At 42.4% G+C, this 144,179-nt stretch overlaps 1 protein-coding gene, 2 long non-coding RNA genes, 28 other non-coding genes and 1 pseudogene across 31 annotated transcripts; 21 read left to right on the forward strand and 11 right to left on the reverse strand.

Moving 5' to 3' along the window:
• Positions 1-6,328: 6,328 nt before the first annotated feature.
• Positions 6,329-44,785, forward strand: LOC143719440 (FGGY carbohydrate kinase domain-containing protein-like; annotated as a pseudogene).
• A 3,570-nt stretch (positions 44,786-48,355) lies between these two features.
• Positions 48,356-48,428, forward strand: trnav-cac (transfer RNA valine (anticodon CAC)). Its single transcript has one exon. It is a non-coding gene; the product is annotated as a tRNA-Val (tRNA).
• A 526-nt stretch (positions 48,429-48,954) lies between these two features.
• On the forward strand, positions 48,955-49,027 carry trnav-aac (transfer RNA valine (anticodon AAC)). The gene has a single exon. It is a non-coding gene; the product is annotated as a tRNA-Val (tRNA).
• Positions 49,028-49,293: 266 nt separating this feature from the next.
• Positions 49,294-49,366, forward strand: trnav-uac (transfer RNA valine (anticodon UAC)). Its single transcript has one exon. It is a non-coding gene; the product is annotated as a tRNA-Val (tRNA).
• A 668-nt stretch (positions 49,367-50,034) lies between these two features.
• On the forward strand, positions 50,035-50,107 carry trnav-cac (transfer RNA valine (anticodon CAC)). The gene has a single exon. It is a non-coding gene; the product is annotated as a tRNA-Val (tRNA).
• A 266-nt stretch (positions 50,108-50,373) lies between these two features.
• On the forward strand, positions 50,374-50,446 carry trnav-uac (transfer RNA valine (anticodon UAC)). Its single transcript has one exon. It is a non-coding gene; the product is annotated as a tRNA-Val (tRNA).
• Positions 50,447-52,283: 1,837 nt separating this feature from the next.
• On the forward strand, positions 52,284-52,356 carry trnav-uac (transfer RNA valine (anticodon UAC)). The gene has a single exon. It is a non-coding gene; the product is annotated as a tRNA-Val (tRNA).
• Positions 52,357-53,024: 668 nt separating this feature from the next.
• trnav-cac (transfer RNA valine (anticodon CAC)) lies at positions 53,025-53,097 on the forward strand. The gene has a single exon. It is a non-coding gene; the product is annotated as a tRNA-Val (tRNA).
• Positions 53,098-55,199: 2,102 nt separating this feature from the next.
• trnav-cac (transfer RNA valine (anticodon CAC)) lies at positions 55,200-55,272 on the forward strand. Its single transcript has one exon. It is a non-coding gene; the product is annotated as a tRNA-Val (tRNA).
• Positions 55,273-55,747: 475 nt separating this feature from the next.
• On the forward strand, positions 55,748-55,820 carry trnav-uac (transfer RNA valine (anticodon UAC)). The gene has a single exon. It is a non-coding gene; the product is annotated as a tRNA-Val (tRNA).
• A 337-nt stretch (positions 55,821-56,157) lies between these two features.
• On the forward strand, positions 56,158-56,230 carry trnav-uac (transfer RNA valine (anticodon UAC)). Its single transcript has one exon. It is a non-coding gene; the product is annotated as a tRNA-Val (tRNA).
• An 11,646-nt stretch (positions 56,231-67,876) lies between these two features.
• LOC143719441 (uncharacterized protein F54H12.2-like) lies at positions 67,877-69,184 on the reverse strand. The gene has a single exon (XM_077209788.1). The coding sequence runs from the start codon at positions 69,182-69,184 to the stop codon at positions 67,877-67,879; it is 1,308 nt and encodes a 435-aa protein (XP_077065903.1).
• Positions 69,185-78,226: 9,042 nt separating this feature from the next.
• Positions 78,227-78,299, forward strand: trnav-aac (transfer RNA valine (anticodon AAC)). The gene has a single exon. It is a non-coding gene; the product is annotated as a tRNA-Val (tRNA).
• A 2,283-nt stretch (positions 78,300-80,582) lies between these two features.
• On the forward strand, positions 80,583-80,655 carry trnav-aac (transfer RNA valine (anticodon AAC)). Its single transcript has one exon. It is a non-coding gene; the product is annotated as a tRNA-Val (tRNA).
• Positions 80,656-80,778: 123 nt separating this feature from the next.
• On the forward strand, positions 80,779-80,851 carry trnav-cac (transfer RNA valine (anticodon CAC)). The gene has a single exon. It is a non-coding gene; the product is annotated as a tRNA-Val (tRNA).
• A 1,007-nt stretch (positions 80,852-81,858) lies between these two features.
• trnav-cac (transfer RNA valine (anticodon CAC)) lies at positions 81,859-81,933 on the forward strand. Its single transcript has one exon. It is a non-coding gene; the product is annotated as a tRNA-Val (tRNA).
• Positions 81,934-82,609: 676 nt separating this feature from the next.
• On the forward strand, positions 82,610-82,682 carry trnav-uac (transfer RNA valine (anticodon UAC)). The gene has a single exon. It is a non-coding gene; the product is annotated as a tRNA-Val (tRNA).
• Positions 82,683-84,368: 1,686 nt separating this feature from the next.
• trnav-uac (transfer RNA valine (anticodon UAC)) lies at positions 84,369-84,441 on the forward strand. Its single transcript has one exon. It is a non-coding gene; the product is annotated as a tRNA-Val (tRNA).
• A 4,234-nt stretch (positions 84,442-88,675) lies between these two features.
• trnav-aac (transfer RNA valine (anticodon AAC)) lies at positions 88,676-88,748 on the forward strand. Its single transcript has one exon. It is a non-coding gene; the product is annotated as a tRNA-Val (tRNA).
• A 16,990-nt stretch (positions 88,749-105,738) lies between these two features.
• Positions 105,739-105,811, forward strand: trnav-cac (transfer RNA valine (anticodon CAC)). The gene has a single exon. It is a non-coding gene; the product is annotated as a tRNA-Val (tRNA).
• Positions 105,812-106,555: 744 nt separating this feature from the next.
• trnav-cac (transfer RNA valine (anticodon CAC)) lies at positions 106,556-106,628 on the forward strand. The gene has a single exon. It is a non-coding gene; the product is annotated as a tRNA-Val (tRNA).
• A 14,234-nt stretch (positions 106,629-120,862) lies between these two features.
• On the reverse strand, positions 120,863-120,936 carry trnat-agu (transfer RNA threonine (anticodon AGU)). The gene has a single exon. It is a non-coding gene; the product is annotated as a tRNA-Thr (tRNA).
• Positions 120,937-121,670: 734 nt separating this feature from the next.
• trnat-ugu (transfer RNA threonine (anticodon UGU)) lies at positions 121,671-121,744 on the reverse strand. The gene has a single exon. It is a non-coding gene; the product is annotated as a tRNA-Thr (tRNA).
• Positions 121,745-122,100: 356 nt separating this feature from the next.
• trnat-ugu (transfer RNA threonine (anticodon UGU)) lies at positions 122,101-122,174 on the reverse strand. Its single transcript has one exon. It is a non-coding gene; the product is annotated as a tRNA-Thr (tRNA).
• A 649-nt stretch (positions 122,175-122,823) lies between these two features.
• trnat-agu (transfer RNA threonine (anticodon AGU)) lies at positions 122,824-122,897 on the reverse strand. The gene has a single exon. It is a non-coding gene; the product is annotated as a tRNA-Thr (tRNA).
• A 1,076-nt stretch (positions 122,898-123,973) lies between these two features.
• Positions 123,974-124,062, reverse strand: trnar-ucu (transfer RNA arginine (anticodon UCU)). The gene is given in 2 exon segments: positions 123,974-124,009; positions 124,026-124,062. It is a non-coding gene; the product is annotated as a tRNA-Arg (tRNA).
• A 139-nt stretch (positions 124,063-124,201) lies between these two features.
• trnat-agu (transfer RNA threonine (anticodon AGU)) lies at positions 124,202-124,275 on the reverse strand. Its single transcript has one exon. It is a non-coding gene; the product is annotated as a tRNA-Thr (tRNA).
• Positions 124,276-125,105: 830 nt separating this feature from the next.
• Positions 125,106-125,179, reverse strand: trnat-cgu (transfer RNA threonine (anticodon CGU)). Its single transcript has one exon. It is a non-coding gene; the product is annotated as a tRNA-Thr (tRNA).
• Positions 125,180-126,514: 1,335 nt separating this feature from the next.
• On the reverse strand, positions 126,515-126,603 carry trnar-ucu (transfer RNA arginine (anticodon UCU)). The gene is given in 2 exon segments: positions 126,515-126,550; positions 126,567-126,603. It is a non-coding gene; the product is annotated as a tRNA-Arg (tRNA).
• A 139-nt stretch (positions 126,604-126,742) lies between these two features.
• trnat-ugu (transfer RNA threonine (anticodon UGU)) lies at positions 126,743-126,816 on the reverse strand. Its single transcript has one exon. It is a non-coding gene; the product is annotated as a tRNA-Thr (tRNA).
• A 942-nt stretch (positions 126,817-127,758) lies between these two features.
• On the forward strand, positions 127,759-128,578 carry LOC143719421 (uncharacterized). Its single transcript, XR_013196512.1, has 3 exons — positions 127,759-127,862; positions 128,070-128,185; positions 128,281-128,578. It is a non-coding gene; the product is annotated as an uncharacterized LOC143719421 (long non-coding RNA).
• Positions 128,579-133,872: 5,294 nt separating this feature from the next.
• Positions 133,873-134,832, reverse strand: LOC143719422 (uncharacterized). The gene is made up of 3 exons (XR_013196513.1): positions 134,728-134,832; positions 134,290-134,373; positions 133,873-134,041 (listed from the first exon to the last, which is right to left on the reverse strand). It is a non-coding gene; the product is annotated as an uncharacterized LOC143719422 (long non-coding RNA).
• Positions 134,833-144,179: the final 9,347 nt, after the last annotated feature.

The raw sequence follows: 144,179 nt of genomic DNA on the forward strand, positions 1-144,179 counted from the left end.
AGATAAAATTTAGTCTCGCCGCGGCCAGACTTGCACCGAAAAGGGAGCAGTCACCCAAACCGAACACAGCCCAGTGTTCATTTCTACACACAAACACAGCCGGTAAAACGAAACCAACCCACATACAGTCAGCTAAGACCCACGGTGTTTAAGTCTCGCCGCGGCCAGACTCCACCGAAACTTCTTGCTCGTTCAGTTCCAAACAATGTGACTGTTCCAGTGTATTTCGCGGTAAACAAGCCGGCACCACAGCCCGCTTGCCTGCACACAAATGCCATTTTTACGGCGACCCAGATAATTCCCAAAAGAGTGTATTTTCTGGTATTCCGGTCACGGCCGATGGTGTTATGAGTGTTGTAAGAATGCCCACGTCTCAGTGCCCATTCCCACACACAGACACAGCCCGCCACAGTTCAGGGCTAGCACAAATAAAATCGACTCATGTCGATTGTGCAAAAATGTAGTGAATGTGCCCACGACACAGTGCCAACAAACACTACACGATGCGTGTCCCTCGTTTTCTGTAAAAACGAAACACACACGACGCACATTCGGTCAGCACAAGCCGACGGTGTTCTCAGTGCAGTGAATGTGCCCGCCGTCCCGCGCCCACATTCCTTCACAGACACGCTCAACCCCACAGGGTTTGTCCCGCTCGCTCTCTCTCCACAACCTGTCACAGAGAATTCGAGCGCGACCAGGCTGCCCGCCGTGATCGGCGCGCCTCCCGCCTCACACACTATAAACACAGTGTTTATGTCTCAGCACACCGAAGCTCTGCAGCTGCCGCTATGCCGCGGCCAGAGCCCGGATTTCATTCTACCCCTAGCTATTCACGCAGATGCGTGGGCAAAGCTTCCCGGGGTATCAGAATGGGTGTTGAACACTATAAAAAGAGGCTATTCGCTACAGTTTGCTCGACGTCCCTGCCGTTACACGGCGCGAGTCGAAACCACGGTAAACAACGAAGTATCTCATCTACTTCGAGCCGAAATAGCAAAACTGCTGAGCAAAGGGGCCATAGAACCTTTATCTCAGGCTCAGAGCGAAGGGGGGCTTATACAGCAGATATTTTCTGGTACCGAAAAAAGACGGGGGTCTCAGACCCATTCTAGATCTGCGACAGCTGAACAGAGTGCTTATGAAGCGCCAGTTCAGAATGCTGACAACCAGGAAAATCCTCGCGCAAGTGCGCCAGGGAGACTGGTTTATGTCAATAGATCTGAAAAATGCCTATTTCCAAATACAAATAGCGTCACGTCACAGGCGATTCTTGAGATTCGCCTTCGAGGGCCAGGCATATCAATACACAGTCCTACCGTTCGGCATATCCCTAGCACCCCGTACATTTACGAAGTGCATGGATGCGGCCCTCGCACCCCTGAGACTTCAGGGCATGCGAGTTTTGAACTACTTGGATGATTGGCTGATTCTAGTTTGATCACATTCAGAGCTCATAGAACACAGAACCACATTACTCGAGCATCTCGAGAATCTGGGTCTCACAGTCAATTTGGTGAAGAGTTCGCTGTTTCCTAGCCAGAAAATCTATTTTCTGGGAACAGTGCGGGACTCGCTGTCTATGACAGCACATCTGTCGCCAGAGTGAGAACTGGACATTCAGCGCACTGCGAAATCCTTTCGCCGTGGCTCTATAGTCCTGCTCAAAAGGTTTCAGAAAATGCTGGGCCTCATGGCCTTGGCATCTTCAGTACTCCAGATGGGCCTGCTACGCATACGCCCACTGCTGTTATGGCTGAAAGTGCGAGTTCCACCCCGGGCATGGACCTCTGGTCTGTTTCACCTCAGGGTGGACATGAAATGGGTTTCGGCTCTGGAACCTTGGAAAATAGCCGACTGGTATCAGTCAGGCGTGTGTCTGGGGACTCCCTCGAGTGTGACGGTGGTGTCCACGGACGCCTCCACCTCGGGATGGGAAGCTCGAGGGCAGACCGTTCTTCGGCCAGTGGTCAGAACGGGAAAAGCTCCTACGCATAAACTGTCTAGAAATGCTGGCAGTCGACAACGCGCTATGGCGTTTTTGTCCCCAGATAAAAGGCCGCCATGTCTTAGTCCGGTCGGACAACATGTCAGTGGTGGCATACAAAAATCACCAGGGTGGCGTCAGGTCCCGAAACCTTTACAGGCTGACGGAACGCCTCCTGGTCTGGGCTCAGCACAACCTGCTTTCACTGAAAGCAGCGCATGTGCCTGGTCGCCTGAATCTGGGACCATCTGTCCAGAAACAATGTCCCAGCAGGGGAATGGTCGCTGCACCTGCAGACGATCCAACTGCTGAGGGAGACATTCGGAAGAGCGCAGGTGGACCTGTTCGCGTCTCAAGAAAGCGCTCACCGTCTGAACATTTTCTGCAAGAGCAGGGATGCGCTGGCCCATGTGTGGCCCCGCTGCCCCCTCTATGCTTTTCCCCCGTCTCGCTCCAGCCTCAAGTGCTGGAACGAATTAGGGAAAACGGATGCCCAGTGCTACTCGTGGCTCCGCTCTGGACAAACCAGAATTGGTTCCCAGTCCTAATGCGGCGGACCAGCACTGCCCGATACCGGTGAGGAGAGACCTCCTCTCTCAGGCAAAGGGCTCGATTTGGCATCCTCGTCCGTAATTATGGTCCCTACATGCATGGGCCATCAACGGGTACCCGCTAACCTCCCAGGGGGAGTGTTAAATACAATCACGCAGGCTAGAGCCCCGTCTACTAGACGGCTCTATTCCTCAAAGTGGTCAGAGTTCTCTGCCTGGTGTCAAGCTCAGGGCTTTTCACCCGCAGAATGTGGAGTTACGGAAGTGCTCTCCTTCCTTCAGGAGCTGCTGGATAAGGGCAGAACCCCATCCACGCTCAAAGTATACGTGGCGGCCATAGCGGCGTTTGCAAAACCGACGTCTGGCCAGTCACTGGGGAAAAACGACCTGGTCGTGCGATTCCTCAGGGGAGCTCGGAGGCTGAATCCTCCCAGACCCCCCTTAGTCCCTGTGAGGGACCTTTCTACGGTTTTGGAAGCCATGAAAGGTGCCCCATTCGAGCCAATCCATTTGTCAGACATGAAACATCCTTCTCTCAAAACGGTATTCCTTATGGCTCTCGCTTCAGTGAAGCGCGTAGGGGACTTGCAAGCGCTTTCGGTAAGCGCGTCATGCATGGAGTTTGAGCCTAATGGCTCAAAAGTCATACTCAAAACAATGCACGGGTACGTGCCCACATCCCTCAACACACCGTTCAGGGCCCAGGTTATTTCCCTGTGCGCCCTCCCGGTTCGTGATGAGGAGAAGGATGCGAGTCTCCTCTGCCCTGTCAGGGCACTGAGAGCTTATGTGTCCCGCTCGTCGGTCTTCAGACAGACTGAGCAGCTCTTCGTTTTGTTTGGCGGACGCTCCAAGGGACTGGCCGCATCAAAACAGAGCCTATCCAGATGGATAGTCGACGCCATAGCACTGGCTTACACTTTTAAGGGCCTGCAGTGTCCTTTGGGTGTCAGAGCGCACTCCATGATAGGCGTGGCCTCATCGTGGGCGTGGTATAGTGGGGTTACCGATATCTGTACGGCCACGGGCTGGGCCTCGCCGTCTACATTTATAAGGTTTTACAACCTAGAGGTTCCCGCCTTACAAGCCAAGCTTCTGTCGGTATAGAATTCAGTGCTATCTGCCCTGCTGTGCCGGCCCAGATGCTGAGTTTCGCTTGTGCATCGCTCACTGAGCGATAAAACAGCTCCATGGGTGTTGAATAACCCGTAATATTACCCAGTTCAGGCTGAACACGTTCACCCTGTATGCGTGAAACACTGTTAACATAACTAGCTCCTGTAGGATGCTATTTCATGGGGAATGATGCTTGCAGCCTCTCTTCTCAGACTCTCTGTGAGTCTATGGTGATTATGCACTATATGAGCCCCGGGCTACTGCCCTTGGGACTTTGGTGTCGGATCCCAGTACGCACTGCGTTTTGCATTGTGTTCCCCATAGCGTAAGATATTACGCAGTACGTGGGATACTCTCGTAAGAGAACGTACTTGGTTACTAACGTAACCTCGGTTCTCTCTAGAGAGGGAACGAGTACTGCGTATCTTGCCGTGCATACACAGCTCTGGTTCGCTTCGGCGATGAAAACCAGTTGTACCAGCCTAATCGAGCTATGTTTATAGGGCGTGACCACGCCCTTTCTGGCGGGACGTGATGAAATGGGCGTGAAATGCCCCCATTGGATATGTGTCACGCAGAGCCTCTCTCGATAGGCTGCTGCTGTTGCCGCAGGGCAGCCAATAGGCGCGAAAGCCGTCTTGCCTATATCTGCATGCTGCTGCACAGCGTTTTAAATTAATTCAAAATTAAGGATAATTTTTGGCTTCAATATCTCGTGGAAAAGAGGTTTTCCCCATAGCGTAAGATATTACGCAGTACTCGTTCCCTCTCTAGAGAAAACCGAGGTTACGTTAGTAACCGAGTACGTTATAAAAATAGTTTAGTTATGTAAAAATAAACCTTTGTAGATCCTATATTTAGGCACATTGCTGACACCTTTCTTTTTGACATTTTAATGGAGTCAAAGCTGTTATTTAAGGGGTTCCAGAGCCCCACGAACACCTGTATTTTGCACACTGATTCTAACCCAATTTGACAATGATCCTGCTTTATGTTTGTAGTTATAGCTATTACTTCAAAGTGAATTGACTAACTGATTGATTGAGTGATTGAATTACATTTCCCCCAGGGTTAGGGTTAAGAGAATAGTTATGAAGAGAAGCAGAGATATTCAGAGCTTCTTCAAAAAAGAAAAGAGTCAGAGGCAGCCACAGCTTCTACAGCAGCAGTGAAACGGCTCAGTATAGGTACAGCAGTATTGATGAAGAGCAGTCAGCTCCTCCTACACAGGTTGGTAGGCTAAGTCATGCTTGGATAGTTTGAATTTACCATGTAGGCTCACATTCAAGTTGTTTGTCACTCCAGTTATACAATTACAACTGTCTGAAACATCACTACACAAGAACAATAGTTAAAACAGTTGTAAAAGACAGAAGAACAATAATAAAATGTGCATAATACATAAATACACACACACACACACACAAACACACGTTTGAAGAGACAAGGACTTTAATCCACAACAAGGAAATAGCTCTTAGAATATGTGTACCCTATCCTGAACATAATTACTGATTAAAAATAGACGTTAAAATAACCAGAGATACTTGAGGACTATGATAGGTGGAAATGGAATAAAAAAATGACTTTTTAATTTGGTTGGTTGTTTTCTTTACCCTATAATTATCGCTCTTCCGATGTTGTGAGCTGCAGGCTCCTGTCGGATGCAGCGCGACCCCTCCCGGTCGAGCGAAGTAATAACCAAACACCTAAAGCCTTGTTTATACCCGACGCGTCCGCTAGAGCGCGAAGGTGCGCGCGGCAAAAATGACGTCATTGCGGTGTGGGCGGTCGTGTGCGTTTGGGTGCGCAAGACCCCATTTCGCCTGGCGGTGTGCACGGCACTTTTTGTAAAATCTCGCTCGGCGCCGCATCCGAAGATGAACGACTTTGAGCCGAATCTGGCCGAACTGGTACGTCTGTACCAGCATGTTTATGATCCTGCTATACACAGAGACATTTGCATTTTGTGAATAGGAACACATTTGCATGTAAAGTGTAAATCGGTAAAGTGGCACAGACCTCTCTCGAATCATCTCCTGTAGCAGTCTCCGGCCAAGCATCACTTAACTCCGCCTCCGTTTCCCTCGTAAGCTGATATTAGTATTTAAACATTCTGAATTACAAACATTACATTACAAACAAGACATGTTTGTAAAAATTATTTAAATAACACGGTTTTGGCGGTTATAGAGCTCTAATGACGGTGTTTAACTATAACCGTCGGTCTCACGGTTATATAATAACTGTCACACCCCTATATGCAAGTGTGAACTCGTGAAATGATGTTTTATTAACAAAGTTCGGGAGAAGCACTTTCAGATAATTAACCTAGTAATTGTCATGGGAGTCATCCAGGCAACTCAATTAACATAAGGAGGTATACATACAGTAGCTTTTACCGCTGTTATATGACAGTTTTCCAGCGTCCATCCACCACCCCATCTCCTCACTTAGTTGTCCTATCCCAAACCTGGGATTACTCTGGGTTCGGGCCAAAATCTGTTATCCAAATACAATGTATTATTACAGTATCAACTGAGGGTGCTCTTGCTTGTGTCGAGCGTCGGCCAATAGTGAGCCAATAGTGTGCGTTTGGGTGCGCAAGACCCCATTTCGCCTGGCGGTGTGCACGGCACTTTTTGTAAAATCTCGCTCGGCGCCGCATCCGAAGATGAACGACTTTGAGCCGAATCTGGCCGAACTGGTACGTCTGTACCAGCATGTTTATGATCCTGCTATACACAGAGACATTTGCATTTTGTGAATAGGAACACATTTGCATTAAGCACCCAGTTTGCACTTGTCTAAAGTAACTGCTTACATTTACAAAATAAGCCTACAATAGCAGAAGTAAGTCCTGCTGATGAAATTAAGGTTTAAACACTCTTCAATAAGGCTTCAGTTGTTTAACTAGTTTACATGCAGTGAAAGTACAATAAACCTACTGCATTTATTACTCTTTTTATATGAATTTCAGCAATTAATAACCGGCAAGCTACTTCTTCACTGCTGATTCCTGGTGGTTTAGAGGAGAATTACTCCAAGTCGCCCCCTGTCGTTTCACAGAATAGCACAACGGCGAGCGCGTCAAGTATAAACGCCTCGTCTGTTTGGAGAGGTGCGCACGCAGTCAGCCGAGACTCGCGCTCGTGCGGACGCGTCGAGTATAAACAAGGCTTTACCGATCTTGCATACCTGACGCGTCATTTTTGCCGCGCGCATCTTCGCGCTCGTGCGGACGCGTCGAGTATAAACAAGGCTTTACTCCGTGTCAGCGCGCGCTCTGATCGGTAAAGTGGCACAGACCTCTCTCGAATCATCTCCTGTAGCAGTCTCCGGCCAAGCATCACTTAACTCCGCCTCCGTTTCCCTCGTAAGCTGATATTAGTATTTAAACATTCTGAATTACAAACATTACATTACAAACAAGACATGTTTGTAAAAATTATTTAAATAACACGGTTTTGGCGGTTATAGAGCTCTAATGACGGTGTTTAACTATAACCGTCGGTCTCACGGTTATATAATAACTGTCACACCCCTATATGCAAGTGTGAACTCGTGAAATGATGTTTTATTAACAAAGTTCGGGAGAAGCACTTTCAGATAATTAACCTAGTAATTGTCATGGGAGTCATCCAGGCAACTCAATTAACATAAGGAGGTATACATACAGTAGCTTTTACCGCTGTTATATGACAGTTTTCCAGCGTCCATCCACCACCCCATCTCCTCACTTAGTTGTCCTATCCCAAACCTGGGATTACTCTGGGTTCGGGCCAAAATCTGTTATCCAAATACAATGTATTATTACAGTATCAACTGAGGGTGCTCTTGCTTGTGTCGAGCGTCGGCCAATAGTGAGCCAATAGTGTGACGTAGATCTACGCAATCACACTACGTTGACTGACTAGAGGCCCACAGCGATATAAATATATAGATATGCCTGTTCTGGTAAATTCTTACTGAAGTCCTTAAGTGAGTTTGCTGCCTTTGCTGTGAGGGAGATGCTCACAGAAGCTGCTGCACACCAAGACCTGCAGGTAGAAAAAAATAAGAAAAGCCTTAAATATAAATATGGTAAGCCTTACCAGTAATGTGATAATTATTTTTAAGGTTCTCGACATTTTTTAAATAAATACTGTAATAATAATAATAGTAGTTCAAAGTATGAATAGTTTTTAGTCAAATGACATAAAAAGACCGGGCCCCTCGACACTCTTAAAACTTTTCTCCCTCAAACAGCAAGCTAACGTTACTTATGCAGGCTACACACAGCAATATAAACAACATCTCTTCACGTCGTTCTAGTAAAATAATAACAATAATAAGTAAACAAACCTCAAAATCACTTTGCTGAGAATGATACACCAGCAGCCGAGGAGTTGCAGATATCCTCTGGTAGTGCGCGCGATATTAAAAAATGCGCGTGCGGCGTGTCATCCGGGTGAGTTCGTCAGGTGAAAGGTCATCATGTGGGTCATTTTATTTACGGCTAAATTATTATTCATTAATTTTACTAATAGTTAGATTGGGCAGGCATCCACAAAAGGGCCTTTAATTACAAAAAAAGGATAGGAAATTTTGCCTTGACAAAAGGGCTCTTTGGGCACCAAGGGGCAAAGGGCCAGGTGCTCAAGCAGTGATACACAGCATGTCTTGCTCTCCTGATGCAGGTCTCTCTGTACTCTTGTCTGTAAGTGGACGTATTCTCCGTCTGAAGGCTGGGACGACACCTTCTGGAGCGCCATCGGCTTGGAGGACCTGATGGAAAACTGCTATTGTAAAATCGGTGGGAGAGAGTAAAGCTCAGGTGTCTGTGTGTGTTCAGCCGGTCGTGTTGACTGATAGTGTGTGTGTGTGTGTGTGTGTGTGTGTGTGTGTGTGTGTGTGTGTGTGTGTGTGTGTGTGTGTGTGTGTGTGTGTGTGTGTGTGTGTGTGTGTGCAGGTGAGCAGACTTGTATTCCTGGGACTCCTGTAGGACGAGGACTGACCGCAGAGGCGGCTGCAGATCTGGGCCTGAGACCGGGAACGGCTGTGGCCGCTTCACTCATAGACGCACACGCAGGAGGGTTAGGTATGATACGCCACACCAGCTGAGTGCTAATGCAGCGCTCGCTCATCCACGTCTCTTTGAAATGAAGAGAAAACTGTGTCATGGCCTCGTTTACACTGCAGGTCTTGATGCCCAATTCTGATTTGTTGCCTATATCCAATTTATTTGACTGTCCGTTTACACGTCTTTTTCAATTGTGACCCATTTCCGATTTGACATACTATCTGAAACATCGCGCATGCTTAAAGTTGGTTCTTGCACAGATGGACGAATGCGAAATATGCTTGATGCTAGCTCTGCGATATATGCAAAGTTCGCCAAACATCAGCATGACTGTGAGGCGGAGGACGACGAAAAGGGCCATCATTGCAGCAGCGCATGTGCTTCAGTTATTGTGTGCGAGAGATCTCGGGACTGCTGGGAACATACAACACGATCTCATGAAAGTGCGTAACTAATTTTATTTCTCGCGCCATTTATACGTCAAAAATAGTTTTGCGTGCATAATACGCACTGTAATCCCCTTGGGTAGGATTAGGGGTGTGGAGTGCGTGCGTATTACACACCATAAAGAACATATTTTTGAAATTACCATTGTTTGGAAGCGCTATATAAATGCCTCATTCATTTATATCATATGCACTCAAAAACTATTTTTGGTGTAAATGGCACGAGAAATAAAATTTGTGGTATAGATATGCACTTTCATGAGATTGTGGCGGGCTTTAACGAAAAGCAGTGGGTCCGAAATGTTAGGATGAGCTAGCCAACTTTTGATATGTTGTGTCATCGTGTGTCCACATTCCTCTCCTATGACGACACCATCCGTCCCTTCGCAGATGCGTGTCGGGGTTGTCTCTCGTCATTAAACCGCGGAGACGTAATGCCTCAGAAAATCCTGCCTTTTACATGACAGTCGCATTGGCACATATATGATTTATATCTGATTTATTTCCACATATGAACGAGGCCTGAAACAGATCTCGAAATATCCGAATGCATGCGTTTTTTCCCTGTTTACACAGTCATATAACACATCCGATCTGTGTCACATATGAGCAAAAAATCTGAATTTGGTCTCATTTCACTGACAGTGTAACCAAGGCCATAATGAATGCATTTACACTGCGTTAAATACGGTGTCACTCCACTTCTGTTTGAGTGTGTGACCTTCGACAACCCGCTTCACTCCTAAATAGATCAGGTCTTTATATTTTTATCACTACAACACATATTGTTATTTTGATTAAACAATCATCATGTGTTCTAAAATAGAAGCAAAGAGACTATACATGTAATATAGGTCTACATTTATGTAATTTTAATGCTCTGGCCTTTGCAGATATTTAAAATATGGCCATCTTTAAGCATGACTCTTTGGATTTATATGAAATGGTAACACTTTACAATAAGATTACATTTTTTAGCATTAACTTAGGTTAATAAATGTTGTATAAGTATTATTCATTGTTAGTTTGTTAATTTCAACATTTACTAATACATTTTAAATTGAGTTTTAATTTTTATTTTATCTGTTATTACCTTAGTTAATGTACTATGAACTAATATGAATGATCAAGGTACAATTGTATTGCTCAAATATTAATACATGCAGTAAAACATATATTGCATAATGCATATAGTTCATGAAAGCTAGCTAATACATCCTTGTTAACAAATGGGACTTCCAAAGTGTTACGTATGAAATTTATATAGGCTATGTTTCTAGGTAATAGCTAAAGAAACACATATCTGCAATATTTTAATGTCTAAATTTATTTCTGTATAGTTAGTTATGTAGAACTTCTCATTTTAATATATTCATATTTATATATTTATTTAATTTAGCACATTTCAGTTCAGCACTGTTTTACTGGAGTGTTATGTTTGTTTTTAATCCAGTATCCATTTAAAAAAATATTGGTTGAATAATCGGTTATCGGCATGTACGGTCAAACCTAAATATCTGTATCTGTAAAATCCACTATCGGTCGACCTCTACTGTAAACAACAAGAACAAGCAGGAACACTTTAATTTCCTCATAATATCCACTGCAGCATCAGCTTTTTTCTCTCTGTGTCTGAAATGCTTCGATCAAGGATTCAGTCTCTCGAAACCCCGCCTCTCTGAGAGCTGCTCTGCTCTGATTGGTCAGATGGCCCAGTCTGCTGTGATTGGTCTGAAACCAAACCCTCATTATCATATCTGAATCTCAGCTCTTGATATACACTGGGATGCGAACATTAACAATACCGTGGGTTTTACCATATCAGGAAGTGAGACTGGAATTACAGGTTGACTCATTTCAGTTCAGAATCGCTTTCTTTTTGGAGACAAAAAATCTATTTATCGGAACTTTGATCATTGAAACGATACTCGGTTACTAACGTTACCTCGGTTCTCTCTAGAAGAGGGAACGAGTATTGCGTAAGCTAGCGTAAGCTAAGCTAAAGTCATCTTTGCTCGAGATATTGAAGCCAAAAATTATCCTTAATATTGTATTTATTGTCAACGCAGTACAGCAGCCAGCAGACTTAGAGCAGGCCATCTTGTGTGGGGGGTGGCTTAGCGTATAAAAGCCAGGCTCGTTGGCTGTGTCCTGGTTTCAGCAGCTGAAGCGAAAAACGCTCGTGGCGACTGCACAGTCAGGTTACGCAATACTCGTTCCCTCTTCTAGAGAGAACCGAGGTTACGTTAGTAACCGGCTATCGTTCTCTTACGAGAGGTTCTCTCGTATTGCGTAAGCTAGCTTACACTACGGGAACCCATTGTCAAGGCCGTGCGCCCAGCCTCCACTTCATGAGTCCCAGGGATTCCCGGGGAACATAGATAAGTGGGAAACAGGTGGCCAGCAATGCGGGCCAGCACATGTTATAAGCACATACAGGGTATACAGAGCGGCGTCGCCGGTCCATATAACTATTCACTATATAGTGCAGCTCAACCAGGAAGGCGAACGTCGCGTGAGAGAAGTCTGCGCATGATCATCTGGGCAGGACAAACACACTGCTCACACTGACAGAAGTTTAGCCTGCAAGGCGGGAACTTCCAGGTTATAAAACCTAACAAATGTGGAGGGAGAGGCCCAGCCTGCCGCCTCACAAATGTCATGAATGGAAATTCCGCTGGACCAAGCCCACGACGAGGCCACGCCTCTGGTGGAATGCGCCCTGATGCCCAAGGGGCATTGCAGACCTTTAGACTTATAAGCAGATGTGATAGCTTCCACTATCCATCTGGACAGGCTCTGTTTAGCGGCGGGGAGACCCCTGGTGCGCCCACCGAACGAGACAAAGAGCTGTTCCGAACGCCTGAAAGAGGCGGAGCGCGTAATGTAAACCCTCAGTGCCCTGACGGGGCAGAGGAGATCCACATCACCCTCACTATCGGATGCTGGCAGAGCCGAAAGAGAAATGACCTGCGCTCTGAAGGCGGTGCCCAACACTTTAAGGACATAACCATGTCTTGGCTTGGGGATGACTTTAGAGTCATTTGGCCTGAACTTAAGACACGCTGCGCTAACAGATAGCGCGTGTAAATCCCCCACACGTTTAACTGATGACAGAGCTGTCAGAAAAACGGGTTTGAGCGAGAGGTACTTTAGGTCCACGGAGTTTAATGGTTCTAAGGGGAAAGCTTTCAGGGTTTCTAGGACCAGTGAAAGATCCCACATGGGAACCGACGAGGGTCGCGGGGGATTCATCCGTCTAGCTCCTATAAGGAAGCGAATGACGAGCTCGTTCCTTCCTATTGACTGGCCACGCGTCGACTCAGTGAACGCTGCGACGGCCGCCACATAGACTTTAAGCGTGGGTGGGGACCTGCCCTTATCCAACTTCTCTTGAAGGAAGCTAAGCAACCCCGTGACCCCACACATTCGTGGGTCTAGATCTCTATCAGCACACCATTTGGAGAACACGACCATTTAGACGCGTAAAGTCGCCTCGTAGAGGGAGCTCTGGCTTGCGTAATCGTGTTCATCACTCCTTCTGGCAGTACAACGGGTATCCGTTGATTAACCATACGTGCAGAGACCAGCGCTCTGGATGGGGATGCCAGATTGAGCCGCGGGCTTGAGAGAGGAGATCTCTCCTCACCGGAATCGGCCAAGGGGCTGTTTGGGGCAGCCGCATAAGCTCCGGGAACCAGGTTTGATTCTGGGCTATAAGGAGCACCGAGTGGCGCGTTTCCCTGATTCTCTTGATTACCTGTGGTAACAGAGAGACCGGAGGGAAAGCATAAAGTGGGAGGCTGGGCCAGATTTAGGCCAACGCATCCTCGTTCTTTGAAAAGAACAGCGGGCAATGAGTGTTGTCTTTTGACCCAAACAGGTCGACTTTCGCTTTGTCGAAGAGGCGCCACAGTAACTGGACTGTTTGGGGATGCAGGGACCATTCCCCTTGGGGAACGTAGTTCCTGGACAGTTTGTCTGGATCGTCGTTCAAGTGGCTTGGCACATGCGTGGCTCTCAGCGAGCGCAGGCGGCCCTGAGACCATATAAGAAGGCGTTCCGTCAGATGGCAGTGGTTTCTGGATCTGACGCCGCCCTGACGGTTTATGTAGGACACCACAGACATGTTGTCCGAGCGGACCAGTACATGGTGGTCCTGTATGAACTATCACTTGGGTGTTCAGCCAGCGTTTTAGCGGGCGGATGCGCAGGAGGCCCAGCTGAAGCACAGCCGCAGCTGATGCCATACAGCCTAGCATCTTCTGGAATGTCTTCAGAGGTGTAATGCTGCCCTCCTGGAAAGACGCGGCTAGCTGTCGAACACGGCGGGCGTGCTGTGTCGATAAGCGGGCCGTCATAGCCACAGAGTCCAGTTCTATTCCTAGGAAGGAAACCTGACTGACTAGTGGGCAGTAATGACCTCTTGGTCCAGTTGACCATGAGACCCAAGCTTTCCAGATGGCTGAGAAGCACAGCTCTGTGAGATAACAGTTCTATCTCTGACTGACTCCGCGATGCGGAGAGCTTCGCTGAAGATGATGAAATCAGTGATGCAGCAAACGAGCCTGGCTTTTATACGCTAAGCCACCCCCATTTTGGCGGGCTATGACGCATAAGGGCGCAAAGCGCCCTCATTGGACGTGACGTCACGCGCGAGGCTCAGTGGTAGGCTGCAGCAGTTGCCGCAGGGCAGCCAATGAGCACGCAAGATGGCCTGCTCTAAGTCTGCTGGCTGCTGCACTACGTTGACAATAAATACAAAATTAAGGATAATTTTTGGCTTCAATATCTCGAGCAAAGATGACTTTCCCCGTAGCGTAAGCTAGCTTACGCAATACGAGAGAACCTCTTGTAAGAGAACTGCAGATCTTTCACATTCGCAAACATATTTATTACACACTACATTAAAGGAAATACACTAAAAAGCATAATTGGGGCTTTTTAAATCCTGTTGACACAGGAGGAGCATTGCAGTGTTTGTGTGCTCCTAATATGGCCCTGATGTTTAGTCAGCCTCTTCTTGGTTTCATCACAGTGTTCCTGTAATAACTGTCCTGACCTGCTTAATCTAAACCTTCAGATGATATATAGCAATAAATAAACAGGCAAAACATGTAAACTAGTGCAAGATTTTACAGGCAAAACCAGGGTTTTTTCATCCACTTGTCAGTTTTGAGCTCTAACTGCTTCCATAGCTTGTCTTCTTTCAAACTAGTGGAAAGAAAACAAGTGCTTATTTTATTTCACTTTATCTATTAGTGTCTGTAAATTTTAATCCTTAAAGACGGTGAACTTGAGTCCGAAATCTCCAATTCAGCAGCTTCACACACGCCAAAATTTTAGTTTATATGAAATCTATATCTATATGAAAGTTTGTTCATATATCATTCACCACATTTATGCAACATTTTTATACAACTGCTAAAAACATGATGAAAATGTATTTGTTTCTGTCTGTTGACAGTCTTTTCTGATTTATAGAGTGATAAAAAGAAAAATCCAAAATCCCTGCTGGAAAAAAACAGTAATATGTCAACAAAATCAAATAAAAATGAAGAATCTGGTTTCTGGACAGGAAATATATGCATATGAGTGCATATTTAATTAGATAGTGACTCATTTGCATATTGCAATGCAAAAACAATTGTGTTACTGTACTGTGATTAATTAGCTGGGTAATTATCGTAAGATCTGTGAGTTTAAATTTATGTAGCAGTGTCAGTTATATTTTCTGTAATTTTATTGTCTTGTTGTAGAGGTCATCGGGGCCGATGTGAGGGGACACCAGCTGCCCTGTGAAGAGCAACCAGTCACGTCCCGTTTGGCTGTCATATGTGGGACGTCCTCATGTCACATGGCTGTGAGCTTCAGTTCCTGTACTTGTTTGTGTTCAAAGCATGTGACTGTTGATGTCAGCGTGTGTCTGTATCTCTCAGGTGAGCACACAGCCGCTGTTCGTCCCTGGGGTCTGGCGCCCATATCTGTCCGCCATGCTGCCGGGACTGTGGCTTAATGGGGGAGGTCAGAGCGCCACGGGACGACTGGTGAGTCAATCACATCTATCTTTAATATGGAAGGAAATCCCAGAATGCACTGGACAAAATACATTTAGATTTTATTCAATACTGAAAGCATAATTGCAAAACAAACCAGTCTAAGAGACCATTCACACAGAACACATTTTTGTGGTTAAAAATGCAAGATGTAGCGCAGTGGAATGGAAAAACACACTCAAAACACTTCAAGCCCCTTAACATACTAAAACAGTGACATTAAAAGTGTAATTTAGTGTACAGCTTATTGATGATGCAGATGAGCACAGAATGTTAACACAATACTAAATGTTTAAGAATTTCCTCTATATTGGTTTCCTTCCTAAACGTTTACTCGTATTGCGTCTTTGCTAGACGCTATGGGGGAAAACTTAGTTTTGAAAACTTAAATGATTTATTGAAGCCTTTTTTCAATAACGCAGTGCTACTGCACAGCCATAATAGTGCGGAGATGCACGCATGCTTTTGGCTAGGCAAGTGGGAACTGCACAAACCTATGGCCAACTGGCATGTCTGCGCGAGCCCATCCGGGGCTGGGGGGGGGGTGTCCCGCCGAACCGTGCGCAGAGCCCGCCAAAGAGGCGGGGCTTCTGCCTATACAGCTGCTCATTTTGCCATGGGATTTCAGAAATTTTTCTACTTCAGTAATGATCAACTGCCCTTCATTTATTCCACATGAGTGAAGCTTCGGCACTCTCCGGCGACCAAGAGCCTGATCGTTCGGCGCACGCCATCAAAACCTACCTACCAGACCTAAATGGACATCGCGTCTTAATCCGGTCGGACAACATGGCGATAGTATCCTACATAAACCACCAGGGTTGGACTCAGGTAGAAGCCTCTGTACAGGGTAGCCAGACGTCTGCTCTTTTGGGCACAACACAGCCTGCGCTTGCTGAGAGCGATGCACGTGTCTGGCAGATTGTCTCGCGACAGCATGTCTGCTCCCTGATTCAATGTATCCCCGGGAGAATGGGCCCTCCAGCCCCAGGTTCAAACAATTTGGAGTGTCTTCGGCAGGGCAGAGGTTGACCTCTTGGCCTCCAAAGACAACTCTCACTGCCCAATATTCCATGGCCCACAAATAGCCCAGTCTTCCCCTTTATGCTTTTCCCTCAGTCGTGCTCTTCCCTCAGGTCATCAACAGGATCAGAGAGGAGAGATGCACAGTCTGTCTGGTGGCCCCCCTTTGGTGGACCCAGCCTTGGTTTCCCGAGATGATTCAGCTGCTAGCAGCAGCCCCATGGCCAATGCCATGGGCTATCCATGTGGGCTATCCACGAGAGTGTCCTAAACACTATATCTGAGACCAGAGCCCCATCCACGAGACTCGTCCACGTACTTAAGTGTTCTGTCTTCTCCAAATGGTGCTCAGCATGGAGCCAAGACCCTACTTCATGTGATGTACCGCTCCTATTTTCCTTCCTACAAGTGCTGCTGAACGCGTGTCGTACCCCTCCACGCTCCGTCTATGTGGCGGCCATAGCAAAGTTAGATGCTCCTGAGGCCGGCCAGATGTTGGGTAGAAGCAATTTGATTGTTCGCTTCCAGAAGTGGGCAAGGATGCTCAACCTGCCTCGCCCCCTCACAACACCTTCCTGAGACCTATCAGTCCTGTTACAGTCTTCAGGGCCCTCAAGGGGCCCCCGTTTGAGCCGCTACAGTCGGCCGAATTAAGGGCACTTTCGCTCAAGACCGCACACTTGCTAGCCTTAGCATCGGTCAAGCAAGTGGGCCTGAGATTACGGGAACGAGTATTGCGTAGACAGCTGTGCTATAGGCAGATGCCCCGCCCTCTTTGGCCGGCTCTGCGCTCGGTTCGGCGGGACGCAGCCTGATTGGCTCGCGCAGATGTGCCACTTCGCCATAGACATGTGCCGTTCCCACTGCCCAGCCAATAGCGTGCGTGCATCTCCGCACTATTATGGCCGTGCAGTAATACTGCATTATTGAATAAAAGGCTTCAACAAATCGGACAAAAAGGAATTTTCCCCCATAGCATCTAGCAAAGACACAATACTCGTTCCCGTTATCTCAGGGAACCGAGGTTATGTTAGTAACCGAGATGTTTTATATGGGACAACACTTGAGGAACGTTTCATCTGCTCGCCTGTACACAGTATGCATCATCAATAAGGTGTGTATTGAATGTGATCTTTTAATATCTCTGTTTTGCTACATTAGTACATAGGAAAGCCTTGCCCTCAAGGTGGGTGTGCCTATAAGGGTGTGTTAGAATCGAAATGAAATGGTCCAAACGAGAAGTGCCCCAATTATTGGTCTTTTATTATGAATAAACAATTCACAACCCCAGCGCCGGAGGGAGACAAAACGCTCAGCTCATAATGTCTAAATTAAAGTCTTACGGGGAGGAGTATAAGTCCAGTTAGTATAAATTCATAGAAAAGAATGTGCAAACGTGTCAGTTTTCGGCTGAACAAAGAATCCTTCTTATGTTATAGATTTATGCTGAGGGAGAAAATATATTTCTAACAATGGCCCCATTGATAAGATAATTATCACATAATAGAATTATCATATCACATCATTCTCAGCATATTCATTCTAGTACAATAATACATGCAATATTCTTCAATCAAACATTTCCTTCAAAATCATTAATATGTCAGTGCTTCCACATAGGCTTGTGCGTTCCCCTGGGATGGAGCTGCCTTAACCCGGCTAGCATGGACCCACTGCGGCTGGTGGTCAGTCAGAACACCGGTCCTCGTCACAGCGATAACAGTGGATGGTCCTGAATAGTTCGGCTCACCGAGTTACGTGGGCTTCAGACACCTTATCAGCACCTGTTGTCCTGGAACGAAAGGATGAGTCGGCTTTTCTGAAGGAAGAGGGAGAGAGAGAGAAACATCACCATTTATGCCTTTTAACGTTCTAACTAAGGAATCCACGTAATCCGAGATGATCACCTCCGTGTCACCTGTGGAGAGATTGCCAGCGCGACCTCTGACCCAAGGGGTCGGGAAAGGTCTACCCATCAGAATTTCAAATGGAGAAATTTTTGTGGTTGCTGATGGGGACATTCTCATTTCCGTCAATACGGCAGGCAGCAAATCAACCCAATTTCTGCCTGTATCTAGACACGCATTATTGAGACGTTCTTTTATCGTCTTATTTGTCTGTTCTACGTTAGCTTATAATTGCGGCGAATAGGGAATGTGGAAGTGCCAATTAATATTAAACTCTTTGGCTAACAATTGTGTGACTTTTGAAGCAAACGGAGTTCTAATATCACTCGCTATAACGGTTGGAATACTGAAACGCGGTATAATTTCTTTTGCAAGAACCTTTACAACCGTCTGAGCGTTTTCTTTACCACACGTAAAAGCTTCAGGCCACTTAGAAAATCGATCAACAATCATGAGCAAATATCTGTGATTTCCACATGGAGGCATGTGTGTAAAATTGATCTGTAAATATTAAAAAGGAACCTCAGGATGCGGTAAAGCTTCATGCGGGTTGCCTTGTGTCTGTTTGTTCGTGCACACACCAGGCAAGCATCCAATATCAACAAAGTATTCTTTCGAACATTTGCTATGCAGTATGATTGATTCAAATTTTGTATCACTTTTTCTTTTGACACGTGTGATACACCATGATAATGCCTGCACAGCATTACAACGGTGGATGCTGGTAGAGCGATTCTACCCTGCTTGTCTCTCAGAATACCAGCTTGAACTGGTTTTACTTCGTTCGCAGCCCAATGAATCAAGTCAACTTGCGTAGGGTTAGCTTGCAGTACTTTAATGTCCAAATCATTAATCAGCGACAAATTCATCATAGGTACATCGTTGCTCTTTTCATTTACATATGGACTAAGTATTACTTCTTTAGCAGCCCATTTCGCGACTTCATCTGCAAACCTGTTTCCCTTAGCCTCATCCGATTAACCTGTTTTATGACCAGCTACTTTAATAACAGCAAGTTCCGATGGTTTCGATGGTCAAAATTGTTTTTCCGTCGGAGGTTTTGAAATTTCTTTCTTCCCACAATTTAGCAAAATCATGGACAACGGCGTACGCGCATTTGGAATCAATGTATATATTGATGCACTGAACTTTTGCCAACTGACAAGCTCTTGTTAGAGCAATTAATTCTGCTACTTGAGCTGATTTATATGGCAATGAATATGCCTCAATTACACGATCAGGTAATTTGACAATAGCATATCCACACAAGTATAAATTGTCATTTGGCTTGAAACAGGATCCGTCTATATACCAATTATCTCCCTCCTCCAGGAAAGATGTCGACACATCTGGCCTGCAGGCAGTCGAAGTTTGGATTCTGGTAAGGCAGTCGTGGTCGTCACTCTCAAATTCACCATCTGTCAACAACCTGTGCAGATGTACAGTAGGACCATGAATAACAGAAGTTACTTTCAACGTTAAATTAGCAGTTGCTAATAATATAGCCTCATAGCCTGAACGACGTTGAGCAGTCATGTGTTGAGTAGAAATGTTATGCATAATTGCTCCTACCTAATGTGATGTGTGAACTGTGAGTGGATATGATAAAACAACCCTTTCAGCATCCTGTACCATGATCGCTGCAGCAGCCACTGCACGTAAACAGGCCGGGAGTCCCCGAGCCACTGAATCAAGAGTTTTAGACAAATAAGCTACTGGACCAAAAGTGCCCCCATGCTCTTGGGCCAGGATTCCTGCGGCTGTGCCCCCACCTTCGTGCACGTACAGGTGGAAATCTCGCTTGTAGCAAGGAAGGCCGAGGGCGGGAGGCCTTAACAGAGAGGATTTCAAATGTCTTAACGCTTGGTCCATCTCACTTGTCCATGTAATGTCCTCTCTATCATCCAGCGTAGCGTCTCGCAGGATTTTGTCATACATGGAGCAATTTGGCACCCATAATCGACAGTAATTGACCAGTCCCAGAAAGCTTTGCATTTGCTTCCGTGTTGAAGGGTGCTTGAACAAAGCGATGGCTTTGACTCTGTCCGCAGACAGGCGAACTTGGCCTTGTGACAGTTCATTGCTGATGTAATTGACTTTCCTCTGCACCCACTGAAGTTTCTCTTTAGATGCCTTGGAACCAGCCTCTGCTAAAACGTTGCAGACAATTGTAGTGGCAGCAGCACACATGTCCGCAGAGGCACCAGTGACGAGAATGCCATCAGCGTATTGGAGCAGGCAGGTGTCAGGAGGGAGTCTGACATCCTTCAGCCTTGCGTGCACTACAGCGGAGAAAACAGCCGGAGAATCTCTGAACCCTTGAGGGAGTCTTGTCCATATGTACTGGCAATTCTGAAAACAGAAACCAAAAAGTGGCTGAGTTTGTTGGTCAACAGGATTGCTGAAGAAGGCGGAGCATAAATCAATGACAGAATAAAATGCATGTTCTAAAGGAATAGAATTAATAATAGTTTGTACATCTGGCACAATAGGAGCATGTGGTTTTATCAAATCATAAATTTTTCTCAAGTCTTGCATTAAGCGCCAAGAACCATTTGCTTTCTTGATTGGATTAATTGGTGTGTTGTAAGGTGAATGAGTGCGAACCAGAATGCCTTGAGCCAGAAACTGATCAATGAGGGGTCGAATTCCCTCCTCTTTTTCCTTTGAAAGCGAATATTGTTTTTAAAAAAAAAACAGGCCTATTCATTGTCAAATTGGCCACATAAGGTTGGATATCAAGAAGTCCCACGTCATCCTTATGGGCCGCCCACAATTTCGGGTTTACATCAGCTACTTCCTGTCCGAGCTCAGCTGCAGATACATCCTCGAAGAGAGCACTTCCTGTGTCGGTCGTAAGAGAAAAGGCTGCTGGAAACATGAGTTGCAAAGAGTCAGAGTCAAATCCTAATTTAACACCCAACTTATGCATTAAATCTCTACCTAACAAGCAGAATAAAGAATCAGGTATAATTGCAAAAAATCATGCATTTTGAACAATGATGGTATATCATTAGAAGTAACAAATAAAGGTGGTGTCAAATTACAAACCATTGGAATATTATCTATTCCTATAGAATTTAATGTCTGTTATTCCTTTCCCCATTCAGTCGGATACACAGGTCTCTGTCTTTCAGAGGGAGAAAGAAAGGGAGGCCATCAGAGCGCCTAAACATCGGTTTCTCATTATTTTGCTGAAATCTCTCAGCTTTTTTTCTGCAAAATCGCTGTGTGTGTCCGCTGTGTGTGACATAAAAAAACACTTTATGTCATTCCTAACATTGGGTGGCGGGCGATTTTGGACAGTGGAATTTACTTGGAACATTGCGGGAACTTTTCCTCGGGAGTTTTCAAATGCCACAGCAGACGACAGTTCACGCAAGCGTCTACCCAATTCATCAACAGAAATGTTACTAATGTTGGTTATAGTTATTCGAATCATTTGTGCAGTCTCGTTGTGCATGTTATTCAAAAATGTGTTCACAAATAGTAAATAATTTTCATCAACAGGGTAGGATTTATTTTTTATAGGTTCCGAGACAGGAGAAGTTTGAATGCTCTCATATCTGGGAGGGAGGGGCGCTCTGACTTCAGCAGGATGTGAAATAACTTTCTCCTTCTCAGGCTGTTCAGCTTGAGGGGGAGAAAGATTTTTGTTGTTATCCACTTTTGGACCACGATTCCAATAAGATTGCATGTCTTTCCAGATCTTATAGGTACGTTTCATATACGAATAATCCCAATCGGGATCGCCCCAATTTCCAAAAATCATGTATTTTGCTTCACGCATATATGTGTCTTTAAATGAGCCGTCACGAGGAAACGCATCTAATTGTGTTTTGCCAGTTGACCAGCCAGCTAAATTTGACACATATGGCTCCGTAAAAAAGGCTTGATTATTTCTAATCATAAAATCTTTCGGAGATTCATTTTCTAACGGTGGACTAATTTTATTCCCCATTGTACACACACAAAAATTTCTCCTTCATGCAACTTAAATAAATTGCAATATAGCCAAATGGAACTGTAGGGTATGGACCAATCAGACACTAATTATTCATTATATACAAAGGTTTATGAAACTCCAAAACTAACAGCCCAAATGAACGAACACAAGGGGCAGAAACAGTGTCATGTTACAGGGCATGATGAGGAGATTTTACGACCTCCGAGGAATGTGGCCACATGCACAAGAGAGAGACTATGAAACAGTTACCCTCTTTAAAACAGACTTTGCTGCATTAATCATAGACTAACTGATCTATAAATGAACATGCATAAAACTGTGAAAGAAACAGTGTAAATGGTTGACTGTCTCGTGTACTATTAGGTATATGTTATGGTATGTATCCTGGTATACAACCAACTAACGATCAATGTAACCTCACCTGTATCATGCCTCCTACCTAATTAATCCTCATTTAATGACTCACACTTTGATGTTCATCACCTTCTTCTAGAATGCAGTGTGGATGTGTTATAGCTATCTGAGCATTAATGAAGGTATAACCACGCTAGGGACAAAGACCCGTAAATCAACTAAGAGCCACTTTCCCTCTCAGACATGTCACCTTTCTGATTGGTCGAGTTCAACCCTTAGGGGAGGATCTTTTCCAGGCTTTATTAGAGACAGCCCACATGTGACCTCCCTCTCTTAGTTCTTTCATCCAGCCGCAACACTGTTCTGGTGATCCTGGGGAACCCCCTCCCCCTCCACAGGGGCCCCAGGGCCCAGCAGGCCTCGATCCAACCAGATATGGGCACAGGCAGGAGAGAGAAGACTCACAAAGAACCAAGGACAATCTCAGGAGTTTTGGAACAAAGACTCCAACCAACAACGACTCCAATCACTCACTCTTCCGACTTCCTCACTTCTCCTGAGTGCTCAGCATGGCCTCAACAGGGCCCCAGGCCCTGACCAAACCAGCCATGCGTTCCTGGAGAAAGAGAACTCTCAACCAACTTCCACTTCACACTGCCGGAACCATCAACGACTTAAATTTTCAACAACTTCAAGAATTGTTCCCACTACAAATGCAAGTATTCAATTCAATGAAATGTGAAAATGAAATTCTGATGGTTCTTCTCATAGACCCTTTCTCCGGTTGCCAATTTAATCCTATCACTTACCTATTTCTGTATATGTGTGTGTTTAGTTTATTCATGTTTATGATTTAGTTAATAAAACTTATGCACTTTATGTATTTGGTTCTGATTTGCTTGCAATACGAAGTCCCTTTATGGTTTCGGTTCTTGCTACATGCTCAAAACGCTGTACATATTAAGAAATAATTATTCTTCTGTGGCCAGGGAAGATACCCTTTTCTTAGAATAAATGAATAATCAAAAGAGTTCGTTGGACGAACTGATTAATTGATTGTAATATTAATTTAGCCATGTCAAGTTAATCCAATTAACTGACCCAAATATTCAAAATTAATCATAACAAGTTATTATTGATTATTAATATTTCATATAGCTAGGTTCCTTACAGAACTCAAAGAAAAGTATACAATTTCAAATTAATTGTGTTAGTAAATTGGCAAATAGAGAGAGAAATAAGAGAGAAGAAAAGAAAAGAGAAAGTTAAAAGAAAAAAAATAGTGATTTATTTATTCATAGCCCTAGACCAAAGGGAAATTAAAATAGACTTTGCAAAAGAAAACAAATTATCTGTGTAGCAAATCTATTTTTTTCTTGCAAAAAACGGAGGAAAGTGATCAATTTTCCTTACGTTCTTCCCGCATTTATCGAAAACACGAGGATAACCGGTCCCGTATCGTTTTAAACAAAGACAAATAACATCGAAAGAGGGAGCTCAAATCTCTTTTGCTTGTTCTTCTCACATTTTTTATTAAAAATACGAGGCTACCGTCCTGTATCGTTTTATACAAGGACAAATAACAAAAAAGAGAGAGAGATCAGTTCCCTTTTTTCTGCTCTTCCCGCATTAATTAAAACACGAGGCTGATTTCACCAAATATGGTAAAAATCACGGCACTACAAATACGTTTTCTCAGCAGACAGTAAGAATCAACTTTCTCTTTTGTAAAAAAAAAAAATTCTTACCTGTCTGGAGAAATCCCTGACGACGCCCCCAAGTGTTAGAATCGAAATGAAATGGTCCAAACGAGAAGTGCCCAAATTCTTGTTTTTTTATTATGAATAAACAATTCACAACTCCAGCGCCGGAGGGAGACAAAATGCTCGGCTCATAATGTCTAAATTATACATTATATAGGCAAAGTATTACAGGGAGGAGTATAAGTCTAACCAATAGAACCAAACATTACATCATTGGCATATCATATAGACTTTATATTACAACTTCTTTATATGGGCAGTATGCGCTAGAATCTCCTTGCAAGCCTGGAGCTCAGAGGAAGCTCTTCAATGTGTAACATAGAAACACAAAGAAAGAAAAGGAAGAGAAAGGAGAAGGGAGGGGGCTCCTTTCCTCATTAATGAATACCAGATGTTTAACTTTACATACATAGAAAAGAATGTGCAAACGTGTCGGTTTTAGGCTGAACAAAGAATCCTTCTTATGTTATAGATTTATGCTGAGGGAGAAAATATATTTCTAACAGGGTGTGAAGATTTTCATAGTGAAAACAAGGGTTGTGTACCGAAACCTGGTACCAATATGGAACCGGTACCTAATGGCTCGTTTCCACGGAGCGGTACGTTACGGTACGGTACAGTACAGTACGATTTGGGATGGTAAACCCTGATCTGGCTTGCATTTCCACCGCCAACAGTACCCTTACTTGATAGGCGTTGTAGTGTTACAAATTTATTAAAATGTTTCAATTTAGGATCAACAGTATTTTAACTGAGGAAGTTACCATTTTGAGGCATAGGACATTAACCGTTTTGTTACTTCTCATCTGATGTCACAGACCTGCCTGTTCCTGTCTGTCCTGCTCTCTCTATTGTAAGTTAAATTGATCAGAGCACTGAGACTATCACCTTTTGTCTTTATGCACTGCCTGGCCATTAAGCTCTATGATAATGTGAAGGTATCGGTGAAGAGTCTGGCTGATTGGATTAGGATATTTACATTACACTGTTATGCTGATTGGATTAGGATGGGTAACACTCTCAGTCTAGGGCAAGTTCCTAAACTTGTATGCCTCATTTACATGCTTTTGTTTCAGAGTGTCTCCACCTTTATGTAATTCCTCCCCCTGAAAGGTTATATGAACAAAAATGTATACTGCCTTAGTTAGACTTGGGTAAGATTTTGGACGAAGCAGACTAAAGCAAATAAAGAATCCTGCTTTAAAGATAAGCCAAGTTTCCTGGTCTTCGCTTCTGAGTTTTTCTACACTTAAGAAGAACAAGGTTTACAACAGTATCCTCTCCCCAAATTTGTCACTAATAAAACTCAATAAAAAATATTTAAAGAAAAGGCTTATATTTACCTTTTAATAGTTTGTTTACATCTACCTTGTAAATATATTTTTTTATTAAAAATGTTACAATTACAACAACAATTCAAGTGCAATCTTTCTTTGTAAAAACTAAAGTATACATTTTATCATACATATTTCAAAGTTAAGGATTCATTACTTTGGATATAGCCTAGGCTACATTGGAACAAACACATAATAACATATTATTTGATTACTTTATTTTTGACAAAACATACTATAGGCCACCTATTCTTAACCATAGGGCCGCGGCCCGAGCGCCACCTGGAGGGCCGCAAAAAACTTTACGTTTTTCACCTGTGGGCCGCGAGGGCCGCGGGACCAAACTAGTTATCAATTGAAGACACCAGAATGACCACTGTTATCCATGAGACAGTTACGGCCGCTTCACACCGCAAGCGTCAGCGGCACGTGAGCAGCGCATATTTTTTTCTTGCATGTTAATCAATGAGTGCATTCACACTGCGAGCAGGAGCAGCGCGTGAGCGTCAAGCAGGAGCGTCGCGTGAGCAGCAGTGAAGCGGGGGATTCGGCGCCGAGTCTATTTTTGCTGCGATGCTCACGCTCCATTAAAGTGAAAGCACACTTTAGATGGACAAAATAAATTTTATTTCACACAAAAAGTGCCCAAAATGCACAGAATAAGCATGTCTAGTGAGTTTTAACAAGAACTAGAGTAGGCAAAAAAGGCAAGGAATATAGGCAAATTCAGTTTGGGTGAAAGTATGGTGTATTATAAAAAACTAAAAAACCTAAAGTAAAATAGCCAGAAAATATTATATAAAAACTTTCTTTTAGTTTATGAAATACACAGACAGCTACATAGGCTAGCACAACCCAAATCAAACCCGAGTGTGCGGTTTTGTGTGTGTGTGTGTGTGTGCTTTATCTGCGGAGTTTGCATTCTTGTAAACCTATTGAAAATATGCTATGACTCAAACGACAAGATTGGAGCTGTTTTCTTGGTTGTTTTGTTGTTTACTGACATTTATATGGTTTACCAACTTCTAAAATCAAATGTATAGTTGTCTTTGTAAATAATTGTTCGCTTATATGTAGCTTTGGAGCCGCTACTGTGACACTGTACAAACGCTTCCAGTGTGAATACTCTCGCGTGTCTGCAGCTGCAGTGACGATGTAGTTACGCTGACGCACTGCTCAAGCCCCGCTCACGCTTGCGGTGTGAAACAGCCGTTACAATGCACCATCCCACCACTATCTGTGAAGCAGGCCCAAGTGTCTCATTAAGAGGGGAACATAAATAGGGAGTTGTAGCTTGTTCAAATTGGACTGTTGTGATTGTTATTGTTCATTTATAACAGATATGAAGAGCAACTTCAGGTTCTACCATGCAAAAATGTAGACTGCTGAAACAATTATCAAATTATTTTGCAGATTATAAAGCTATACTTTTTAATTTGCACTTTATTTAAATTTTAATTTACAACTTATTTATTTTGAAAAATATTATTATGCATTTATTTATTTAAGCAACACATTTTATTGTTTTTATTTTTATTTATATACATTTTCACAGGCAGTGACATTCACAGGCAGTGATTCAAGTGATACAGCAAATTCTCTTTTGTCTTGTCGCGCATGAATGGTTCAAAAGCATTCGCACGAATAAGAGCGGGATCATGTAACACTAGCCAAAGGATGACAAAAATAACAGATGCTGCGTTAATTGCGTTAATAGCCCTATTTGTTTATTTCATATAAAATCGCAGCATTTTGCTTCATATAATCGCATTGGCTTGACATCGCGATTGCGATACGATTAATCGTGCAGCACTAGTTAGGCTAATATGCCTGACTTGAGCCTTTAAATTTGTTCTTGATGCAGATTGATTTGTTCCATGAATTGTTGTGTGTTTTGCATCTTGTTGTAGCCTATGTGCATGTTTACATACACAATAACCTGTTAAACTGCAAGTGGATTTCATTTAGTTATTGAATACAAATCAAACCAATGGTGAGATCAATAAACCAATACAGTGCTAATATTTGAATGGGCCCTGGGCCACTTTGTACTGTAAAATTTGGGCCCCGACATCAAAAAGGTTAAGAACCCCTGCTATAGGCTATTTAACATATGAGCAAAATTGGCAAACAAAAGCTTATTTGAGATGGCAAAGATTTTACAGTAAAAATGTATAATCTATCCAAAACTAGTCAACGAAATGTTGTCTTTCATATGTCTGTAACATAGGTCTTTCGTTTATATTAGAAATATAAATGTTAATTTGCAGTTTAATACGTTGCTTATACAAATACATTTTATTTCAACATATTTCAGTCGATTTTTACTCATCTCAGTATAGCAATATAGTTTGCTAAAAGCGGATCATTCATTCACACACAGAAACGCGATTCAAATTTAAACTGTCTTTTTGCGAGTTGTGGTAAACAGCGCATCTCTGCTGTTCATTCATTCACACACAGAAACGCGATTCACTTGAGAATGAAAAAAACTTACTACAGTATTCCTCAGTATTATCCTACAGTATTATCATACATATTTTAAAGTTAAGGATTCATTAGTTTTTATATAGCTTACATTGGAACAAACACTATAATAACAACTTAGTTGATGAGTTTATTTTTGACAGAACATAGCCTACTATATATTTAAAATATGAGCCGAAACTGGATGACAAAAGCTTATTTGATATTTTAGAATAAAAACTTTATAATCTATCCAAAACTACGAAATGTTATCTATGGGATCAAATTACCGCCAAATGTATTGCGGCCACGGATCAAAATATATTAAGCGTGAATCAAAAAATAACAAGCATGGAAAAAAAAAATTTAAACACATTAAAAAATATTTTTCATGCTTTCTTTAAAATGATGTTTTCCTTGGTTTTATAACTCTGTACTTTGCGCTCTTTCATTTTCTGCTCATAATTTATTTTTTGGTACGCTTGTGCTGTTTTCCTCTTCGCTCATCTTTCCATGTTCTGGGCTTGCTCTTCCAAATGTTGCAGTTCGAGTTTCATGTAAATTAGGGCGGGCTTAAGCGTCACCATTGGTCCACTGGTTCTAGATTGACAGCTCCTCCTCTAGCCAATCAAACGAAGAGGGGAGTTGACGTCACTCCAATGCGACTCGCGCTACTGTACTGATGTTCTCTCGTAGCTACAGGTGAAGATAACCATCAGCTCAGCTGGCAAAAATCTTTCCGTGGCAGGACACCGTTAAACTGTATGTGTGCCTGGAACTCGACCTGTTACGTCTACCTGGCGATCCGTTATCGTTAAATTCGTCACTTTAACGACGACGACCTGTTGTGTCGTTAGTTGACAGTTGTGCCTGTCTGACGATCCATCATATTAACCTTTAAAGATGAACTGAACTGAAAAAAATCAACGTTGATAACATGTTGTTTATGACAATTAAAAGTAATTTACATTAAAAATTGTAACTAAAAATATCAATATAGCTTTTTTTAAGCAGCACAAAAATTGCGTTTGTTACGCTGGCAATTTCGATGACGTCACTGGCATGGTAGGACCCGCGAAGGTATATAAGCAACAGCTGCAAGTCCTATATACACACACGAAAATGAGTAATTTTAATGGCATGAGTTACGCATTTGAGCATGTGAGGGACATGCCAGTTGTATCTGACTACCACCACATGGAGAACGACCAGTTTCAGGCTCCACATACAGTACAGGATCGTTTGGGGGAAGCGGGCGCTGCCGGAGCATGGACACTGCACCGGAGTCGATCTGTTGAAGAGAGGTCAACCTGGAACATTTATTGATCGGCGAAAATGCATCACCATGCACCGTTCATTTCGGATGCTGTGCGGTGAGAGAGACATGTTGGAGGAGGCTATGCTATCTCTAAGGGATGTCCGAGCTGAGACGCTGGAGCGCCCCATAAGTAGCTGGTATGTAACAGTGTATTTTACGAATTGGCGACTGCGCTAGGCCAGGCTAACTTATATCCTTTTCTCAGACTGTTAAGCTTAACAGTGTACCGGCAGTTCACTCTTTGGGCGAGGGGGCATTTGGGAAGGATGAATAAGATTCCGTTCCCATCCTGTGCAGTGAACTAACGTTAACGTTACATCTTTTCCCCTCAGCTGAACATCAAGGATTCTAGTATGCGTTGGACTTGTAGCTAAATAAAACATTTGATGTCAGACGCTTCATGTACTCATTGATGTTTTCAACACATCTGTCTCTCGTACCTAGGATTAAACACTAGAAATCACGACTAGAATAATTTTGTTGACAAGGCATGGGGTAGAGAGAAGCTAGCTCTGATAGTGTTGGTTAGCATCGGAGTAGCCTACCATTCCAGTGACGTAGTTGAATGTTGAAATCCAACATGGCGCGCCCGTGTAACAACAACAACATTTTCAAAATACCATTTTATCCCTTTCAACAAATTCTGCCATTTAAATAATTGTACCAATGAGAATAAATAAAATACATCTGTTATATCACATTTTTTCAAATTTCAGTTCAGATCATCTTTAAAGCCCTGGCCTTACTTCTGGACCTTGCACTGTGAGCGTTGATCACCTGCGAGCCACACAACAGTGTTTCATTAAAGAATTCCTGATTTGAACGAGAAGTTTGAATGAATGACTCACTTATAAAGACAGTAACTTGCCACCACCTACTGGCCGCTTTACTTTCATATTTAATCTATGACATGGAAGGGCAATGTCGGTCCTCCTGGATGCAGAGTTTAGCTCCTCCAACCCTAATCAAACACACCTGAACCAGCTAATCATCATCTTTAGGATTATTAATACTGCTAGCTAGGTTTTTATCGGAGTTGATGCTAAATTCTGCAGGACAGCGGCACTCCAGAAACGTTACCTATCCCTGATCTTTTCAATAATTTTCATGTTAATGTATTAAAAATTTAAGCTATATTTAAAACATTAATCCTAGAGTAATATGCAATTATGTAGCTATGCAAATGAACACAATAATTATAATAAATCACTGCATATCAAATCCACCTGGTTTCTGTAATCTCCTCTGTACACTATCATTTTCATTAATCTTTAGTCAAATGGTACATCTATCTAGTCTAGAATTAATTTACCATGCTACCTAGGCTATATGATCGCTTAACAACAACAATTAAGAAAATATTTCAGGATGGCGTATTTAACTGTAACGGATCACCAGGTAGGCTGTGCATCTTTTTTCCTTTTACAAAGGCTACAGGTTTATTTTAAATTTTAGTTGTTGTTCTTTGTTTTACATACTCTGAACTGTACCACAAATGCCTTTGTATTCGTCTTGTACTTTTTGCACTGTATGCCTTGTCTGTAATGGAACTAAATAATATAAAGGCTGTGTGTAGCATTGAAAGGTCAAAGTCCTAAATTCTTCAGACGGGTAAAATGGTCGTTTTTAACTTAATTTTAGCAAAGAAATGTAGTGTTTCAAAACTGCATGATGTTTTAGAGCTGCTTTAGGATAATCATGAGCCATTGTCTAACACCAATTACCAGTGTGCGCATTAAAATGTAGGCTACCTCAAAAAAGGAGGAATTTAATTATTTGTATATGTCCAGAGTTCAGATAGCTTTACTGCTTAAAAGTCCTTGTAAAGTTTAAAATAAACTTTTTGTGAAAAATATTTTTTAATGTGTTTAAAGTTTTTATTCATGCTTGTTATTTTTTGAATCACGCTTATTATATTTTGATCCGTGGCCGCAATACATTTGGCGGGAATTTGATCCCATTTTTGATTCACGCTTATTATATTTTGATCCGTGGCCGCAATATATTTGGCGGGAATTTGATCCCATAGTTATCTTTCATATTTCATCTGTAACATAGTAGGCTAAACATAAACAACAGCGCCCATCTGTGCCGTTAATTCATTCACACACAGAAACGTGATTCAAATTTAAAGTCTTTTTGCATTTACAGACATTAGGACAAAGCACAAGAATAAAAAACTTAGGGTAGCTACTCACAATTCTCGGCTAGATCGGTCGCTCCTCAAAATGAAAATAAACCAGTACATGTTCTGAGGTAAATGTCCCAGGATTACTCCTCACAGTCACAGCCTCACAAGCCGAAAAGGTACATTAATCTGATGATTAAATTTGTTGTGTTATCGCGTTTATGAGGGACGTTGACACGTTTGCATGTGTCGCTTCAGATCATTTGCGTTTGAATACCGCACGCTCTCCGTGGGCGTGTCACATTAGCAGAATAATGAGCTGAGAGAACGATAATGAGATCGGCTGACACCCCTCTCTTTTTTATAGATTACATAAACAGAGAATATTTATTTTAGTTTTGAATTAGATATTTTAAAAGTACAAACTTAAATGATTATAAAGATATATTGCTCATGCTTGGGTGAATAGTATTCGCTGAGTTTTGTTTAAGTTTAGAGACGTGCTCCAGAAAAAAGGTTAACCGAGATGGAGAGACAGAAAGCACACCCTGTTTATTTTCTTTATTTTACAAAAGCACAATGTTTTATTTCGATTGTAAGTGGACACATAAAAAAATAGACATTCAACAGTTTATTTTTTTATATTTCTTAAGTGTGTATGACCAAAAATGACAGAGTATTTTAAGTCTATTTTCCTGCTACTGTATGTGAAAAAAATCGAGCAAAACGTGCCGGCGCGTTTGTCGACCCCAGAGGGTTAAAGAAATCTTAAACATCATAGCCACACAAATGGGGTTCAGGCAATGCGTATTGGTTATATTCACTGCATGCATAACGTTAGCCTATTCATAACAAAACGAAATATAAAACAACCCTGCCTCTTTTCATTTAAATTCTAAAAATATTACAATTATTAATATGGTCCAGGCAATATGTGCATTTGTACTAAACAACAAATGTTGCAGTAAACAACATTACAGTGCTCATCTTCACTGTAATAAAATTAAAAATGACAAAACTCAACTCTGTCTCTTTTTGTTAAACTTCAGTTTTATCAATAATAGCCATTATAAAAGTATAAGTAAAAGGTACAAGAAGCTATACAATAAGAAATAAAGCAAACCATTCAGTCAAAAGTCAGCGCTCTAGTCTAACGTTACAACAGTAAAGTTAAATAGCCTAAATATATAAAGTTTTGAAACTTCACTTAGCCAGGGAACAAATTATAGATTCACGAGACCAAAGATCGCCCGTTTGGTCTACACAAGACGAATTATATCTCATATTTAACCACTACAGAGACGTCAGCGGCAAACATCAGAACGACTAGCCGAGTAAAGGCTGTTCCAGGCGGGGTACATGAGCGCCGAACGCCCTGTGATCGCCTGGAATGAATCTCACAACCTAGATCAAATTTTCATAAATCTTTATAAATAAACCACAGATTTCAGCTTTAAACAACTACATTCTCACCTGAAAAACTCTTAAAATGACATTTTGAGACACAATGACAGTAATATATTTCAACTGTATATTAAAAAATGGTGCTTCTTATGTTGTCATTCCCCTTTTAGCACGTGCAAGTGACTATTCTCTGTCAACCAATCAACATTCTGCAGTGAGTCTAGCTCCACCCTTTAGGTACCGTACCACTGTGCTAAGTACCCCAACGGAAGGGTACTGAAAAAGTGGTATGGCTTTTGGCAGTGGAAACGGAAATAGTTGCGTACCATACTGTACTGTACCGTACCGCACCGCTCGGAAACGAGCCATAAGTAACCGACATGTACTCGGACTTATGCCTCAGCTGTCGGTTGAAATACTTCCCTCGATCGTTCACGCCGGTGTGATTAGACACATAAATAGACTACCTACTAGCAAACAATACATTTATTGTTTGTAAAATACACAACGATGTCCATGGAAGCAGCAATAACAATCCTTTCAATTATAAATTGAAGAAGTGTTTATATGCATATTGTGTAGGTAACTATAAAATTTACTCTATTCTTCTCACACTTCATTGGCCACTTTCATGTATTTTGGGAGAAGTGGATGAATTGACGCGCTATAGGCCTAAATCTGACAGATGCAATTCTCTGAACTGCGGTGCGTACTAACATGGCGAACATTATGCGTTAGATCAACTAACATGAGTCATGACCATTATAAAGGTTTCTTAAAAGACAAAACACATTCACTTACATGTATTTAAGAATAAAAAATATCAGCCAAGGACTGACTCGCCCGTCACGCAACCAATCACAATCACGTTTTGTTCCGCAACATGTTTAGTGTGAAAATGTAAAGTTGATGTCCCTACAATAACAGACCTACATAGATCTAATAAATTAGTCAGGAGTCAGGAGAGGTGTCATATTTGGCCAGAGAAGACAAGAAATGTGTTAATATTTCTGCAAAAGAGAAGCTAGTTTGTAGCACACCAAGAATACACACTACTTTGCTGTTAATTAGAAATGTAACTGCTATTTAGTGTTAAATTATTGTAGTTGGGTTAGGTGGCTTGGGTTTTATTGTGAATTTATTATGAAAATTTGTTGTGTTTTGTATTTAGTACACTTTAAATATTTCAGTATACTTTAAAAAAATCTATATATTGTTAATTTTTAAGATTATTTTATTTATTTATTTTTCAATAAAAAAGCCGTTCTTTAATGTCATTCACCATCGTTTTGAGGCTCTTTTTTTAAAGTATCGGTTCAGGCACCGTTTAGGCAGCGGTACCGTTTTAAAAGTATTGATTTGGCACCGGAAAAAAAAAAAACGATAGCCAACTCCAGTGAAAACTATGAATAGTTGTGCGTTCACTGTGTTTTTATCCTTGTTCGACTCCTTTGTGAGTCGAGTCTCCTGTGCGATCTGTGTTTGTTTGATGCTCAGAGCTTCAGTCATTTATGAGGTTGTGCTTTGTGTTAAGACGCTGCTTGAGAATGTTGGCAGAAAGACAGTTTATTTGGGTTTGAAACAGAGCCATGATGTCTTGGTTGATTAATTGATTGATTGGTTGGTTGGTTGATCGATTTGATTGGTAACTTGGTTGGGTTTTTTTCTTGATTGATTTATGATTGATTTGATTGGTTGGTTGTTTGTTTTATTGGTTGATTTTTCTTGGATGATTGGTGGTTTGTTTGTTTTTTCTACTTGGTTGGTTGTTTTTTTCTTGGGTTGATTAGTTAATTGATTTGATTGGTTGGGTAGTTGGTTGTTTTTTTATTGGTTGGTTAATTGATTCGATTGGTTGGTTGTTTTGTTATTTTCTTGGTTTATTGGTTGGTTGGTAGATTTTGATTAGTTGGTTGGGTTTTTTTCTTGGTTGATTGTTTGTTTGGTTGATTGATTCGTTAGTTTTTTTCTTGGGTTTGTTGGTTGGTTGATTGATTTGATTGGTTGGTTGTTGTTTTTTCTTGGTTTATTGATTCGATTGGTTGTTGGTTTTTTCTTGGGTTGGTTGATTAATTTGATTGGTTGGTTGGGTTTTTTTCTTGGTTTATTGGTTGATTGATTGGTTGTTTTGTTCTTGAAAGGAGTGGTTGTTTGGTTTTTGTTGTTTTTCTTGGGTTGGTTGGTTGATTTGGTTGGTTGTTTTTTTTTCTCGGTTTATTGATCGGTTGATTGATTCGATTGGTTTTTTGGTTGATTGGTTGTATTGTTCTTGGATGATTGGTTAGTTTTCTACTTGGTTTGGTTGATTGATGGATTGTTTTTATTGGTTGGTTTAGTTGATTGGTTGATTAGTTGGGTGGTTATTTTCTTGGTTTGGTTTATTAGTTGGTTGGTTGTTTTCTTGGTTGGTGGGTGGTTGGTTGATTGGTTGTTGTCTTTATTGGTTTGTTGGTTGATTGGTCGTTTTTTTACTTGGTTGGTGGTTTTCTTGGTTGTTTGGTTTATTAGTTGGTTTCTTGGTTGGTTGGTTGTTTGTTTGGTTATTTTCTTGGTTTTTGGTTGGTTGTTTCCTTGGTAGTTTGATTGATTGGTTGGTTTTGTTGGTCGTTAGGTTGGTTGTTTGGTTGATATTTTAAATTGGTTGTTTGGTCTGATTGATTGGTGTAGTTGATTGGTTGGCTGTTGTTTTTTTAGTTTATTGGTTGGTTGGTAGTTTGGCTGCTTGGTTCCAGACAGTCATCACTGTACTACAGGACATTGTGACAAACGTTACAATAAACACATAATACGCTATATATACAGATGGTTTACATGAAAATATATGAATATCTTAATTAGAGCGATGTCATGTGCTTTCAGGTGGACCATGTGGTGAACGGACACGCCGCTTCGAGGCAGCTGAAAGAGCAGGCGGAGAAGAGGTGAGCATCAGCCGCTCTGATGCGTTTCTGTTCTCACTCAGTCTGATCGCTGAGCTTTTCTCTGCAGTGGGAAACACGTTTACTCCTGCCTGAACCTCCATCTGGAGCACATGTCTGGAGACGCAGCACAGCCGGAGCAGCTGACGGCCGGCCTGCACATCTGGCCTGATTTCCACGGCAACCGCTCTCCTCTGGCCGACCAGACATCACGGGGATCGGTGAGGAACGCTGTGCTTGTTACAGTGCTGATGAAAAAATATAATAGTTTTCATTGTACTGCCTTTAATTTAATTTAATTTTTTATTATTTATTAATAAAACTGATAACTGGACGTACATTTTCTGCAGAATATGTGAGTGGTGCTTACTGCGGCAAAATTTGGCACCAGGCAGTTGTTCGGATGTTGTGGGTGGTTGCTAGGGTTGTTAGTGTAGTTGGTAGGCAGTTGCTATGGTGCTGCTAGAATGAGAATATTGAGAATGAACTCCAAATTAACATTTATAATAATGACAATCTTTTTTTTTAATTATATTTTTGGGCTTTTTTCCTTTATTTCAGAGGACATAAATGTGGATTTAACAGGGACATTTGCTTAATGTCATGAAAATAATGTTAATAGCCCTAGAAAGTACTTTTTTCTTTACGTTCTAGAAAGAAAGATTTTCTTTACGTTTAATATAATTTCTTATTTTTAACCATTAAGAAAAAAGACACATCAGATAGTTTTAGCTTTTATAACTAATGTTTGCAGTGGTGGAGAGTTGATTGATGATGTCACTGCTGGTGTGTGCAGGTTGTGGGACTCACTTTATCACAGACACTGGATGATTTAGCTCTGCTGTATCTAGCAACTCTTCAGGCCATCGCTGTAAGACACACACCACACACACACACACTCTCTCTCACATACACACACACAAACACACTCTCACTCACACACTAACTAAGTGTTCAGTATTACAGTGTTAATGTGATTGTGTGTCTCTGTTGTATGAAGCTTGGCACCAGACACATCCTAGATGCCATGAAAGAGGCAGGATATGACATCACAACCCTCTTCCTGTGCGGGGGGCTGAGCAAGAACGCGCTGTTCGTATAGACACACGCCAACACCACGGGTCAGTGCTCACTCACACACACGCTCATATATCTTACATGACATGACCAACACCACGGGTCAATGCTCACTCACACACACACTCACTCATTTATCTGACATGGTAGAGACCTGCGCGGGACGGATTTTATCCCGTTCCTGCAAAAATATATGTTGTTTTCTCCCGCTGCTGCCCCCAACAATCAAGTTTCGTCCCGCTCCCGCCCGCAAAATCCCGCGGGTAAACGTATAAGTACTTTTTTTTTTAAATACATTGCATATTCTGCCTGCTACTCTGTGATTTTTTTCACTTGCTCCCCTGTTGAATATAAAAAATAAAATAAAAAATAAACGGAAAATAAACAAATGTTTCGTTTTATTTGCGTTTAATTCAATGGATGAACATGAACAAGGAACTTAGAACAAATAAATACAGTAAAAAAGTAAGAAATGTACATAAATAAAAATATACCATAATGATTATAGTATAGCCTAATAAAGTATCTTATAATAATAATAAACCTGGATTTCTTTCATGTTCAAAAGTAGCCTATATATAGGGCCTAATACTGCTTAAGAATGCCGCCTTTGCTTTTAGCAATTCCTTCAAAACATTAAACAAAAACTATCCTTATTCCTCAATAACAAAATATACCAATTTTAAATATTTAGCTAAATAAAAAAAAACTGAATTAACTAAAACAATAAAAAAAAAAACTGTATGACTACTTAATGTGCCCATGCAGGAATAGCATGTCGTTCACTGATGAGGGCTTCAGATTAATCCGTCTCTGCTCCAGTATGCGACCGCAAATACTGAAAGCCCTCTCCGATGGTGCGCTGGAAGCTGGAATGCAAAGTACATGGCGTGTGTCATGCGGTGCAGACATTTTGCCTCTGTGTGGTAGGCTTGGCTGTTCTGCGCCTATGAACCACGCGAGAGTTAGCTTCCGACCATGTGCCTGTAAATCGTTTTTATTTTAGTTATCCTTGTTGGTTGTGCATTAGATAAATAACGGTTTATTTGTTTCTAGTTATTTTATTTTGTTCTATATTTCCCACAAATAATTTTATTTTCCCGCAACCCGCACACAATAATATCTTGCCGCCCGCACCCGCATTCACCCATCAAATATTGTCCCGCGCCGCACTCGGTTGCGCTGGGTCCCGGGGTAGTCTCGCAGAAGTGCAGGTCTCTACACTCAGGTATCTGACATGACATGACCAACACCACGGGTCAGTGCTCTGAGGGATGTGTGTGTGTGTTTCAGGGCTGCCGGGAGATGGTTCTCACTGCGGAACATGAAATCCACGGGGAGGAGTCGGATCCACTCCTCCCACCTTACATACACCTAAACCTAGCCAACTCCGCCCCCTGATCCCTAAACACACCCCTAATCCCTAAACCCAACCCTAATCCTACCCATCTCCACCCCTTGGATCTTGATCCGACTCCTCCCCGTGGATCTCATGTACTGCATTGAGGTGCTACTGGCTGCCGGTGGTCCTGTCGGCCGAACCAGAGGCCGTTCTGTTGGGAGCTGCTGTGATCGGAGCCTGTGCTTCATCTGACTGTGGCTCCATACAGGTACAAAAAACACACACACACACACACACACAAACAATATCAGCCGCTGTGATCGGAGCCTGTGCTTCATCTGACTGTGGCTCCATACAACCCTAATCCTACCCATCTCCACCCCTTGGATCTTGATCCGACTCCTCCCCGTGGATCTCATGTACTGCATTGAGGTGCTACTGGCTGCAGAACACAAAGCAGCAATTCGTAACAGAAATATGGACTATGAAATTGCGAGGCATTATGTACAAGCTAATCATGGTTCCAGTGCGTCCTTAAAATTTTTGGGTATTGAAAAAATTCTACCCTCCCAGCGAGGAGGTGACATAGTGAAGTCCCTACTACAATGGGACGCTTTCTGGATTTTCACTCTTAACACAGTAGAACCAAATGGCCTTAATGAGGAACTGGGCCTTTCATGCTTTCTATAATTCATGTTTTTTATAATTCACATTCTTAGTTAATTATAGACATGTTGTTAGCGGGTCTGCATGTACACTTTTTTTGTGTATATGTTTGTGTGTGTGTATATATAGGCTATCTATCTATCTACAAACAGGGGGGGTTGGGGTTCGTGTACTTGCGCGCGCCTAGGACTGAAGCACCTTTTAGACAGGACGCGGAACGCTGCGCTGCGCTTTGAAACCTATTAATTTCAAGGACTTCCAAAGATACATAACAGCTACAAGTATATGCACTATGCAAGCACTATATACATGATTCACCCTATTATACTTTATCGACACAAATTGATAAGTCAAACAGCAAACTGCAATCCCCAAATACTCTTTTAATCGACGATTGCTTATGGCTTATAAGTAACTTAAATAAAACTAGCTACATTACTAGTTCTCATTAAAGAACTACATTCGATTCTATTCGATACATTCAGGTGCCAAAGGCTTACTCTCAGTACGGTTGACTCTTCTCAGTCTCTCAGGTGCCAAAGGCTTACTCTCAGTACGGTTGACTCTTCTCAGTCTCTCAGATGCCAAAGGCTTACTCTCAGTACGGTTGACTCTTCTCAGTTTCTCAGGTGCCAAAGGCTTACTCTCAGTACGGTTGACTCTTCTCAGTCTCTCAGGTGCCAAAGGCTTATTCTCCGTACGGTGAACTCTTCTCAGTCTCTCAGGTGCCAAAGGCTTACTCTCAGTACGGTTGACTCTTCTGATTCTCTCAGGTGCCAAAGGCTTACTCTCAGTACGGTTGACTCTTCTCAGTCTCTCAGGTGCCAAAGGCTTACTCTGAGTACGGTTGACTCTTCTCAGTCTCTCAGGTGCCAAAGGCTTACTCTCAGTACGGTTGGTTCTTCTCAGTACAACAGGTGTAGGAAGCTTACGGCTGTGAAGGAGCGTCGACTGGACAGCAAGTAGGTACTCCACGTACGTTTGGTCTTCCCAATACGTCGGTGCAGTAGGCTTAGGGCTGTGAAGGAGCGTCGACTGGCAGCAGGTAAATCCTCTCAATACAGTTGGTTCTTCTTAGTTCAACAGGTGCAGAAAGCTTACGGCTGTGAAGGAGCATCGACTGGACAGCAAGTAGGTACTCCACGTACGTTTGGTCTTCCCAATATGTCGGTGCAGAAGGCTTGGGGCTGTGAAGGGCGTCGACTGGGCAGCAGGTAACTGGGTTTATTCCCACTCCCAAGAACAGCGAGGATGAGACGAGAATGCACCGGCCTCAGATGGAACACACTCCGAACAGCAGGTAACTGGATTTTCTCCGTCCCCCAGAACAGCATCAATAATGAAGCAGAGTACAACAGGATTTAGATACACAACACTCAGAACAACGGGTACCTGAGGTTTCCTCCGTTCTCCACAACAGCAACGATGAGACAAATGCAGCGGGCTTCAGATGGGACGCACTCAGAACAGCAGGTAACTGGATTTTCCCCGTCCTCCAGAACAGCATCAATGATGAATCAGAATACAACAGGCTTTGGATATTCAACACTCAGAACAGCAGGTAACTGGATTTTCCCCGTTCTCCAGAACAGCATCAATGATGAATCAGAATACAACAGGCTTTGGATATTCAACACTCAGAACAGCAGGTAACTGGATTTTCCCCGTTCTCCAGAACAGCATCAATGATGAATCAGAATACAGCAGGCTTAAAGTCCGTTTTCACTTAATCTCTTCCTCAGAAAACTCCCGACTGTAACACAAGGCAAGACCGATGAACATGTGACAGAATTCTGTACAGTAAGCATTCAATAACTCCACTTCAACCACACACAGTGGGACACAGCATTAACTCACGTCACTCTCATCCACTCCGTGAAATTTAAGGTCACGGCCAACCTCCTCGCTCTGGACAGCGGGGGTAATTAGACGGAAGAATTCAGCGACTGCAATCACAAATCCTAACAGCTGTCTTCTCATTCAGACATCTGGACTCCGTTTTTTATGTCATTTCTCCTCATATATAATCTTTTCGTGTATAACCCACATATAATACAGCCAGTAGAAGGTTGGTACTTATCTTCACCCCAGTAAGTGGACTCGATAATACTTCATAGATGACTTCGCCCTCTGCCTCTCTGTTCTCCGTCACCCAGTTCTTCGTAGCGGATTCCCTTCCCACGGATCGATCTCGCCAGCCGATTTGTCCCACAGAAATCTCTCACTCTCTCTCAGCAAGAAGAAAAGTTTGAACGCCGCAGCAATCCCACCCAACCCACTCAGTCTCTCAAAGTTTTGCTTTTGTCTGTTCCTAAAAGCGACATGTCCCAATCGTCACACAGTCACTTAATGCGCCGCACCTTCTGTCACTTTGCCATCAGCGGCTGCTGTTCCTATGGTAGCGACGCATCTGAGGCCGGCTTGGTGTTCAGTTGAAACCGCTCCGGGCGGAAACATCCCCCCGTGGGCTGTGTAGTTCCGTCTCTAGTTCGTCACCTTGTGACAACTTCACCAAGGATACGGCTCACTTCAGGACTCAAACGGTAAGTAAGAAGGTAAGAGTTCTTCTCAATACAGAATCCTTTCGTCAGTGCACAGTAGTGGGACAATGATTCAAAGGCTTACTTCACCAGCGATGCTGCATACTTCCAGACTCAGACGGTAAGTAGGAAGGTAAGGATTCTTCTCAGTATAGGATACTTTCGTCAGTGCACAGTAGTGAGACAGTGATTGAAAAGCTTACTTCACCAGCAATGCTGCATACTTCTAGACTCAGGCGGTAAGTAGGAAGGTAAGAATTCTTCTCAGTATAGGATACTTTTGTCAGTGCACAGTAGTGAGACAGTGATTTAAAAGCTTACTTCACCAGCAATACTGCATACTTCTAGACTCAGACGGTAAGTAGGAAGGTAAGAATTCTTCTCAGTACAAGATACTTTCGTCAATGCACAGTAGTGGGAGACGGTGGTTTAAAAGCTTACTTCACCAGCAATGCTGCATACTTCTAGACTCAGACAGTAAGTAGGAAGATAAGGATTTTTCTCAGTATAGAATACTTTCGTCAGTGCACAGTAGTGAAACAATGATTTTAAAAGCTTACTTCACCAGCGATGCTGCATACTTCTAGACTCAGGCGGTAAGTAGGAAGGTAAGGATTCTTCTCAGTATAGGATACTGTCGTCAGTGCACAGTAGTGAGACAGTGATTTAAAAGCTTACTTCACCAGCAATGCTGCATACTTCTAGACTCAGACGGTAAGTAGGAAGATAAGAATTCTTCTCAGTACATGAAACTTTCGTCAGTGCACAGTAGTGGGAGACGGTGGTTTAAAAGCTTACTTCACCAGCCATGCTGCATACTTCTAGACTCAGACAGTAAGTAGGAAGGTAAGGATTCTTCTCAGTATAAGATACTTTCAGCAGTGCACAGTAGTGAAACAGTGACTTAAAAGCTTTCTTCACCAGCGATGCTGCATACTTCTAGACTCAGACCGTAAGTAGGAAGATAAGGATTTTTCAAAGTATAGAACACTTTCGTCGGTGCACAGTAGTGAGACAGTGGTTTAAAAGCTTACTTCACCAGCGATGCTGCATACTTCCAGACTCAGACGTTAAGTAGGAAGGTAAGGATTCTTCTCAGTATAGAATACTTTCGTCAGTACACAGTAGTGAAACAATGATTTAAAAAAATTACTTCACGAGCGATACTGCATACTTCCAGACTCAGATGGTAAGTAGGAAGGTAAAGGATTCTTCTCAACATAGGATACTGTTCGTCAGTGCAAAGTAGTGAGACAGTGATTTAAAAGCTTACTTCACCAGCGATACTGCATACTTCCAAACTCAGCTGTATCACTCTGGGCTTCTGATGGAGAGCAGATATAATAACTTTTCACAAACGTGTAAGCAGGGGTTGGGGCCGCTTCTCAGTAAAAGCACACCACACTCGTGTTCACTTCAAATCCACAGCCATGAATCAATGTATATAAATAAGGCAAAAACACTGCAATTCATTCACACGATAGGGCTGATCAGAGGCCTCAATCCATTCGTTACACTCCCTTGGGGGATATTTAATCCTCAGTTCCTCCTCAACACACTCTGAAACACATAGCTTCCCCAACAGTCAGATTTACATTCACTGCATCCTCTTCAAGCTTTTCGAATGTTCATAAGATGAAATCAATTCACTTATCTTTCTCTCTTCCCCACATCCAGACAACTTCCCCGAGTAAAGCTTGAGCCCCAAACTGCTCCAAAAACAAAACAGACCACATCCACGTCCCGTTCCCCGAAACCTCTCTGGATAGCCCTTTTATCTTTGGCTTGTGAAGCCGGACACCTGTGTGAACGCCGCTCCTCTCTCTCTTGCACCTGCAGTGCATTAGCGCTAATCAGGCCGGGCAATGTTTCTGCCACACCTGGAACTGGAGTGGGATGTGTCGCAAACAAATCGTTCCCTCGAGAAACTCGTGACTCACCAAGAAGGTTCCGCTCACTACGCGTTTTTGTCACCCGTGACATCCCCCCCGCCAATCGGTTCTAGTCCCGAGAACCGGTGTTCTTCAATTCCATTCGCCATACCTCTCAGGAGGCTGTCCTCGGGTGTCCCGCTGAGACCGTCGGAGTGGCGAGGGCGGAGCCACTCTTGCTTCAACTTCAGGGTCCCTCGGGACCACAGACCACCCTACCATGAGTACCTCTGGGGCGGGTGGCGCACTTGGGGCCTCGGCCGCTAGCTGCGAATAGTTCGGACATGGACGGAGCAAGTTTCGATGGAGCACCCGTATCGGTCCTGGTTTCCCCTCGGGTCGTACCGAGTAAACTGGAGCATCAGGCCCTTGTCGTCGTTCCACCACATATGGCGTCGACTCCCAGCGATCGCGGAGCTTCCCCTTCCCTGAGCGCCGGTTGTCCCTTACCAGCACTCGCTCCCCTGGTAACAAAGGGGCCTCTCGGGCAGTCCGGTCGTATAGCCGCTTGTTCTTGGCGGCTGCTGCACTCAGATGATCTGAGACTCGTCGGTAGGCATCGAGCAGTTGGTGGTGGTGCCGATTCACCCAGTCAGTGGTACTATACCCTCTTTCTGCAGCCTCGGTCCCCAGGAGCAAGTCCACAGGTAAGCGGAGATGGCGCCCAAACATAAGGTAGGAAGGAGCATACCTGGTGATACTGTGCACACTATTGTTATAGGCTTGCAACAGAGAGGGGAGACTCTCGGCCCATTGGCCCTGTTGTTCACTCTCTAGGGTCCCCAATAACCCCAACAGGGTCTGGTTCAACCTTTCGCACCCCCGTTACCCTGAGGATGGTATGAGGTCGTATGGGTCTTCCGGCACCCATAAAGGTGGCTCAGCTCTTGGATCACTCGGGACTCAAAATTTGAACCTTGGTCTGAGATTAGGGTCTCTGGGGAGCCAAAAGGTTGTATCACTGCCCTCCAAAGGGCGCTGGCTGTGGTAACTGTCGTCTGATCTACAGTGGGGATGGCCTAGGCGTATTTAGTTAATAGGTCAGTCATCACCAGGATATTTTGAAATCGATCCGTCGGCCGACCTAAAGTCAGGAAATCGATTCCTATGATGTGCAGAGGTGCTTTGGGCCACAGGGGGACCAATGGGGCTCGGATTTCCTTCCTGCGTTTGAACAACGTACACAGTGGACAACTCTGAACGAACTCCTCAACTTTCTTTTCCATCCTAGGCCAGTAGAAATACCTCCTCAGCAGAGACAGCGTCTTCTCTTGGCCCTGATGGCCAGTATGGGTGTGGAATGCAGTCAATAGCTCGAGACTTGGCCCTCCGGTACCACCACCTGGTGTACTGTCTCCTGTGTTCGGGGATCTTGCATCGAACGGCAGATTACCCCTTCTCTAAGTCGCAGCCTCTTCCACTGCCTTAGGAGATGTTGTACTCCCACCGTCTGAGCCCGCTTTCCTCTGCTCTCGGCATGTATCCCTGTCTAAGGTACAACGTAACCTGACACAGGTCTGCATCTCCCAGCTGCAGCCTTCTCCACCGCCCGGGGTCCCATCCCCAACTAGACGGAACAGCCCTCAGGGTCCCGGGAGCTTCCACCATTGCCATCAGCAACTCGTCTTCAGGGCCAGGGGTACAAAGGGGTGTTTGGTTGTCCCTCCGGATGACTGGGAGTCTGGACAGGGCGTCCGCATTTACGTGTTCTCTGCCGGGTCGGTATTTAAGCTGTTAATCATAATTTGCTAGTTGTGCCACCCAACGCTGTTCTACTGCCCCCAACTTGGCGGTCTGCAAGTGTACTAATGGATTATTATCCGTAATCACCGTCACCTTGGCTCCCAACAGGTAATCTTTGAACTTCTCCGTCATGGCCCACTTCATTGCCAGTAGTTCGATTTTGAAGGAACTGTAATTTGCCGCGTTCCGCTCTGCGGGATGTAAACTTTGACTTGCGTATGCAATCACTCTCTCCACTCCTTGGTGCTCTTGGGCCAACACGGCTCCCAAACCTGCATTGCTGGCGTCAGTGTACAGAAGGAACGGCTGGGTGAAGTCTGCGTAGGCCAAGATAGGGGCCCTCAGAAGTTCCTGCTTGAGGTTCTGGAAGGTGGTCTCACAGGTGGAATCCCAATGCACTGACGGGGAGCCTTTGCCACGGGCACGTCCGGAACCAGCAAGGAGTTGGTTCAATGGCCAAGCAAGCCCAGATAATCCTTTTATAAAGCGTCGACAAAATCCCACGAACCCCAGGAACGACCGCACCTGTCTCACTGCCCGGGGTGGCTCCCACCCTTGGACAGCTGCCACCTTCTCCGGGTCGGGGGATATCCCTGCAGCACTGACACGATGTCCCAAGAACTGTACCTTCTTCTGCAATAACTGGCATTTGTCTGGCCTAAGCTTTAGCCCATATTTCTCCATGGCCCTGAACACTTCCTGTGTTCCTCCTCCTCCCTAGGTGGTCCTCCTCCCACCTAGATGGTGCAGGTGAGTGCGGAAGTCAGGGGAGAAGACGATCACATCGTCCAGGTATACCGGCGTTGAGTCGACCAGTTGTCCCCCTAGACAGTGCTGCATCAAGCGCTGAAAGGTCGCAGGAGCATTGCACAGGCCGAACCGCATCCGGTCCCATTCAAATAACCCAAACGGGGTGGTGAAGGCTGTCTTCTCTCTATCTCGGTCGTCTACCTGCACCTGCCAGTATCCACTCGCCAGGTCCAATGTGGAGTACCACGCCGCTTGTGTGAGACAGGTGAGTGAGTCTTCAATCCGTGGCAACGGGAATGTATCTTTCTTCGTTACACTGTTGAGTTTGCGGTAGTCAACGCAGAACCTCCAAGCTCCCGTTTTCTTCTGAACCAGAACAATTGGCGCCGCCCTGGGAATACTGCTCTCTCGAACAATTCCTCCCTCCAGCATCCCTTTCAACAGGGCGCGGACCTCGGCATAGAGGGTGGGTGGCACCGGACGATACCGCTCTTGGCTAGGCATCGCCTCACCGGTAGGTATTTGATGCCTCACTACCCCTGTGCAGCCATAGTCTTCTTCGTGGGTCGAGAACACATGTTGCCATTTTCTCAAGAGCTCCTGGAGCTGTAACACCTGTTCCTCCTCCAGATTTTCACCCTTCAGGGACTCTCCCATCAAATGGGTCGGCACCCCTCCTCCCACAGAGCCTGGTTCTGCCTCAACTGGGCGGACGGCGACTTCCACCACCGCAGAGCTCACCTGCCTGAAGCAGACGTACTGATGCTTGTGAACCTGGGCAGAGCGTACCGAGGAAACTCGAACCAGACGTTGGTGTCGACGAAGGAGCACGGAGTAGGGATTGGCATTCCGCACCTTTACTGAGACTCGCCCACGGTGGATGGCCGTCAGCCCGTGAGCCACTTCAATGGGTTGACAGTCCTCATGGGGCTCTACCAGGACACAGGTACCCGTCCCACAGGGTCCTGCAGGTACTCGGACCCAAAGCACGGTCTCGCTCTGGGCTGGGACAGACAAAGCGTACCGACAGGCTACTCGACCGATGCCTTCTCTCTCCTTCACTTGACTAGCCACGTGCACTCTTCGGCAATCGGCCAGAATCCGGTCCCTGTCCTGCTTCGCCGATGACAGAGAAGTTCGAGCTGGCCGTCCCAGAAACAATTCCTCCGAGCAATCCAGTATAACGTTCATCCCTAGGAGTGCTCGATGAATGCCCAAGCAATGATCTCGGACGATAACGACCCCTTTCTGTTGGACGGGAACCCCTTGGACCAGAAAGTCTACCACGATGTACCCAGTGTAAGGGATGTCCAGACCATTTGCCCCCGTAAAGTCAGACTAGAAGCGTCCACTGCTTGGAGCCGATGATCTGCAACCAACTCCTGGGCCAGGCTCTCCGAAAATAACGTAACTTGAGAACCTGTATCGACCAGACAATCTATCGTGACTCCGTTAGCTTGAACCTCCACGGTGGGACAGCGCCCAACCCTGTCGTCTCGTAAAACAGGAACAGAAGGAGGGTCACACAAAGGGGTCCCGGCCACTTGACCCACAGTAGCCGGTGGGACTAAAAACCCCCTTGAGAACCCCGACGGAGCCCACACTGACGACTGATGTGTCCCGGGTCTCCACAATTAATACAGATGGGCCTTCCCTGGTCATCCCACTGGAACCGGGGGCCCACAGGACGTAGGGGGCGGCGCACAGGAGCTCGCCCCTTCTCCGAATACGACCTCTCTCTCACCATCGATCCGCCCTCGACTCGACCCCGACGAAGTTCACCCAACAGCCGGCCAAACTGCTCCCACAATTTCAAGGAGTATGCCCGAAGAGTCTGCTTAGGCCCCTGTTGATAGTTAAAGAACTGGGCACGAAGAGTGGCCACCGGGGTAGAGTCTCCATATAATCCGGACAGGAAATCGAAGATAGTTTTCGCGGTAGCCCGTGTGGCTTCTGATGCAGCAAGAACTTCTCTTTTGGCTTCTGCTTCCAAAGACCCCAACACAAACTGTACTTTCTGTGATGCACTCAGTCCCTGTAATCCGGCCAGATATTCCGTCTGCGCCTTCCAATCATGCAAGCCCAACTCCGATCCTGGCCCTCCATAGCGCTGTGCCCAGGGAGCTCCCATAAAGATCGGTATGACTTTTGAGACAGGTGAAGGCCATCGTACCCAGGAGCTGTAGGCAGACTGCCATGCCGAATGACCTCTGTTCTGTTGTTTGTGGAATTCACAGACTGTCACACTGCTTGCAGAGTAGATTATGGGAAGGAGCCATCTTCTAAAAAGCACATGTGCGTCATCAATAGGTTTCTGTAGTGTAGTGTTCATCACGTTCGCCTAACACGCGAAAGGTCCTCTGTTCGAAACCGAGCAGAAACAGTGGTTGGATTCTGACAGAAAATTTAAACTGTTTGCCACGCTAGGTGGTAGCAGCGCTCATTTCCTTTATATGCTTTTTAATAAGCGTGCAGCTAAACAATTATGTCTGCCACCTGCAGACGTGTTTCCGTAGTGTAGTGGTTATCACGTTCGCCTCACACGCGAAAGGTCCCCAGTTCGAAACTGGGTGGAAACTGTGGGTGGTTTTTGCAAAAATTTCTTATGCGATTTTCTGTTGAGCAGGTCAGTACACTTGCAGGGATGCAGGCACATTTTCTGTCAAAAATAAAACAAATGACCGTTGAGGTTTCCTGTACAGTAATAAAAAATGTTTGGTCTGCCTACAAAATTAGCAGCTTTTTGCCATGTTTAAAACACTGGGCAGTCTATAGTTTCAGTCGTTTTTGAACAAGCATACCCTAGAGGAGGTGGGACTGACGTCCAAATCAAGTGTTCGTAGTGTAGTGGTTATCACGTTCGCTTTACACGCGACAGGTCCTCAGTTCAAAACTGGGTGGAAACAAGTGGAGGCATGTTAAATATAAATGCTGCAAATCGCTACAAAACCCTTGTGAAGGCCATCGTACCAAGGAGCTGTAGGCAGATTGCCATGCCGAATAACCTCTGTTCTGTTGTTTGTGGAATTTACAAACTGTCACACTGCTTGCAGAGCAGATTATGGGAAGGAGGGATCTTCTAAAAAGCACATGTTCCATCAATAGGTTTCTGTAGTGTAGTGGTCATCACGTTCGCCTAACACGCGAAAGGTCCCCAGTTCGAAACTGGGTGGAAACTGTGGGTGGTTTTTGCAAAAATTTCGTATGCGATTTTCTGTTGAGCAGGTCAGTACACTTGCAGGGATGTTTATGGTTTAATCTCTTTAGAAAAGGACAAAAATAAAACAAATGACCATTGAGGTTTCCTGTACAGTAATATAAAATGTTCGGTCTGCCAACAAAATTAGCAGCATTTTGCCATGTTAAAAACACTGGGCAGTCTATAGTTTCAGTCGCTTTTGAACAAGCGTACCCTAGAAGCGGTGGGACTGAAGTCCAAATCAAGTTTCCGTAGTGTAGTGGTTATCACGTTTGCTTTACACGCGAAAGGTCCTCAGTTCAAAACTGGGTGGAAACAAGTGGAGGCATTTTAAATGTAATGCTCCAATTCGCTACAAAACCCTTGCTTTTGAGACAGGTGAAGGCCATCGTACCAAGGAGCTGTAGGCAGACTGCCATGCCGAATGACCTCTGTTCTGTTGTTTGTGGAATACACAGACTGTCACACTGCTTGCAGAGCAGATTATGGGAAGGAGCCATCTTCTAAAAAGCATATGCCATGATATCACGTTCGCTTTACACGCAAAGGTCTTCAGTTCAAAACTGGGCGGAAACAAGTGGAGGCATGTTAAATATAAATGCTGCAATTCGATACAAAACCCTTACTTTTAAGACAGGTGAAGGCCATCGTACCCAGGAGCTGTAGGCAGACTGCCATGCCGAATGACCTCTGTTCTGTTGTTTGTGGAATTCACAGACTGTCACACTGCTTGCAGAGTGGATTGTGGGAAGGAGCCATCTTCTAAAAAGCACATGTGCCTCATCAATAGGTTTCTGTAGTGTAGTGTTCATCATGTTCGCCTAACACGCGAAAGGTCCTCTGTTCGAAACCAAGCAGAAACAGTGGTTGGATTCTGACAGAATATTTAAACTGTTTGCCACGCTAGGTGGTAGCAGCGCTCATTTCCTTTATATGCTTTTTAATAAGCGTGCACCTAAAGATTTATGTCTGCAACCTGAAGATGTGTTTCTGTAGTGTAGTGGTTATCACGTTCGCCTCACACGCGAAAGGTCCCCAGTTCGAAACTGGGCGGAAACTAAGGGTGGTATTTGCAAAAATTCCGTATGCGATTTTCTGTTGAGCAGGTCAGTACACTTGCAGGGATGTTTGTGGTTTAATCTCTTTAGAAAAGGACAAAAAGAAAACAAATGACCATTGAGGTTTCCTGTTCAGTAATATAAAATGTTCGGTCTGCCAACAAAATTAGCAGCATTTTGCCATGTTAAAAACACTGGGCAGTCTATAGTTTCAGTCGCTTTTGAACAAGCGTACCCTAGAAGCGGTGGGACTGACGTCCAAATCAAGTTTCCGTAGTGTAGTGGTTATCACGTTTGCTTTACACGCGAAAGGTCCTCAGTTCAAAACTGGGTGGAAACAAGTGGAGGCATTTTAAATGTAATGCTCCAATTCGCTACAAAACCCTTGCTTTTGAGACAGGTGAAGGCCATCGTACCAAGGAGCTGTAGGCAGACTGCCATGCCGAATGACCTCTGTTCTGTTGTTTGTGGAATTCACAGACTGTCACACTGCTTGCAGAGCAGATTATGGGAAGGAGCCATCTTCTAAAAAGCATATGCCATGATATCACGTTCGCTTTACACGCAAAGGTCTTCAGTTCAAAACTGGGCGGAAACAAGTGGAGGCATGTTAAATATAAATGCTGCAATTCGATACAAAACCCTTACTTTTAAGACAGGTGAAGGCCATCGTACCCAGGAGCTGTAGGCAGACTGCCATGCCGAATGACCTCTGTTCTGTTGTTTGTGGAATTCACAGACTGTCACACTGCTTGCAGAGTAGATTATGGGAAGGAGCCATCTTCTAAAAAGCACATGTGCCTCATCAAGAGGTTTCTGTAGTGTAGTGTTCATCATGTTCGCCTAACACGCGAAAGGTCCTCTGTTCGAAACCAAGCAGAAACAGTGGTTGGATTCTGACAGAATATTTAAACTGTTTGCCACGCTAGGTGGTAGCAGCGCTCATTTCCTTTATATGCTTTTTAATAAGCGTGCACCTAAAGATTTATGTCTGCAACCTGAAGATGTGTTTCTGTAGTGTAGTGGTTATCACGTTCGCCTCACACGTGAAAGGTCCCCAGTTCGAAACTGCGCGGAAACTAAGCTTGGTTTTTGCAAAAATTTCGTATGCGATTTTCTGTTGAGCAGGTCAGTACACTTGCAGGGATGTTTGTGGTTTAATCTCTTTAGAAAAGGACAAAAAGAAAACAAATGACCATTGAGGTTTCCTGTACAGTAATATAAAATGTTCGGTCTGCCAACAAAATTAGCAGCTTTTTGCCATGTTAAAAACACTGGGCAGTCTATAGTTTCAGTCGCTTTTGAACAAGCGTACGCTAGAAGAGGTTGGAATGAGATCCAAACCAAGTTTCCGTAGTGTAGTGGTTATCACGTTTGCTTTACACGTGAAAGGTCCTCAGTACAAAATTGGGTGGAAACAAGTGGAGGCATGTTAAATACAAATGCTGCAATTCGCTACAAAACCCTTACTTTTAAGACAGGTGAAGGCCATCGTATCAAGGAGCTGTAGGCAGACTGCCATGCCGAATGACACTAGGTGGGTGCCGAATGACCTTTGTTCTGTTGTTTGTGGAATTTACAGACTGTCACACTGCTTGCAGGGCAGATAATGGGAAGGAGCCATCTTCTAAAAAGCACATCCCTCTCAACAATAGGTTTCTGTAGTGTAGTGGTCATCACATTCGCCTAACACGCGAAAGGTTCAAAACCGAGCAGAAACAGTGGTTGGATTCTGACAGAAAATTTAAACTCTTTGGCACGTTAGGTGGGTGCAGCGCTCATTTCCTTTATATGCTTTTTAATAAGCGTGCACCTAAAGATTTATGTCTGCAACCTGAAGACGTGTTTGTAGTGTAGTGGTTATCACGTTCGCCTCACACGCTAAAAGTCCCCAGTTTGAAACTGGGCGGAAACTGTGGGTGATTTTTGCAAAAATTTCGTATGCGATTTTCTGTTGAGCAGGTCAGTACACTTGCAGGGATGTTTGTTGTTTAATCTCTTTAGAAAAGGACAAAAATAAAACAAATGACCATTGAGGTTTCCTGTACAGTAATATAAAATGTTCGGCCAACAAAATTAGCAGCTTTTTGCCATGTTAAAAACACTGGGCAGTCTATAGTTTCAGTCGCTTTTGAACAAGCGTACGCTAGAAGAGGTGGGAATGAGATCCAAATCAAGTTTCCGTAGTGTAGTGGTTATCACGTTTGCTTTACACGCGAAAGGTCCTCAGTTCAAAACTGGGTGGAAACAAGTGGAGGCATTTTAAATGTAATGCTCCAATTCGCTACAAAACCCTTGCTTTTGAGACAGGTGAAGGCCATCGTACCAAGGAGCTGTAGGCAGACTGCCATGCCGAATGACCTCTGTTCTGTTGTTTGTGGAATACACAGACTGTCACACTGCTTGCAGAGCAGATTATGGGAAGGAGCCATCTTCTAAAAAGCATATGCCATGATATCACGTTCGCTTTACACGCAAAGGTCTTCAGTTCAAAACTGGGCGGAAACAAGTGGAGGCATGTTAAATATAAATGCTGCAATTCGATACAAAACCCTTACTTTTAAGACAGGTGAAGGCCATCGTACCCAGGAGCTGTAGGCAGACTGCCATGCCGAATGACCTCTGTTCTGTTGTTTGTGGAATTCACAGACTGTCACACTGCTTGCAGAGTAGATTGTGGGAAGGAGCCATCTTCTAAAAAGCACATGTGCCTCATCAATAGGTTTCTGTAGTGTAGTGTTCATCATGTTCGCCTAACACGCGAAAGGTCCTCTGTTCGAAACCAAGCAGAAACAGTGGTTGGATTCTGACAGAATATTTAAACTGTTTGCCACGCTAGGTGGTAGCAGCGCTCATTTCCTTTATATGCTTTTTAATAAGCGTGCACCTAAAGATTTATGTCTGCAACCTGAAGACGTGTTTCTGTTGTGTAGTGGTTATCACGTTCGCCTCACACGCGAAAGGTCCCCAGTTCGAAACTGGGCGGAAACTGTGGGTGATTTTTGCAAAAATTTCGTATGCGATTTTCTGTTGAGCAGGTCAGTACACTTGCAGGGATGTTTGTTGTTTAATCTCTTTAGAAAAGGACAAAAATAAAACAAATGACCATTGATGTTTCCTGTACAGTAAAATAAAATGTTCGGCCAACAAAATTAGCAGCTTTTTGCCATGTTAAAAACACTGGGCAGTCTATAGTTTCAGTCGCTTTTGAACAAGCGTACGCTAGAAGAGGTGGGAATGAGATCCAAATCAAGTTTCCGTAGTGTAGTGGTTATCACGTTCGCTTTACACGCGAAAGGTCCTCAGTTCAAAATTGGGTGGAAACAAGTAGAGGCATGTTAAATATAAATGCTGCAATTCGCTACAAAACCCTTACTTTTAAGACAGGTGAAGGCCATCGTACCAAGGAGCTGTAGGCAGACTGCCATGCCGAATGACACTAGGTGGGTACCGTCCAAATCAAGTTTCCGTAGTGTAGTGGTTATCACGTTCGCTTTACATAGCGTTCGCTTTGACCCAGCTCTCCATACCATCCTCGATCTGTCAGTGGATCACCAGCTTCCTGACGGACCGGCAGCAGCGAGTGAGACTGGGGAAACACACATCCAAGACACTCACAATCAGCACTGGTGCTCCCCAAGGGTGCGTTCTCTCCCCACTGCTCTTCTCCCTGTACACTAATGACTGCACTTCTAAAGACCCCACTGTCAAGCTCCTGAAATTTGCAGACGACACCACTGTCATCGGTCTCATCCGAAACGGTGACGAGTCTGCTTACAGACTGGAGGTTGAACAGCTGGCTGCCTGGTGCAGTTATAACAACCTTGAGCTGAACACGCTCAAAACAGTGGAGATGATCGTGGACTTCAGGAGGAACAGCCCAGCACTCCCCCCACTCACCATCATGAACAGCACTGTGGAAGCAGTGGAGTCATTCAGGTTCCTGGGCACTATCATCTCTCAGGACCTGAAGTGGGACAATCACATTGACTCCACTGTGAAAAAGGCCCAGCAGAGACTGTACTTCCTTCGCCAGCTGAGGAAGTTCAACCTGCCACAGGATCTGCTGATTCAGTTCTACTCAGCCGTCATTGAGTCTGTCTTGTGCGCTTCCATCACTGTCTGGTTTGGTTCAGCTACCAAATCAGACATCAGGAGACTACAACGGACAGTCCGGACTGCGGAGAGGATTATTGGTGCCCCCCTGCCAAACCTCCAGGACCTGTACTCTTCCAGAGTGAGGAAGAGAGCAGGTAAAATCATCACAGACTCCACTCACCCTGGACACCACCTGTTTGAACTGTTACCGTCAAGACGGAGACTCAGATCACTGGCCACAAGAACATCTCGGCACAGGAACAGTTTCTTCCCACAGGCCATTTCCCTCCTGAACAGTTAACACTCCTTCCAAGGCATATGCCTGTAAGTGCAATGCTCCCACTGTTTAGTGCAATATCCTACAACTCAGGTGATACTTATATGTAGATTTATTTATTTATAATATTCAAAACACTGTAAATAGGTTAATAATCTGTAAATCTGAAAATTGTATATGTCCACTGGAAGCCTCAGTACCAAAACAAATTCCTTGTGTGTGCAAGCACACTTGGCAATAAAGCTCTTTCTGATTCTGATTCTGATTCTGACACGCGAAAGGTCCTCAGTTCAATACTGGGCGGAAACAAGTGGAGGCATTTTAAATTTAATGCTCCAATTCGCTACAAAACCCTTACTTTTGAGACAGGTGAAGGCCATCGTACCAAGGAGCTGTAGGCAGACTGCCATGCCGAATGACCTCTGTTCTGTTGTTTGTGGAATTCACAGACTGTCACACTGCTTGCAGAGCAGATTATGGGAAGGAGCCATCTTCTAAAAATCACATGCACCTCATCAATAGGTTTCTGGAGTGTAGTGGTCATCACGTTCGCCTAACACGCGAAAGGTCCTCGGTTCGAAATCGAGCAGAAACAGTGGTTGGATTCTGACAGAAAATTTTAACTGTTTGCCACACTAGGTGGGTGCAGCGCTCATTTCCTTTATATGTTTTTTAATAAGCGTGCACCTAAAGATTTATGTCTGCAACTTGAAGACTTGTTTCCGTAGTGTAGTGGTTATCACGTTTGCCTCACACGCGAAAGGTCCCCAGTTCGAAACTGGGCGGAAACTGTGGGTGATTTTTGCAAAAATTTCCTATGCGATTTTCTGTTGAGCAGGTCAGTACACTTGCAGGGATGTTTGTGGTTTAATCTCTTAGAAAATGACAAAAATAAAACAAATGACCATTGAGGTTTCCTGTACAGTAATATAAAATGTTCGGTCTGCCAACAAAATTAGCAGCTTTTTGCCATGTTAAAAACACTGGGCAGTCTATAGTTTCAGTCGCTTTTGAACAAGCGTACGCTAGAAGAGGTGGGAATGAGATCCAAACCAAGTTTCCGTAGTATAGTGGTTATCACGTTCGCTTTACACGCGAAAGGTCCTCAGTTCAAAATTGGGGGGAAACAAGTGGAGGCATGTTAAATATAAATGCTGCAATTCGCTACAAAACCCTTACTTTTAAGACAGGTGAAGGCCATCGTACCAAGGAGCTGTAGGCAGACTGCCATGCCGAATGACACTAGGTGGGTGCCGTCCAAATCAAGTTTCCGTAGTGTAGTGGTTATCACGTTTGCTTTACACGCAAAAGGTCCTCAGTTCAAAACTGGGCGGAAACAAGTGGATTCATTTTAAATATAAATGCTACAAAACCCTTACTTTTGAGACAGGTGAAGGCCATCGTACCAAGGAGCTGTAGGCAGACTGCCATGCCGAAAGACACTAGGTGGGTGCCGTCCAAATCAAGTTTCCGTAGTGTAGTGGTTATCACGTTCGCTTTACACGCGAAAGGTCCTCAGTTCAAAATTGGGTGGAAACAAGTGGAGGCATGTTAAATATAAATGCTGCAATTCGCTACAAAACCCTTACATTTAAGACAGGTGAAGGCCATCGTACCAAGGAGCTGTAGGCAGACTGCCATGCCGAATGACACTAGGTGGGTACCGTCCAAATCAAGTTTCCGTAGTGTAGTGGTTATCGCGTTTGCTTTACACGCAAAATGTCCTCAGTTCAAAACTGGGCGGAAACAAGTGGATGCATTTTAAATATAAATGCTACAAAACCCTTACTTTTGAGACAGGTGAAGGCCATCGTACCAAGGAGCTGTAGGCAGACTGCCATGCCGAATGACCTCTGTTCTGTTGTTTGTGGAATACACAGACTGTCACACTGCTTGCAGAGCAGATTATGGGAAGGAGCCATCTTCTAAAAAGCACATGCCATGATATCACGTTCGCTTTACACGCAAAGGTCTTCAGTTCAAAACTGGGTGGAAACAAGTGGAGGCATGTTAAATATAAATGCTGCAATTCGATACAAAACCCTTACTTTTGAGACAGGTGAAGGCCATCGTACCAAGGAGCTGTAGGCAGACTGCCATGCCGAATGACCTCTGTTCTGTTGTTTGTGGAATTTACAGACTGTCACACTAGTAGTTATAACCATTCGGCTTATGTCAAAATGATTTATGACCCTATGATTGACAGGTGGGCGGGGCTAACCTTTGACCTTCCGGAGGGTGTTCCGGAGGTCCTTTGATGTAGGGATTAACCTTTGACCTTCCGGAGGGGTTGTTCCGGAGGTCGCTTAATTTAGGGATTAACCTTTGACCTATCGATCGATCAAGTTGACAGTTGTCTTTACCCTATTGACCTTTGTATGATATATGAAGTTGCCAGTTGTCTTTGCCAGTTGTCTTTGCCCCATTGATTTTGACCTATTGACCCCGGGGGGAAATAACTTCTTGGTGTGGGAAATCCCCTCCGTGTCGGGGTGAGAAAATAATTTTTCTAATGTCGCATATAGATTAGAATAGATTAGAATTACAAAAGTAAAATCATCTTACCGTTTCACTATGGTGAAGAATTGGATTAAAGTTGACAGTCTCCGCACTGTGTGTGTGTGCGTCTGTCTGTGAGTGTGTGCGTGTCATCCGATATCCTGGCATTCCTGAGCACGCTATATAAATGGGGATAGTGAGAAAAGGTTTTTCTAATACTCTCACACTAAAGTTGAAAAGCATGCTGCTCCTTTAAAAGTATATGAATGAAATATTTATAAAATTTACATTTAGTCATTTACAATTTTCACACTAACTAAAGTTGAACACATTGATCTTTTAAAAAGTATATAAATAATTATAAAAAATCTTTTCAAAACAAAAATAAATATCTTACTAAAAATCTACTGAAGCAGTCATTTCAGATTAAATAAGTTTAAAGTTTTTAAACACTCTGTGTTTTGACACTCTGTGATTCAGAGTGGTGGAGGAATGTGTGTGTGTGTGTGTGTGTGTGTGTGTGTGTGTGTGTGTGTGTGTGTGTGTGTGTGTGTGTGTGTGTGTGTGTATGTGTGTGTGCGTGTGTGTGTGTGTGTGTGTGTGTGTGTGTGTGTGTGTGTGTGTGTGTGTGTGTGTGTATGTGTGTGTGCGTGTGTGTTTCATGACACCCTCCCTCCCCTCAGTCTCTCAAACACCAGCGCATGACAGCAATGGTCTCCGCGCTAAGTGTGTGCGTCTGTCTGTGAGTGAGACACCACCCTATTCCTGCACCCCCTGCTGGGGGGTGAAAGTGAGAAAATATCTCCCAGTAACTAAAGTTGAACAACATTGTTCATTTAAAAGTATATAAATAAAATGCTTGCATCATTCATTGTAAATAAATAATATTCCAATTATAGCAGTCCAAAAATAAAAATCATCTTCCATTTAGACTGTTGAAGAAGCTATACAGTATGAACGGATGATCAGAAATAAAATCATAACGTATTTCATGCAGTTTACGAACCGATGACAAAAATAAAAATCAGCTTACCGTTTCAGAGTACTGAAGAATTGGATTAAAGTTGACACTCAAAGCGCTAAGTGTGTGTGTGCTTGCAACACTGGGAGATGTATCCATGGACCGTCTTTAGCACCTGTTGTTTTCACGATTCATACTAATTTATGGTCGCGAGCATATCCTGAAAAACAACAACTGTATAGAAAAGACTCAAAGGAGCCGGTACCGCTGTACGTGCCACTTCACCCTACCGATACGCTTTCCAATTAAAAAAAATCGTATCTCAAGAGAGGAGTGTCTCTTTTGTGACAGTTTTGACCTTCTATCCGTGAAATACGGCGACAAATGTTGGATAGATCTCTGAGAACGACCTCTCTGTGAACTCGCCTGTACCATTCATAGAACACGCGCGCCATCTAGCGGACACACATAGTTATATCTTTCCCATACATTTTCACTGCATCTCAGAATGTATATATATATATATAGATGACGGCTCGAACCCTGGCAAACCATATCTTGTCCAAACTTCAAGACTGCACAGCTCAACTCATCAACATGCAAAACAGTGAGTATTTTCTCTTTGTAATTCTTTTATGCTATGGTGTTTTAAAGATTGTTTTTTCACATAGGGTGTGAAACAATAGATGTGAATTTTTAAATATGTAAAATTATATTAATAAAGTATGATTTTTAAAAATATCTGGGTACAGATATTAAGTATCATAAACTATGATTTTAAAAATATCAGTCTGCATATGTACATTTTAAAAAATCACATCAGTCTTTATTTCCATGCTTATGGGGTTATGCTACGGTGATTTAAATATTGTTTTCACATGGTGAAAAACAGTAGATATGATTTTTAAATAAGTAAGATTATATTCATAAAAGTTTGAAATTTAAAAATATGGAACATTGGTGTTTTTTTTGTTTTGTTTTTTAAATCACACCAGTCTGCATACCCATGCTTATGGGGTTATGCTACGGTGATTTAAATATTGTTTTCACATAGGGTGAAAAACAGTAGATATGATTTTTAATAATATGCAACATCACATTCATTTATCATAAAGTTTGATTTTTAAAATATGGACCATTGGTGATTTTAAACCAAATCAGTCTGCATATCCATGCTTATGTGTATTAATATGGATTTTCATCGGATGTACTGCTTATGTGAAACTTTTTATGTGAAAAAGCTTTTATTATGAAAATCATGGATCAGCCGTCGGCTTACCGCAACATACTTCACTCTTCTACGAATGCTATTTGTGTGTTATAATGCAGCGCTATCTTTTAATGTGAAAAGACGGTGATATATACAGCGTTATAATTTAGTAAACCGATCTTTCGGATAGCTAACCATGCGGCATGGTGATAGAACATGTGTGTTGGTTAGCATCTCGTGCTACGCTGCTAACGGGTCTCACACATTTTTATGGGCGCTATATCATTTTGCTTTTGTCTGTATATGTTTCAGAAAAACATTGCTGATGCTTCTGACGGTATACTGGTATATATTTTACCATATAATCATCGTTTTAAACACTTTCTGAAGCGTCACATTCAGGTATGGAATGGATATGGTTGCCCATGAGTTCAAACAACATCCAGTTCACAGACAAATAGCGCCCCCACAGGCCCGGAGTTCAAACAACATCCAGTTCACAGGCAAATAGCGCCCCCACCAGTCCCGGAGTTCAAACAACATCCAGTTCACAGGCAAATAGCGCCCCCACCAGTCCCGGAGTTCAAACAACATCCAGTTCACAGGCAAATAGCGCCCCCACCAGTCCCGGAGTTCAAACAACATCCAGTTCACAGGCAAATAGCGCCCCCACCAGTCCCGGAGTTCAAACAACATCCAGTTCACAGGCAAATAGCCCCCCCTAGTGCCCTGAAATGATATACAATGCACTCCTTACTGTGATAGGTCATCCTATGGTTGGAGATGATTTTGTTTAGAGCAAATTGTTTTAATCTAGCTATTTAAATGCTGATGTGATGTATTTAAATTTTCCAAGTTGTATGATTCATAAATTATAGGTGTGTGTGTGTGTGTGTGTGTGTGTGTGTGTGTGTGTGTGTGTGTGTGTGTGTGTGTGTGTGTGTGCGCGTCATCAACCATATAAAACGGCCCCACCAGGCGGCTTCAAATCATAATATGTTTTTCCCCCTCAGATTCAAACGTCGAGCGGAACGCCTTTGATGCCATTAATTCATGTGAGAACTTATTTTCTATTCTTTATAAATTAAATGTACCAATTTTTATGCGTCTTTATTTATTAATTTTAATTTATTTTAAGTTTTACTTATTTTTAATTCGTAGTGGCTACGCATGGGTTTGATGGAGACAGCACTGCCAATGGTAAGAACAAGATCCACCTTCAACGTAATGTTTTACGTTTAAGGAAATCTAACGTTTTATTTATTTTATAGATTTCATCCAATTCGTCACACAGCCTGGATTCCCGGTGGTCGACCTTACTGAAGACGAGAATGAACAAGACACCATCGTCGTAACAGATAGGCGAGACATAGTCGGAGATCAAATAGTTCCTACCCCCACAGCTTTAGACCAACCAAAGAAAAAGACTAGAAAAACGAATTATTCTGTACCCCCATTTAGTCCTGAGCTATTTAATGGTGAGGCTATCTACATGTATTAACATTTAAACTCAAATTTGTCATACCATTATGATTGATTGTTATATTTCCATACAGCAGGTTCGGATAGAATCCATGATGATGATGATGACGATGTGACTGACTGGGGTGTGGCTCAACTCCACGCTTGGGATCAGAGCTCTTGGACGAGCGAGCGTGGCGAAGCGTCGAACGCCGGTCAGACGCCATTTCATTTTCACCAATCGTCGGAAGAGATCGATGTTGAAGAAGTAGCGCTGACCCCTCAACCAGTCGATGAACCATCCAACGATAAGCCTCTGATTCGCTAGCTCATTAATTCAATAGATGCATTTCGCAGTGAGTTTCGTGAGGCGAATGCGGATATAAACAGGAAAATTGATGCAAATTCTGCAAGGCAGGAAGAAAACCGTAGCAGAATAGATGCCTTACGTAACGAGCTACGATCCTTTCAGCCAGAGATACATAGCAGATTCGATGTTCAGGATCGTTTTTTTCAGAATGTGAGCAATGAAATATTTCACCGCATCCATATTATCCGATTAATCATGGATGAGGATTCTGATATAAACGAGCATATGTCAACGCAACACCATAGTGAAATGCTGCTCAGGCTTCGTCTTCTCCATACCCTCATAGATGAGATGTCTGCTACAATTAATAGTTTACTCACGATCCATTTTGTACCGCGTTAGATCATGTATTGATTGTTATATACACTCTTTGATTTTATACTCTTTGATTTATATTCCTTTTATATACTCTTATTATATTACATGTATACACTATGCTATTTTATCTATGCTCTATGATTTTGTAATATCTCACGTTTTATACTCTGTGATTGTTTTATACTCTGTGATGTTAGTCTGAATTTCAAAAATGGATGGATCAAAATACTTCTTTACAGACGCTCGTCAATCAGACCAATCTGACACAGAACTGTCTCCGGATGAGCTTGAAACGATAAGTATGCTTCCAGATTCTTTAGAACAGTATCTTAATGTAGAATCGTCACACCAATCTGCTGATTTGGATCTTTTTGAATTAGCCGTAAATCCAAATATGAATCTCTATGACCCACCCATACAACACGGTGCAGGGTTAAATACCGCCGAACCACCCCCAGATCCTGACGACGATAGTGTAGAACATCCTACCGACGATGATAATACTTTCCGCGAAGGTAATCCTCCTACACATGAGCGATTAAGTCCCCTCGACATTGATGCGTTGATTCGCCGGGGTGGGTTCGTTAACGGATATCACGTTTTACCACGACCTCGTTTCAATAGCGTATCGTTGAGAAGGAGCATGAATCTGAGAGTCATCAACTCTGCAGATCTGGCCGATTATCATCGTTACTTACACGACACACTGAGCGGGATTGTTACTTTTGCTAGAGATTTTGGTGGGGATGTACCCGTGATTAATTTGACCGTGTCAGCCTCCAGTCTACAAATACCCATCAGCGCTGTTTTAACCGATGGAAATAATTATGACCCCAATTTGCTTTACGACCAAATTGAAAAAGTTTTACAGAGCAACGATCAGTTATTATCGGACCAGGCCGTTGAGATAGAAGCTACCGTTGTTATGAACAGGCAAGGAGGTGGGGGTCAACGACGTAAACTTATGGATCTGGCCATTGGTGAGGTGATCAAAAGAAAAAAAAACAGTTTATTTTGCCCCACAAATATTTCGAATAATTTGTGCTTCTCCATTTGTCTCGCCCATTTTCTTAACCCACAACACCCGAGACCGAGTTAGAAAATCTGGCTACCACCATCCAAAACAGTGCAGGCTTCTCAATCCAAGATCCAATCGCTTTTAGCGACATAGCCTCATTGGAACGAGCTCTAGGCATTAAAATTGTCGTATTTCACAGATCTAACGCAGCTGTCTTAGAAACGTACAAAACTTGTGATGAACCCCATCCGAAAACGGTGTTCCTCTATCACCATAACGATCATTACTACATGATAACGAGTTTGACAGGGTTCATCGGTTCGGAATACGTATGCGAATTTTGTTACAAAAGTTACACCAGTCGCAGAGACCATCGATGCAAACACGTCTGTAACGTATGCTTCGACTCAGAATGTTACACCTACCCTAAAACGACCATACACTGTCTAGATTGCATCGTTACTGTAAATCGAGCTATTGCTTCGAAATGCATAAAAAAAACCCACCTCCGGGTCACGAAAACCCCGCCTGTGATCTTATAAAATACTGTAAACAATGCAACAGACGCTACCAGGTTAAACCGGGAAACAAGAAAACCAAACACGTATGCGCTCCGGACAAATGCGACCATTGTCGCGAAATTCTGGTGGACGAGGGATAACACCAATGCTTCATACAGCCCCTAGCGCCTAAGGAGTTTTGCGAAAAATACATTTTCTACGATTTTGAAACGCGTTATGAAAATGGGAGGCACGTGGCTAATTTTGTTTGCGCGATCACGTTCCAAGGGGAGAAATTTGTAGCTCGCGGTACAGGCTGTATAGCTAAGCTAATCAAGCGCTTCAGACAGCCGCGATATGAAGGCTGCTGCTTCATTGCTCATTACGCCTCCAGATTTGACTCCTTTCTCATTCTGGAGTATTTCTGCAAAGCTGGGATTGCCATCGAGGTTATCATGCAGGGATATAAATTAATCCTTATGTATGATGAAACGTTTGCGCAGCGATACCTCGACAGTTATTCATTTTTCCCCGTTTGCCCTAGCCAAAATGCCAGCTGCGTTAGACTTGACGACGACTGAAAAAGGCTACTTTCCACATCTTTTCAACAGAGTGGAAAATGCGAAGTATTTCGGACCTTACCCCGACAAAAAGTTTTACAACTACGATAACATGTCGGATAAAGACCAACAAAAGTTCAATGCCTGGTACAGCACGGTTGAGGGTAAGTTCTTTGACTTTAAGAAAGAACTGTACGAGTACGGCGTTAACGACGTTGTGTTATTACGCGAAGGTTGTATGAAATATCGCCAGTCGTTCATCGAATGCACCAAACTTGACCCTTTCAGTTTTACGACGATCGCTAGTTGTGCGATGGGGATCTTCAAAACACATTTCCTTAAGAAAAATACGCTGGCTCTCACGCATAACAAAGCGTACATCCGACAGAGCAAATGCTATTCATCTGGTTCAATAGAATGGCTGGAGTATGTCAAAAAGACTCGAAACGTCGACCTACACCACGCCTTGAACCATGGCGAAGTATCCTTCGGTAAGTACTTTTTAGACGGTTACTACGAACAGAACGGGTTGAGGTTTGGCTTAGAATACAATGGTTGTGTACACCATGGACACTGCTGTCGCTTTGAACCCCATCAGACACACCCCTTGTCGCGAGTACCTTACGGGGTTCTCAGGAGACAGTTTGACGATAAGGTCGAAATTCTGCAGAACGCGTACGGTTTGCAAATCGAGGTTCTTTGGGAATGCGAATGGAGCAAAATGAAAAAGACAGATCCCTCCGTGATAGAATTTATGGACAATTATTCGGCCCCCGAGAGATTGAAACCGCGAGACGCTCTGTTTGGTGGTCGAACTAACGCTTATAAACTCTATCACAAGGTGACCGAAGATGAAAAAATAAGGTATCTCGATTTCACCAGCCTCTACCCCTTTTGCCAGGCTAGGAAAAGCTATCCGATCGATCATCCACAAATCATTTTCAAAGATTTTGAACCGATTGAAAATTATTTCGGCCTTATCAAAGCGACCGTGTACCCTCCCCGCAAATTACTGCACCCGGTTCTCCCTTACAGATGCGAAGGAAAACTCATGTTCCCGTTATGTAGAACTTGCGCTCACGAGCAAAACCAGACCTCAACCTGTACCCACACGGATCAGGAAAGATCGCTGTCGGGCTGTTGGGTCAGCATCGAGCTTTTAAAAGCCGTCGAGAAGGGTTATGTGGTAGCCAAGATAGACGAGGTTTGGCATTTTCCTCAGCGGTCAGACGCATTGTTTGGCGATTATGTCAAAACGTTTCTGCGTTTGAAACAACAAGCGTCAGGGTATCCGTCGAATGTGGTCACGGAGGCTGAGAAAGAGACTTACATCCCTGAGTATTTTGAAAAAGAGGGGGTTCAACTCGACCCCGAAAAGATCAAGTACAACGCCGCCCAGAGGGCAATCACGAAATTGATTCTCAATTCGCTTTGGGGTCGGTTCTCGTTAAGACAGAACCTGCCTCAAACGACTCTGGTGAACGACCCCGAAGATTTCACCAGAATCGTTTTTGGTAATACCGACACACTGTCCTATTTCACATTCGTCTCGGACGACGTAGCTCTCGTTCAGCATAAACCTGACAAAGACGATGTTTGTAAGGCGCACGACGTTAACGTGTTTCTAGGAGCGTTTACAACGGCTCATGCACGACTGGAATTGTACGAATTGATGGACAGACTCGGCGACCGGCTTCTTTACTCAGATACGGACTCCGTCGTCTTTGTGTCTAGGGAGGGGGACTGGGAACCGCCTCTAGGGGATCATTTGGGGGAGCTGACGAGCGAGCTAGACGACGGCGACTTCATAACGTGTTTTTGCACGAGCGGGCCTAAATCTTATGGGTACAAGACGGCCAAAGGTAAGACGTGCATGAAAGCTAAGGGTATAACATTGAAGGCAAAAAACTCCCGAGCCATCTGTCTGGAATCCCTGATTGGTCTGGTTGACGGTTATGTGACGTCGCAGGATAGCGCCAAACACATCCTGGCTCACACCGAAAATATTGTGAGGAATAAAAAGACTCTCACATTGCACAACAAATCAGTCGTTAAAAAGTTCAAGGTGGTGTATAATAAACGCAGACTTTTGCCCGATTTCACCACTCTTCCTTATGGCTACTGATCAGGTGATGCACAGAGGGTCTCAGGTTGTTTCCGATTTTGATTTCAGACTTCAACATCCATTTAGTTGTGTTATAAGTGGGCCGTCCAATTCTGGAAAGTCTTATTTTGTAAAACTTTTGTTGGAAAAGGGTTTGACTATAATCTCCAAGAAAATTGAAAACATTGTATGGTTGTATGATTGCTGGCAGCCTTTGTACGACGATGTACTGAAATTGTACGACATTAAATTTGTGCATGGAATACCCGAGAGTCTGAATGATGATGATTTACTCATAAAACAAATCTTCTCATCGTGGATGATTTGATGCAGCAAGCTAGCGCCAACCTGGAACTCCAGCGCGTATTTACGCAATATTGTCACCATCGGAATCTCAGCAGCATCTATATAGTGCAAAATTTATTTGCACAGGGTAAGTCCAGTCGAACCATCAGCTTAAACGCCAATTATATGATTTTGTTTAAAAACCCCAGGGACGTCAATCAGGTAGCGATGCTAGGACGACAAATGTACCCGGGAAACACAAAATACTTTATGGAATGTTATCACGACGCGGTCAACCGATCTTTCGGATACCTATTGATAGACTATAAAGCTAAAACTCCGGAGCAGTACCGTCTCAGAACAGGATTGCTGTCCGACCGTCAAGTGGTTTATATCCCGAAAAAAAGAAGAACGTGATAAATCGTCATGTCCGCCAGACTTTGTAAACATCTGCCGGTGTTAAAACTGCTACATAAAGCGTCTCCTAAACAACGACGTGTTATTTTACAATCGGTGTCCGACGAATTCATTTTATCGCTGTGCGAATTGGCGCTAAACATCCTCTACGGCACGATCCCGGTCAATCGCCAGCAGTACCAAAAACTGAAAAAGAGAAAAGCGGAAATCAAATTTGTGGCCGATAAAAAAATTGGCATAGCGGCCAAGAAACGAGTCATCAACCAAAAGGGCGGCTTCCTTTTACCTTTATTAAGCGTCGCCGTCCCGTTCCTGACAAGCTTGATAGCCAATCGATAGGATGGAGTACGCTGAGAAGATGTATTTAGTCCCGCAGCATCAGCTGGATAAGATGAAAACTGAGAATGTACGCGAGAACATTCAACAGACTGTGGAAAACGATTTGGACGGTGCCATAAGAAATATTTTACATCGCACCGGTTTGAATCCGTACGAAAAAGCCAAACTTTACACCAATACCCTAAGCAGGTTTTTGACCATCGTTAGACAAGGGGATCGTGAGAGCGGGGTTTTAACCCTCTCGTTACCCCATAGTGACCCTGAGCCTAAAGATGCGCAAACGCCAGCCGCTCCCCGCACTGCTAATGTTGAAGACGGTGTTGCTGAGGGGGCTGTGGAGGACGAAGTGCTGAAGAATGTCCCTTCGAGAAGCGTGAAAAACAGTAGATACATATTAGACAAGATGTCTAAAGCTAAAGGACTAAGCGGGTGGAACGAATCGGGGGAGTTTGTGTTCAAGGGTAAAGTCGTACCAGGTTCACACATGGTTGATTTGTTAAAAAATGTGACGGCCCCCCAAAAGGTTCGGGATGACCGGAGACCTCTGGGATGGACGGAGTTTCTACAGGCTTTTGGCGAGTTAAACATTCCTTTTTCTACAGTGCCGAATCAACAGGTCAGGAGCGTGATTAAGTCTCTAAAGAGTAAACCCGCCGCCACCACACCCGATGTTAGACCTTATAAAAAGGCACGGAAATATTCATGCTACAGGACTCCGAAAGACTCTGTGTTTAAAATATCGACCGGTGATCCGAGGCAATGGTTGGAATTTTAACGAATGTATCTTACGATTAAATAAAGACGATAAAAAATAAAATGTTTTAAGATTTTTTATTTATAGATCAAACACGTTTGCACACAGGATGACATTTTATCATTACACACATGCGGTCTTAATCTCTTCACAAATAGGGATACCATTTTATCATTTTTAATATAATCGTCGGTGTATAGTTTCAACACACGGTCATAGTCACAACCTTTAGTTAAATGATATAGAAAAAACAAACAGTGCTCCCCACAGGTATTGGATGAATAATCCTGGACTTGTCTGTCGGAATATAATACTTGGGGGTGGTTGGTCGCTAGAAAGTGATCGATGCTGGTTGGGAAGCGGGTGCTGTTGGGTGGATTGCCAAAGCTGTCGAAAAAACAAGCGGGCCCCTCTTCGGGTAAATAAACGGCTATCACATGCTCACCGGGTAGCCGAGCGGGGTCGGTGTTAATGATCCCCATCGCAGGTAAGGTCCTCACAGGTTTTTTGGGTAGTTGATCGCTCGGTAGAACCCCAAGAAAATGTGTTCTGCACGTCATTTTATCCACGATAGCTGTGAGTTGAAGCGTGTTCATCTCTCAATAGTAATCGATCAGCACCTGTCTGCGGTTAGACACTTCAATGAGAGAATCAAAAACGGCGTAAATGATTAAGTTAACGGTATTTGGCAGCGGTTGTCTGAAACGAGCTTCGACTCTGATATTTCCGGACTTGATGAGCGAAATGTGTTGGCCACACTCTTCATCCGGGGTGAGGTTAAACGCATAAAGCGTGTATCCGTTTATGAAATCGTTACTGTCGATACAGAGTGCGCGGTCTTTAAGGTGTCTACCGGTCGCCATCGAAAGCTGATAAAATTCACGCGCCGCCACACCGGCTTCGAAATTAGGTTGTAGAGGTTTAGCGGGGAATTGCTGAGAGTCGACGTAGACGGCTAAGAACTCCAGATTGTAATGTTTGAACGCAAATGGATTTTTTGTGTAGGATCCGGTGAATGCATCGTTGTCGACCATGGCGATGATGATAGACTTTGGCAATGTTCCTAAAAACAGATTTTCTTGATTCAGAACACGAGACCCAGTAGGGATTGAGAACGTTTTTAGACAGACCCTGTCGACGGCGTACTTGGCCGTTGTTGACAGTAACGCCTGTGCGTGAGCCAGTCTCACCGGGGGTGATACAGACACTTTCTTGACAAATAGGGATGCCGCCGTTATATTTAATTTGTAAGCAATGTCGTCGCCCCTCATCAGGCAGAATTCATCTTTTGCTCGAATAAATCGCAACTTAACATCCACCCCATTCAGTAAAAGTTTCTCCTGGAAGAATATATCGGCATGTATGGGGGTAAACAGTTCCACCTCCCTGCTCCGGCTGGTATAGGTCGCCCTCTTTGTCAGTCCCGCGTTATTGCCAGGGGGGTCATGCACATCCATCTGACCCGCCGAATCTTTGTGAAACAACGATGTGGAGAACAGAGATTCCAACGTATCCTTACCGTAGTTGAGCAGACTCTCTATGATACAGCGATAAGGATAGGTGCTTGAGCTTTGAGATATCAGGCGATCACCCAGGGTTATGTCGACTTGCGAAAATATTGTAGCGCCCGGGTAGTTAATGAGTCCAACCCTAGCCGGATGCGGGATATCGTCTCCGTCAGGCTGCGTGATTTTCACCCGTAGATAGAGCATGGTGTTATTGAGATCCATATAATCATCCCCGTTTCCCGCGATAAAAAACTCTATCGGGGCAGAGGGCGAAAGGGCCGATAACGGAGCTACTTCTAAATAGCTGTTTTTCTCGATGATGGTCTGTGTCAGAGGTACCGTAAATAAGTCCAGCTCGGACTTGATGCACTCTCCCGACATACGATGCAGTAACGCCATGTTAGAATATGGTTTTTACCCCTCTCTTGACCGACGCGTTTCGCCTAACAGTCTTCTTACGCTTTCTACGTACGAGTGAGCGTTTGTTTGATACATGTGTTGTTTTCTTCCTTTTCACCCCCGATTGACCACGCCTTCTCACACCGGGAGGTTTGGACGTTCTCTTACGTGCCATGACCATCAGACCAGATCCGCCTTGAGCTTTAGCATCATTGTCGTGGGAACGCATCAATACATTTGAGAAGACGTCGGATACTATATTTTTAGCAGCCGATTTTAGGTGGGGCTTTGCAATGCTGAAGCCTCTTTTTAACAGAGGTACGGCCATCCTGAACAGACCTCTAAAAATACCCCCTAAGCCGCTACCATACATAACCCCTCCCCCGGCATAACCCGGTAAAGCTCCCCCGGCTTGGTTTTGATAGTAGGCGACATAGTCCGGACTCTCTCTAGGTCTATAATGATAATTCATTTTTTGGTTTAAAGTGTAGTTTTACGATGACTTTCCCGTAAGTGAAGGGTACCGGTTTGTTTTGATCGTCCTTAACCTCTATGGTGATGTCAGTGATGTGATCCTTGGCGATCGATGCGTAATGCGGCTTGTCGTATCTAGCAATGACCGTCTCGTTGGTTTTACCCGATATATGTACGCATCTCAAAAGGGGTACGTGAGAATCGCCGACCACTTGATATTGGATAATGTCCGTGTAGACGTAGAGTGTGTAAATCCCTGCGTTGATGTCGCATTGATGGGGGGCGTACATCATAATGGTTTTCGTCAAATCTGTTTCTTTATCGTAGCTCGATTGTCCGAGATACCCGCCTTTCGCTAATCCTAAAATAATGCGGAGTCTCCCTCGGAAGTAGAGTGAAACGTTGGGTTTTGCCACCAGAAACAGTTTGTTTTTTATTTCATCATGAGTCAATACCCCATGATTTAGGATAAGTTGATTTATAACACGTACGATGGTGCGAATATTCGGGTAGTACCCTCCAGCTATGTTTAATTGCTTCGCTGTGTTTTTTTTTAACCGTATCACCATCCGACGCAATGTTTAGGGTGAAATATCCTTCTTTGTCGTTAAAGCTATACCAACTTCTAGGATATTCGATTTCGACTAGTCCGACTTGCCAGGGTCCTTTCAAGCTTATAGCTTTTGGTAGTCTGGTTGTATAGCTGGATATTCGATTTTGGGGGTAAACCCACGACGATGCATTGCATGGTAGCGTGACGTAGAACCCGTGCTCGTCCATGATGGTATGATCTCATCCGTTATGGTCGATGCGTTTTAAGGAGATTGCAAGTCCACCACAGTTTTTTTATCTACATAGCTGTTGAATTTTGAAGGCCATCCTAGCCATTTCACTAAAACAAGCGTAGATTTGCCTTGTTTTTTCTGACCTAAAATCTTTTCCACCATAAAAGATTTGTTTTTACTCACAATTATTTTTTGCAGCTCTTTTTCATAAAAAACCCCTTCAAGGACTTCGCCGTCATAATCGCTGAGTCTGTAGACCGGGGGTTGGCGCGGGATACATGAGGATACAGTGAAAAACTCTTCTGTGTAGTTCTGCTCATAACCTTTGGCAAACGGACCTCTCACTTTAGAAATCCTGACGACGTCGCCGACTTTGAACTTTAATACGGGTTTCTCGGTCTTATTCTTCTTTACATCCCCATACAAGTTTTGAAACACTTGGCCCTCATTGACTCTGCTGACGTCCACGGGTCTCATTCTGATACTGCGATGATAACTGGTATTGTACCCTTGAATAATGTCCTGTAAAACATCTATGTATCGTCGTGAATTGGTAGCCGTTAAAAATCTCCACATGCGACTTTTTAACGTTCTATTAAATCGTTCAACGACGCTGGCTTTCAAATCGGTAGCGGTAGCGAAATGATTAATGTCATGCTTTTTCATGAGATTTTGAAAATGTTTGTTAAAAAATTCCTTCCCCTGATCCGTCTGCAATTTCTGTGGGACACGCCCCTCTTCGAGTATAGACTCGAACGCTTTGGTAACCTCAACCCCGCTCTTATTCTTCAACACCCTGGTCCACGCGTGTTTGGTGAAAACGTCCACGCAGGTCAGCAGATATTTATGACCGTCATTATCCTTGGCATAAGCGGTCATGTCGACCAGATCAGCCTGGAACTGAGTATCGATTCCGTATACAACCACCCTATTTCGTTTGTATTTTATCGGCGCTGTTTTGTGTAATGTGTAAGCATCCTCACCAGCCAGCCATTCTGAAACCTGTTTATCGCTTAGGCGGACTCCGCTATCTTTTAAGACGGCATCTTTTAATCGTTTTTTTACCCCCTAAAGAACCTGGGTTGGACGGTGTATAATAAGCCTTTTTCATGAGCTCGGACATGATGATGATGATGTTTCACCCGCTGTGAAAGAATGAGAGGTACGGATGATTTGAATCAATCTTTTATTAAAAAAATATGGATATAATGACGTTACAGAATATACAGGCTAAGTAAAAATGGTTATAATGACATGTCTGTACACGCTAGGTAAAAAAAATGAATATAATACAACAAACATTAAGTAAAAATGGATATAATCATGCTACATGCACACTCAAGGTTAAAATGAATATAATACAACATAGTAAAAAAATGGATATAATGACGTTACAGTCTAAGTAAAACGGATATAATACAACGGTCTAATCACAATCTAGCCAGAATAAAAAGTCGCGGAACACAAACATGTTTCTGTTTAGGACATAATCGGTAAACAGTTCAATAATTTGGTCGACGATGTTAATCAATTGACGACGTTCGACCATCTCCTCATCATCAGTGTCTAACCCCTTTGACTTTTTGACCAAATGGATACATACATCAACTACAAACGTGAACATGGATAACGTATCATAGACATCGATGTCAGACTGTGAACCGTACAGCCAATCGAGAACCTGTTTTATCACATAGAATACTTGTTCGTCATCGTCAAGACATGCGGAGATCATAGAGCACCATGTATTGTTACGACCCAGACCTCTTACATTTATCATCATTTTCTTGAGATTGGTCTCACGTGTACTGTCGTCATCATCACGTAAAATTTCAAACGGGGAATCGGATGCGTCCTCAATAATCTTGTTCATAAGACCGATGATCTGGTCTTTGTAATGATCTTTAAACATGGATGCTATAAAGTGTGTTATACTCCCCACAACGCCCATGTCGGAGGAGGTTTGGTCACTCCCCATTCACGATGGAGAGACCTTCCCAGAGATCAACGACGTCGTAGATGATCTCCTTGCAGGGTTTGTCCAGAAGTCTCCCCCTGATTTCTTCTAGCTTGGCTGTGATGAATGGTTTGTCTTTTAATTCATGCAGAATACCCCCGACTGTTCCTTGTATACGGTGGGGTCGAGATTTTAACCCACACCGGTTGAGGATAATAGTAATGATGGTATGAAAATTGGGTTTAAACAGCTTGCCTGACAGTTCATCAAAGTGTGTGTCGAAGAAGTAGTTGGGAGGGTCAAACAGGCAGGAATGCTGCAGCTGGCTAGGATGATCAATCGCACACCCCTCACATTCCTCCTTGAGCTTATCACCAATGAGATGTTGCAACAGCACCACGACCGCTGCTTTTATGATTTTGAATCCAACGTCGCTGAAACATCCATCTGTAGCATCTAAATTGGGTTTAGCATCGGGGTCGTTGCGTCCGTCGGACTCGTAAGTCAGGTTGTGAGATCCAAGCTTTTTGTTGGATGGTGGTGAAGGTTTAGTGCAAGCGCAGTCGCACTCGATCTCCAAATCCCAGTCTAAGCGACGTTTGGTATTTTTAGTCTGAGCCCAGTCGTTTTCAAAGCACGGTGCCAAGGCTATGCGACGTCTGGTAGTTTTGGCCGGGGGCCAGTCTTTGTGGAGACCCGATGGTCCGGCGTCGTCGGTCAGAATATGGTCGATCACGCTATCGTCAGGGTCGAGAATGCTGCCGAAAGAGATACCGCAGCTGCACACGTGTGTGGGTTCTGGACCTCCGTCTTCAGCCATGGTTTATATGTGTTTGCTCGGGAGGGTCTGGTCGCTGGAATTTATGAGGTTGTAGAAGAGGGCGGAACGTTCTAGAATTTTAACCACGGTTTATAAAGACGCTTGGGAGGGTCTGACAGTCGAGCTTTAGGATGACTGTAGTGAATGGGCGTGGATGGCTTAGTAAACGAACTGCTGCGCGCGCATCTCTCCGGGTGGAACAGCTGCACTTTGATTTTGTTGTATCCGTCGTGCAGGTCACACCATTTGAACATTTGGTTGCTGGCTGAAAAAACACTAGTCAGCAGATTCAGATCGCACCAATTGAACACAAATTGCATTTCGTACAGATCGTGATGCTCGTTAGGCCGGATAACTCTTGATCGAGTGCTGTCTAGCTTTGTCTTGTCTTTACAGCAGAATATGTAGACAGAATCATTCGGCTTCTTTTTAGTATGGTCACCTACCACACGGTACCGGGTGTTTGGGCTTACACCGTCCCACTCGGCAGTGTACAAAGGCTCTTCGCCGATGTCGTGCAGATCCTTCCAGACAAACGTGTAAAATAGAGTCCAGTCTTTTTCAGGAAATACAACACACGGATCTTCCCCAGGCTGAAACTCACCCACGCCGTCGGCGGTGTAGAGTATAACAATTCGTGAGGGTTTATGAAATTTGTACCCGAATACACGGTTACTACACATCATATATTCAGCTTGAGTCCATTCCGAAGTTTCATGGAGAAAGTTTGTCAAACGGACGTGTCCTATGGCCTTTCTCGGTGCCATAGTCAGACTTTCCATCATCTTGCTGGTCAGCGCCATCTCTGGGGTTTTAGGGGAGGATGAACCATCCATGCTCATGTAGCTCATGGTTCTCTTTCTGGTCTGGCTACAACACACAGTCCCTATTTATATAGCGTGCTCAGGAATGCCAGGATATCGGATGACACGCACACACTCACAGACAGACGCACACACACACAGTGCGGAGACTGTCAACTTTAATCCAATTCTTCACCATAGTGAAACGGTAAGATGATTTTACTTTTGTAATTCTAATCTATTCTAATCTATATGCGACATTAGAAAAATTATTTTCTCACCCCGACACGGAGGGGATTTCCCACACCAAGAAGTTATTTCCCCCCGGGGTCAATAGGTCAAAATCAATGGGGCAAAGACAACTGGCAAAGACAACTGGCCACTTCATATATCATACAAAGGTCAATAGGGTAAAGACAACTGTCAACTTGATCGATCGATAGGTCAAAGGTTAATCCCTAAATTAAGCGACCTCCGGAACAACCCCTCCGGAAGGTCAAAGGTTAATCCCTACATCAAAGGACCTCCGGAACACCCTCCGGAAGGTCAAAGGTTAGCCCCGCCCACCTGTCAATCATAGGGTCATAAATCATTTTGACATAAGCCGAATGGTTATAACTACTCACACTGCTTGCAGGGCAGATTATGGGAAGGAGCCATCTTCTAAAAAGCACATCCATCTCATCAATAGGTTTCTGTAGTGTAGTGGTCATCACATTCGCCTAACTCGCGAAAGGTCCTCGGTTTGAAACCGAGCAGAAACAGTGGTTGGGGTCTGACAGAAAATTTATACTGTTTGCCACGCTAGGTGAGTGTAGCGCTCATTTCCTTTATACGCTTTTTAACTCTCTTGGGTCGTTTTTTTTCCACATAGCAGCAACATAGACTTAAAATACTCCGTCATTTTACGTCATATAAATAAAATCAATACATGATTATAAACTATAGAGGGTCTTCTTTTTTTGTGTACACTCACATTAACATCAAAACCGTGTGCTTTTGTAAAATGAAGAAAATAAACAGGGTGTGCTTTCTGCCTCTCTGTCTCCGTTAAATTTTTTTCTGGTGCACGTCTCTAAACTTAAACAAAGCTCAGCGAATACTATTCACACAAGCACGAGCAATATATCTTTATAATCATTTAAGTTTGTACTTTTAAAATATCTAATTCAAAACTAAAATAAATATTCTCTGTTTATGTAATCTATTAAAAAAGAGAGAGGTGTCAGCCGATCTCATTATCGTTCTCTTAGCTCATTATTCTGCTAATCTGACACGCCCACGGAGAGCGCGCGGTATTCAAACGCAAATGATCTGAAGCAACACATGCAAAGTGTCAACGCCCCTCATAAACGCAATAACACAACAAATGTAATCATCAGATTAATGTAGCCTACTATTTCTTCTTGCGAGGCTGTGTGAGGAGTAATCCTGGGACATTTACCTCAGAACATGTGCTGTTTTTTTTTCATTCCGAGGAGCAACGGATCCATCTGATAAGTAAGTTCTTTATTATTATTGTTCTAATCGCGATATCATAGTGTATGTAAACCGCAAAAAGACTGTTTAAATATGAATCGCGTCTGTGTGTGAATGAATGAACTGAACAGTTTTTACCAAACCCTATTGCTATACTGAGATGAGTGAAAATCGACTGAAATATGTTGAAATAACGTTAAAATGTCTTTGTATTAGCAACGTATTAAACTGCAAATTAAAATTTATGCCCTAATATAGGCTCATAAAAACAACAAACGATATGCCTATGTTACAGACGAAATATGAAAGACAACATTTTGTTGACTAGTTTTTGATAGATTATTAACTGTTTAATGTAAAATATGCTACTGCCACATTGAATAAGCTTTTGTTCACCAATTTCTGCTCAAATGTTATATATTAGGCTATGTTTGTTTTGTCAAAAATAAAGTCATCAAGTAGGATGCTATTATAGTGTTTGTTCCAATGTAGGCTTTATTCAAACTAATGAATCCTTAACTTTGAAATATGTATGATAAAATGTATAATTTAGTTTTTACAAAGAAATATGAAATATCCATCTGAGAAGTAAGTTTTTTTATTATTGTTCTAATCGCGATATCATAGTGTATGTAAACTGCAAAAAGACTGTTTAAATATGAATCGCGTGTGTGAATGAATGAACTGAACAGTTTTTACCAAACCCTATTGCTATACTGAGATGAGTGAAAATCGACTGAAATAGGTTGAAATAACGTTAAAATGTCTTTGTATTAGCAACGTATTAAACTGCAAATTAATATTTATATGCCCTAATATAGGCTATCATAAAAACAACAAACAATATGCCTATGTTACAGAAGAAATATGAAAGACAACATTTTGTTGACTAGTTTTAAATAGATTATTAACTGTTTACTGTAGCCTAAACTATAGACTACTGCCACATTGAATAAGCTTTTGTTCACCAATTTCTGCTCAAATGTTAAATATATTAGGCTATGTTTGTTTTGTCAAAAATAAAGTCATCAACTAGGATGCTATTATAGTGTTTGTTCCAATGTAGGCTTTATTCAAACTAATGAATCCTTAAATTTGAAATATGTATGATAAAATGTACACTTTAGTTTTGACAAAGAAATATTACACTTGAAATATTGTTATTTTAATTGTTGCTGTAATTGTAACCTTTTTAATAAAATAGCAAATAATATATTTACAAGGTAGATGTAAACAAAATCTTAAAAGGTCAATATAAGCCTTCTCTTCAAATTATTTGTATTGTGTTTTATTAGTGACAAATTTGGGGAGAGGATACATATTCAAAACTTTCTGAAAATACAGTATGAGAATTAACTACACAATTACTAGAAATGTTCACCTTGGATATTATACAATTTGCAAGCAAAAATACAAGTGGAAAAATACTATTTTTTTATAGATGTTTCCAACTGTGAACCAATTTTGTAGTATATATACACATTTCTTTTCTTGTGTCCTTGTATTCTTTCTTGTGGCTCAGTGACACACCTGTGGAAAGCTCATTATGCAGGCTCATTAAGCAGGTCTTTTGTCTTCACAGGTGTGAATCAGACCATTATACATGAGTCACGCCGATTTCGCATATTGCCTTTCCAAACAAAAATTGTTTTACTAAATTTAAATCAATGTATTGTTTTATGTGAATGATTTGGAAGGATGATTTTCAGATCATTTTGAAGCAAAAATCCTAGGCGAGAACATCAATTAGTCAAAAGTCTTGTGGACACATATTTAGTATGTGTTTTGTGGCCTTATTTCAGAGACTTTAAGTTTTAGTTTTTTCAATAACCATGCATAAACAATATTCTCTCAAAAATACAAACATGTACATACATCTTGCTAACATATTATGGTAGCCCTGTTTGTGCTATATAGAGTGAATTTACACCTTTGCCATTAACATGTTTATAAATAACTGAAAAAAGCTCAAATGTTAGAGCATGTCAGAACACCTCCAGAACCCCAAAAACACTTTGGACCCCAGAGGGTTAACAAGCGTGCACCTAAAGATTTATGTCTGCCACCTGAAGACGTGTTTCCGTAGTGCAGAGGTTATCACGTTCGCCTCACACGCGAAAAGGTCCCAGGTTCGAAACTGGGTGGAAACAGTGGGTGGTTTTTGCAAAAATTTCGTATGCGATTTTCTGTTGAGCAGGTCAGTACACTTGCAGGGATGTTTGTTGTTTAATCTCTTTAGAAAAGGACAAAAATAAAACAAATGACCGTTGAGGTTTCCTGTACAGTAATAAAAAATGTTTGGTCTGCAAACAAAATTAGCAGCTTTTTGCCATTTTTAAAACACTGGGCAGTCTATAGTTTCAGTCGCTTTTGAACAAGCGTACCCCAGAAGCGGTGGGACTGACGTCCAAATCAAGTTTGGGAAGTTTAGTGGTTATCACGTTTGCTTTACACGCGAAAGGTCCTCAGTTCAAAACTGGGCGGAAACAAGTGGATGCGTTTTAAATATAAATGCTGCAATTCGCTACAAAACCCTTACTTTTGAGACAGGTGAAGGCCATCGTACCAAGGAGCTGTAGGCAGACTGCCATGCCGAATGACACTAGGTGGGTGCCGAATGACCTCTGTTCTGTTGTTTGTGGAATTCACAGACTGTCACACTGCTTGCAGAGCAGATTATGGGAAGGAGCCATCTTCTAAAAAGCACATGCACCTCATCAATAGGTTTCTGTAGTGTAGTGGTCATCACATTCGCCTAACACGCGAAAGGTCCTCGGTTCGAAACCGAGCAGAAACAGTGGTTGGATTCTGACAGAAAACTTTAACTCTTTTCCACGCTAGGTGTGTGCAGCGCTCATTTCCTTTATATGCTTTTTAATAAGCGTGCACCTAAAGATTAATGTCTGCAACCTGAAGACGTGTTTGTAGTGTAGTGGTTATCACGTTTGCCTCACACGCGATAAGTCCCCAGTTCGAAACTGGGCGGAAACTGTGGGTGATTTTTGCAAAAATTTCCTATGCGATTTTCTGTTGAGCAGGTCAGTACACTTGCAGGGATGTTTGTGGTTTAATCTCTTAGAAAAGGACAAAAATAAAACAAATGACCATTGAGGTTTCCTGTACAGTAATATAAAATGTTCGGTCTGCCAACAAAATTAGCAGCTTTTTGCCATGTTAAAAACACTGGGCAGTCTATAGTTTCAGTCGCTTTTGAAAAAGCGTACCCTAGAAGCGGTGGGACTGACGTCCAAATCAAGTTTCGGAAGTGTAGTGGTTACCACGTTTGCTTTACACGTGAAAGGTCCTCAGTTCAAAACTGGGTGGAAACAAGTGGATGCATTTTAAATATAAATGCTGCAATTCGCTACAAAACCCTTACTTTTGAGACAGGTGAAGGCCATCCTACCAAGGAGCTGTAGGCAGACTGCCATGCCGAATGACCTCTGTTCTGTTGTTTGTGGAATTCACAGACTGTCACACTGCTTGCAGAGCAGATTATGGGAAGGAGCCATCTTCTAAAAAGCACATGCTATGATATCACGTTCGCTTTACACGCAAAGGTCTTCAGTTCAAAACTGGGCGGAAACAAGTGGAGGCATGTTAAATATAAATGCTGCAATTCGATACAAAACCCTTACTTTTAAGACAGGTGAAGGCCATCGTACCCAGGAGCTGTAGGCAGACTGCCATGCCGAATGACCTCTGTTCTGTTGTTTGTGGAATTCACAGACTGTCACACTGCTTGCAGAGTAGATTATGGGAAGGACCCATCTTCTAAAAAGCACATGTGCCTCATCAATAGGTTTCTGTAGTGTAGTGTTCATCATGTTTGCCTAACACGAGAAAGGTCCTCTGTTCGAAACCGAGCAGAAACAGTGGTTGGATTCTGACAGAAAATTTTAACTGTTTGCCACACTAGGTGGGTGCAGCGCTCATTTCCTTTATATGCTTTTTAATAAGCGTGCACCTAAAGATTTATGTCTGCAACATGAAGACGTGTTTCCGTAGTGTAGTGCTTATCAAGTTCGCCTCACACGCGAAAGGTCCCCAGTTCGAAACTGGGCGGAAACTAAGGGTGGTTTTTGCAAAAATTTCGTATGTGATTTTCTGTTGAGCAGGTCAGTACACTTGCAGGGATGTTTGTGGTTTAATCTCTTTAGAAAAGGACAAAAAGAAAACAAATGACCATTGAGGTTTCCTGTACAGTAATATAAAATGTTCGGTCTGCCAACAAAATTAGCAGCTTTTTGCCATCTTAAAAACACTGGGCAGTCTATAGTTTCAGTCGCTTTTGAACAAGCGTACGCTAGAAGAGGTTGGAATGAGATCCAAACCAAGTTTCCGTAGTGTAGTGGTTATCACGTTTGCTTTACACGTGAAAGGTCCTCAGTACAAAATTGGGTGGAAACAAGTGGAGGCATGTTAAATACAAATGCTGCAATTCGCTACAAAAACCTTACTTTTAAGACAGGTGAAGGCCATCGTATCAAGGAGCTGTAGGCAGACTGCCATGCCGAATGACACTAGGTGGGTGCCGAATGACCTTTGTTCTGTTGTTTGTGGAATTTACAGACTGTCACACTGCTTGCAGGGCAGATAATGGGAAGGAGCCATCTTCTAAAAAGCACATCCCTCTCAACAATAGGTTTCTGTAGTGTAGTGGTCATCACATTCGCCTAACAAAATTAACAGCTTTTTGCCATGTTAAAAACACTGGGCAGACTGTCACACTGCTTGCAGAGCAGAAACAGTGGTTGGATTCTGACAGAAAATTTTAACTGTTTGCCACACTAGGTGGGTGCAGCGCTCATTTCCTTTATATGCTTTTTAATAAGGGTGCACCTAAAGATTTATGTCTGCAACCTGAAGACTTGGATGTTTGTTGTTTAATCTCTTTAGAAAAGGACAAAAATAAAACAAATGACCATTGAGGTTTCCTGTACAGTAATATAAAATGTTCGGCCAACAAAATTAGCAGCTTTTTGCCATGTTAAAAACACTGGGCAGACTGTCACACTGCTTGCAGGGCAGATTATGGGAAGGAGCCATCTTCTAAAAATCACATGCACCTCATCAATAGGTTTCTGTAGTGTAGTGTTCATCACGTTCGCCTAACACGCGAAAGGTCCTCGGTTCGAAACCGAGCAGAAACTGTGGTTGGATTCTGACAGAAAATTTTAACTGTTTGCCACACTAGGTGGGTGCAGCGCTCATTTCCTTTATATGCTTTTTAATAAGGGTGCACCTAAAGATTTATGTCTGCAACCTGAAGACTTGTTTCCATAGTGTAGTGGTTATCACGTTTGCCTCACACGCGAAAGGTCCCCAGTTCGAAACTGGGCGGAAACTGTGGGTGTTTTTTGCAAAAATTTCATATGCGATTTTCTGTTGAGCAGGTCAGTACACTTGCAGGGATGTTTGTGGTTTAATCTCTTTAAAAAAGGACAAAAATAAAACAAATGACCATTGAGGTTTCCTGTGAAGTAATATAAAATGTTCGGTCTGCCAACAAAATTAGCAGCTTTTTGCCAAGTTAAAAACACCGGGCAGTCTATAGTTTCAGTCGCTTTTGAACAAGCGTACCCTAGAAGTGGTGGGACTGACGTCTAAATCAAGTTTCCGTAGTGTAGTGGTTATCACGTTTGCTTTACACGCGAAAGGTCCTCAGTTCAAAACTTGGCGGAAACAAGTGGAGGCATGTTAAATATAAATGCTGCAATTCGCTACAAAACCCTTGCTTTTGAGAGAGGTGAAGGCCATCGTACCAAGGAGCTGTAGGCAGACTGCCATGCCGAATGACCTCTGTTCTGTTGTTTGTGGAATTCACAGACTGTCACACTGCTTGCAGAGCAGATTATGGGATGGAGCCATCTTCTAAAAAGCACATGCCATGATATCACGTTCGCTTTACACACGAAAGGTCTTCAGTTCAAAACTGGGCGGAAACAAGTGGAGGCATGTTAAATATAAATCCTGCAATTCGATACAAAACCCTTACATTTAAGACAGGTGAAGGCCATCGTACCCAGGAGCTGTAGGCAGACTGCCATGCCGAATGACCTCTGTTCTGTTGTTTGTGGAATTCACAGACTGTCACACTGCTTGCAGAGTAGATTATGGGAAGGAGCCATCTTCTAAAAAGCACATGTACCTCATCAATAGGTTTCTGTAGTGTAGTGTTCATCACGTTCGCCTAACACGCAAAAGGTCCTCTGTTCGAAACCGAGCAGAAACAGTGGTTGGATTCTGACAGAAAATTTATACTTTTTGCCACGCTAGGTGGTAGCAGCGCTCCTTTCCTTTATATGCTTTTTAATAAGCGTGCACCTAGAGATTTATGTCTGCCACCTGAAGATGTGTTTCCGTAGTGTAGTGGTTATCACGTTCGCCTCACACGCGAAAGGTCCCCAGTTCGAAACTGGGCGGACACTGTGTGTGGTTTTCGCAAAAATTTCGTATGCGATTTTCTGTTGAGCAGGTCAGTACACTTGCAGGGATGTTTGTTGTTTAATCTCTTTAGAAAAGGACAAAAATATAACAAATGACCATTGAGGTTTCCTGTACAGTAATATAAAATGTTCGTTCTGCCAACAAAATTTGCAGCTTTTTGCCATGTTAAAAACACTGGGCAGTCTATAGTTTCAGTCGCTTTTGAACAAGCGTACGCTAGAAGAGGTGGGAATGAGATCCAAACCAATTTTCTGTAGTGTAGTGGTTATCACGTTCGCTTTACACGCGAAAGGTCCTCAGTTCAAAATTGGGTGGAAACAAGTGGAGGCATGTTAAATATAAATGCTGCAATTCGCTACAAAACCCTTACTTTTAAGACAGGTGAAGGCCATCGTACCAAGGAGCTGTAGGCAGACTGCCATGCCGAATGACACTAGGTGGGTGCCGTCCAAATCAAGTTTCCGTTGTGTAGTGGTTATCACGTTTGCTTTACACGCAAAAGGTCCTCAGTTCAAAACTGGGCTTAAACAAGTGGATGCATTTTAAATATAAATGCTACAAAACCCTTACTTTTGAGACAGGTGAAGGCCATCGTACCAAGGAGCTGTAGGCAGACTGCCATGCCGAAAGACACTAGGTGGGTGCTGTCGAAATCCAGTTTCCGTAGTGTAGTGGTTATCACGTTCGCTTTACACGCGAAAGGTCCTCAGTTCAAAACTGGGCGGAAACAAGTGGATGCATTTTAAATATAAATGCTACAAAACCCTTACTTTTGAGACAGGTGAAGGCCATCGTACCAAGGAGCTGTAGGCAGACTGCCATGCCGAAAGACACTAGGTGGGTGCCGTCCAAATCAAGTTTCCGTAGTGTAGTGGTTATCACGTTCGCTTTACACGCGAAAGGTCCTCAGTTCAAAATTGGGTGGAAACAAGTGGAGGCATGTTAAATATAAATGCTGCAATTCGTTACAAAACCCTTACTTTTAAGACAGGTGAAGGCCATCGTATCAAGGAGCTGTAGGCAGACTGCCATGCCGAATGACACTAGGTGGGTGCCGAATGACCTCTGTTCTGTTGTTTGTGGAATTTACAGACTTTCACACTGCTTGCAGGGCAGATTATGGGAAGGAGCCATCTTCTAAAAAGCACATCCCTCTCAACAATAGGTTTCTGTAGTGTAGTGGTCATCACATTTGCTTTACACGCAAAAGGTCCTCAGTTCAAAACTGGGCTTAAACAAGTGGATGCATTTTAAATATAAATGCTACAAAACCCTTACTTTTGAGACAGGTGAAGGCCATCGTACCAAGGAGCTGTAGGCAGACTGCCATGCCGAAAGACACTAGGTGGGTGCCGTCCAAATCAAGTTTCCGTAGTGTAGTGGTTATCACGTTCGCTTTACACGCGAAAGGTCCTCAGTTCAAAATTGGGTGGAAACAAGTGGAGGCATGTTAAATATAAATGCTGCAATTCGTTACAAAACCCTTACTTTTAAGACAGGTGAAGGCCATCGTATCAAGGAGCTGTAGGCAGACTGCCATGCCGAATGACACTAGGTGGGTGCCGAATGACCTCTGTTCTGTTGTTTGTGGAATTTACAGACTTTCACACTGCTTGCAGGGCAGATTATGGGAAGGAGCCATCTTCTAAAAAGCACATCCCTCTCAACAATAGGTTTCTGTAGTGTAGTGGTCATCACATTCTTCTAACACGCGAAAGGTCCTCGGTTCGAAACCGAGCAGAAACAGTGGTTGGATTCTGACAGAAAATGTAAACTCTTTGGCACGCTTGGTGGGTGCAGCGCTTATTTCCTTTATATGCTTTTTATTAAACGTGCACCTAAAGATTTATGTCTGCAACCTGAAGACGTGTTTGTTATGTAGTGGTTATCACGTTCACCTCACACGCGAAAAGTCCCCAGTTCGAAACTGGGCGGAAACTGTGGGTGATTTTTGCAAATATTTCGTATGCGATTTTCTGTTGAGCAGGTCAGTACACTTGAAGGGATGTTTGTTGTTTAATCTCTTTAGAAAAGGACAAAAATAAAACAAATGAACATTGAGGTTTCCTGTACAGTAATATAAAATGTTCGGTCTGCCAACAAAATTAGCAGCTTTTTGCCATGTTAAAAACACTGGGCAGTCTATAGTTTCAGTCGCTTTTGAACAAGCGTACGCTAGAAGAGGCGGGAATGAGATACAAACCAAGTTTCCGTAGTGTAGTGGTTATCACGTTCGCTTTACACGCGAAAGGTCCTCAGTTCAAAATTGGGTGGAAACAAGTGGAGGCATGTTAAATATAAATGCTGCAATTCGCTACAAAACCCTTACTTTTAAGACAGGTGAAGGCCATTGTACCAAGGAGCTGTAGGCAGACTGCCATGCCGAATGACACTAGGTGGGTACCGTCCAAATCAAGTTTCCGTAGTGTAGTGGTTATCACGTTTGCTTTACACGCAAAATGTCCTCAGTTCAAAACTGGGCGGAAACAAGTGGATGCATTTTAAATATAAATGCTACAAAACCCTTACTTTTGAGACAGGTGAAGGCCATCGTACCAAGGAGCTGTAGGCAGACTGCCATGCCGAATGACCTCTGTTCTGTTGTTTGTGGAATTCACAGACTGTCACACTGCTTGCAGAGCAGATTATGGGAAGGAGCCATCTTCTAAAAAGCACATGCCATGATATCACGTTCGCTTTACACGCAAAGGTCTTCAGTTCAAAATTGGGTGGGAAAAAGTGGAGGCATGTTAAATATAAATGCTGCAATTCGATACAAAACCCTTACTTTTGAGACAGGTGAAGGCCATCGTACCAAGGAGCTGTAGGCAGACTGCCATGCCGAATGACCTCTGTTCTGTTGTTTGTGGAATTCACAGACTGTCACACTGCTTGCAGAGCAGATTATGGGAAGGAGCCATCTTCTAAAAAGCACATGCCATGATATCACGTTCGCTTTACACGCAAAGGTCTTCAGTTCAAAACTGGGCTGAAACAAGTGGAGGCATGTTAAAAATAAATGCTGCAATTCGATACAAAACCCTTACTTTTAAGACAGGTGAAGGCCATCGTACCAAGGAGCTGTAGGCAGACTGCCATGCCGAATGACCTCTGTTCTGTTGTTTGTGGAATTTACAGACTGTCACACTGCTTGCAGGGCAGATTATGGGAAGGAGCCATCTTCTAAAAAGCACATCCATCTCATCAATAGGTTTCTGTAGTGTAGTGGTCATCACATTCGCCTAACTCGCGAAAGGTCCTCGGTTTGAAACCGAGCAGAAACAGTGGTTGGGGTCTGACAGAAAATTTATACTGTTTGCCACGCTAGGTGAGTGTAGCGCTCATTTCCTTTATACGCTTTTTAACTCTCTTGGGTCGTTTTTTTTCCACATAGCAGCAACATAGACTTAAAATACTCCGTAATTTTACGTCATATAAATAAAATCAATACATGATTATAAACTATAGAGGGTCTTCTTTTTTTGTGTACACTCACATTAACATCAAAACCGTGTGCTTTTGTAAAATGAAGAAAATAAACAGGGTGTGCTTTCTGCCTCTCTGTCTCCGTTAAATTTTTTTCTGGTGCACGTCTCTAAACTTAAACAAAGCTCAGCGAATACTATTCACACAAGCACGAGCAATATATCTTTATATCATTTAAGTTTGTACTTTTAAAATATCTAATTCAAAACTAAAATAAATATTCTCTGTTTATGTAATCTATTAAAAAAGAGAGAGGTGTCAGCCGATCTCATTATCGTTCTCTTAGCTCATTATTCTGCTAATCTGACACGCCCACGGAGAGCGCGCGGTATTCAAACGCAAATGATCTGAAGCAACACATGCAAAGTGTCAACGCGCCTCATAAACGCGATAACACAACAAATGTAATCATCAGATTAATGTAGCCTACTATTTCTTCTTGTGAGGCTGTGTGAGGAGTAATCCTGGGACATTTACCTCAGAACACGTGCTGTTTTTTTTTTCATTCCGAGGAGCAACGGATCCATCTCATAAGTAATTTCTTTATTATTATTGTTCTAATCACGATATCATAGTGTATGTAAACCGCAAAAAGACTGTTTAAATATGAATCGCGTCTGTGTGTGAATGAATGAACTGAACAGTTTTTACCAAACCCTATTGCTATACTGAGATGAGTGAAAATCGACTGAAATATGTTGAAATAACGTTAAAATGTCTTTGTATTAGCAACGTATTAAACTGCAAATTAAAATTTATGCCCTAATATAGGCTCATAAAAACAACAAACGATATGCCTATGTTACAGACGAAATATGAAAGACAACATTTTGTTGACTAGTTTTTGATAGATTATTAACTGTTTAATGTAAAATATGCTACTGCCACATTGAATAAGCTTTTGTTCACCAATTTCTGCTCAAATGTTATATATTAGGCTATGTTTGTTTTGTCAAAAATAAAGTCATCAAGTAGGATGCTATTATAGTGTTTGTTCCAATGTATGCTTTATTCAAACTAATGAATCCTTAACTTTGAAATATGTATGATAAAATGTATAATTTAGTTTTTACAAAGAAATATGAAATATCCATCTGAGAAGTAAGTTTTTTTATTATTGTTCTAATCGCGATATCATAGTGTATGTAAACTGCAAAAAGACTGTTTAAATATGAATCGCGTGTGTGAATGAATGAACTGAACAGTTTTTACCAAACCCTATTGCTATACTGAGATGAGTGAAAATCGACTGAAATAGGTTGAAATAAAGTTAAAATGTCTTTGTATTAGCAACGTATTAAACTGCAAATTAATATTTATATGCCCTTATATAGGCTATCATAAAAACAACAAACAATATGCCTATGTTACAGAAGAAATATGAAAGACAACATTTTGTTGACTAGTTTTAAATAGATTATTAACTGTTTACTGTAGCCTAAACTATAGACTACTGCCACATTGAATAAGCTTTTGTTCACCAATTTCTGCTCAAATGTTAAATATATTAGGCTATGTTTGTTTTGTCAAAAATAAAGTCATCAACTAGGATGCTATTATAGTGTTTGTTCCAATGTAGGCTTTATTCAAACTAATGAATCCTTAAATTTGAAATATGTATGATAAAATGTACACTTTAGTTTTTACAAAGAAATATTACACTTGAAATATTGTTATTTTAATTGTTGCTGTAATTGTAACCTTTTTAATAAAATAGCAAATAATATATTTACAAGGTAGATGTAAACAAAATCTTAAAAGGTCAATATAAGCCTTCTCTTCAAATTATTTGTATTGTGTTTTATTAGTGACAAATTTGGGGAGAGGATACATATTCAAAACTTTCTGAAAATACAGAATGAGAATTAACTACACAATTACTAGAAATGTTCACCTTGGATATTATACAATTTGCAAGCAAAAATACAAGTGGAAAAATACTATTTTTTTATAGATGTTTCCAACTGTGAACCAATTTTGTAGTATATATACACATTTCTTTTCTTGTGTCCTTGTATTCTTTCTTGTGGCTCAGTGACACACCTGTGGAAAGCTCATTATGCAGGCTCATTAAGCATGTCTTTTGTCTTCACAGGTGTGAATCAGACCATTATACATGAGTCACGCCCATTTCGCATATTGCCTTTCCAAACAAAAAGTGTTTTACTAAATTTAAATCAATGTATTGTTTTATGTGAATGATTTGGAAGGATGATTTTCAGATCATTTTGAAGCAAAAATCCTAGGCGAGAACATCAATTAGTCAAAAGTCTTGTGGACACATATTTAGTATGTGTTTTGTGGCCTTATTTCAGAGACTTTAAGTTTTAGTTTTTTCAATAACCATGCATAAACAATATTCTCTCAAAAATACAAACATGTACATACATCTTGCTAACATATTATGGTAGCCCTGTTTGTGCTATATAGAGTGAATTTACACCTTTGCCATTAACATGTTTATAAATAACTGAAAAAAGCTCAAATGTTAGAGCATGTCAGAACACCTCCAGAACCCCAAAAACACTTTGGACCCCAGAGGGTTAACAAGCGTGCACCTAAAGATTTATGTCTGCCACCTGAAGACGTGTTTCTGTAGTGCAGAGGTTATCACGTTCGCCTCACACGCGAAAAGGTCCCAAGTTCGAAACTGGGTGGAAACAGTGGGTGGTTTTTGCAAAAATTTCGTATGCGATTTTCTGTTGAGCAGGTCAGTACACTTGCAGGGATGTTTGTGGTTTAATCTCTTTAGAAAAGGACAAAAATAAAACAAATGACCGTTGAGGTTTCCTGTACAGTAATAAAAAATGTTTGGTCTGCAAACAAAATTAGCAGCTTTTTGCCATTTTTAAAACACTGGGCAGTCTATAGTTTCAGTCGCTTTTGAACAAGCGTACCCCAGAAGCGGTGGGACTGACGTCCAAATCAAGTTTCGGAAGTTTAGTGGTTATCACGTTTGCTTTACACGCGAAAGGTCCTCAGTTCAAAACTGGGCGGAAACAAGTGGATGCGTTTTAAATATAAATGCTGCAATTCGCTACAAAACCCTTACTTTTGAGACAGGTGAAGGCCATCGTACCAAGGAGCTGTAGGCAGACTGCCATGCCGAATGACACTAGGTGGGTGCCGAATGACCTCTGTTCTGTTGTTTGTGGAATTCACAGACTGTCACACTGCTTGCAGAGCAGATTATGGGAAGGAGCCATCTTCTAAAAAGCACATGCACCTCATCAATAGGTATCTGTAGTGTAGTGGTCATCACATTCGCCTAACACGCGAAAGGTCCTCGGTTCGAAACCGAGCAGAAACAGTGGTTGGATTCTGACAGAAAACTTTAACTCTTTGCCACGCTAGGTGGGTGCAGCGCTCATTTCCTTTATATGCTTTTTAATAAGCGTGCACCTAAAGATTAATGTCTGCAACCTGAAGACGTGTTTGTAGTGTAGTGGTTATCACGTTCGCCTCACACGCGATAAGTCCCCAGTTCGAAACTGGGTGGAAACTGTGGGTGATTTTTGCAAAAATTTCGTATGAGATTTTCTGTTGAGCAGGTCAGTACACTTGCAGGGATGTTTGTGGTTTAATCTCTTAGAAAAGGACAAAAATAAAACAAATAACCATTGAAGTTTCCTGTACAGTAATATAAAATGTTCGGTCTGCCAACAAAATTATAGGCGGCGAGCTACATAGGCCTACCGTGCACCCCCCCCACCTCCCAACAAAACCATACTTTTCTGAAAGGTCTGGATGTGTAGAATATGAATCTGAATGTTAACATTGAAAATTTTGGGTTGCACTACCTGTTTTAGGCCTGTGAATAGGGAAACCCTAAAAAACGATTTTAAGCGATTTTAACAAGTCGAAATTGGCCTAGTCAATCAGAACTGCTTTTAGGTGACCCATTACACACTCAAGCTTAACATATGATGACTTAGGTCAAAGGGCACCCTATACTGCTTCCTGGTAAGTGACTAAAATTAATATAGTTAAGGCCTTATGTTGATTTAATGAGCCCATTTCCTAAATACAGCATGCACACACACACGAAGGGCCAATCCCAAAGTAAGCCCTGAGGACTAAGGACTAAAGACTCACAGACTTAATTGATCTCAGGTGCTAAGTGAGTGAGTGTGTAAGACCACATGAGCTCAGATAGGTATAGATGGGATTGGAACAGCACTTCACAATGTTTAATAACAAAGGCGTTGCTGACACGTGCACCATCTACGTGTGTAGTGCTGTTGTTTACCTTTGTAATTTCCGGATTTCCCATGCACACAGACACACACTAACTATATACAAAAACTACAAACAGCATGGAAAAGAACTATATACAGCATGCAAGCATGCACCCAGACACACAAACGCACAATAACTATATACTAGAACTACATACAGCATGGAAAATAACTATATACAGCATGCACACACACACACAAATTCACAAGAACTGTATACAGCATGCACACAGACACACACAATAACTATATACAATAACTACATACAGCATGGAAAAGAACTATATACAGCATGCACACAGACACACAAACGCACAATAACTATATACAAGAACTACATATAGCATTGAAATTAACTATATACAGCATGCACACACACACAAATTCAAAAGAACTATATACAGCATGCACACAGACACACAAAATAACTATATACAAAAACTACAATCAGCATGGAAAATAACTATATACAGCATGCACACAGACACACAAAATAACTAGGCCTATATACAAAAGCTAAAATCAGCATGGAAAAGAACTATATACAGCATGCAAGCATGCACACAGACACACAAACGCACAATAATTATATACAAGAACTACATACAGCATTGAAAATAACTATATACTGAATGCGCACACACACACAAATGCACAAGAACACACATTAACACACAAGACCTATATACATCATGCACACACACACACACACACACACACACACACACACACACACACACACACACACACACACACACACACACACACACACACACACACACACACACACACACACACACACACACACATGCTGTAAGAGAACTACAGCATACATAGCTTCCCTTTCCCAAAGAAACACTGAACAAATAGTAGGTATAATGACCTACTATTAGGGTAATATGTTTTACCAATCAATAAAATACATGTATATTTCATGCATATGTCAGGTGTAACATGACACTCAAACTGTTTTTCAATCCTGGTCTGACTCAGAGTTGTCATCATCAGATAAGTACTGTTCATCTGTTACGCTATCATCATCTGATTCATCTTCCTCATCCCTGCCACTCACAGATTCAATGATATCTGCCAATTGCTGTGGGAGAACACATCCCTCATACCACAGAGGCTCAATCTTTTGGTCAACCAGTGTCCAACCGTGTCCATTGCAAGCATCAGGGATGTCAGGGTTGGCAATATGGGCCACCTTCCATATTCCAACCTGGTAGTTAACCCTCCTGATGTGTTGCTCTAAACTCCTCCCACATGGGGGGAGTGTAGCCAGGTCCACATTTCTTGAGTGGGCTAGATGCTTGTCATCTTTGGAGCACAGCTCACTCATTCGCAAGAAACGCAACTCATCAACACTTCGTACTCGTGGTCTACTAAACAGAGCACAGGTGAACTCATTGAGGAGATCAAAGAGATCCCTCGGTACATCCCATGTGTCTCCCAGCCTGGCAAGAGTTTCTCCAAACTTTGGCATCCTAGAGAGGGTTTTCAATGGCCTGACTTTGCCTAACCCCTTGAATGCACTAGTGGTATCACAACCACTGAAGGCGTGAAGTGCCATTAGTTCTGTCAAATGTTGCTGAGAGTAACTACGAGACATTTCACTCACATCAATGAGCCTTTTCTTGTTTCCTGTGCCAGTGTGAAACATAATATTTAAGTCTGACATTGCCAGAGCATAGTGTAACAAGATGAAAAATATGTCAGTATCAGGACTCTTAACGACAACATTGCTGTAGTTGTTGTCTCTGGCAAAGTCACAGTAGAGAATGACTCTAGAATCTGTCTCTTCTTGGGTAGACTTAAGGCTCAGGACTTCTGTTCTGCATGTTGAGCTGCCATCTTCAGACGTTAGCAGATATGCTGTTCCTTCACAGGTTATGATCACTTGTCTCCCATGTAGCTTCCTGGCATATGAGTCTTCACTCCAAAGGCGGATGAGTAGTGCAATAAATTGTTGCTTGTTTTCATCATTGGCGAGGAACTGTTTCCAATCTGCTGGCCTTTTGGTATTTTCACCTTTTATGATAAGCTTTTGACCACAACCCCTCCTCTGTCTTTCCATTGTTTTCACAGAATTGGGGAAGTAACTATCTGTGCTGAACACAACATTGCCTGTCTTTGGCATCATGTCAAACACCTTACTGCATATCTGTTTGAAGCTGCCTGGTACCTCCTTCAAGAAGTAAAAGTAGGCATTTCCATCAATAATTACAAGAGTTTGATCTGTGGATGGTAGGGCAGCATCATTGATGTCTTTTACCAGGTAAGCAAATGACTTTGACTTATCTGTTTTGGACAAGAAACCATCAGCAGTGCCTATACTGTACGGCACAGGAGTCAAGGGGTACGTGAGTAGTTCCCTCATGTCCAATTGTAGACCTTGCTGTTGGGACTTCATGAACAACTGGAAAGCAATGTTCCCTTGCTGCTGATACTGTATTACTTTGTGTGTTGTTGTTGTTGTAACTTTGCTCTTTTTGTTCATGTCCGTGAAGGTTTTGAGGCCAAGGCGCTTGATAGGCTCAAAGAAGTCACAACCTTTTTCCAGGCGTGTCGCAATAAAAATATCCTTGGCAACCTTGCCTGCTTGTTCAGCTCTCAAAACATCTCTTTGGACCTCAGCAGATACTGCAGCATCAGAAGAAAGAATAAACAAGTTGTCAGTGCTTCCCAACTCAAAAGGGTTAAGGAAGCTCTCCACTGCCTCAATTGTTTTTCTCACCAACTTTTCACTCTTCAACATCTCAGCTGGACGAAGCTCATTATGCTTGGTTTCTGCAGCTGTTCCAGACAGCATGTCAGCCATACTGAGGGTTGCATTAACATACTGAGATCTAGCATGGGTTGTTCGTACCCAACGTTGGTAGGCATCATAATTTGTCAGAATTCCTGACACACCAAAAGCATTTCCACCAGCACCCCCATGAGATTTAGCATGTCGCATGAAGGTCTCCTCCATAGTTTTATCTACGGCGCAGCGGTTACCTGGAATGAAGGAACGTGCAACGCTAATAGCCCCTCTTTTCAACAACTCTGTGGCTCCAGGATGTGACACTTCAATGTTCGCAATGAATATGGAGAAGTAAGAGAGATATCTGGCATAATTCTGGCCTCCAAAGCTGAAAAACAGGTCTGCCATAAGGTGCAAACACTGAGCATAAAGGAGAAAATCATTATGTTTCACTGCATGGATGAGAGACAGTACCAACCAGATGTGGTCCATGTAAGATGTCCACAGCTGTGCTGTCTTCCCTAGATGTCCAGCTTTTACACTCTCTCGAAACTGTTGATATCCTTCGATGTACTTCTGCAGTGGAACATCATTCCTTGTTGCATCTAAGGCTTCTTTAGAAGGAGCTTTCAGCAGTTCATCTAGTATCCCCTTTGATCCCTCTGGTAATTGAGAGAATACTTCTTTCTCTCCAATACTTGTGAGGTATTGTGATAGGAGAAGTCTTTCAAGACATTCCAATACTGTCTTATGACAGTGTAGTGATCTGTCATAATGTTTACCAGTAAGGACACCTTGAAGAGAACCTAAAGCAATCAGCCCAGCTTCCAACAAGATATCAGAGAGACCCGATCCATCCATTTTCTTGCCCACCATCTTCAGATATGCGCAAGCCAGATGAAATGTACCAATCAATATTATGTGTTTATCATACCTAGATTGATCATTCCAAATCAGGGGATATGCTTTCATGCGTACCCCCAAGTCGAATGTTGTAACAACATACTGTTGTTGGATTTCTGCTGTTGCCTCCTCAGCATATCGAAGGCATTCTTTTACTGTCTTGTAGTCTGTAATTGGGCTTGGAATAACAGGGTAATAATCAATAGTTGTCAGACTTTCAGGGGTTCGTCCTGACATTGTGATGAAACCTGTCCATCCTGGAAATTGTTGATCTGATTTGCTGCATGCTGTACGGATCAAGACCCACAGAAAGTGCTTCATGGTAGCATCTTGAAGAGCCCTCTCACCATCAGGAATTACTCTTTGGTGTATGGTTATTTGAGGACTTTTCCGTTGTGTAATATAGCAGTCAGGAAGAGCTTCAGCTGACCCCTGCTCAAAAGAACGTCGTTTTGTTTTCCTGGAAGTGGATGGAATATCGATACGGACTCCGCCATGATTCTCCGGCTTGCCTTCTATGTCCTGTAACATAATGCCATGTGCAGTGTGAATTGAATCCATTCCAGTTAAGTTGTTGAGCAACTGATCAAAATTATCAAATTCTGAGTGGAAAATGGAAGGGGCTCCTGGTGATCTAATGATTTGTGTAGACAAAAGACTGGATGTCTCAGCCACAGCCTCAGCAAGTGCAGTTTCCAGTTCAAGGGAGAATGTATAATTCTCTGAATGGCCCAATCGATTAAATAGGGTAATTAATTTTTCACTCCTGAAAAGGTGTCTAAGTGTCATGCATATAAGCATATGCTTTGGAAGTTTCCATTCTCCATTTGTTGTGGCGCGACATATGTCTTGCCCTATTGAATTTACAAGCCTGTTCATTTTGGAGCTTTGTGATTTTGGTTTGCCACATATCACATGACACAGAAATGTCTCCAAATTAGATGGAATTACAATGTTCATGCTTACAAGATCCTGGGCAGAGGGTGGCCATCTCAACTCATCAGCTTTTGCAAAGCTTTCCAGAATCTCCTCATGTAGATAATGGCCAGTCTCCTGGATCATGTCTTTGGAACCAAGTTCATATGCACACTGCACTAGGTTTGTAATGTCACTTTGTGAGTTGTACACAATGTATGTCGAGAAACGGCCTTTTTTGTTTAGCTTGCAGAATGCCACCTTTTCCTTGTATTGTCCATGTGTTTCTAGCTTAGCTTTGAGCTTTTCCCCACGCAATTTGGGATTGGGGAAGTTTGTGCATTCCAGATGAGCTATGTAGATTTTGGTCAGATCAGTCAATTTCATCATTTTGTTGCTGCCGATGATTTCCTTGTCAATTACTCGAGATACAGCACCAAATGCCTCACCGTGAGCTTCTACTAGTTGGATTTGTTTGGCCTTGTTTTCTGTGCTTGCACTTCTCCATTTTTCTAAATGTTGTGTATATTGGACTCTACAGGATTTGTGGTATTTAGCTTCTGTAGCAAATAGATCCTTTCCTCTAATTCTGTGAAGCAAATTTTCATCAAATTTTTGTTCTGCAACTTTGAGGACTGTTCTCCACCCATCACACTCAAACTCTCTTAACCCCTCAGTCGTCCATATCCCTTTATTTTTTACCTTCTTCCGTGTAATTGAGTTGCAGAATATACAGTCAGGTGTGAAGAGCACCTTGTCACCAGTTGAGGCCCTCTGACTTTGCCTTGAACTTGCTGCTAATAGTTCAGGCTTCTGGTCGAGTCTTTTGAGATTCATGGTGAATCTTTGGTAGCATTCTCTGTGATATCCATCACCTTCTGTAAGGGTGTCTGGTATAAGTTCACAGGTTACAGTCATTCTGTGAGCAGATTCCAGTGGTTCAGCTAATCTCTTGTCACGTATTTCTTTCATTCTGGCTAATCTTGCATCAGAATCTGCGTTTGCCCATAATTGCACGAGTGGTCCATATACAAGACCAGGGACATGCACAATGCATCTGGACTTTGGTTTTGTCCCATGACATCCCCTATGCCTTGAAGGACCTGCAGTCACTTGGCCCACTGACTCATGTCTTGACTCAGACATAACTGAGCAGTTCAGCTATGTTGAAGAAACCAACTACATAACCGACTAGATTATCTATGTGTATGAGATATGTGTGTGTGTGTGTGTGTGTGTGTGTGTGTGTGTGTGTGTGTGTGTGTGTGTGTGTGTGTGTATGTATAAGCTACTGGACGTCTAAAATTTCCCTTTGGGATGAATAAAGTATATATCTATTAATCTATCAAATGTCATTTAAAATAATTAAAAACAAATATTTAAAGTAAGCATCAATGTAGTGTAGTAAGACGGGTCAATTATATTAAATTGTAAACTAAAATATCAAACATCGAGCAATTCAGTGAAACAAATTTCTTGCTGTATAGGCAGAGGATGCAGACTTGGAGAATCTGTCTGTGTGAGTAAGAACAGTCTTTCAGGACGGTCTTTATATACCTGTCTGACACAGAGGAAACTATTAATGAAAATTCAACAAATATCTTATTTTGTCATTGGATGAACAACCCAGACAGGTTTCTGATTTGTCAATGAAATGACTTGTGAGCCACACACCTTTGATGGAAAGGGTAATGAGGGTTGGAATGTTAGCACGTTAGCATATTAACTGATACTATGGAAATGGACCTTGATCGATTATATCCATACAAGGCCTTAACTATATTAAATAAAAAATAATTAAAAACAACTATTTAAAGTAACTATCAATGTAGTGTAGTAAGAGTATTGGGTAACCTAAAAGCTGTTCTGATTGACTAGGCCAATCTCGACGTGTTAAAATAGCTTAAAATCGTTTTTTAGGGTTTCCATATTCAGGGCTAAAACAGGTAGTGTATCCCAAAAATGTCAATGTTAACATTCAGATTCATATTCTACACATCCAGACCTTTCAGAAAAGCATGATTTTGTCAGGGGAGGGGGTTGGGGTGTATGATAGGCGAATCTAGGTCGTGGCCTATGCATGAAATGGGCTCATTATATCAACATAAAGCCTTACCTATGTTCATTTTAGACACCTACCAATAAGCAGCATGGTAGATATTTGACCTAAGTCATCATATGTTAAGTTTGAGTGTGTATTGGGTCCCCTAAAAGCTGTTCTGATTGACTAGGACAATCTCGACGTGTTAAAATCGCTTACAATCGTTTTTTAGGGTTTCCCTATTCACAGGCCTAAAACAGGTAGTGCAACCCAACATTTTCAATGTTAACATTCAGATTCATATTCTACACATCCAGACCTTTCAGAAAAGTATGGTTTTGTTGGGAGGTGGGGGGGGTGCACGGTAGGCCTATGTAGCTCGCCGCCTATTAGCAGCTTTTTGCCATGTTAAAAACACTGGGCAGTTTATAGTTTCAGTCGCTTTTGAACAAGCGTACCCTAGAAGAGGTGGGACTGACGTCCAAAACAAGTTTCCGTAGTGTAGTGGTTATCATGTTAGCTTTACACCCGAAAGGTGCTCAGTTCAAAACTGGGCGGAAACAAGTGGATGCATTTTAAATATAAATGCTACAAAACCCTTACTTTTGAGACAGGTGAAGGCCATCGTACCAAGGAGCTGTAGGCAGACTGCAATGCCGAATGACACTAGGTGGGTGCCGTCCAAATCAAGTTTCCGTAGTGTAGTGGTTATCACGTTTGCTTTTCCCCATTCATTTAAGTTGCCATTGTCAGCACCGACACTTCGAGGTCCGCGTGCTCGAAATGGACGACACAAGCTGCTTATTCAGTGGTGCCGTGTCACTTTTCCAAAATCGCATATAAAGAGGACAAGATTAGCATATATTACCATAGGCTCTCTGTGGACGCCTCTGGGGGTGCCATTGCACCACGTGGGAGTCCACCAAGTGCTTTTGGGGTACACCAACTACCTACTCTTCACCATAGTCCTCCTCAGTACCACAAAGTGCCTATTTTGACCCCTAACCATCTATTTTCTTCTTCATTGCCACGAAGTGCCTATGGGGTCCCCTAACCACCTAAACTTCACCATAGTCTTCCTCAGTACCACGAAGTGCCTATTTTGACCCCTAACCACCTATTTTCTTCTTCATTGCCACGAAGTGCCTATGGGGTCCCCTAACCACCTAAACTTCACCATAGTCTTCCTCAGTACCACGAAGTGCCAATTTTGACCCCTAACCACCTATTTTCTTCTTCATTGCCACGAAGTGCCTATGGGGTCCCCTAACCACCTAAACTTCTCCATAGTCTTCCTCAGTACCACGAAGTGCCTATTTTGACCCCTAACCACCTATTTTCTTCTTCATTGCCACGAAGTGCCTATGGGGTCCCCTAACCACCTAAACTTCACCATAGTCTTCCTCAGTACCACGAAGTGCCTATTTTGACCCCTAACCACCTATTTTCTTCTCCATTGCCACGAAGTGCCTGTGGGGTCCCCTAACCACCTAAACTTCACCATAGTCATCCTCTGTACCACAAAGTGCCTATTTTGACCCCTAACCACCTGTTTTTTGTCTCAATTCACTGTGTCTCTAACTCTGAGCCGAAAACTCACAGGGCCTCGAAATTTGGCGTGAGGGTAGCCCAGCGGGCCCCGGGGCGAGATCCTTAGTTTCAAGGTTCTACGTGGTTCCCAAGTGTGCGTTTCGGTGGTTCGGCCTGATCCACACATGGTTCAGCTTTCTACATCCCCCAGGGTCTTTCTGGGCCCCAGTGACAGTAGGCAGATTAAGTTTGGGGCCGCCAGGGCCCCCGGGGGCCAAACGGCAAAGCGTCCCACGTACAACTTATCCCATTGATTTTCATAGGTGTTCTGTGGACATTGGGCAACAAGTATTTTTTTTGTGTGACTAGACGTTCCCCTCTCTGTGTGCTTTCCGGGGCCGAGTGACGCAGCTTTCCAAGAAGTTTCGGGCCCCTAGCACCTCCAGGGGCCGAACGAGGTTCAGTGACACGTGCAACTTATTCAATGCGATTTCACAGGTACTTGGTGGACGGTGGTCCGATTCTAGATCACGGGTTTGGTGGTTCTAGATCGGTTCCAAGTATGTGTTTCAGCAAAACGGTTCGAAGGAAACGCCCGATCGGCCCGAAACTGACGTATGCGTCCCGTCACGGGCCCCTGGGACGGGTTCTAGAGTTCCGCGTCCAAAGCTGCTCGTTTGGCCAAAAAACACCCCCTTGACCTGGAAGCGCCTGTGAAGTTTGAACTGAACAAGTTGCACGTGGGCGGCCGGAAATACAGGGCTCGAAAGGTCGCACCGCCTCCAAATTCGCCGCCCTGGTAGTCGAGGGGCCCCCGGTTCTAGATACCGGATCGCAGGGTTCTAGATCGGTTCCAAGTGTATAATTTTTTTGTGCAAAAATCTCCTCGCTTTGGTTCTACTGAGCATATTTCTTTCTGTGTGTGCAAGAGGGCTGCCATTAATTGGACCATGTGCTCGGTGAAGGGTGGACAGAAAGGTCCGATCGGCCCGAAACTGACACGTACGTCCCGTCACGGGCCCCTGGGACGGGTTCTAGAGTTCCGCGTCCCTCTGACCTTTTTTCGCGCTAATTGGCCACCAACAGCCCCATGGAATAAGTTGCACGTGGGACGTCAAAAAAACAGGGGCCAAAAGGGGTCGAAAGGTCGCAGCGGCCCCAAACTCGACGCGGTGGGTGTTCGGGGGCCCCCGGTTCTAGATCCCGGGTTTGGTGGTTCTAGATCGGTTCCGAGTGTGTTTTCAGTTTGACCCTTCAAGAGGGAATGCCAGTCTATGAGCTGACTATGAGTGCAAGTGGCATTTGAAGAGAAACTTGAACAAATGTAGAGAAAAAATTAGCCCTGAGCTCTAGAGACTCGTCCACCTGCTATGTCGTTCGGGGGCCCGTGGGGCCCCGGCACGCAGTGTTTGGGGCCCGTGGGACCTCCGGGGGCCGTACAGGGGCCACTGACACGTGTGACTTATCCCATTCATTTCCACAGGTGTTTGGTGGACGTGTTTCAGAAAGGTCCGATCGGCCCGAAACTGACGTATGCGTCCCGTCACGGGCCCCTGGGACGGGTTCTAGAGTTCCGCGTCCCTCTGACCTTTTTTCGCGCTAATTGGCCACCAACAGCCCCAGGGAATAAGTTGCACGTGGGACGTCAAATAAACAGGGGCCAAAAGGGGTCGAAAGGTCGCAGCGGCCCCAAATTCGGCACGGCGGTAGTCCGGGGGCCCCCGGGTCTAGATCACGAGTTTGGTGGTTCTAGATGGGTTCTAAGTATGTGTTTCAGCAAAACGGTTCGAAGGAAACGCCGATCGGCCCGAAACTGACATATGCGTCCCTTCACGGGCCCCGGGGACGGGTTCTAGAGTTCCGTGCCCAAAACTGCTCGTTTGGCCGAAAAAAGCCCCCCTTGACCTGGAAGCGACTGTGAAGTTTAAACTGAATAAGTTGCACGTGGGAGGGCGGAAATACAGGGGTCGAAAGGTCGCACCGCCTCCAAATTCGCCGCCCTGGTAGTCGAGGGGCCCCCGGTTCTAGATCCCGGATCGCAGGGTTCTAGATCGGTTCCAAGTGTATCATTTTTTTGTTCAAAAATCTCCTCACTTTTGGTTCTACTGAGCATATGTCTTTCTGTGTGTGCAAGAGGGCTGCCATTAATTGGACCATGTGCTCGGTGAAGGGTGGACAGAAAGGTCCGATCGGCCCGAAACTGACGTATGCGTCTCGTTACGGGCCCCTGGGACGGGTTCTAGAGTTCCGCGTCCCTCTGAACTTTTTTCACGCTAATTGGCCACCAACAGCCCCATGGAATAAGTTGCACGTGGGACGTCAAAAAAACAGGGGCCAAAAGGGGTCGAAAGGTCGCAGCGGCCCCAAATTCGGCACGGCTGTGGTCCGGGGGCCCCCGGTTCTAGATCACGGGCTTGGTGGTTCTAGATCGGTTCTAAGTATGTGTTTCAGCCAAACGCTTTGAAGGAAACGCCCGATCGGCCCGAAACCGACACGTGGGTCTCGTCACGGGCCCCGGGGACGGGTTCTAGAGTTCCGCGTCCCTCTGACCTTTTTTCGCGCTAATTGGCCACCAACAGCCCCATGGAATAAGTTGCACATAAGTTGGAACAAGTAGGCCGTCTAATCCTAACTGCTGAATTAACCCTTGCAGACACATGCTCCCATAGAGATCAATGGGAGACAGAGAGGTGCATAAAAAATAGCTAAAAATAAACTTGGCATGTCTCGACCTAGCCCGCTCTGTCTGTCGCAGAGGGCCACGTGACGCAACTTTTTGTAGAGTTTGGGGCCCCTCGGACCCCCGGGGGCCGCGCGGGAGCCACTGACACGTGCAACTTATCCCATTCATTTTCATAGGCGTTTGGTGGACATCCCCACGCAACGGTCCCAATAGCTCCGAATGGCTCCGATTTGAAATCTGTGGCCCCTCAGGGTCCCCTCAGACGGTCCGCAAAGACTGGGGTCCGTAGTACCCCGTTAAGTTCGTTACAGTTAAAAACAGCATTCCATCTGTAACCTATTTGACGGGTGCCCTAAATGCTGTCCGTGGACAGTCCATTTTTAGGCTAATTATGCATAATTATTAGCTTTAATGTACATCAGTGTGTTGTATTGTGTCCCCTGTGTGGTGTACAGTAGGTTTCACCTCATAAAACCACTGTAATTATGAAATATGACCTGTTAATGCATTGACCACGGACAGCCTATTTGGACCCCGTCAAATAAGTTGCAGGTGGGACTTCACCACATGTGATAAAATCGCCTAATCATTACGGGGATTCATCCGCTGAAAATGTCTAAGTTAAAAACAGCATCCCACCTGTAGCTTATTCGACAGGGTCCAAATAGGCTGTTCATGGACAGCCCATATTTAGGCTAATTATGCATAATTAATAGCTTTAATGTACATCAGTGTGCTGTATTGTGTCCCAAGTGTGGTTTACAGTAGGTTTGACGACATAAAACCATTGTAATTATGAGATATGACCTATTAATGCATTGACCACGGACAGCCTATTTGGACCCCGTCAAATAAGTTACAGGTGGGCCCTGTTTCAGGTTTCAGCTCCAAATTGTGTCCAGAGGCTGAGATCTGGACGTCCCACCTGCAACTTATCCCATTCAAAAATTTAGGCTGTTCGTGGACAGTGGAATTTCGGGGTTCTGAAGGCTGCTAATTGCTCAGGGGGGCCCAAAGATGAACTTAAAATTGATATTTAATCATTTTTATGCATTTTTATCAATCATGACAACAAAATATAAAAAAGATCCCACCTGTAACTTATTTGACAGGGTCCAAATAGGCTGTTCGTGGACAGTCCATATTTAGGCTAATTATGCATAATTAATAGCTTTAATGTACATCAGTGTGTCGTATTGTGTCCCCAGTGTGTTGTACAGCAGGTTTCACCTAATAAAACCACTGTAATTATGAAATATGACCTATTAATGCATTGACCACGGACAGCCTATTTGGACCCCGTCAAATAAGTTACAGGTATACTTTGCCCACTTGTAACTTATTTGACAGGGTCCAAATAGGCTGTCTGTGGACAGTCCATTTTTAGGCTACAGTGGGCCCTTAATTTGCCCACCTGTAACTTATTTGACAGGGTCCAAATAGGCTGTCTGTGGACAGTCCATTTGTAGGCTACAGTGGGCCCTTAATTTGCCCACCTGTAACTTATTTGACAGGGTCCAATTAGGCTATTCGTGGACAGTCCATTTTTATGCTACAGTGGGCCCTTAATTTGCCCACCTGTAACTTATTTGACAGGGTCCAAATAGGCTGTCTGTGGACAGTCCATATTTAGGCTAATTATGGAAAATTAATAGCTTTAATGTACATCAGTGTGTTGTATTGTGTCCCCAGTGTGGTGTACAGTAGGTTTCACCTAATAAAACCACTGTAATTATGAAATATGACCTATTAATGCATTGACCACGGACAGCCTATTTGGACCCCGTCAAATAAGTTACAGGTATACTTTGCCCACTTGTAACTTATTTGAGAGGGTCCAAATAGGCTGTCTGTGGACAGTCCATTTTTAGGCTACAGTGGGCCCTTAATTTGCCCACCTGTAACTTATTTGACAGGGTCCAAATAGGCTGTCTGTGGACAGTCCATTTGTAGGCTACAGTGGGCCCTTAATTTGCCCACCTGTAACTTATTTGACAGGGTCCAATTAGGCTATTCGTGGACAGTCCATTTTTAGGCTACAGTGGGCCCTTAATTTGCCCACCTGTAACTTATTTGACAGTGTCCAAATAGGCTGTTCGTGCACAGTAATTTTTTAGGCTAATTATGCATAATTAATAGCTTTAATGTACATCAGTGTGTTGTATTGTGTCCCCAGTGTGGTGTACAGTAGGTTTCACCTAATAAAACCACTGTAATTATGAAATATGACCTATTAATGCATTGACCACGGACAGCCTATTTGGACCCCGTCAAATAAGTTACAGGTGGGCCCTTACTTTGCCCACCTGCAACTTATTTGACAGGGTCCAAATAGGCTGTTCGTGGACAGTCCATTTTTAGGCTAATTATGCATAATTGATAGCTTTAATGTACATCAGTGTGTAGTATTGTGGCCCCTGTGTGGTGTACATTAGGTTTCACCTAATAAAACCACTGTAATTATGAAATATGACCTATTAATGCATTGACCACGCTCAGCCTATTTGGACCCCGTCAAATAAGTTACAGGTGGTTCCTTACTTTGCCCACCTGCAACTTATTTGACAGGGTCCAAATAGGCTGTTCTTGGACAGTCCATTTTTAGGCTAATTATGCATAATTGATAGCTTTAATGTACATCAGTGTGTTGTATTGTGGCCCCTGTGTGGTGTACAGTAGGTTTCACCTAAGAAAACCACTGTAATTATGAAATATGACCTATTAATGCATTGACCACGGACAGCCTATTTGGACCCTGTCAAATAAGTTACAGGTGGGCCCTTACTTTGCCGACCTGTAGCTTATTTGACAGGGTCCAAATAGGCTGTTCGTGGACAGTCCATTTTTAGGCTAATTAGGCATAATTAATAGCTTTAATGTACATCAGTGTGTTGTATTGTGTCCCCAGTGTGGTGTACAGTAGGTTTCACCTAATAAAACCACTGTAATTATGAAATATGACCTATTAATGCATTGACCACGGACAGCCTATTTGGACCCCGTCAAATAAGTTACAGGTGGGCCCTTACTTTGCCCACCTGTAACTTATTTGACAGGGTCCAAATAGGCTGTTCATGGACAGTCCAGTTTTAGGCTACAGTGGGCCCTTAATTTGCCCACCTGTAACTTATTTGACAGTGTCCAAATAGGCTGTTCGTGCACAGTAATTTTTTAGGCTAATTATGCATAATTAATAGCTTTAATGTACATCAGTGTGTTGTATTGTGTCCCCAGTGTGGTGTACAGTAGGTTTCACCTAATAAAACCACTGTAATTATGAAATATGACCTATTAATGCATTGACCACGGACAGCCTATTTGGACCCCGTCAAATAAGTTACAGGTGGGCCCTTACTTTGCCCACCTGCAACTTATTTGACAGGGTCCAAATAGGCTGTTCGTGGACAGTCCATTTTTAGGCTAATTATGCATAATTGATAGCTTTAATGTACATCAGTGTGTAGTATTGTGGCCCCTGTGTGGTGTACATTAGGTTTCACCTAATAAAACCACTGTAATTATGAAATATGACCTATTAATGCATTGACCACGCTCAGCCTATTTGGACCCCGTCAAATAAGTTACAGGTGGTTCCTTACTTTGCCCACCTGCAACTTATTTGACAGGGTCCAAATAGGCTGTTCGTGGACAGTCCATTTTTAGGCTAATTATGCATAATTGATAGCTTTAATGTACATCAGTGTGTTGTATTGTGGCCCCTGTGTGGTGTACAGTAGGTTTCACCTAATAAAACCACTGTAATTATGAAATATGACCTATTAATGCATTGACCACGTACAGCCTATTTGGACCCTGTCAAATAAGTTACAGGTGGGCCCTTACTTTGCCGACCTGTAACTTATTTGACAGAGTTCAAATAGGCTGTCCATGGACATGCCATTTTAAGTCTAATAATGCATAGTTCTTCTGATGGGACACATAGGCCATTCGTGGCCACACAGGCGGTCAGTGGGACGAATAGGCTGTCCGTGGTCACTGGGCGGGGCCACGGGCCGTCACTTAAATTGGCCGTGGACAGACGGGCCGTTCGTGGTCAAACAGGCTGTCAGTGGGACGAATAGGCTGTCCGTGGTCACTGGGCGGGGCCACGGGCCGTCACTTAGATTGGCCGTGGACAGACGGGCCGTTCGTGGTCAAACAGGCTGTCAGTGGGACGAATAGGCTGTCCGTGGTCACTGGGCAGGGACACGGGCCGTCACTTAGATTAGCCGTGGACAGACGGGCCGTTCGTGGTCAAACAGGCTGTCAGTGGGACGAATAGGCTGTCCGTAGTCACTGGGCGGGGCCACGGGCCGTCACTTAGATTGGCCGTGGACGGACGGGCCGTTCGTGGTCACATAGGCTGTCAGTGGGACGAATAGGCTGTCCGTGGTCACTGGGCGGTCGGTGGGATGAATAGGCCGTTCGTGGTCACATAGGTGGTCGGTGGGACGAATTGGCTGTTCGTGTCAGTGGGCGTGGCCAGGGGCCGTCACCCAGGTTGGCCGTGGGCGAAAAGGCCGTTCGTGGTCACACAGGCGGTCGGTGGGACGAATAGGCTGTTCGTGTCAGTGGGCGTGGCCAGGGGGCTGTTCGCAGGTCACAGGTGGGACGGACGGGCGCTCCGTGGTCGGTGGGTGCGGTCAGGGAATTTCGCGAAAGGGCGGTCAGGGGGACGCACGTGCGCTCCGTGGACGCCCGCCCGCAACCTGTTCGGCGCGTGTCGAATCGACTGAGGGCGGTCGGCGAGTCGCCCCCCTGTGGCCGATGCCCGGATCGCAGGCGAGGGGGCCGGATTTCGTCGGCGCCGTCGGCCGGTCCCCGAAAAATCACCTAGGGGGCGACGCGCGGGGGTCCCCTTCCCTAACCCGGTGGCCTAAAGGGCGAAAGGTCCTCGGTTCGAAACCCGAGCAGAAACAGTGGTTGGATTCTGACAGAAAATGTAAACTGTTTGCCACACTAGGTGGGTGAAGCGCTCATTTCCTTTATATCAGTGGTCTCAAACTCAATTCCTGGAGGGCCACAGCTCTGCACAGTTTAGCTCCAACCAGCTCAAACTCACACCTGCAAGGAAGTTTCTAGCAATCCTGAAGACCTTGATTAGCTGAATCAGGTGTGCTTGATTAGGGTTGGAGCAAAACTGTGCAGAGCTCTGGCCCTCCAGGAATTGAGTTTGAGACCACTGCTTTATATGCTTTTTAATAAGCGTGCACCTAAAGATTTATGTCTGCAACCTGAAGATGTGTTTCCGTAGTGAAGTGGTTATCACGTTCGCCTCACACGCGAAAGGTCCCCAGTTCGAAACTGGGCGGAAACTGTGGGTGGTTTTTGCAAAAATTTCGTATGCGATTTTCTGTTGAGCAGGTCAGTACACTTGCAGGGATGTTTGTGGTTTAATCTCTTTAGAAAAGGACAAAAATAAAACAAATGACCATTAAGGTTTCCTGTACAGTAATATAAAATGTTCGGTCTGCCAACAAAATTAGCAGCATTTTGCCATGTTAAAAACACTGGGCAGTCTATAGTTTCAGTCGCTTTTGAACAAGCGTACGCTAGAAGCAGTGGGACTGACGTCCAAATCAAGTTTCTGTAGTGCAGTGGTTATCACGTTCGCTTTACACGCAAAGGTCTTCAGTTCAAAACTGGGTGGAAACAAGTGGAGGCATGTTAAATATAAATGCTGCAATTCGATACAAAACCCTTACTTTTAAGACAGGTGAAGGCCATCGTACCCAGGAGCTGTAGGCAGACTGCCATGCCGAATGACCTCTGTTCTGTTGTTTGTGGAATTCACAGACTGTCACACTGCTTGCAGAGTAGATAATGGGAAGGAGCCATCTTCTAAAAAGCACATGTACCTCATCAATAGGTTTCTGTAGTGTAGTGTTCATCACGTTCGCCTAACACGCAAAAGGTCCTCTGTTCGAAACCGAGCAGAAACAGTGGTTGGATTCTGACAGAAAATTTAAACTTTTTGCCACGCTAGTAGCAGCGCTCCTTTCCTTTATATGCCTTTTAATAAGCGTGCATCTAAAGATTTATGTCTGCAACCTGAAGATGTGTTTCCGTAGTGTAGTGGTTATCACGTTCGCCTCACACGCGAAAGGTCCCCAGTTCGAAACTGGGCGGAAACTGTGTGTGGTTTTCGCTTGATCAGGTCAGTACACTTGCAGGGATGCAGGCACATTTTCTGTCAAAAATAAAACAAATGGCCGTTGAGGTTTCCTGTACAGTAATAAAAAATGTTTGGTCTGCCAACAAAATTAGCAGCTTTTTGCCATGTTTAAAACACTGGGCAGTCTATAGTTTCAGTCGTTTTTGAACAAGCGTACCCTAGAAGAGGTGGGACTGACATCCACATCAAGTTTCCGTAGTGTAGTGGTCATCACGTTCGCTTTACACACGACAGGTCCTCAGTTCAAAACTGGGTGGAAACAAGTGGAGGCATGTTAAATATAAATGCTGCAATTCGCTACATAACCTTTGTGAAGGCCATCGTACCAAGGAGCTGTAGGCAGATTGCCATGCCGAATAACCTCTGTTCTATTGTTTGTGGAATTTACAGACAGTCACACTGCTTGCAGGGCAGATTATGGGAAGGAGCCATCTTCTAAAAAGCACATCCCTCTCAACATTAGGTTTCTGTAGTGTAGTGGTCATCACATTCGCCCAACACGTGAAAGCGTAGCGGAAACTCAAATCAACGGAACACCTTTTACAAACCAATCGCAAAGGTTTTATCAAAAGGTGTAATCAGGTAATGGCAATCCGCGAGCTACCTAATATCGTTTAATATGAGGTGTCTTTCAAGGCATAATATCTTAGTAAACCGTAGGGCTCGTTTTATGAAAGCTTGACTTGAAAGTCAATCAGACCCTTTATCAAATGCGTCATTAAATGTGTACGAATCTATAAAGTGATACGAGATCACATAGAGACCAGATACACAATGGTTCACGAACCGTTGAAATTGAAAACAATTTCGAAACAGCTATGACGCGTAACGAAGCCCAGTTTAATAAAATCACGTGACCTTAGCAGTGATACACTCCGAATGATTTGAGACGAATGATTCACCCTGGTGTCAGAGCTTCACGAAGCACGTCTCATAAGAGGGTTAAACCACCCTCTTCTCTCTCTCTTTCTCTCTCTCGACCCCTTCCTCTTGGTTTCACTTTCAGATTGAAACCCAGATACTTTGGGTTTTTATTTGTGTTTCTTTTATTTTTACTTAAATCTACCCCTATTTTATTTTGTGTATTTACACCTGTTGAGCCTGAATAGTCCTATTCAGTTAAATTGAATTTAATTAAATTGGGAATTTAATTAAATCAATTTGCTTAGTCAAGTTCCCCTCTAGTTACCAGAGCTATGAGAACACACAATGTTTACATACATTTTTTTTATTTATTTTTATTTTATTTCAATTTAGTTATTTACGTTTGTTTCAGCCTGAATTCTTATATTCAGCTAAAGAAAAAAAGAAGGGCTTAACTAAATTTGAAATTTAATTAAATTACTTGATACGCTTCCCTTTCCTTTTAGTTTTCTTAGAGCTATAAGGACGTTCTAACTTTACCTTTACCTTATTTTAGATCACTAGTCACTATCCTCATCTTCTCTCTCTCTATAGGATTACAATATCTAGCGACTGTTGTTTCCATAGCGAGTTACACAGGTCATTAATATCCTACTTCCTGTCTGTGTTTTACCCATCCTCACTCCTTAGCACCAAGCTAAGTACATGAAGTACGGCTAAACACAAACGCACAGTAGGCCCCAGACAGAACTGGAAACACTTCCCATTGTTTCTTCTTCTTCTTTTGGACCTTGAGATGTCTGATGTGTCCCTGGTAGCTTAGTCTAACAGCAGCATAACCCATAAGTGACTCCTGTTTACCTATGTCTCCTAGCTAAACCTAAATAGGTAAAACACTCCTTTCTTCCTCTTCTTTTCTGGTTTCATCCCATTGTTTTATTTTGGTTTTGCTCTATCTGTTACTCTCGTAGCACAACATGTGAGAAGAACCATCAGCATTTTTGAGTAATAGGTTATGACATGTAAGAGCCCAGTCATCAGTCGATGCTGCTTAAAGCACGTCAACTAAGATACTCAAAACTTTTTTTTTTTTGTTGTGTGTGCTCACCAACACTAAATTTTAGCTGCTCCACATAGCCATTCTCCCACACAGATAGCTCACCACCTCTGTAGAAACTTGCATTTGCCTTTGCCATTTCTCTCTCGTGTTCCCACAAGTGTTCCAGTAGGCCTCAGACACCCAGCCCTGCCACCAGGACCACCTGAAGACCCGGCAGAGCAGTGTCATGGACATCCTTCAGCCTGAAGCAGGCAACGACCTGCCACGGCAGAGGAAGGAACAGTTAGGCAACAATGAAAGCAGACGTCTGACACCCAGCCTGAGCCACCAAGAGCTGACCAGCATTATCTTCTCCTTGGCCATGCTCCCGCAGGCCTCAAACAGGAGGTAAATGAACTAACGCTGCCAGCCACAGGACTCCACAGAGAACGAACCCTGCTCAACGGGAGAAGGCACAGGACAGATGCAAGGACCCTGACAGAGCAGAGCAACTGAAAGAGATCATCAGTTTTCAGGCGGACGACAGCTCTGAGCACCTGCAAACCGACGGGTAAAGAACTGTTTCACTCAAAGAACTTAAAGAAATGGTTGAACTCAAAGAGAGCTAAAGCCATCAATGTGCAGCGGAAGTCCGAACACTGACTTAGCATTGCTGTAACATTATTGACGCACTCCATGTGGTCCAAAGAGAGCTGCAACAGTCCAACCCACTGCAAATGGACCACACAAGAAAGATGGACCCTGCTGACCTTCACATTAGCACCTGCAGCCGGTGTGGCACACCGAGACAGACTCCATCTGATCTAGACACATCTAGCCCAGCTTGGCCCTGCCCAAACACCAAGCAGGACAGACCTAGAAGGGCCTGTGCTACCACCACCGACTCCGAACGAGTTTTCTGTGGAACTTACAACGAACCTGTGACGGAGGAGGACACCAGCTTCAAGAAACTTTTCCTCCAAAACCAGTTAGTCACCATATTTTCACCTGCCCCCACGCAATGCCCACTCAACGATGCGTGACCTGATGCAGAAGGCCTCTAACACAGAAGGCCTCCCCAGAAAAGGTTCCTAAGACCCCATTGATTCTGAACTGCAAAGCCAGAAGGCACACAGCATGAAAACAATGCAAGACTCTGCTAAAAAGTCCCTGGTCAACATAGGACATAAAACTTTTAAAGTAGATGAAAATGTGTGCTCAAAGAGCAGCAAGACTCTGCATTAGTAAAAGTAGAATTTTACTGATATAAAGGAAATCTTGAATGGACGTGTAAGCCTCACCTGCCAACAGACTATGCACGACTCTTTTGAAACAAACATTTGCTACATGCTGGTTGAATTGGCACTGCTACACATTAGTTTCCATGACAATGAAGGGTTACAGGAAAACTAGCATGACCTAGAGCCCCTTCGTAACTACTGTTATCCTAAAAAAGTGCTTATTTGATCATTCCGATCTAAACGGGACATGATATGCGATACACATTTTGATCACTAGCTGCTGGCTTGTCTAAATGCAGATAAAACGATAGCTGGAATTGACATCTCTACTTAAAATAATAATAATAAAAAATAAAAAAAAGGGGTCTTAACTGGTATCGGTAATTTCAGCATTAAAGCGTAAGTCTGTTTGACAAAGGAATCTCATCTCAGCGGCATGCAAACTGTACCGGTATTTATTAGTCTGCTTTGGTTGAAGGAATCCAAATTGCAGTATTGCTTAATCTGTTTCTGACGAAGGAATCTCAGTACAGTGTTATATACACGTAGACTTGGGTGATGCTCCCCTTTCTACAAAGTAAAGACCTTACAAATTATTGTTAGGTTGATGTAAATTCACCTAAATTTTGGCTGCATCTACAAGCAGAGAGCTACCTAGCGATCAAAACTGTTTACTCGCTGAAAAGTCAGTATTTATGCACGAGATGGACGTAACTATATAGGCTTAGACAAGCTTTGACTTACAGCAAATCTATTTCCTTACTCTGTAAACAAATAGAATAAGTTGCGTACAGTAAAGAGAAGAGTTCCATGAGTAAAATTTGCAAATGCCAAACCACATTTGCATTTTACTGAATGTAACATCAAGTTCTTGAAAGATTTAAAGTATAGGCGCCCCCTTTTAACCCGTTTAAACATGCATAACTCATTTAAAATGTGCGGACATTCTTCATGGACTGTTGAATTGTTCTGACATGCACTGGTTCCCATGACAACGACTTGTCACAGGAAGTGCTAACTCGTGACGTCATCTTGTAAACAAACCAGCCTAGGTGGCTAAGCTAACTTAACCTAGCGTCCATCCAGTTTAGGCTAAGCTAAGCTAACCTAGCATCCATCCAGCTTAGGCTAAGCTACATAATAACTTCTACAGTTAGCGGTTAGCATCATTTACTTGAAGCCTTAATTACAGCTTTTATGTATACAGCGCAAAGTATTCTAAAATACTTTCTTTAACCCCATTTAGGGTTTCTAATTTTTCTCTTTCCTTACTTTCAATTCTTCTCAGCTGAATTTCACCTTCACTAGTTTAGGCATAGTCCTTGCTGAGCGCTGTAGGCTAAATTTGCAGATGCCCTGTCAATTAAACCCAAGTTTAATTACATGTAAGCTGTGTAGCTAGAGAAGAATTCTTATAGTTATGAGAATTTTCATCAGCATGTTGACTAAACCTTTGGAGGGACACACACGGTGTGGTCTTAAACACGCAACAGCTGTGACCCACTATGGAGTTTTGGTCCAGGCAAATCTAAAGGTTAGTCACTAGTGCTATTGATTACTCTCAATTTCAGATCATTCCGGCTGTTTTGATCACTTACTTAAGTCCTTTTTATTTTTATTTTACTTCGATAATAATAGCAGTCAGCTATTCACTTGTCTATACTGTCATGTATATGATTTATTTCCATTTCTTCTCTTGTTCAAATGTGGTTCCATTTCCCATAGGGCCCAGAAAGGAACCAGAGACACCTTTATTTGTGATTTTGTTTATTTTCAACAAGTGCACTAATTTTTATGACCCTGCAACACAAGTAACTTCAACGATTACTAGGGCATAACTATAGTCCTGAGGATTGATAATAAGCATAATTTGAATAGGAAAGCTGTCCTTTTTCCTCCTATTCTTCACTTCGTCAAGCCGTAGTGAACCACCAGTTAAGTCCAGAGAAATATTTTAGTCATAAGAACCATCTTAAGTCATTTATTTCATCTCGGCTATGCCCTTTCCAGGAAATACTCTCGGAACCACACAAGTCTTAGCCTCCTAACATTCACAGCTAAGATGATAAGGATACAATACACACTTCACTAGCTAGCTACACATGAAATACCTAGCTTTATGCTACATATCTAGCGAACCCATTAAACCGTGGCTCTGAACTTTCTAGGGTCATGCATTAGTCTCTCACCACAGGTGTGCCAAAATGTTGCAGATCCTCTGCTTAACCTGACCTTAACCGGTTAGGAGAACGAAAAGACTGACAAGCCATCGCGAGGAACACTGTTCCACCCATGGCTGCTGACATCCGACGGCACCGGAGCCAACGGAACTGCACCATGAGAGAAGAGGACAAACGACCCATGACCCAAGCCAGAGTTACAGCCACACCGGGGTGATCAAGATTCTCATCTCCTTACCCCACCTTATGGGTATAAAACAGAAGGTAAACAACCTCACATAATAGATCACAGCGTCCCACAAGGAGCGGACCTGTGCCCAAAGCCTTACAGACCAGCTAGACACTGAGGTTCGAACCAGATTCAATGCAGCTGGACTGAGCATGCCCAGGACCAGCACAGAACTGTCACCATGGCAACAACCCAGGTACCAGCCAAGCCCCTTGGAGAAGCCATGGAGGACAGCACCCTCAACCTGCAAACACCACAGGAAGACCACGGCTGTCAACGACAGCATCCTCTTCCATACCCTTCACACAGGTGTCAATCTGAGGCTCCGCAAGGACAGCTGGACGCACCTGCCTCAGAGTTACTGGAGCCGCTGACACACGCAAAATAGCTCCCTGCACAGGACTCACCCGAGGAGTCCTGTAAGGTACAAGCTTCCGACTCCTTGCCCACCCCAGCTTAGGCAAGCTTGCGTCGGCACCACCATAAGGACAGAACAACACTTCAATCCTTCAGACCTCTCGTGACTGAGAGGCTAACAACCACCTTCTGACCTCCGGCCACCAGCACCATGTCAGCTTGAAAACCTCTCTATGCTACATAGAGGCCTAACCACTTCCTGCAACCACAAGGAAACACCTGCCCCAAAACTAATGAACTTCAGAATGTCCCAAAACCTGCTGCCTCAACACCTGCTGCAGAGACCTGGACTTGGCTACTGTCCACATCACCAGCCGTGGAACGACCACCGCTCCAGAAGACACGAGCAACCAGAGGCCACCATGGCCTTCCAGCCTTCTATGACAAGTGTGTGTCCGATCTCTGCACTTCCAACTTCGCTCGTGGTTGTCCTTGAGGGGGGACAACAACGATCGAGAGGGGGGATCTGTAGGGTATGGACCAATCAGACACATACTAATTATTCATTATATACAAAGGTTTATGAAACTCCTCACACAGCCCAAATTAACAAACACAAGGGCAGAAACAGTGTCATGTTACAGGGCATGACAAGGAGATTTTACGACCTCCGAGGAATGTGGCCACATACTCAAGAGAGAGACTATGAAACAGAAACCCTCTTTAAAACAGACTTTGCTGCATTAATCATAGACTAACTGATCTATAAATGAACATGCATAAAACTGTGAAAGAAACAGTGTAAATGGTTTACTGTCTCGTGTACTATTAGGTATATATTATGGTATGTATCCTGGTATACAACAAACTAACGATCAATGTAACCTCACCTGTATAGTGCCTCCTACCTAACTAATCCTCATTTAATGACTCACACTTTGATGTACATCACCTTCTTCTAGAATGCAGTGTGGATGTGTTATAGCTATTTTAGCATTAATGAAGGTATAATCTTCCTAGGGACAAAGATCCATAAATCAACTAAGAGCCACTTTCCCTCTCAGACATGTCCCCTTTTCTGATTGGTCGAGTTCAACCCTTAGGGGAGGATCTTCTCCAGGCCTTATTAGAGACAGTCCACATGTGACCTGCCTCTCTTAGTTTTTCATCCAGCCGCAACACTGTTCTGGTGAGACTGGGGAGCCCCCTCCCCCTCCACGGGGGCCCCAGGGCCCAGCAGGCCTCGATTCCAACCAGATCCGGCCTCATGGAAAAGAGAGAAGACTCTCTCACAAAGAACCAAGGACAATCTCAGGAGTTTTGGAACAAAGACTCCAACCAACAAAGACTCCAACCAACAACGACTCCAATCACCCATCCTTCCGACTTCCTCACTTCTCCTGGGTGCTCGGCGTGGCCTCAACAGAGTCCCAGGCCTTGCCCAAACCAGCCATGCGGTCCTGGAGAAAGAGAACGCTCAACCAACTTCCACTTGACACTGCCGGAACCATCAACGACTTCAATTTTCAACAACTTCAAGAATTGTTCCCATTACAAATGCAAGTATTCAATTCAATGAAATGTGTAAAATGAAATTCTGATGGTTCTTCTCATAGACCCTCTTCCGGTTTCCAACTTCATCCTATCACTAACCTATTTATGTATTCATGTGTGTATGTTGTTTAGTTTATTTATATTCATATAAATATCTATATTTAGTTAATAAAACTTGTACATAATATGTATTTGGTTCTGTTTTGCTTGCAATACAAGTCACTTTACGATCACGGTTTTTGCTACTGGCTCAAAGTACAAGTACAGGCGAAGAAATAATTATTCTTCGGTGGCCATGGAAGATACCCTTTTCTTAGAATAAATTAATAATCAAAAGAGTTCGTTGGAAGAACTGATTAATTGATTGTAATATTAATTCAGCCACATCAAGTTAATCCAATTAACTGACCCAAATATTTATAATTAATAATAACAAGATATTATTGATTATTAATATTTCCAAAAAGCTGAGTTCCTTACAAGAGTTAGTATATATTTACAGTTTTTTTCAATTGTTTACACGCAATTTTGAAAACCGGGTTCTTTTTTTCAAAATGTAATCACAATTATCCAAACACCACACTCAATTGGCATAATTCCTAGATTGTTTGGAAAATGACACACTTCTGTCAAAACATACACACTTCAGTCAAAAGATATACACATATTTGTGAAAATGCTATTAGTTTTCATTTAACCAACACAGTCCTCAATGATCAGACACTATTGTAACCAGTTTCACACTGTTGTGATAAATAAAAAACACATTTGTAAAAATACTATTTTTAGGAAATAGCATGTGCTAGATTTTTGGCCAGACATTGTTATGTAAGGGATAATTTAGATGAAAAAAAAAATTGTGACACACAAACAACATTCTTCATGATTAGTTTGAGATATAGGGAGAATGTACACAAATAGGCCTACTATAAACTTACCAAGCACTGCACAACACTGATTTCTGCAGACTCATATTTCAAGTATTTATTTACAGTATTTCTTACCATAATCAGTTACAGTAATCAACCAACAATGAAATCAATGAAAAAAATAAAATCTGTAGACAAATTAAAATTACTGCATGAAGTACATACAGTTTGACTCTGAAGAAAAACTGCTGTAAAAGCAACAAGAATACTGTAACTATTCAGTTACAGTATCAACCAGAGATTTGGTTGAACTCTTTGTCCAGCTTCCATCGGTGTCAGTCCATGGTCCCTCTACCTCCTTCACCTCTTCCTCTACCTCCTTCTCCTCTTCCTCTACCTCCTTCTCCTCTTCATCTACCTCCTTCACCTCTTCCTCTACCTCCTTCTCCTCTTCCTCTACCTCCTTCATCTCCTCTTTGAGCCCCCCCTCTTATTCTCACTCTTCTTCTTCTTCTTCTTCTTCTTCTAGCTCCTTCCATTTTTGTTGAAGACAGGTGAACTCACCTGCTGCCTTTTATAGCACTCCTGAGTGATGCGTTTTCAAATTAGCACATGTGTGCTTCCACGCCTGATGGATGTGCATATCCAATTCATTCATTAGTGTGGTCAATGGCAATCCGGGGCTTTGTAATGACAAGGAAGTAACCTCACAATCCTTATCTGTGTCTAAGGTGTGAAAATGTGTGTAGAGTTTTACAAATCACCGTGTGTAATGTTTTGCTATAAGGGAAAGGCAGACATTGTGTGTAATGTTGTGCAAATCTGCGGAGGGGTTTTGCTCATTGGAGTAGAATTTTGCAAATTGTGTGGAAATTTTTATTTTAGTGTGTAAACAATCATAAAAATCTGTAACAAAATGTGTTCTTGAGAAGAAAATTATCAATTTGGCCAATTGTGTTTTGTTGGTGTGAGTCTGTGTTAAGAGTTTAGGAAAAAGTATCTGAAGTATGGGTAAGCGCTTGTTAGCGATTGAAAAAAACTGTAAATACTTTTGAAAACAGATTCAAATAAGCGGCGATCCTAAATTGCAATATTATTTCCCACTATTACTGTTTTTGACTGTATTTTAATCATATTTCAAAAAACAAAAGAGAATCTTACTGAACATAGACCTTTAAACAGTATTGTATAATTCCATCTAGGATTAGTTAAAATTATTGGACAGTTATGACTGTTTCTTTCTCTTGTTATATATGCAACATATATTATATTTCATTGCATGTTGTCTCGGTAAGTAATTTCAAATTTTATTGGTCCAAAATAATTGAATTTGCATATTAACTGTCACAACTCAGTAGTCACACAAATTAGTGCTAGCAGCTGACACAATTCTGAAAACTATTGGAACAAATGTATACATTTTATTCTATAACCTTAAGTACGTTTTTGACATCCAATATTTTCTATTTTATATGAGGGTAGTCTTGGATAGATAAAGCGGTAATTAAATAAATGACCTGCTAGACTAAATGTTTTGTCTTTTTCATTCACAGACTACTCCTTCGGGGGCATTACTGCAAGATGCATCTCTAGTTCGACTGCATCGTTTGTGGTCGGACACTTTGCCACCAGAGGATCACAGGTGGATTGCCAGCAGGCTTTTTAAAATGGGGCCCAAGGGAAAACCAGAGCTTCGAGACAACCTACAGCTCTGGTATTACCCACCACAGCCAGCACTTATTTACAACCAGGCTCCAGCTCCAGACAGATTTTTTTGTCTTGCTCTGTTGCTGTGGATGCCGTACAAGCTTTGGAAGATCAAGGCTCTCTGTCCCAATTCTGCCTGCGGGCAGCATCAGCTGACTGGAGGCGGTCTGCACAAAAGGGCACGGCAGGTTCTGGACATCGATAGGATGTACAACATGGTCACAGAAACCCTCATCTGTACCAAGTGTAAAGCCTCGCATGTGTCCTGGAGTCAGACTGTCCTGCAACAGCTGGATCTGGGCAATCGCTCTGAATTTCGGGTCATCCTCACGCGGAAGTAAGTACACTTTAATTCCACATCCAGTTGATAGCCCATCATCACATATGTTTGCAAATACTTTACAAATCAATTGTGTAAAATATATGAATGTGTGGATTTAGCTTTTCCTAAGGTATGCCTGTGATATGAGAGTCATTCGGCTCCTGCGTGAGCGTGGCCTAGGCAACAGTCCCGTGTCATCAAACAGCTGCGTGAGAACCACAGTGAGGAGTGGCTCCAGCGTATGGCCCGGTACACCACCCAATGTGTGGACTTCCTCAAACGACCCGGGGTGTTGCAAATACAATTCCAGGAACCCCCAGAGCCTACAGTGGTCCCAAGCTGCAAGTGGCTGCTCACCGTGTACAGCCAAGACATCCTGACAAGGCTGGATGAATCCATGCAAGGATAACATCTACGTATGGTTCAGTCTTGAAGATGGATTCCACTAAAAAGGTTAGCAGGGGATTTTTGTTAATTTATGGTGTTTACTGTTATATCATTATAAGAGCATGAGTATCTTATTCTACATGGTGTGATGTTTCATTGCATTGCATGCTTCCTGTCATCTACTGCAGATCACTAAGAAGCTGGCTGGGACGGCAAGGGGAACGGGACTCTGGCTTACCTCTGTTGGCAATGAGTTTGGTCAGGTGCTCATGAGTGTGCTGACAGCACAGGAAGGAGCAGGACTGGACATGATGGTCGATGGTCTGGTGAAAAGGTACCAGCAGGCTAGTGTGGATCCACCTGCTGTTTTGTACGTGGACTGTGGCTGCTGCACTGATGTGGGTGAGACCAAGCTGAAAACCAGATTCAGAGGGTGGCCTGATCTCATGATTCGCTTGGACATCTGGCATTTTATGCGCAGGATTGCCATGGGGTGTACAACTGATGCCCATCAGCTGTATCCCATCTTCATGTCACGGCTGTCAGCGTGCATTTTTGAGTGGGATGCGGCTGATGTTTCTATGCTTCGCAAAGCAAAGAGAGAGCTGTTGATATCCCAGGGTTGGCCTGCGCTGACAGATGAAGATGTCAACGAGCATCTTACCAGGAATGAGCTGGCACTCCATTGCCGGAGGAGGACCTGTGGAGAGGAGACTACCATCCTTCTCCTTGAGCGGCTGCTTACAGAGCTCCTGAGCAGCAAGGGCAAAGACTCCCTGGGTGTTCCTCTCCTGGACCGAGAAAGGATGGAGCACATCTGGAATGTCCAGAAGAAGCATGTGAAATGCATTCAAGACCCCCCTGGTGTTGTGCTCTATACAGAGACAGGGAGCCTAAACAAGGGAGGTGTGCTTCTGAAGACCTACAGATGTGCCAGAGGCTCCACTTCTCTCGAGTCCTTTCATTTACACCTGAACCGTTTCATCCCAGGTATTGTCTTTGTCACACACACTGTGCAGGTGTAAAGAAAGAGCATTAAGTGTTTTTGTGTGTTCCTTTAACACCTCCTAAACACTGTTGTGTCTATTTACAGGGACCAGTGCAAACAGTCTGAACTTTCAGATTTATCTGCTGGAGGGTCTACACCGGTGGAACCAGGACCGGGAGGCTGCTTCCCTGTCATCGGAGCCATCAGCTTTGCGCAGCTACACAGGAGAACTTGTTCACTGTGTAAACGGCAATTATGAAAAGCTGTTTGGCAGGAAAGTGGTCCCCACGTTTTGTCCCCCTGCATGTTACACCGGTGAGAATTGTTTTATATATTTTTTATTTTATCAACTTGCAATTTCTGTGTAACCTCCGTCTGTATGTCAGATTTAACCCTATAGAGTCGATTGTATCATAATTGATATGCAAGTTTCTAAAGGACTCTAAATGATCAACATGATCAAAAATTTTTAGGAAACATGCCCTCTGTCGTCTGATTGATTATAGTCTTTTAGTATAATTGTAAAAGTGTCCACCTTCAACTCGTGCTTCACGTTTCTTTTCATTGTAAAACCTTTACTGATTTTATAAAGTAATTGTAAGAATAACTTTTATATTGTTAGTAATATTTAATGACTAGTTACTAGACTGAAGCAGTTTGGGTTCACTTGATTAGAAAATCATGTTACATGTAAATATCAAAATGATCATCAGACTTTTCTCTCAATCATCATTGTATTGCATTTCATTTCATGTTTTGCCCCCATAATTAAACGTGTTTGGCCTCTTAATAAAACTATTTTGTTTTTTTTCTCCTTGACGATGAGCTCTATATTCTCACACTATATGAGCTACTACAAAAGCCTAATGTATCAAATATGATACACAACATTCTATTTAATTTCCGTTTGTTTATTGTTTTTATTTCAGGTGAGCTCATTGGAGTGCAGTATCTGTTCCAGCAGACTGGTCAGGCACTGCAGGACATGAATCCTGACTCTGAGCAGACAGCAGAGCTTATTGAGGACCTCAGTGTGGAGGAGCGAGATGAAGATGAGGGCTTCTGTGACATCAGCGAGGATCACACAATAGCAGATCCGGAGGCTGTTCTGTCACCACCCTCTTCCACACTGACACTGGGTTCTTCCACCCTGGTCACCAGCAGTGCCACACCTGTACTGGGCTCCACATCCCCTTCACTGGTCCCTGACCCCAAACTTGTCCTCACACAGTCTCCTTCATCACCTGGACCCTCAGGGACTGCTGTCACACCTGTTCCCTCTGAAACATCTGTTTCAACTCTCCCTTCAGAGCCAGAGGATGCTGGTCAGGATGATGATGAAGAAGAGACGGTAAATACTACTCCTTTGTATGTCTTTCAAATTAACTAGAATAATTATGATGAATTAACATCCAGTGCTTTAAATCCAGACTTTCCACATATTTTACATTTAAAAGTACAGCCTAAATTCATTTGTAAGCTGCAAATACACATCAAGTCAAGTCATCTTTATTTATTTGGTGCTTTGTAAAATGTCAAGAATGGCGCTCTCTCTGCTTTGTACTATACAGTGCTTTACGGTGATAAACAGGAAAATAACACAATCAGTTATGGAATTATGCATTAGACAGATGTGATGTAATAATTGTATTGCATGTTTGTGTTTTTTAATAGGCTGTTGACTACCAAAATATCCCGGGTTATCAACATGTGGACCAGCTGGCAGAATATCTGGTGGATCTCCGGGACCACACAGCCCTCAGCCTGACCAACCAGGAAGCCAACACCATAATTGCTCTTTGGCAGAACCTGGATGACCGGGACAAGGAACGGGTGGTGTAAGACAGTCGATGCCGAAAGAGACTGCTGAGTGGACGCTTCAAGGTCCCGAAGAAGCCCACTCACCCTGGTGTAGAGAGCACCACCAGATGTGTGCTGGGTGCAAGCAGCGCACCTGCTCAGTGGCCTGACTGTTGCCGTCTGCTGGAGACCATCTTCATCAGACTTTGCACTGTCCACCCAAGCCCCAAAAGAAAAGGCAAGGGAGCCCTGTCAAGATTGTCTCTGATCCTGCAAGACTATCGCAGGATAAGGCAGCTTGTACTGGGCAACAGCTTGGTGATGGGGGAACATCCATGCAGCTGGTGGAGGTTAACCAGAACACCCTGATTCTCCACACACAGGACAGCACAGCCTGACCTTCCAAAGGTGGTATGGCATCCACAAGACATCCACAAGACAAGCCGGTGTGTGAAAAAATGCTCTGGAGTGGGGGCCTTGTATCGATACGTTTTTATTTATTAATTACCCATATGACAAACCCACAAACTTTGAATATCTCCATTCACAATCTAGAAGTCCAATGCGCTATCCATTGCGCCACAGAGCCACAAAAGACAAGCTTTAAGCTTTCACATCAGAGAAGGTTAAATGACTACTCTTAGAAGCCACAGATTAGGCACTGCTGGGATTCAAACCCAGGATCTCCTGTTTACTAGACAGGCGCTTTGACCAACTAAGCCACAGCGCCAGTTACTGTCACTGGTTCGATGCTTTTGTATACAAAGTCTATAAGAAGAGAATAGCTGATTACATCATGAATAGGTCCCTTTGAAGTTACAGGATTATTTCCAAAACCTGAAAGGTGTGCAGGCTTCTGTTGAGGGACAAGGGAATATCTCTAGCCATTTATTTCTGGATCGAAACTCTCAGTACTCGTGTCTCAAATGTTTCGGGAACCTCCAGTTACGATACACCTAAATGCTGTTTCAGCTTGGAGAAATGGAAAGCGTGTTTTTTTTTCTTCTTTTTTTCTAGGTAGGTGGCCAACAATAGGTTGTTGCAGCTTTTGGCCTAGGCCAGTGGATTTCAACCTATTCTTATTTAAATAGGTGACTTAAGCTAATTAGTAGAGTACTCTGTGATCTGAGTTGGGTGTGTCCAATAAGGGAAATAAGCAGAACGTGAAGGGTATGCTTCTGAAGTAGTTTGTGGATTCAAGTTTTAAGCATATGTCTGACTCACAGAGACATCAGAGCAAAAGAGGCCACTGACTATTCTGGTGGGACTCACAACCAGGGAATTTCTCCATTCGCATCCTAGAAGTCCAAAGTTCTATCCATTGTACCATAAAATGACACACTTCAGGGAAGTGTTGCATGCGCAGCACTTCTTAGTTTTTCCAGTTTTGTGCAGGTAAACACAGTTCGTCATGCAAAGACTTTCATATGTGAAAAGGTTAAGCACTCCCATATCCTGTGCCAAAGGCACTGCTGGGATTTGAACCCAGGATCTCCTGTTTACAAGACAGGCGCTTTGACCAGCTAAGCCACAGCGCCAGATACTGTGAATTTTGTTGGTAAAACAAGTCTAAAAGAGGTACCACATCAGGAAAACAGCTGATCACGTCATGAACGAGGTCCCTTAGAGGTAAGAGGATTGTTTCCAAAACATCTGAGCAATAGAGGGTATGCACGACTCTGGTGGGACTCAAACCCACAACCTTTGAATATCTCCATTCACAATCTAGAAGTCCAATGCGCTATCCATTGCGCCACAGAGCGACAACTTTAAGACGCTATTGCATGCACATCACTTCTTAGATTTCCCCATTTTGTGCAGATGCACACTGTTCAGCATGCAAAGATTTACATATGTAAAAGATTAAGTGAGTGGTGCCCACATCATGTGGCATAGGCACTGCTGGGATTTGAACCCAGGATCTCCTGTTTACAAGACAGGCGCTTTGACCAACTAAGCCACAGCGCCACTTGCTGAACTCTCTACAATGTGTTGGCATAAAAAGTCTAAAAGAGGTAGCAGGTCAGGAAAATAGCTGATTACATCATGAAAGAGGTTAGGGGATTATTTCCAAAACCCGAGGGGCATGCAGGGCTCTGTTGAAGAAAGAGGGAATATCTGAAACTCTCAATACTTGTGTCTGAAATGTTTTTGGAACCTCCAGTTACAATACATCTAAATTCTGTCTCAGCTGGGCGAAATGGAAAGCAATCTCTGCTATGCTTTCAGCTGATCTGAAAGACAAAATCCAGAAAGATTGTCATGAATTATATATTCATATTTGTAAAGACTGTTTTGAATACATCCAGAGGCTGGATCTCAACAATAGGAAGTAGCAGATTCTGGCCTAAGCCAGTGGTTTTCAAACCATTCTCGAAACCTCCCAGACGCTATACATTTTCGTTATCTTCCTAAAAGAGTCTAAAAGAGGTAGCATGTCAGGAGAATAGCTGATTACATCATGAATAGGTCCCTTTGAAGTTACAGGATTATTTCCAAAACCTGAAAGGTGTGCAGGCTTCTGTTGAGGGACAAGGGAATATCTCAAGCCATTTATTTCTGGATCGAAACTCTCAGTACTCGTGTCTCAAATGTTTCGGGAACCTCCAGTTGGCATAGGCACTGCTGGGATTCGAATCCATGATCTCCTGTTTACTAGACAGGCGCTTTGACCAACTAAGCAACAGCGCCAGTTACTGTCGCTGGTTTGATGCTTTTGTATACAAAGTCTAAAAGAGGTAGCATGTCAGGAGAATAGCTGATTACATCATGAATAGGTCCCTTTGAAGTTACAGGATTATTTCCAAAACCTGAAAGGTGTGCAGGCTTCTGTTGAGGGATAAGGGTGTTGTGAACTTTTTCTTTGTAGAAAAGTTAGAAGCTCAGACCAGGAGACGGTGGAAGTTTTCCAAGCAGAAGTTCTTTATTGCTTGTCGGTAGCTGCAGTCATTCCAACATCGTCTAAATTAAAGTAACTTTACATGGTATATTATAGGCATTTTAAGAGGAGGGACTTCTGGAGGTGGAGATAAATTCAAACAAAGCATGCAAATGTAGTACGAACACACCCTACTCTGAGGGCATTACCAATCCAATGGAATCAGCATAACTATTCAAATGCTGATAGTGGCCAGGAACTCTGGTTCCAAGAGCCATCTCAGAGCCATTAAAGAAAGTCTCAGTGATCAGACTCATTTAACTTACAATGGAGAAAACAGGATTTGCCAGATTCTCTTGCTGGAAACTGTTTCACAGCTGATATCATTTACCATCCTAACCTGAAATGCTAACTTCAACAAACAGAACTTTCTCAGTTTATATATGATAGTATTAGAAGTTAGATTAAACCTTTTAATAAACTTGTATTCCTTCAAGGGACAAGGGAATATCTCAAGCCATTTATTTCTGGATCGAAACTCTCAGTACTCGTGTCTCAAATGTTTCGGGAACCTCTAGTTACGATACATCTAAATGCTGTTTCAGCTTGGAGAAATGGAAAGCGTGTTTTTTTTTCTTCTTTTTTTTCTAGGTAGGTGGCCAACAATAGGTTGTTGCAGATTTTGGCCTAGGCCAGTGGATTTCAACCTATTCTTATTTAAATAGGTGACTTAAGTTAATTAGTAGAGTACTCTGTGATCTGAGTTGGGTGTGTCCAATAAGGGAAATAAGCAGAACGTGAAGGGTATGCTTCTGAAGTAGTTTGTGGATTCAAGTTTTAAGCATATGCTTGTCCAACACAAAGACATCTGAGCAAAAGAGGGTATGCACGACTCTGGTGGGACTCGAACCCACAACCTTTGAATATCTCCATTCACAATCTAGAAGTCCAATGCGCTATCCATTGCGCCACAGAGCCACAAAAGACAAGCTTTAAGACGCTATTGCATACACATCACTTCTTAGATTTCCACATTTTGTGCAGATGCACACTGTTCAGCATGCAAAGATTTACATATGTAAAAGATTAAGTGAGCGGTGCCCACATCCACTGGCATAGTCACTGCTGGGATTCGAACCCAGGATCTCCTGTTTACTAGACAGGCGCTTTGACCAACTAAGCCACAGCACCACTTGCTGAACCTTCTACAATGTGTTGCTATAAAAAGTCTAAAAGAGGTAGCAGGTCAGGAAAATAGCTGATTACATCATGAAAGAGGTTAGGGGATTATTTCCAAAACCCGAGGGGCATTCAGGGCTCTGTTGAAGAAAGAGGGAATATCTGAAACTCTCAATACGTGTTTCTGAAATGTTTTTGGAACCTCCAGTTACAATACATCTAAACTCTGTCTCAGCTAGGAGAAATGGAAAGCAATCTATGCTATGCTTTCAGCTGATCTGAAAGACAAAATCCAGAAAGCTTTTCATGAATTATATATTCATATTTGTAAAGACTGTTTTGAATACATCCAGAGGCTGGATCTCAACAATAGGAAGTAGCAGATTCTGGCCTAAGCCAGTGGTTTTCAAAACATTCTCGAAACCTCCCAGACGCTATACATTTTCGTTATTTACCTTATTTCAAAAGGGTTAATTGAGCTACTTAGTAGAGTACTCTATGATCTGACGTGGGTGTGTCCAATAAGGGAGATGAGCAGAATGTGAAGGGTAGGCTTCTGAAGTAGTTTGTGGACCCCAGTTTTAAACATATGTCTGACTCACAGAGACATCAGAGCAAAAGAGGCCACTGACTATTCTGGTGGGACTCACAACCAGGGAATTTCTCCATTCGCATCCTAGAAGTCCAAAGTTCTATCCATTGTACCATAAAATGACACACTTCAGGGAAGTGTTGCATGCGCAGCACTTCTTAGTTTTTCCAGTTTTGTGCAGGTAAACACAGTTCGTCATGCAAAGACTTTCATATGTGAAAAGGTTAAGCACTCCCATATCCTGTGCCAAAGGCAATGCTGGGATTTGGACCCAGGATCTCCTGTTTACGAGACAGGCGCTTTGACCAGCTAAGCCACAGCGCCAGATACTGTGAAATTTGTTGGTAAAACAAGTCTAAAAGAGGTACCACATCAGGAAAACAGCTGATCACGTCATGAACGAGGTCCCTTAGAGGTAAGAGGATTGTTTCCCAAAACACGAGGGCCTTTCACGCCTCAAGGGAATGTCTGAACTCATTTAATTTTGGCTCTACACTCTCGATAGTCATGCCTAAAATGTTTCCTGAGCCTTCTTCTGATATGAAAGGGCAAAATCCAGAAAGATATCCATGTATTATTCTTCATATATGTAAAGACTTTGTTTGTACAAATATCCATAGGCTTGACCATATCAATCGGTAGTAGCAGATTTCAGGCCTAAGCCAGGAACTTGCAAACCATTCTTGAAGCGCATCTGCACCACATATATATATTTGTTTTATTATCTCTCTCATTTAATACAGGTGAATCAAATAATTGATTGATAAGTAACGTACTGGACGATCTGACTTGGGTGTGCTCAATAAGGAAAAGAAGAAAAATGTGCTGCGTAGGCTTCTGAAAAAGTTGGAAAACCCCAGCTTTAAGCAAATGTCAGTCTGGTAAAGACGTCTGTGCAAATGGACACCATTCGTGACTCTGGTGGGACCCAAAAAACGGGACACTTTTTAAAACCTTCATTTGCAACCGAAAAGACCAGATTGTCTTTCCTGCCAAGACTTTCACATCAGAGATGATTGAATGACTACTCTTAGAAGCCACAGATAAGACACTGCTGGGATTCGAACCCAGGATCTCCTGTTTACTAGACAGGCGCTTTAACCAACTAAGCCACACAAAAGTTACTGTCACTGGTTCGATGCTTTTGTATACAAAGTCTAAAAGAGGTAGCATGTCAGGAGAATAGCTGATTACATCATGAATAGGTCCCTTTGAAGTTACAGGATTATTTCCAAAACCTGAAAGGTGTGCAGGCTTCTGTTGAGGGACAAGGGAATATCTCAAGCCATTTATTTCTGGATCGAAACTCTCAGTACTCGTGTCTCAAATGTTTCGGGAACCTCCAGTTACGATACATCTAAATGCTGTTTCAGCTTGGAGAAATGGAAAGCGTGTTTTTTTTTTTCTTCTTTTTTTTCTAGGTAGGTGGCCAACAATAGGTTGATGCAGATTTTGGCCTAGACCAGTGGATTTCAACCTATTCTTATTTAAATAGGTGACTTAAGTTAATTAGTAGAGTACTCTGTGATCTGAGTTGGGTGTGTCCAAAGAGGGAAATAAGCAGAACGTGAAGGGTATGCTTCTGAAGTAGTTTATGGATTCAAGTTTTAAGCATATGCTTGTCCAACACAAAGACATCTGAGCAAAAGAGGGTATGCACGACTCTGGTGGGACTCGAACCCACAACCTTTGAATATCTCCATTCACAATCTAGAAGTCCAATGCGCTATCCATTGTGCCACAGAGCCACAAAAGACAAACTTTAAGACGCTATTGCATGCACATCACTTCTTAGATTTCCACATTTTGTGCAGATGCACACTGTTCAGCATGCAAAGATTTACATATGTAAAAGATTAAGTGAGCAGTGCCCACATCCTGTGGCATAGGCACTGCTGGGATTCGAACCCAGGATCTCCTGTTTACAAGACAGGCACTTTGACAAACTAAGCCACAGCGCCACTTGCTGAACCTTCTACAATGTGTTGGCATAAAAAGTCTAAAAGAGGTAGCAGGTCAGGAAAATAGCTGATTACATCATGAAAGAGGTTAGGGGATTATTTCCAAAACCCGAGGGGCATTCAGGGCTCTGTTGAAGAAAGAGGGAATATCTGAAACTCTCAATACTTGTGTCTGAAATGTTTTTGGAACCTCCAGTTACAATACATCTAAATTCTGTCTCAGCTGGGAGAAATGGAAAGCAATCTCTGCTATGCTTTCAGCTGATCTGAAAGACAAAATCCAGAAAGATTTTCATGAATTATATATTCATATTTGTAAAGTACGGTGGCCGAGAAGGGTCACAACACATACAAACCCCACAACAACTACATATTCAGAAAACACATAAAAATTCAGAAAACACATGCAAACAACGCCACAACAACTACATATTCAGAAAACACATACAAATTCAGAAAACACATACAAATTCAGAAAACACATGCAAATTCAGAAAACAACTTTGTCGATTTCACATTCGCTGCAAATATTCGCAGCACGAGCAAATAGGGAAACAAACTGCAAACTGCAAAAACACAACGGAAATGTTTCCGGGGGGGCCATAATCAGTGACGGACCCGCATCCATCCGGTTGTCTTAGCGCTATTTTTTGAATGTGTGCTGTGCTTTTCTTGTCTCAAGAGGTAAGTGTTTCTCTTTCATTATGACAGACTTGTCGATGTGCTCTGATACCGAAGTGGTTTTGTGTGTTTTTAACATATTAAGTTATTGTCCCCATAACGTATTAGTCTGCCAACGTTGTTAGCTGGAAACTAAGTTAGCTGGCTAGCTCGTGTCTGGCCATTAAATAGATGCATTACTGGCGTTTGTACAATGTTGTCCTGATATCTGAACTATTTATTTAATTTTTAGTTTGAAATGTTCTGTCCGTATTGTGCCGAGCAACTGGGGGACGCTCCCAAGTTTTGCCCGTCGTGTGGTCTGAACGTGGGGTTCCTTACGGTGTGTCCATCCACGTCATCAAGCCTAGGCCGTGGGCCTACAGGTAATATCCCCTTACTGTGCTCCCATTTTAACGTTACTGTGCTGCATTGAATTGTCCCATGGTTTTAGCTGTCAGAAAGGTGGCAATTTATCAACCAATCACAAAGCATAGCTATAATGAATCAGTGTGTGTGTGTGTGTGTGTGTGTGTGTGTGTGTGTGTGTGTGTGTGTGTGTGTGTGTGTGTGTGTGTGTGTGTGTGTGTTAGTGAATGAGACAAGTATCCAAGGAAGAGCAGGTCAATTCATGAGGTTCAGGGAAGTTAAAGAGGCTGAGAGGAGGACCTTTTCAAAGGCTAAAAAGAAACCAAACATTATGGTCAAGGTAAACTAATATGGAGGTTTAGGTCACAATGTGACTATTACACAGTACACACAGTCTTAAACATGTTTGTTTTTCTTCTTTTCTTATTTCTGTAGATTTCAATTGGCATAATGACCAGAACAAAATATGGGTTAAAACCTATAAGAGGGAAAACTTTGCCATTAAATGTTGAACCCCTGTGGTCATCAAAACAAATTTTGCCAGCTGCTATAAAAAAACAGCGAGATTTTAATCAAGACATGATGTACGATGGAGAATATGTCCTGGTATATCCTGATGGCTCTCAGGTACAAAATATACCAGGCACAGACAAACCCTTTGTCCTTGAACATTATAAAGAGGCCATTGGAAAGTCTTACCAGAGGATCGTACTGTACAACTGCCCCCTTCAGGATTCGAGTAAGTATTGAAGTACATGTATGTAAAATAATAATAATAATAATTGATAATGGTTGGTAATTAAGTGAGTTCTTAATTTAATTTGAGCTGGTTGTAAAATTGCCATATATTTTGCATATACCTAGCCTAATAATGATGCATCATTTTCTCTTTCCAAAGTCATGGAGATGACTCCTCTTCAGAATCCGATGATGAGGCATTTGCTAGCCTTCCACTGAAAATGTAAGTTTCTCCCGCTAATTTGAGACCTGTGCTTGTGGTTTTTGATTATCCACGTATTTCACAGCATTCATTTATTTTTTCTTTCAATTGCGAGAAGGAATAGATCGAGCATGTTGTGCTCTTTAAATCATATTAACAAATATCTATATTATGATTTAAATTAAATTATTCAAATTATTTGTTTGTTTTAGTTTACCAAAACAATGTCCACCAACAGTGTCCAGGCCATCTGATGGGCAAGTATGTATTATTCTGTAATGTTATTAAGTTTATGTTAATGATGTAATTATTGTTAATTTGTTTGGTGTTATCTCTACTTTCATAAACAGGCCAATGGAGCAGGACCAGGACCCAAAAACACCACATCATGTGACTTCTACAAGTAAGTCACAATGGATTCAAATTGTTCGGTCATTGCACTAATACTTTTGGCTCTGGGTTTAGCATGAAATATTGACTGCTGAATGTAATGCATTACAGTACCAAGTATAACACTTTTTACTGTAATTTCACAACCATCTTGTTTTAGTATTTCATTGTTTAATCCACAGCACATATACCAAGATCTATGCACCAGTTGTCATTGACAGCAGTTGCTCTGATGTTGAGGACGTAGACAATTTTCAGGAGGAAGACAGGTACTTTGATAGAAATAATGCTGTCAACCTTTGTTGTTGTTTTTTTTGTTTGTTTCCTCAGATATATTACATAGTTCAAGCTACATTTGGCATTTTACCTGGTTTCTGTTGCAATACAATTATTAAAGCAAATATTCAAATTGTATATATTTTTTTACTTACCCCTAAACCGAAACAAAATCTGGCAGAAATTATTGAAAGCTTGCAATGTGTGCTTCATGCTTATGCCCATCACATTTCATCACACACATACTCACTGTAATGGGACCATAAAAGATTTATATTTTAACTATCCAAATAAAAGGCAGTGTTAATGTTTCTCTTTCTTGTGTTGCAGAGACGCAGATATTGGACTGACGGCTGCAGACGTTCTGTCAAATCTGTCATACAACATTAACACAAAAAGCTGTAGCAGGTTAAATATAAACCGTGCTAATGTCTGGGATGGTGCTCTGAGGGGATTCAAACGTTCCTCATTTGACCCCACCTGTAGCCTTTTGGTCAAATTCACTGATGACATCGGGCAAACAGAGGAGGCTGTGGACACAGGAGGGCCTACACGGGAATTTCTGACACTCTTGATGGACGCCATTAAAACCAGTCGATTTTTTGAAGGCAAAGAAGATGGCAAATACCTGTCATTTGATAGCAAAGGTAATTCACTTTTTGTCACATTTTGACAGTATTATAAATCAATTTGAACTAACCGTGGAACATTGCCATTGTTAGCTGCAGAAGGTGATGAGTATTTCCATGTTGGAAGAATGGTTGCCGTCTCCATTGTACATGGTGGTCCAGGGCCTCGATGCTTTTCCCCAAGCTTCTACCAGTACCTGGTTGGTAAAGTTAAGACCATTGAGGCACCAATTGAGGATATACCTGATACTGAAGTCAGGAATGTTCTCCTTGAGGTAATTGTAATTATGTGTTTCTAAGAATATTCAAGATTTTTTTTTATATATATTTTGATGAACAATCAACAATTTGGACACCCCAGTAGCTTGAAAAACCAGTGTGATATTGGAATAAAACCAGTGACTTCCATGCTTTGTCACTAATATGTAGTCTAAATTCCAACCAATACTCACTTAAAAAAGTTGGGTTAAAATCAACCCAACAGCTAATCCAATGGTGGGTTGATATAGCACCGACCTATTGTTGGGTTATTTTAACCCAATAACTTAGGTAACTAGTTTTACCCAATAAATTGGGTTTCAAAAAACGAATCTGTTGGGTTATTTGGCCAAAATGCTTTAATCAAACTATTATTAATATTAATTATAATTACTATTATTTCCATGAAAATAACTCACTCACTCACAACTTAAGTATATTAACAATGCTTTATTTACATCCAATTAGACATTGCATTCAAAAGTTATTGTTGCAAGTGTTTCAATAAATAAAATAAAAAAAAGTAATGCAATTATAAACTGCCTCATAAGGCAACGTGTTGAAGGGAACACCTCCAGGCACAGAATATTAATGTTAAAATTAATTAATTTAGAGTTATGTTTTAAGTTCTAAGAAACATGGATCACAACAACACAAATAAACAGTTGTAAACATTACAAGTTGTAAACATTTTCATTAAGTTATTGTTTGCAATTGCTTTCATTTACTTCCTTAAAATAAGAAATTCTTTCAATAAATAAATAAATAAATAAATAGAAGTAATGCAATTATAAACTGCCTCATAAGGCGACAGTGTGTTGAGGGAACAGCTCCTGCCACAGAATGCTAAAATTAATTTAATTACAATTATGTTTTAAGTTCTAAGAAACATGGAATACAAATACACAAACAAAACAAACCAAAGCTTGTCCAGCTTATCCAATTATAAACTGCCTAAGTAGGCGACAATGAGTTGATGGAACTCCTCCTGGCACAGAATATGATGTTTTATTAACAAAGTTCGGGAGAAGCACGTTCAGATAATTAACACGGGTGGAGAGCACTCAGCAATCATGATTAAAACGTGTATATATAGACTCAGCACTCTCACCTCATTTCTCTGACAGTTTAGCAGCGTCCCTCCACCACCCCTTCTCCACTCTTCTAGTCCTAAACCACTTTACATACAGGGGGGAGTACTCTGGGTTCGGGCCGAATTCCGAGCTCGGAGCCCTCCCCCCGTACAGCACGCCAAATACGCATTATACTTTATTCCCTTTAATTGTATGTAAGTGTGAACTCGTGAAATATTGTGTGTTGTAGCAACTGCCAAACAGCTGCCGCAGGCGTTGGATACTCAATGTCTAAAACATAAAATAATTTAAAGCATGTATCCACAGCTTGTAAAAGGCTGTCTTGCTCTAGTGCCGCTCCTCCCACAATGACGAAGGCTTGTGAGCAGTTGAATTTGTCCCCAAGCTGCAGGACATGAGGGAATTGCCTCCGTTGCTCCTCCTCCTCCAAATACTTGATGATGTTTGTTCCAACCTTTAAATAGAAATTTTAAATGGTAAATATGCACAAATGGATCAAATATTACCCCAAATGTGTTGTCATAAATGATGTACCTACAGGCTGTAAATCAACAAATGCTTGTTTTGCCTCATGGTAAGAGGGCCGAGCCATCTTGCAGCCTGTTTTGTGTGGCAATGGAGGAAGGATAGCTGGCAGGGTTTTTAAAGCAACATCTCCAAGAGTGTCTTTACATAAAACAGAAAGAACAATGGATTAATCTTTAAACAAGTGCATTATATCATAGACAAAATATTATAACTTGACATGAAAGTACAGAGCTGTTGTGCAGGATTTTCTCACCAGAAGAAATGTTATTGGGTACACAAAATAACCCAACATTTTTTAGAGTGTACAGACAGTGTTTTTATTTTACTCTAGATTAAGAATGCTAGGACACTGGAAGAACTCGTGGAACTCGCAGATAAGCACTCCAGCATGCTTCAGACAGCAGGATGCTATAATGCCTGAGGACACTGGAGGATAAGGAAAAAGTTGTGGATGGTTACATCCAGTGGTACTTCACCTACCGCAACAATGTTTCCTTCCAGAGGTAGGTCACTCTGACTACTTTGTAAGAATTCAAACGAGAATTTGAATGAAACTCAAATGAGTGTCTAACAAATGTGAGTCCTACTGGCAATAGCATTAAGAACTTACCATGATCTGCCTCTTCCCCTCACCCACAACCCAACCCGGTAATAGGTTCAAGGATGGCCTGGCTACCCTCAACTTTTTCAACGCTCTGGAACAGCATCCCTCCATTTTCCTGCCCTACATGTGTTACAGTGCGGAAGACCTGACAGCCGAGAGTGTAGAGTCACTGTTCCGTCCAGAAATGAGCCCAACTGGTACCTCAAATCGCCATGAGGAGGAGAGAGTGCTTAGCTACTGGCTGGACTACTTAATCGCTGTAAAAGGTATAATTTTCTGTATGTTGTTTGAAGTGAAGTTCACAAATGGATGATAAATCTCAATGTGTTTCTTTACTCCCAACCCCCACAGAGGAAGGGTCAGGGATGTCCTTGCAGGACATTCTGATGTTCGCCACAGGCCTGAAAGAAATCCCAGCAGCAAAATTAATACCACAGCCTCAACTCACATTCCAGAAAACACTCAAGGTTTCCTGAGGCTAATGTCTGCGCGAACACATTAAAACTCCCGATCTTACCCTCATATGAAATCTTTGAGGAAGCCATGAATTATGGAATCAAGAACGCTCCAGGATTTGGGCTCCATTGAGGTGTCAATCAGAAATTAATTATCAGTGGCAAATTTGCATTATTGTTGTTACTGTTTGCATTGCACTTTGCACTGTTACATTGTTTACAGAAATCCATTTTTTTTTTATAAGAAAAGGTGCAAGTTTCTCTATTTGGAAACTTTTCATGGCAGATTTACATTGCTGTTACTGTTCGCACTTTACTATTTGTATGGTTACATGGTTTACAGAAGTCCAATGATTTTTTGTATAAGAAAAGGTGCAAGTTTCTCTATTTGGAAACTTTCCGTGACAGATTTACATTGCTGTTACTGTTCGCACTTTACTGTTTGTCAGTATTTTAACAGTTAAAAGAAATAAAATAATTTTTATAAGAAAATGTAAGTTTGTCTATTCTGAAACATTTTGCAAGAGCCATCAGAATGAAGTTTATTTGTTGTTGCATAAATTGGTCATGAAATGTTACCGATCTAGCATGAAAGTCACCATTAGCTTCAGCATACCGTATTTATCAACACTGTTAACACCAAAAGCATACATTGTGATGGTGGAAAAAGTAAGGGAAGTCATTGCAATCGATTAATATCTTTGCTTTTAATTTAACCTTTAATTTAAGGTGTCCATATCAGTACACCACACTGGAGGCAATGCTGTCTGAAAGAAAATAAACTGCCTACACGTCTGTTAGTTCTCTCTCTCAAAGACCAGCCATTTCTAACAAGTCTAATGTAGTTGTCAACAGCAGCTGGCCAGTTGATGGGTGGAGCGAGCTGGCTCTGTCTCTCCAAGTTGGCAAAATATGCTTGGAGGTTAGCATCTCCACACAAACTGTTTGTGGGTGGCAGAAGGTCTTTGAACTCCTGTAACACTTGGGGATCCACTGGGAATCCACAATCCCTTCCACCAAACCTAAGGCCGCACAGAAAGCACAACAGTGAACTCATTTTGAATAGTGTTTAAATCTCAAAGGGAAACCAACCAAACATTTATTGAAAATGACAATACAGGTGTTACATACAAACCTGTGAGGCAGGTTGTAAATGGTATCAGGTTTCCCAGATGGACAGAGAGACTGCCGGACGGGTCTGATGGTATGGTTATTCCAAAGCTCTCGGTGTTCATCAAGCTCTTTCTGAAAGATGCCCAGGAACACATACCGTACAAGGCACTTGTGTTCATGGGTGCCATTGAAGTAGTGTCTCTCTCTCAGGTCACTGAATAAATCCATCCAGAACTGTGTCCTAATAATGGAGTACAGTGATTTTAGTTCTGTATAAATGTTTCTAATACAAATACTTAAATTATGTGACAGTCTTGGAAAACAACATTCTGCACTGCATTCACCAGTGCAGAATGGACTGTCAACACTTATTACAATTTGAAACAGTCAACCATGCACACTAATCCTTTTACTTATCATAACTATTGCACAATCAGCAGTACACAGCCTGATCCATGTATGACGCTCATATAAATAAGCCTACATTTTCAAAGTCAGCATTGTATGGTTCCAACCCAGCATAATATTACGAAAAGATTACAGAAATATGAAACAGTATTGAAAAATATGTGAGTAACAGTATTGTTAAACGTACCTCTGTTTCCTGAAAAAGGACCACCAACTTTCAATCCTTTGATTGGCAGTTGAAGTGCCATACACATGTGGCTGAGAGAACCTGCAAAGTCATCGGTGTGGTCCTCTCTTAAAGAACAGTGGATGGCAGCCATGTCTCCATTTTCTGTCCCACAGTCTGTCCTAAGACGAGCCGGAAGGCCACAGCTCGAAACACACTGCAGGTAATGGTGAGCTATGTAAGGAACTCAGGTTTTGGAAATATTAATAATCAATAATATCTTGTTATTATTAATTATAAATATTTGGGTCAGTTAATTGGATTAACTTGATGTGGCTGAATTAATATTACAATCAATTAATCAGTTCTTCCAACGAACTATTTTGATTATTAATTTATTCTAATAAAGGGTATCTTTCCATGGCCACCGAAGAATAATTATTTCTTCGCCTGTACAGTACTTTGAGCCAGTAGCAAAAACCGTGATCGTAAAGTGACTTGTATTGCAAACAAAACAGAACCAAATACATATTATGTACAAGTTTTATTAACTAAATATAGATATTTATATGAATATAAATAAACTAAACAACATACACACATGAATACATAAATAGGTTAGTGATAGGATGAAATTGGAAACCGGAAGAGGGTCTATGAGAAGAACCATCAGAATTTCATTTTCACATTTCATTGAATTGAATACTTGCATTTGTAATGGGAACAATTCTTGAAGTTGTTGAAAATTGGAGTCGTTGATGGTTCCGGCAGTGTCAAGTGGAAGTTGGTTGAGCGTTCTCTTTCTCCAGGAACGCATGACTGGTTTGGTGAAGGCCTGGGACTCGGCGTGTTGAGGCCACGCCGAGCACCCAGGAGAAGTGAGGAAGTCGGAAGGATGGGTGATTGGAGTCGTTGTTGGTTGGAGTCTTTGTTGGTTGGAGTCTTTGTTCCAAAACTCCTGAGATTGTCCTTGGTTCTTTGTGAGAGAGTCTTCTCTCTTTTCCATGAGGCCGGATCTGGTTGGAATCGAGGCCTGCTGGGCCCTGGGGCCCCCGTGGAGGGGGAGGGGGCTCCCCAGTCTCACCAGAAAAGTGTTGCGGCTGGATGAAAAAACTAAGAGAGGGCGGTCACTGTTGCCTGCCTCTGATATACCCTGAGAAAAGAACCAACCCCTAAGGTTTGAACTGACCTATGAGTAAGGTGACATGTCCGAGAGGGGAAGCGGCTCTTAGTTGATTTATGGTCTTTGTCCCCAGCATGCTTAGACTGTTCATTCAAGCTCAAATAGACATAACAAATTCACATTGCATTCTAAGAGAAGGTGATGTACATCAAAGTGTGTGTCATTAAATGAGGATTAATTTGCTAGGAAGCATGATACAGGTGAGGTTATATTGACCGTTGGGTGGTTGTTCAACCACATACACCCCAATCAAACATACCATGTTGTTATACCTAATAGTACACGAGACAGTAAATCATCACAGTTTCTGTGAGGCATGTTCCTTCATAGATCAGAGTAACACCGCAAAGTTTATTTAATTAAAGATGGACTCTCTCTCTTAAGCATGTGGCGCATGTGGCCACATTCCTTTGAGGTCGTAAAGTCTGTTATCAGTCTTAAAGTGTTCTGTAACCGGACACCCGGCTGACAAAGTAACTTCATTTGTGAGGTTAGTTTTGGGGGAGAGTTTCATAGACCTTTATATTCATTAAATATAGTGAATATGAATAATTAGTGTGTGTCTGATTGGTCCAGACCCTACAGGTATTAGATTATTTTTTGGATTCACTGGCTTCTGTGAAGCGTTGAGCTAATATGACGCTGTTCCTGGAAATGGGAAGGCTCTTTGTAGCGAGCTGTAGTCGCGCTGATCGGGGGCGACAACCTGTCTCTGCAACTCCTTGTTAGTATATTGGAAAGTATTGTTGTGGTTTTCAATCTTTCTGAAAAATAACTTCGCAGAGATCTTTGATGCCAGAAATAATTAGACTTTATTTTCGAACGCCGTCCCGTTCCATAGAACGGCGCTCTAACGCTCTCTGGCCCTCTGGCCTTCCAGTGCGCGCCCGAGTACATTTTTGTTCAGAGTTATATACATACTTCTTCTTCCAAAGAAGGTAACACACCCTATAGATAGTTTTGGGTAAAGGTCTTTTACCATGTGACTTCTCAGAATAGAATTTTCTGCAGCAAACAACATTCCATTCAAGGTCTTTCACATACACAGAGAAAATCCAAAGTCACAGACAGAAGAAATAATTGTGTCCAAATATATAGCAAAATTACTTGTTTTCTAAATAATAAAATCTTTTACATTCCCTCCTCTGAGGCTTATTAAGCCTCACATTCACTATCTTTTTTCCAGAGTGTAGTTTCAAAATCCAGCTCCCTCAGTTATACTACCTAGTGACCCAACTGAGTCACTCATTCTCCTTTCCAATTACTGGATTAAGCCACCACACTCCGGAGGAGCACTCGAGCCAAACATCTTCTTCCATACATTTTATTTCTTTTAGTTGTTCTTTCTTTTTTGTTTAATGGAAAAAGTAAAAGAATCGAGGTCTCCTAGTCAGACAAACTGAAACATTGTTATAAGTGTGTGTATACCTTTGTTCTTGCATTGCATGTTATTGTCACAGTTATGTAGAGTATATCAAACATAAAAGTCTCTTATACTATTGAAAGTTTTCTTGCGGTGTAGATATCCTCTAGGGTCTGGCTCATCAATCATCTTCTTCGTCCTCAATTCCTCATTTAATGGGATCAACATCCAGGGTTTGTAAATATCAATTTGGTTGCCCTCTCAAATTAGTTTTCATTATCTTTTTTCCGCATTTTCATTCGTTTAACCGTGGTTTTCCAACTAATGATCTTAATATACAAAGTACACAACAGAATAATAACCCAATTTTAATATTGCATCTCCAAAAACATCTCTAATTGAGAAAATCATAATTTTCCAGATTTTACATTAAGTTTTCTTTAACTTCTGCTCTTAAGGTTTTCTAACATGATCGTAATCGCTAAATTTTCCTCCCTGCGCAATATTATTTAGTAAAAGTGCAACACTGATCACCAAACATAAGTCAGTTTACTTTTTTCACATAATTGTTTTTCTCCTAATGCAGACAAAGCATTATAATAAATATCTGCTTATTATAGTAGTCTAATTGATTTATTATGCATTTTTGTTCTACTTGATCCATATGACAATTAATTCAAAATATGGCTGGGTAAACATAACTTTTATCACTTCTTATGAGAGAATATCATTTCTTAAATTCGAAGAATCCATCTTTTAGTCAGTCAATTTTAGTGAACAGAACACTTTACACCTATCTAATAAATTGCAATACATTTCACTTACTGTCTATTTTATTACCAAATTTAAACAATAAATTCCATTTTGACCTTTTTAATCTCGCGTGTTGCTTCTCATTCTCATTGTAGCTCCTCAGTTCAAGACTAAACTGAATACATTTTCTTCGTTTTTACTAATTTCTAAATAAACTATCATGAATAAACTAATTATGTCTCATGTAATCACTCTAACTAAGAAAGCTTCAGAGCAATGTTACATTTATCTCATAATAGTCATTCAATAAACTCATTAGACAATTAGAAAAATAACTCTAGCAAATAACGTTTTGCACTATCTTACATATTCCTTATATGTACATTTCTTTTTCTTTATATCTAACAATTCAAAAGTTTTTCTATCAACCTTTTAAACCATTAGCATTATAACTTAATCATTATTAAAACTTCCTTGTGTTCGTATGCAACTTATTTTTAATCTTCAATACTTCTGTTTAGTTGACATATAATCTGACCTTATTTCTGATAGTTTTCCAATCTAAGGATTACTTCTGTTAGAAAAATAATATTTCTGTTCCTGCCCTCCTCTGTTGATTTCATTGCTTTTACCCATCTATATCATGTCCACATGGTATACTGACATATGGCCTATTTTTGTCGCTGTTCTTTTCTTAACTTTGCTTTTTGCCACAAATTTCACAAAACTTTGCAAAAATGCCTTTTAATTTAAAATGCCTATAATTTTATATTCATTTTAATTTTTAATTCCTTTCCTTACTCCCCCCTTTGCGCACTGGTTTAAAACCATTGCGCATCTGGACTGAGAATATTCAAAAGTATTCATTGGTTCAACAATCTGTCCTTCATGTGAATGCCAAATATCTATTTTTGACCCCCCTCTGGTGCCATTTAGATTGTTCACAAGGGCTTGTTAGTTATTGGATTTCAATAACTTCCTCTAAGTCTATAAACTTTCTATCGAGCACTACTTGTAATATAATTTTAACTAATCAATTGCATATTGAATCAAATTGTATTCTTAACTTAAATCTAATATTTGTTAATACCCAATGTTAATACTTGCTTTAATTTAAACTGTAGCCTTAAATAATTTTAAGTATACCCTTGTATTGACAAGTTACATCTGAGTACCCTTTAAGATTTATTTTAAAGTTATTTTTAGTTCAAATTTTTTCCTTCATGAATTGTCTTAATTCCCATTATACTATATCAATTGTTAATATTATTTTAGTTTCTTTTCTTAATTAGTCATTATCATTGTTTTCTATGTTGCGTAATATATTTTTCTCCGCAATAATTTTTTGTTTTGATGGGGTTATTATTAAGTTGCTACTGAATCTATTCAAGGGCTGAACATCCAATCATAGGAAAGTTGGTTGATGTTGACTATTGTTTGAGCTTGTACTCATCTCTGTTGATTCTCTTTTCTTTGCACAGTTCCTCTCATTACTGTGTTTCTGGTCAAGTTTGTCTTTTCTTCCATTCATGATTTGATCATTCTGTTAACCTTGTCATCAATCATTACATCTTTCACCAGGGTGTCTCCAGTGAGTCGTTCGTTGCAATGGACTATTTTCTCTCATTGTCAGCATGTCCTTGATCCCTCACTTCAGTTGTGGGGGGTTGCTGAAGTCATTTGGTGTATTTTAAGTTGAGAGGCATGGACTCAAATGTCACACTGTTGATCACTTCTTCTGAAATTACAAAGCACAGTTACTGGTTCTTTTTGTTAGACTTGTCCCAGAATCCTTCCTGGAATTGAGCTGCTGCTATCTGTAAATGAAAGCTTAATTATTTTTGTTAGTGAAAACAACATGTGATTTCAATCATCTGCTCATCTGTCCCATTGTACTTCATGATGTTACCTGTAGAAAGGTCATGTGGGCTGAGTGGTGTCCTTTCTGCTTTCATTAACAGCAGGACTTTAATCCATATATTCCTATTTGTTTTTCATAAATTTGACTTTTCATCATTATTTGCAACTTTTTGCATTTTCCTCACAATAAATTTCCAATGTACTCTTAAAATTAGTCAATTCAACTCAGTTATCTCTTTGTCTTGAGTTCCACTATCAACCCACTATTTATTAGGCATCTTGGACAATACTCAACCCACTTTGACAAAAGTTACAAGACAATATTTCATACTCTTGACAAAGATCAGCTCCATCATGATATGCTGAAAAGAAAGGCAGACGTGTTATGCTGCAAAGGAAGTCAGATATGTTATGCGCTGCGCAAATGTGGCACTGTTTTTATATTTTTTATTTTTCTCTTTTCATTCTTTGTTTTTTCATGTTGTTACTTCAGTTCCTGACCAGGAAATTTAACCAAATCCATCCATGGTCATTATTTTATTGGGCAGAATTTGCCCTGTGGGCCCACATGTTAAATTTTAAATACAGCTGTATTGGCAAAATAATTGATTTGCCTTAGTGTCTCTTCAGACATCATCTCTCACTCATTCACACTCAGTGTCTCTCACACACACACACTGGCCAGCATACATTCTTGCAGGTTGTGCTCTAAATGTGGCATCCTATAATTTTAGCCAAGGGTTGATCAGGTCAACACAACTATGTCAAACACTACTGAGAAGTGTCAATGATCATAAGGTTTAGTTTAACACCGTTGTTATAATCCTTTTTTCTTTCTTTTTACAAAATCTAATAGACTAATTATTTTAGAATAATAAGCCTGCCAATTGTAATTTTTCAAATACATTTTGTCATTTGTTTTTCTGATTTTTCCTATTCTTTTTTGTTTTTTTGCTCATGAGCTGCTTTAAGAAATAAATTGGAGATCTCTGCATAATCTTGGATCCATGGCCAACAACATTTCCATCTGATTATCCCAGTTTTGACAGCATTTTTTGCGATTTCATAATTTTGGACTTTTGGAGTAATTTTTTCTCCAATCTATATCTCTAAAAACTTAGCAAAACAAAATGGAGTGACCAGTATCATTGTTTTGCAAACAATAATAATAATTCTTTGACATTTTGCGTCTATCTTTTTCTTTGCTACAGAATAATTTTTCTCATGCTTTTAGCCCTATAGTTGTTTCATATAATCCTCACTATACCAAATCCAGCCTCAGTTTGAACTATTTGGTGAGTTGAGCACCCACTTCTCTCTTTCAGTGTATTCTCTTTCTTTTTTATATGGCTGGACTTGAACCTACTGGAAAAGCAAAGAGGGTTAGTTTAGCAGAGAATATAAAGAATTGCTTATGAGACCAGTGAATAATCAGAATGAATAAAGTTAATCTAATAATTAACTAAATTTGAAGCAGTCTCTAGAGTGATCATTGAAGTTGCCAGACCTGTGTTGCCCGTAAGGGAAGGGTTTCGGTCAGTTCTTCTGTTTTTTGATTATCAGTCTGTTAAAGCTTCATGGCTGTCGCTCTGCATGTGTCATCAGCCTAGCTGTCACTCAAGGCTTGGTGTAAACAGGAATATTGGCTCTGTTTTTTTCTCTGCCCCTTCTCAGTTTGGGCTTTGATAGATTTTGCCACAGCTTTGCATCTCAGGATTTTCCTCTTGTCCTCAGGAAAAAGTCTCCAGTGAAATAGTGAAAGTTTCACCTTTTCCAGCATTAAACAGTCTTTCTCCATGCTAAGTTTTCCAGAGAGTGGTCATCTTCAGAAGGGGAGCTGAACGCCCCTCACCCTCTCTTCTTCTTCTCTCTGCAGTCGTGTCTTTGACCTTTCACCTCTTCCATTCGACACTGAAGCCATCTGAAACTTGAACACTCAGAGAGCTGCATAGATCAAATTAGTCTTTATAAATATTTGTTCCTGAGCTATTAGCTCTTTATCTAAATTCCACTTTTAACCATCTTTTTCCTAGTTCTTTTATACTATATAATAATCACTGGTTGACAACAGCAGTTCTCCCATTCTGTTTTTAGTAAAGCAGTTCTTCGTTGCAGCTAAGCAAGCTATTTCTTCATTGCAATATCAGCAATAATCTAACTTTGATTTTCTGAGTATAATACAATTAAATAATTTTCCCTATCATAAAATCAGCCTTCAATCTTTCTCCTATATTTGCATGCTGTGCTCAAAATAATCTCACATGGTGAATCAACTTTTCCTCACCCATTTCCAACAATTCACATTTACTACAATTCTAAGATTGCTGTAAATTATTTATGACTGTTGAAACTTGGTCACCCAATCTTGTTCACTTTTAGCACACTGCACAAGTTATTTTTTCTTAGCACAACCTTAATTATCTACAATAGAATCATTTTTCTCTCACTTTGTCTTCAGGGATAATGAGATACAAATTTTAGACGTCTTCAGATATAAGATATAATATATTAAGCACGTGCATTTTTATTTATTTATCCATTAATATATATATCAGTCCATTTATTAATATATATTTTATACTTTAACTTATTTATACTACAATAATCTTGAAACAATTGTTTTCTTTTACTATTTCCTTTACTTTTAATACTCATTTATACATTACTTGTCTCTCAAGCACATTCACACATTCCTTGTCACCTATTTTTAACCACAGTCACAGTCAAGCAGACACACAGGACAGGATCCTACATACACACACAGAGCTAAATTCTACTCACAGTGTTTCTCACTGTTTTTACAAACAATACTTCACTGAATAACTTTAAACTATCACAGACCTCTGCGATTCACTTCCTCCGACACAACAGAGTCATATACTACATAGCTTTTCCGTACAGTCCCTTGTTAACCTATAACAAGGCGGTAACCAAAAGCTAAACTTATCTGTGCAATATTCGCCATCCTTCCAGGCCCTCTTGGCGAAATCCACATAAATCTTACCCAGTCCCTTGTTAACCTATAACAAGGCGGTAACAATAAACCAAACTTAATCTGTGCATATGCAATTAACTTATTATCCTCAAGGCCCTCTTAATAAGTAACACAGAGTTCTGGTAACCTTTACCAGTACACTTAACTTCATCTGTGTACATGCTATCCCATTATCCGTCAAGGCCCTCTTAATAGGAAACACAGAAACCTGATACCCTTTATCAGTATACTTAAATCTATAAAAAACTGATAACCTCTATCAGTACACTTGTCATCCTCAAGGCCCTCTTGACAAGAAAAAACAATAACTGTTATCCTTTAACAGTAAACATAAATTCTTACGTACATACGACAAAACCTTTAGCGGCACATCAGCATCCTACCAATATTCATACAATCTGCATCAGATTATATAAATACTGGCAAACACTAACGGGAGCTCCGCCGCGCTATTACACATTACTTGATATCGTCAACAACAATAGACAATTATTTCTAGAATCAAAGATCCTCTTTTCAATTTTTTAGTTCTTTAAACTTGGAGAAGCATTTTAAAGGGTCTTACCACTCTGGCTCACTGGTGACAACACATACTTTTTCAAAAGCAAAAATTGCTCACCTCAAAGTACAGTGGCCACTGTTGTCTGTGTCGGTCACCAGAGTCGCCTTTCGTGGTTCCTTCTGCCTCAAAACCCAAGTCCCTGTTCGGGCGCCAAATGTTGTGGTTTTCAATCTTTCTGAAAAATAACTTCGCAGAGATCTTTGATGCCAGAAATAATTAGACTTTATTTTCGAACGCCGTCCCGTTCCATAGAACGGCGCTCTAACGCTCTCTGGCCCTCTGGCCTTCCAGTGCGCGCCCGAGTACATTTTTGTTCAGAGTTATATACATACTTCTTCTTCCAAAGAAGGTAACACACCCTATAGATAGTTTTGGGTAAAGGTCTTTTACCATGTGACTTCTCAGAATAGAATTTTCTGCAGCAAACAACATTCCATTCAAGGTCTTTCACATACACAGAGGAAATCCAAAGTCACAGACAGAAGAAATAATTGTGTCCAAATATATAGCAAAATTACTTGTTTTCTAAATAATAAAATCTTCTACAGTATCTCCGCCTGTCAAGCGTAAGGCCGGGGTTCGATTCCCCGACGGGGAGATCCAGTCCTTTACTGCTGCCAAAAGACCAGTACAAAAGTTTTGCTGCAGCAAACGAGTTACAGGAGGAGCTGGCCAGGGTCCCCGGACAACTGTTTTAACGACAGCTTGAGCAAAATGCAATGCGTTGGCAGGTAATCGAACCCAGGTCAACTGCTTG

This window comes from Siphateles boraxobius, unplaced genomic scaffold, assembly GCF_051911475.1.
Source record: "Siphateles boraxobius isolate OS27281-9 unplaced genomic scaffold, OSU_SipBor_1 63, whole genome shotgun sequence".
NCBI classification, from domain to species: domain Eukaryota; kingdom Metazoa; phylum Chordata; class Actinopteri; order Cypriniformes; family Leuciscidae; genus Siphateles; species Siphateles boraxobius.

Bases quoted from the DNA above. Each gene is read 5' to 3' on its own strand.
- LOC143719441 (XM_077209788.1), bottom strand. From the start codon at position 69,184: ATGGCGTTACTGCATCGTATGTCGGGAGAGTGCATCAAGTCCGAGCTG.